The sequence below is a fragment of the Muscardinus avellanarius genome (assembly GCF_963383645.1).
Source record: "Muscardinus avellanarius genome assembly, chromosome: 19".
Lineage (NCBI taxonomy): Eukaryota > Metazoa > Chordata > Mammalia > Rodentia > Gliridae > Muscardinus > Muscardinus avellanarius.
The window spans coordinates 33,810,499-33,949,747 of record NC_137805.1 but is presented as its reverse complement, the minus strand read 5'-3'; the positions used below and the strand labels follow the sequence as shown (position 1 = coordinate 33,949,747).

The window sequence follows — 139,249 nt, the reverse complement described above, 5'->3', positions numbered from 1 at the left end:
GTCTACACAGGGTAAAGAAAGCCAGAAAGATTGCCCCTGGCTGTCCCAAGAATCCACTCATCCTGTCCTGTCCTAGAGAGATATCATTTCTACAAATGAGGAGCCTCGCTCTGGGAAAAGGGGGCGAGCAGGGATCCCAAATGACAACTCACCGTGCTCTTCTGCAATAGCCCAGGAGGCCAGGGACCCGAGAGCCAGCAGCGCCTTTAGAAGAAAGAGGCCACTTAACATCCTGATGGTGCTGAGAGCTGAGATGAGGCCACAGGTGAACGATTCACCCCAGTACCGACCAAGGAGAGGCAGGACCGGGGAACTGCCCTAAACCCAGGCCCAACATTTTCCCTTATGCAATAGTCCCCAAGAATGACTTCTCTTGACAACAAGAAGAGTGGCTGGTGGCTAGCGTGTAGGAAAATTCCTGGCAGTACAGAAAGGCACACGTGATGGGGTGATCATCTTCTGCAATGCAAAGAGACTCAGTACCCCATTGGACAACAGTGGGAAATCGAGAGGAAAGCTGGGGAAACTGAGTGCTAGCCATGGGAGACAGAGCCCTTTGGAAGGGCTCACTGCGGCTGAAATGACAAAGAAAAGGACCAGGCGTGACTTTTTTTTTGTGTGTGTGTGTGGTCTGGGGATGGAACCCAGGTGCATCTGACCTCCAAGCTACACCCCCTGCCCTATTTTTTATTCTTTATTTTGAAACCAGGTCTCACTGAGTTGCAGAGGGCCTAAGTAGCTGAGGTTGTCGGCGAACCGCGATCCTCCAGGTCTCAGCCTCCCGAACGCAGGGATTACAAGCGTGCGCCACCTCGCCTGGCTCAGAGACGTGACTTAGGAGAATGACCAAGCTGGCAAAATCATCAAAGCGTAATAACACTGTGGCTCCTGCTCATCCTCACAACTTAGAAAACACAAAATGGATCACACCATGTAGAAAGTATCCAAAAAAAAAAAAACCTGACAGAAAAGCAATATCTGAGCTTGTCTGTAATACTCCAAATGCACCAAGAAGCTACATCTTGGTCCTATTAGACCAGACAGGCCATTCTTGGATCAAACAAAGGATAGTTGGTAAAACTCAAGAGAACAGTTACTATGACTCAAATTGTCTTGTCCAGCCAGGCACGGGGGCACGCGCCTGTAACCCAAGTACTTGGGAGGCTGACAGGAAGACCGCAGGTGCTAAGCCAGCAGCCTCAGCAACTTAGCCATGCTCTCAGCAACTTGGCAAGACTCCATTTCCAAATAAACAACAAAACAGGCCGGGCGTGGTGGTGCACGCTTGTAATCCCAGCCGTTGGGAGGTTGAGACCGGAGGATCGCGCAGGTTCGAAGCCAGCCTCGGCTACTTAGTGATGCGCTCAGCAACTCAGTGAGACCCTGTTTCCAAATAAAGTATAAAATGGGTCTGGGAGTATAGCCTGGAGGTAGAAAAGCCCCTGGGTTCCACCCCCAGTATCACAAAATAAATAAATAATAAAATAGGGCTAGAGATGTAGCTCCAGGATAGAATGCCCCTAGATTTAATCCCCAGTACCATAATAATAAACTACTGCCATATGTGTCCCCTTTCTTTACCTCTTTCTTCCTTTCTTCCTTCTTTCCTTCCTTCCTTCCTTTCTTTCTTTCTTTTTTGTGGCACTAGGGGTGGGACCCAGGAGCATTCTACCTCCAAGCTACACCCCCAGCCCTATTGTTTATTCTTTATTTGGAAAAAGGGTCTGAGTTGCACAGGGCCTAAGTAGCTGAGGCTGGTCGTGAACGGCGATCCTCCTGTCTCAGCCTCCCAAATGCTGGGATTACAAGCGTGCGCCACCACGCCCGGCTTCTTACTGTATTTTTTTTTTAATTTGTCTTGCTCATTCTCTGGTCAACTGTGATACTTAACGATGTCCATTGGCACTGCTTAGTCATGTAGGGTTAAAAGGGCAAGAGATGTTCAGGGCACGAGGTAAAAATCTCCTTAATTAAGCCAAAGAGTTTGATACAAAGAAGTTGCCCTTAATATGATAAGATTGATGACAATTAACACTGAATGATCACGTAACTGTGTTTCATATACATTATTTATTTTAATCCATACAATAATCCTGTAGAGGGAAGATAACTGATTCAGAGAAACTGAAAAAAAAGAATTTTCCCTAGGTGTTAGCCCCTAGAATTCCCTAAAAGGAACAATAATAGTTAGCACCATTTGAAGGCTTACTTGTGCCACTGTTTTAGGTGCTTTGTATTAATTAACTCAGTCCTCACGGTAACCCTATAAGGCAGGTCCTATTAATCCCCTTTTAAGTTTGGGGCCTGACATGGTAGCGCACGCTTGTAATCTCAGTACTTGGGAGGCTGAGACAGGCAGATCGCAGGTCCGAATTCAGCGTCAGCGACTTAGGCTGTTAGCAACTTAGTGAGACCCTGTTTATAAATAAAAAATAAAATGGGGTTAGGGGTATAATTCAAAGGCAGAATGCCCCTGAGTTCAATCCTCAGTGCCACAAATATATATATAATTTTTTTAGGAAACTGAGGCTTAAAAAGTTTAAGTATTATGGATCATACAGTTAGTAAGTGATAGAAAAAAGGCCAGCAAACCAGACAGCCTAATTCCATAGCCAAGATTCTTAACTACCATACCACATCAGATTGTGTGTGTGTGTGTGTGTGTGTGTGTGTGTGTGTGTGTGTGTGTGTGTTACTAAAGATCAGGGCATTCTACCTCCAAGCTACACCTCCAGCCTGATTTTATTTTTTATTATTTATTTATTTATTTATTTTTGTGGTGCTGGGGATTGAACCCAGAGACCTTCTATCTCTGAACTAGAACCCAGAGGCATTTGACCTCCAAGCTACACCCCCTGCCCAATTTTTTATTCTTTACTTTGAAACAGGGTCTCACTGAGTTGCAAAGGGCCTCACTAAGTAGCTGAGGCTGACAGCAAACCTGCATCTTCCTGTCTCAGCCTCCCAAGTACTGGGATTACAAGCATGTGCCACCACGCCCAGCTCCCAGTTCTATTTTTTTTAATTTTGAAACATGGTCTCACTAAATTGCTGAGAGCCTCACTAAGTAGCTGAGGCTGGCTTCGAACCTGTGAGATCCTCCTGTCTCAGCCTCCAAGTACTGGGATTACAAGTGTGCGCCACCATGCCCAGCCCAGAAAGTTCCACTGCAAAACTCGTGCCAATTACTTTCTGCTTCCCAATACTGTGCCCTGGGAAGAGTAACTTTCTCTACCACTCACTCATAAGTGAATCCTGTTCTACTAAAAGACATCTTACCACTGAGACAGAGCTAAGGGTAGTTCTAGGGCACAGTTGTTAAGCCTCTCGTCCCTATCCCATCTTAGAAGCGCCCAAACGGGAAAAGAAGTCCAGCTCCCGGGGATAAAGGAAGTCCACAGACCAAGACTCAACCTTCATTCTAAGACCTTTAGACACAAGCGGCAGCCCTGAGGCCAAAGACTGGAAAGAAGCCGGGCATGGTGGCGCATGCTTGTAATCCCAGCACTTGGAGGCTGAGACAGGAGGATCGCACAGGTTCGAAGCCAGCCTCAGCTACTTAGTGAGGCTCTCAGCAATTTAGTGAGACCCTGTTTCCAAATAAAATATTAAAAAAAAAAAGGAGGTCTGGGAGTATAGTCCGAAGGTAGAAAAGCCCCTGGGTTCCACCTACATTGCCAAAAAAAAAAAAAAAAAAAAAAAGGACTGGAAAGACCCGGTGGGTGCTTGGAACGGCACGGACTAGACCTCCCTTTGTTGCCCCCCCCCCAATTAGGCCTGCTCCAATTCTGGGCGCTCCTACCAGACATATAAGAAGCGGCAGTTTCCAAAGACTGAAATGCAGGCGCCGCTGTCTGAAACGTTCCCCTCTGCTCCCCCCAAACCCAGCCGAGGAAAGCCTACTCCTCTCCCCCCACCGCGCACTCCTCCCGGGCCCTGGCCCTTCACCGAACCTCCCCAGGGCACCCACCCTCCAGCCGAAGGCGCCTCTCTCCCCAGAGGGGGCACCCACCAACCCCGACCCAGCGATGTTAAGCCGCCCGTACCAGCCAGAGGCGGCGGCTCGGTCTCCAAGGCAACGCCGCAGCGCTCGGCGGCGCGCTTCCGGGCCGGCGGCGGCGCGCTCCAGTGACGTCACGGCGTCACTTTCCGGCCGGTGGCTGAGTCGAGCTGAAGTTGTGGGGGCCGGGGGCGCCATGGGGGCGACTGGCGACGCCGAGCAGCCGCGGGGGCCCAGCGGGCCAGAGCGGGGCGGCCCGGAGCTGGGGGACGCGGGCGCAGCGGGGCAGCTGGTTCTCACGGTGAGGGCGCCCCCGGTGAGGCCTGGGCTCGGGCCGGGCAGGGCCTCGGGCTCCCGGGACCCTGGCCCGCGGGCGAGAGAACGCGGGGCTGGTGCTGCCGAGGGGTTGCCGTTTTCGCAATCCGAAGACCTGGATTCAAATTCTGGTGCCGCCCTCCTAGCTAGGTGATGTGGGTCTGTTGTGACAACCTCCTGAACTGCAGGTTTCTTCCTCTGGAAAATGGAGATGATTAGGGTCAACCTTAAAAAGTCGTTGTAGGGTCGCAGGGCGTGGTCGCGCACGCTTGTGACCCCAGCCCTTGGGAGGCTGAGACAGGAGGATCGCGGTTCGCGGACAGCCTCAGCTGCTCAGGCCCTTTGCAACTCAGTGAGACTCTGTTTCCAAATAAAGAATTTTTTATAAGCCTCCCAAGCGCTTATAATCCCCGCGCTTGGGAGGCTGAGACAGGAGGATCGTGCAGGTTCGAAGCCAGCCTCAGCTGGTTTAAGAGACCCTGTCTCCAAATAAAATATAAAATAGGTCTGGGATTATAGCCTGGAGGTAGAAGGCCCCTGGGTTCCATTCCCAGTACCACCAAATAAAAAAATTAAAAAAAAAATCGGGCTAGGGGGTGTAGCTTGAAGGTTTGCCCCTGGGTTCCATCCCAGTACCCAAAAAAAAAAAAAATCATTGTAGGGATGGGATGCTAAAGGTAAAGCGCTGTGCACATCACCTGCCACAGAGCTGACCCTCGGTAAACACTGGCCTTCCTTCTGCTGTCCCCAAAAAAGCGGAGTTAGAACTTTTGAGTCAGGAAACTTTTCCTCAGTTCCCCGTCAGGATCTTCCAGCCACTGTCCTCCTCTTAACCCCAAGGTGGGGAACGTGGTCAAAGGATCTGAGAAGCAGGAATGTCCCGATTTACCTCCGTCCCCGTTACCCACCGTAGCTCAGTGTCGGGCCTTAGTGACACTTGCTCTCTCAATCCCCCACAGAACCCTTGGAACATAATGATAAAGCACCGGCAGGTGCAGCGAAGGGGCCGCCGCTCACAGATGACGACGAGGTAAGGCTTGGACCTTAACATCCCAGGCACCGATGTGGATGAGAGGTTTGGTATCACCGCTGCACACAGTAGAAAGAGCAGTGAACTGGGAAAGAGGGGGCTCAGCTTCTGGAACCATCTGTGACTCCGAGTGAGCCATTATCTCCTCTGAACTCATCAACAGATGCGGGGTGGGAGTGTGGATCTAACAGTATCCAAGATCTCGAACATTCACAGAGCTCAGAAGAGGTCAAAGCATAGAGTTTAAGAGTCAAAAAACTGGAGTCAGACAATTCTGTTCTTATGCACACTCTGACATCTATTAACTGGCAACCTCAGACAAGCCTCTTAACCTCTCTGAGTTTCTGTTTTCTCAACTGTAAGGTGAGGCTAGTCATAGTATCCTGCTCAGGGAAGGAAGAGATCACAGCATGGGTCCTTGGGATACAAGTTATATTTTTTTACCTGGATAGTGATGATAAGTGGTTGTTCACTACAATTTTTAAAGCATGTAGGCTTTTCTGTGTGAATAATTATTTCATAAAGCCCTTTGAAAATAATACCCATTTTCACCGGGCGTGGTGGTGCACACTTGTAATCCCCGCGCTTGGGAGGCTGAGACAGGAGGATCGCACAGGATTGAAAGCAGCCTTAGCTACTTAGTGAGGCTCTCAGCAACTTAGCGAGACCCTGTTTCCAAATAAAATTGAAAATAAGTCTGGGAGTATAGCCCGGAGGTAGAAAGTCTCTGGGTTCCACCCCAGTACCACCAAAAAAAAAAAAAAAGAAAGAAAAGAAAAGAATACCCATTTCGTAGAATTAGAAGAATGAAATAAAGTCATGCGCCTGTGTGATTCACCTAGAATGTAGGCAAATACCTAGTTTGCAGTGAAAGCAGCCTAGGATTGCTAGGCAGAATGGGAAAATATATGTTTAGAACAAATGCACTGATCCTGTCTCCCTCCTGAATGTAGCTTTACAGATCCAGCCATCTCCATGGATCTCCTGCGAGCTGTCCTGCAGCCAAGCATCAATGAGGAGATCCAGACTGTCTTCAACAAGTATATGAAGGTGAGAGAGATGCAAGATAAAAAAAAAAAAAATTGAAAACTGGACATGGCCTGGCGTGGTGGCACACGCTTGTAATCCCCGCGCTTGGGAGGCAGAGACAGGAGGATCGTGCAGGTTCCAGCCGTGCTGGCTTTAGAGACCCTGTTTCCAAAAATAAAAAAAAAAAAATAGGTCTGGGAGTGTAGCCCGAGGTAGAAGGGCTTCCAGGAACCCCAGTACCACAAAAAAAAAAAAAAAAAAAAAAAAAAAAAGGTGGTGCACGCTTGTAATCCCAGCACTTGGGAGGCTGAGGCAGGAGGATCGCACAGGTTCGAAGCCAGCCTCAGCTACTGAGTTAGGCTCTCAGCAACTTAGTGAGACCCTGTTTCCAAATAAAATATAAAAAAAATAGGTCTGGGAGTGTAGCCCGGAGTTAGAAGGCCCCTGGGCTCCATACCCAGTAACACACACACACACACTGCCAGCCAAGTGTAGTGGTACGCACCTATACTCCGAGTACTTTGGGAGAACCTCTGTACTGATCTCTGTGGTGGTTGTACTAATTTACAGTTCCACCAACAATGTATAAGGGTTCCTATTTCCCCGTGTCCTCACCAACATTTATTATTGTTTGTATTTTTAATGATTGCCCTTCTAATTTGAGTTAGATGGAATCTCAGGGTAATTTTTATTTGCATTTCCCTGACTGCTAATGATGTTGAACATTTTTCCATATATTTACTGGCCGTTTATATTTCATTTTTGAGAAGTATCTGTTCATTTCAGTAGCCCCTTTTTTGCAATATTGGGAGTTAAACCCAAGGGCATTCTACCTCCAAGATACACCCCCAACCCTATTTTTTATTCTTTATTTTGAAAGAGTCTAAGTTGCGAAGGGCCTCACTAAGTAGCTAAGGCTGGCCGTGAACCTGTGATCCTCCTGTCTCAGCCTCCCAAGTATTGGGATTACAGTTGTGCACCACCATGCCCAGCTTCAGTAGCCTGTTTTTTAATTGGGTTCTTTGTGGGGTTTTTTTGGTGTTACGTTTTTTAGTTCTTTATTCTGGATATTAGTTCTCTCTCAGGAATAGCTGGCAAGATTTTATCCCAATCTGTAGGTTCTCTCTTCAAACTCTTGATTGTATCCTTTGCTGGGCAAAAGCTTTAGAATTTGATGGCATCTCATTTATTGATTCTTGGTTTATTTCCTGAGCTTTAGGAGTCTTGTTGAGGAAGTCTCTACAAGTGCCTAGATGTTAGAAAATTGGACCTAAGGCCTCTTCCAGTCATTGCAGAGTTTCCGGTTTAATTTCTAGGTCTTCAGTCCATCTAGAGTTGACTTTTGTGCAGGGTGAGAGATGGGAATCTAATTTCCATTCTTCAAAAGCCTGGCGTGGTGGCACACACTTGTAATCCCCACACTTGGGAGGCTGAGACAGGAGGATCGTGCAGGTTCAAAGCCAGCCTCAGCTACTTAGTGAGGCTCTCAGCAATTTAGTGAGACCCTGTTTCCAAATAAAGTATAAAATAGGTCTGGGAGTGTAGCCCAGAGGTAGAAGGCCCCTGGGTTTCATTCCCAGTACCACCACCAAAAAAAAGTATCATTTCATTCTTGTACATATGGCTTTCCTGTTTTCCTAGCACCATTTGTGGAAAAGGCTGTCTTTTCTCTAGCTTATTATGTAAATATTTTAAAAATAGCAACAGGATTTGCCTTCCAGATGAGATAGTGTAAGATAAAAAGAGGAAGTAACAACTCCCAAGTAATTTGGCCTGGGAAGTGTGAAAACAGTTGCCTCTGACTTCCTATAAGGGAGAAGAGCAATAACGGAAGATCAGGACTCCGTTTTGGACCATACTGTGTGTGTGTGTGTGTGTGTGTGTGTGTGTGTGTGTGTGTGTGTGTACACTGTGTGTGTGTGTGGGGGGGTTCTGGGAATAGAACCCAGGGGCATTCTACCTCCGAGTTACATCCCCGGCCCTATTTTTTATTATTTATTTTGAAACAGGGTCTCACTAAGCTGTAGAGGGCCTCACTAAGTAGCTGAGGCTGTCTGCGAACCAGGATCCTCCCATCTCAACCTCCCGAATGCTGGGATTACAAGTGTGCTCCACCACACCCAGCTTGGACCATCCTTTACTTAGAAACCAGGGATCCTGCTTTTTCTTTTTTTTTTTTTTTTTCTTTTTTTTTTTTTGATGCTGGGGGTGAGACGGAGCCTTCTACCTCTGGGCTATACTCCCAGACCTCTTTTATATTTTATTTGGAAACAGGGTCTCACTAAGTAGCTGAGGCTGGCTTAAAACCTGCGCCATCCACCTGTCTCAGCCTCCCAAGTACTGGAATGACAAGTGTGCGCCACTGTGCCCGGCGGGACTCTGCCTTTTCTACCCTCCATACACAGTGGTCTCATCGGTTCTCACCCAGGATCCTTCCTTCTATATAGTCCCTAACTGTCTGTATTCCTCTTTCAACCCAACCTCCACCCAACTACAGAGTAATCTCTAAACTTACTGAATTCAGCTGCATCGCTCCCCTATTTAAGTCCCTCAGCCAGGCGTGGTGGCAGACACAGTACTTAGGAGGCTGAGACAGGAGGATCACAGGTTCTAAACCAGCTGCAGCACTTTAGTGAGACTCTCAGAAACCCAGTAAGACCCTATTCATTTCAAAATAAAAAATAAAAAGGGCTAAAAGTGTAGCTTGGAGGTAGAACAGCCCCGAGTTTGATCTCTACTACCACAAAAAAGATTTACAATCCATTACCATGCTGATCATGCCGGTGATAACATTTCTTGGGAGGCTGAGACAGGAGGATCATAGGTTCAAGGATCAGCCTCTAAACTTAGTGAGACCCTCAGCAATTTAGCAAGACTCCATTTCAAAATAAAAAGGTCTGGGTTGGCCCAGGCGCGGTGGCCACGCTTGTCATCCCAGCATTCTGCAGGCCGAGACCGGAGGACCGCGGTTCATGGACAGCCGCAGCTGCTTAGGCCCTCTGCAACTCAGTGAGACCCTGTTTCCAAATAAAGAATAAAAAATAGGGCCGAGGTTGTAGCTCAGAGGTGGAATGCCCCTGGGTTCCATCCCCAGTACCACAAAAAATAATAATAATTTTTTTAATCTCTTAATCACTGCCACGTTTTTATTCGGTATGAGGGTAGGATGAAGCTCCTGTTGTACTCTTCGGGCCTTGGGTGATGCACAGTGGCAGGACCTCTGACCTTGCCCTCTCTCGTGCTCCCTTAGTTCTTCCAGAAGGCCGCACTGAACGTGCGCGACAACGTCGGGGAAGAGGTGGACGCTGAGCAGCTGATCCAGGAGGCCTGCCGGAGCTGCCTCGAGCAGGTGAGGCCCGAGCGGCCAGGGTGCAGGTGCAGCGTCGGCCTCAGGGCTGTGCTAAGAAATACGGGCCTGTCGCCAGGCGTGGGGGCGCACGTAATCCCCGCGCTTGGGAGGCGGAGACAGCCAGCCGTGCTGGCTTAAGAGACCCTGTTTAAGTATAAAATATGTGTCTGGGAGTGTAGCCCGGAGGTAGAAGGGCTTCCAGGAACCCCAGTACCACCAAAAAAAAAAAGAAATGCGGGCCTGTCACCAGCAGTGTGCTGGGCGCCCAGAGAGCCGCCTTTGTCCAAGTGGGGCTTGGGGCTGTCGCTGAGAGAAGGAGGAGAAGTGGCAGCTGTGTGCCAGGGCGGGATGGATGCAGTGTTTTGTTTATGTCACAAAAGAAAACCTTGTAGAGAAGGCATTTCTTAATCCCTGTTTTACAGACAGAAAGACTGCTCAGGGAACTCAGAAGCAGAGGGTAGAATGGTGGTTGCCTGGGAGGTGGGGAATTTTGGTCCCAGAGTTCCGACTTCCAGCATTAGATGAGCAAGTTCTGGTACCTAATGTATAGCATGGTAAACTGTACTTAACGATCTATTGTTTTTTGAGGGTATTGTTTTCTTTTTTTTTTTTTTTAATCCTGGGGATTAAACTAAGAGCCTCACACATGCTAGGCAAGTATTCTGAAACTAAGCTCCCAGCCACTTTTGTGTGTGTGTGTGTGGTACTGAGGATTGAACCCAGGGACACTCTACCCCCGAACTATACCTTCTGCCCCTTTTTTTGTTAAATTCTTTATTTTGAAATGGCCTCACTAAGCTGGCCTTCTATCTCAGCCTCCTAAGTATGGGGATTTACTGGGGTTTTTTTGTTTTTGTTTTTTGGTGCTACTAGGGATGGAACCCAGGGGCCTTCTACCTCTGGGCTAAGCTCTGTGCCAGCTCAGCAGATGTGTGGTGGATCACCCTCACGTAGTCATGGTCCCCTTTGACATCACGGGGACTAGCCCTCCCTGCGCCCAGGTGTGTCAGGAGGCATGGAGGCATGACATCACGTCTATAAATGACTGTTCCCCAGAAAGTAAAGAAGCTGTTTGCATGTGTTAGCTGCTGTTATTAATAAGAGCTGTTGGCACCATCCAGGTTCCCTGATTCACTGTGAAACCACGAGTTGTCAGGGATAGAAATTCTTCATAATTAGAGCCACAAAGACTAATTTGAGCTCGGTCCTGTGAGGGGAATTATGAGATGAGAGAGAAACGTCCACTGAGAGCTGGCTGGCTGGCTGCTCGGAGTCTCAGAGAGGAGCCTGACCTCAGCACTGGAAGGCAGAGCTCCTTCCTGTCAGTGCGGTCCAGACCAATGTGAGTCTCATCAAGTTGAAGCTACCAATTCCTAAGAGGCCAGATCCTTCAACCTACGCTAGGACTTCAGTATGTTATGATCAGTTACAATAGTTGCTAATCAGAAAACAAAAGTGTGCTAATAGTACTCTTCTGAGGGGGGACTGAGGATTGAGCCTGGGGATGCTCCACCTCTGAACCACACCCCAGCCCTATTTCAGTTTTTTATTGTGAAACGGAACTCAGTGGCTAAGGGCCTTGCTAAATTGCTGAAGTTGTCCTCAAACTCGCAACTCTCCCATCTCCGCCTCCCAAGTACTGGACTCAGGCCTGCGCCATCACACCTGGCTTCTGCTCAGCTTTTTTGCCTCCTTCCTGTTTCAGCTTAGAGCCTTCCCTGACCACCCTTGTAAAGTAATTCTCCACTTCTGATGATTCTCTGTCACATCTGCCTGGGTTTTTTTCTTCTACACATTTCTCGTGATCCCAAATCACTTTGTTACATGGTTTGTGTGTTTAGTTTGGTACTAGAGACTGAACCCAGGGGCATTCTACCTCCAAGCAACACCACCAGGTTTAGGGTTTTTTTGTGGTTTTTTTTTTTTGTTGTTGTTGTTGTTGTTGTTTTTAAACAAAGTATTGCTGAGCCTATCCTCAAACCTGTAATCCTCTAGTCTCAGCCTCCCAAGTACTGAGCTCACACATGTGGGCCACCATACCCAGCTCTGTGTTTTCTTATTTGCTCAATATCCAGCCGCCCACAGAAAGTTAAGCTCTATAGAAGTGAGCAGTGCCATGATGTCTCATTCGATGTCTCATTCACTGCCGTGCCCTCCGATTTGTAATCCTCCCGCTTGAACTTTCCAAGCAGCTGGGATTCAGGTGTGACCACTACACTTGGCCCTGGGGCGGGTGCTGGGGGTGGAGCCCAGGGGCTTTCTACCTCCAGGCTATACTTCCAGACCTATTTGATATTTTATTTGGAAACAGGGTCCCACTAAGTTGCTGAGAGCCTCAGTAAGTAGCTGAGGCTGCTTCGAGCCTGTGTGATCCTCTTGTCTCAGCCTCCTAAGCACTGGGATTACAAGCGTGCGCCACCACGCCTAGCTGGCCCTATTTTATTTTTTAAAAAATTTCATTAAGCAGTGTATGGTAGCCGGGCGTGGTGGTGCACGCTTGTAATCCCCGCGCTTGGGAGGCGGAGACAGGAGGATCACGCAGGTTCAAAGCCAACCGCGCTGGCTTAAGAGACCCTGTTTCCAAATAAAAAAGTATAGGAAAAAAAAATAGGTCTGGGAGTGTAGCCCGGAGGTAGAAGGGCTTCCAGGAACCCCAGTACCACAAAAAAAAAAAAAAAAAAAAAAGCAGGGTATGGTTGCCCACACTTGTCATTCCAGTACTTGGGAAGCTGAGACAGGAGGATGGATTGCAAGTTCTAGCCAGCCTCTGCAACTTAGTGAACCCTATTTCCAAATAAAGAATAAAATAGGCTAGGGGTGTAGCTCAGAGGTAGAATGCCCCTAAGTTCAATCCCCAGTAACACACACACACACACACACACACACACACACTTGATTAATGGCCAGGCATGGTGGTATATGCCTATAATCTCAATACTTGCGAGGCTAAGACAGGTGGATCACAGGTTCAAGGACAGCCTCAGCAAGTAGTGATACTCATCAACCTAGTGAGACCTTGTTTCCAAATAGGTCTAGGGCCAGGCATGGTGGTGCACACTTGTAATCCCAGTACTTGGGAGGCTGAGACAGGAGAATCACAGGTTCATGGTCAGCCTCAGCTACTTAATGAGACCCTCTGCAACTTAGACCCTGATTTCAAATAAAGAATAAAAAATAGGGTTGGGTGTGTAGCTCAGAGGTAAAATGCCCCTGAGTTCAATCCCCAGTACTGAAAAAAAAAAAAAAAGGTCTAGGTGTAGGGCTATAGCTCAGAGGCAGAATACTCCTGGATTAAATCTCTAGTACTACCAAAAGGCCAAACCTGAAATCTCTATCTACTGACAACAAATTGTTCACAATTCGTTATAAATGTTCCCTCACTTTTTCCATGTTAAATATATACTGTTTTTCTTTCTTTTTGGGGGGGGTGCTACTAGGGGTGGAACCCAGGGGTTTTTTCTACCTCCGGGCTATACTCCCAGACCTATTTTATATTTTATTTGGAAACAGAGTCTCACTCAGTTGCTGAGAGCCTCACTAAGTAGCTGAGGCTGACTTCAAACCTGTGCGATCCTCCTGTCTCAGCCTCTCAAGTGCTGGGGTTACAGGCGTGCACCACCACACTCAGCTGAACATGTACTATTTTTCTAATTGAATGCGTTAATATCATACGCCTTCCTTGGTAAACCACTGTTTTTCATTTAATAAGTATTGAGCACCTGGACCATAAGTACAGAATGGGCTTACCCACCCACACAGTAGCAGCTAACAATGGCTCTTTTCCTTTCAGGCAAAGCTACTATTTTCAGATGGAGAAAAAGTAATACCCAGATTGACGCATGAGCTTCCAGGCATAAAGGTCAGAGCCTGTGCCCTCGGGTCTCGGAGGGGAGGGCAGGAGAGGGGGAGACCCGTCGGTTGTGGGCCGTGTGGAATATATGGGCTGGGGAGGGTTGGGCACCACCCAGTGCTAGCCTGTTCCACAGCACCACACTGGCTGGGGGCCTGCCGTGCCAGGCACCCGCCTGCCACCGGCCCCCTTCCCTTCCCTCCAGCGCGGCCGGCAGGCAGAAGAGGAATGTGCTCACCGAGGAAGCCCCATTCCCAAAAAGGTAAACCATGTCCTCCTTCCATTTTCTGGCTGAGAAAAGGCCCTTCAGCTCCAGAAGAGGGTGATGGGCTTCCTTGTGTACCTTTGGGCCTTTCTAGACACAGGATGTAGGACCCCAAAACACTCGCTCCCTGGGCCCTCTCAGCATCTCCAGCAGAGACCCTTGGCATGCCAGTGGGGAAGGGAGGGGAGTGTTCCGCAGGTCAGGGCTCTGATGGCTGTTCTTTGTGGCAGAGGAAAGGACGGCCTCCTGGACACATCCTGTCAAATGACCGGGCAGCCGCCGGCATGGTGTGAGTAGAGGCCCCCGGTGTGGTGAGGCAGAGGGAGCAGAGGAGGCCAGGGTTTTGTGTGGTGAAGTCAGGTCCACCTGCTCAGGCCACCATGGAGGGGTCCCCGGTGCGGGGTGGTGAAGTGGGTGGGATGAGGAGGAAGTGGTTTGACCCTGTTTGAGCCCCACTTGATGAAATACCAGAGCTGTTTCATTGTTAGTACATACCAAATGCTTATAGCTGGTCTAAATACCTTGTAGCTACCTTCTAAAGAAGGTATAATTCACTTAGCAAATAAACAAACTTAGATAATTATTTTCCCAAGATGAATACAATACTTCATTGCCTAGAGGATGGTCCTTTTCCAAAATATCTTAAGTCTTTGTTTTTCAGAGCATTTAGGTCCACAGAAAACTGAGTGGAAGTTACAGAGATGCCCCATACACACCCTGTTCCCCGCTATCAACATCTGGCACCAGAGGGCACATCTGTTACACGTGACGAATCTCCTTTGACATTTCATTATCACCCACAGTCCGCAGTATGCGTTAGGGGTCACTCTTGGTGTTGTTGTACATTCTATGAGTTTGGACAAATGCGTAATAGCATGCGTCCACTGTTACAGTATCATAGAGTATTCTCATCACGCTAAAAACCCTCTGTGTAGCTAGGCATGGTGGAACATGCCTGTAATCCCAGTACTTGGAGGCTGAGATAAGAGGATCACAGGTTCAAGGACAGTCTCAGCAAGTACAGGTCAAGGACAGTCTCAGCAAGTACGAGACTCATCAACTTAGTGAGACCCTGTTTAAAAAAAAATAATGCTAGGGGCATAGCTCAGAGGTAGAGTGCCCCTGGGTTCAATCCTCAGTAACACACACACACACACACACACACACACATACACGCACACACAACAACCCTCTGTGCTATACCTGTTCATCCCTTACCCAGCCTCCATATTTAAAGAGTTTTGAACCTGTAATCCCATTACTTGGGAGACTGAGACAGAGGATTACAGGTTCGAGGACAGCCTCAAAAACCTAGTGAGACCTTGTTTCAAAACTAAAAACATAAGGAGCTGGGAGTATAGTTCGGAGGTAGAATGCCCACAGGTTTGATCCCTAGTACAACCAAAAAAAAAAAAAACTAGCTTTGAAGCAGCAGAATCTTCGTTTCAAACAAAACTTTCTATGGAAGGCCAGTATCTGAAGTAGGTAAAGCCACACTGGTCTGATTAAGGGAGGCTGGGTCATTTGAATCCACTGGGGTAGAAGATGGAGTAGCTTTGTCGCCCCACTTACAGACAAGCAAGCCGCGACTCAGCCCCATGAACCCACCGGCGGGCCCATCAGAGCCAGCGGGAGAGCTGCCTCAAGCCCAGTACTTTTCCACTCTGTACCTCCTCTAATGAGTTGCCACCCTGGGCATGGGGGCAACTTGCAGTCCCAGTATTTGGGAGGCTGAGATGGGAAGATCACATGTTAATAGCCAGCCTCAGCTAGTAGTGAGGCCATGCACAACTTAGACTCTGCTTCAAAAAGAAAGAATAAACACCAGGTATGGTGGTACAAGCTTGTGATCCCAGCATTCGGGAGGCAGAGACCGGAGGATCGCGGTTCAGGAACAGCCTCAGCTACTTCACGAGGCCCTTTGCAACTCACTGAGACCCTATTTCAAAAAAATAAAAAGAAAGCCGGGCATGGTGGCACACGCTTGAAATCCCAGAGCTTGGGAGGCTGAGACAGGAGGATAGCGCAGGTTAGAAGCCAGCCTCAGCTACTTAGTGAGGCTATCAGCGACTTAGTGAGACCGTTTCCAAATTAAGTATAAAATAGGGCTGGGAGTAAAGCCTGGAGGTAGAAAAGCCCCTGGGTTCCACCTCCAGTACCACACACACACACACACACACACACACACACACACACACACAAATAGGACTGGGGGTGTAGCTCTGAGGTAGAATGCCCCTGGGTACTGCAAAAAAATAAGATAACAATAAACAATAGGGCTGGTGGTGTACCCCTGGGTCCAATCTCCAGTACCACAAAAAAAAAAAAAAAAAAAAGTAATAATGAGTTGCTGGAAAGAACTGCACCAGGGACAGAAACAAAAGTATCTCTCACCACGACTAGCGAGCTTTCTTCCAGTGTTAGGTTCCACCTCAAAGAATTCACTTTGCTTCTTTCCATCCAAGCAGATGGAAGCCGAAGTCCTGTGAACCAATTCGCCGGGAAGGCCCCAAGGTACGATTACGTGAGCATCTCAGTCACCGGTATCCCAGACAGACTCGACCGAGGCCCTGGAGCCTGATGAGGGGCAGGGGTTTAGGGGTTGCAGGATGTGCTCACAGCATCACAGAGCCATCTTCTCCCTCCCCATCTCCAGCCACCTTGGCCTCCAGAGAGGATCCCACCTAAGAACTGGAATTAGAAGCCAGACGTGGTGGCACATGCCTGTAATCCCAGTACTTGGGAAGCTGAGATAGGAGGACCACAGGTTCAAGGTTATCCTCAGCAACTTAGACCCTCAGCAACTCTTGTTTCGAAATAAAATTGGGCTTTGAGTATAGCACAGAGGTAGAATGCCCCTGGGCTCAATCCCCATTACCAAAGGAAAAAGAGTTGGAATTAGAGCCAGGTGCAATGATACACTCCTGTAATCCCAGTTCTTGAGAGGCTGAAACAGGAGAATCACAGGTTTGAGGCTAGTGGGCCCTAACTTACATGAGACCCCGTTTCAGAAGGTCAGGGTATAGCTCAGAAGTAAAAATGCCCCTGGATTCAATCCCTAATAAAACACACATACATGCCGGACATGGTGGCGCACACTTGTAATGTCCACACTTGGGAGGCTGAGACAGGATTGCACAGATTCGAAGCCAGTCTCAGCTGGCTTTAGAGACCCTGTTTCCAAATAAAATATAAAATAGGTCTGGGAGTGTAGCCCAGAGCTAGAAGGCCCCTGGGTTCCATCCCTATACCACCAAAACACACACACACACACACACACACACACACACACACACACACACAGGAATTAGAACTGGGCACATTGCATGCCTATAATCCCAGCAACTGGAGAAGCTGAGGCAGGAAGCTCACAAATTTAAGGGCCAGCAACTTAGCAAAACTCTGTCTTAAAATAAAGAGCCAGGAATGGTGGCACATGTCTGTAAATCCCCTCTTGGGTAGTTGAGACAAAATCACAGGTTCAAACTTAGACTTACTTTTTTTTTTTTTTTTTTTTTTGGTACTGGGGTTCCTGGAAGCCCTTCTACCTTCGGGCTACACTCCCAGACCTATTTTTTACATTTTTATTTGGAAACTGGGTCTCCTAAGCCAGCGCACGTGGCTGGCTTCGAACCTGCACGATCCTCCTGTCTCTGCCTCCCAATGCAGGGATTACAAGCGTGCGCCACCACGCCCGGCGCAACTTAGACTTTCAACAATCTAGTGAGAACCTGTTTGAAAATAATTCTGGGAGTGTAGCTAAGAGGTAGAATGCCCGTGGGTTCAGTTCCCAGCCGGGCATGGTAGTGTGTGCTTGTAGTCCCAATACCTGGGAGGCTGAGACAGGAGGATCACTGGGTCAAGGCCAGCCTCAGCAACTTAGTGAGACCCTGTTAAAAAATAAAAGCACTGGGGGTGTGTGGCTTGTAAGTAGAATGCCCCCCCTTTAATCCCCAGTACCAAAAAAGTAGCAAGGGTGGGGGGCACAGGCTGGGAAGTAGCTCAGGCTCAGTGGTTGAGAGAAGGTTGCTTCCCTTGTTTTGCTAGTGGTGACTAATACTTTTACTCATTATTTAGTAATTGACAAGCACTGCCTAAATCTTTTGTGTGGATTCTTTCATATCTTTTCTTTTTTTTCAGTACTGGGGATTGAACCCAGGGGCATTCCACCTCCAAGCTACACCCTCAGCCCTATTTTATTTTTTATCTTGAAATGGGGTATCTAAGTTGCTGACAGCCTCACTAAGTTGCCGAAGCTGCCTTCAAATCAGCGATCCTCCTGTCTCCACGCCTGGCTCTCATTTTATCTTTGTAACTAGTTGCCTTATACTTTTTTTTTTTTTTCTTGCAGTACTGGGGATGAAACCTATGGGCATTTTACCTCTGAGTTATACTCCCAGCCCTACTTTTTTATTCTTTATTTTGAAACAGGGTCTCACTGAGTTGCAAAGGGCCTCACTAAGTAGCTGAAGCTGTCCTTGAACCGCGATCCTCCTGTCTCAGCCTCCCGAATGCTGGGATTACAAGCGTGCGCCACCACGCCTGGCTAACCTTATACTCTTTAATACATTTGAGATTTGCCCAGAGTCATAGCCAGTAAGTGAGAAAGCCAGGTCTCAGGCTCATAGTCTGTTGACACCATTAACCTTTGTTGTCTCCAAAACAATTGTTTCCAAGCTCCAATAAGGATCCAGCCCTTTCTTTAAGTCATCTGTGAGCTGGGTGTGGCAGCGCACATTTGTAATCCAGTATGTGGGAGGCTGAGACAGGAGGATGCAGGTTGGAAGCCAGCCTCAGCTACTTAGTGAGACTCCACAACTTAGTGAGACCGTTTCAAAATAAAGAATAAGAAGCCGGGCGTGGTGGCACGTGCTTATAATCCCAATACTTGGGAGGCTGAGACAGGAGGGTCACAAGTTTGCTGGCAGTCTCAGCTACTTAGTGAGGCCCTCCACAACTTAGACCCTGTTTCAAAATAAAGAATAAAAAATAAGACTGGGGACATAGCTAGGAAGTAGAATTCCCCAGGGTTCAATCCCCAGTACTGCAAAAATAAATAAAGCTGGGCATGTTGGCACACATTTGTAATCCCAGCATTTGAGAGACTGAGACAGAAAAAATCCAGTTCAAGGACAGCCTCAGCTACTTAGGTCCTTTGCAATTCAGTGAGATCCTGTCTCAAAAAAATAAAGAATAAAAAATAGGGCTGGGGGTATAGCCTGGAGGTAGAATGCCCCTGGGTTCCATACCTGGTACCACAATAAATAAGTAAATAAAGTAACAAATAAATAAATGTCATCTCTGCAGGCCCAGTAAGGTAGATAAAAGTCCCCTGTTCTTGTGGGAGCTGTGGCCAGAAGACGTTGGCCAGCTCTCGTCTTCTGGCCCTTTCCGTGTCCCCTCTGGCCATCATGCCTTTTGAAGTCTTCTCTGGAGCTCATGCCCTGCGCTTGCACTCTCTTGGATCTTTCTGTTTTCTCCATCTTATAAATAAGTGTTCCCCAGAATTATCTCCCTGGCCCACTTTACCTCCAGCCTCTCTGAGTGGCTCAGTCTCCCTCTTGTGGCTTCAGGGACTACCATGTGCTGAGCCCCCGCCCGTGTCTGTCAGCACCCATCTCTCTCCTTGAAAACTTGTATCCTCTTGCCTGCGGGCTCTCTCTGCCTGGAAGCCCATAGGCCCTTAAGACACAGCACATCCAGATTGAGATCTGAGTCTTTGTTCACAGCCCTCCTTTCACATGCCAGTCAAGACCCAGTGAGTCCACCTCCTGATGCTCGGGTCCCGCTTCCCTCCTCCTCACTGCTCTGCAGCCCAGGTTTTGTCTTCCTTCAATTCTCTGCATCATAGCAGCCTGTAAACCATTCTCCTTGCCAGCCGCCTCGCCCCTTCAAATTCATCATCCACACCGCAGAAAGCGCAGGTCATCCAGGAAGTCTGCCCGGCCCTCACTTCCTACTCAGCCGCTGATAGTCAAGGCCAGCCCTAAGCCAGCCTGGCGGGGTCCCAGCCCCTCTGCCTCTCATCAGCTGCCCCTCCCTTGTTTGCTCTCCCCTTCAGCAACAAAGAATGGCTGGCAGCTTCTCCCGCATGCCAGCCAACTCACCTGCCTGTAGACAGCTGTGTGGAAGGCCTTCCCACCCCTCCCTGTCCAGCTTGTGCTTGTCCTTAGAGTTGAGTCTTCTTGCAGGGAGACTTCTTGACCGCACGTCCACTTGGTCACTGCCCTGTCGCTAGTGAGCTCATTGTCAGGATACAAGTCTGGGCTCCTGGAGAACAGACACCGTGTCTTGCTCATCTCTTTACCCCACTGTCTAGCTCAGGGCCTAGCATATTGTAAGTACTGCTTCCTGAATAAACTGTTGAATAGCAGGGAGCTGAGGAAGGAACGGGGAGGGCTTTCTGTGCTGCCCCCATGTTAAACCTCACCCTCACCAGCCTGTTTTTGCACAGTGGGACCCAGCTCGGCTGAATGAATCAACCACCTTTGTGTTGGGATCTCGAGCCAACAAGTAAGTCTCGGAGCTTTGGTGCTGATGGAGGGGTAACTCGGGGTCCACCCCGAGGGGCTGCACCTGCCGCGGTCCTCACCACTCATCTTTTGCTTTTCAGAGCCCTGGGCATGGGGGGCACCAGAGGGAGAATCTACATCAAGCACCCGCACCTCTTTAAGGTAGGCGAGTGTGGGAGGGAGGCAGGCCTGCACGGGACGAGGTGGCATCGGGGACATAGCACAGAGATGCTTGGGCCCACGCTGGGGGTCGGGACATCTGCGTCCTAGTTGGTCCCGTGCCGCTCACCTGACCTTTTGAGATGTACTTTTGTACCTCATAATAATTGGTACCTTCCTTGCATGGTTATTGTGTGCCCAGCTCAGTTTTAAGGGCTGTACTTACATTACATCATGGAACTGTCCTTTAATACTGTCAGGGTGGGCATTGTGGTGCATGCCTATGATCCTAGGACTTGGGAAGCTGAAGCAGGAGGATCACAAGTTTGAGGCCAGCCTTAGCAACTTAGACCCTGTTTCAAAATAATAGGGATGTGAGTATAGTTCAAGGTAGAATGCCCCTGAGTTCAATCCCTGTATCACAAAATAAAGTGGACGTGGGATGTAGCTCAGTGGTTGAGTGCTCTTGAGTTCAATTCCCAGTACCCTCTCCCCCCAAATTAAGATTTAAAAAGGGCAGCAGAGTGTGGTGGTGCTCACCTGTAATCCCTGTACTTGGGAGAAGGCAAGTTCAAAGACAACACATGGTAACTTAATGAAACCCTGTTTCAAAGTAAAAAGGGTGCTGGGGGTGTGACTCAGAGCTAAAGCAACCCTGGGTTCAAATTTCGGTATCACCAAAAAAAAAGTGGGGGGAGTGTACTAAGCTCCTCTCACTGGGCCATGCCCCTGACTCTGCTTGCTCTGGAGAGATTAGTGACCCTCTATCCACATGCTAGACAAGATTGTCAGGAGCCAAGAGAAAGCCCCTCGCTCCCACTAGGCCAACGCCTCCCTGTACCTTCTCCCCTCACAGTACGCAGCCGACCCCCAGGACAAGCACTGGCTGGCTGAGCAGCATCACATGCGGGCGACAGGGGGAAAGATGGTAAGTGAGCGCCGTCACCGCACCGCCAGCAGCACCAGGACTCTGGCTCTTGGTGGCAGCTGCCCCAGCTCGGGGAGGCTCCCTAGCCAACGGGTGTGGCCGTGATGATGCCCATTTCTTCATGCTTAAGAGCAGACTGTAATCCCTGGGCTCCCTTCTCTCCCTAGGGTTCCCCTACTCCTGCACCCTCCTACCCAGTTTCTCCAAAACCACACTATTTGGATCATAATAGGTAGGCACAGGAGCAGACAGTTACAAGACTCACTTAACACTTCTTTCCCTGTGAGCCCTTGAGTAGATGTTACTCACTGATCACAGTCTCCCTCCAGACACATCGTAGAATCTTTTCTCTATACCAGTCGGAGTCAGTAGGTGAGCATTGAGGTGCAACATTGTGTCACTCCTGGAGTCTCTTCAGACTCACCTCAAGAAATCTCAGCTAGGGGCTTGGCGCTGTGGGGCTCACGGAATCCCAGCATTTGGGAGGCTGAGACAGGAGGATCCTGGTTCTTGGACAGCCTCAGCTACTTAGTGAGGCCCTTTGCAACTCAGTGAGACCCTGTTTCAAAATAAAGAATAAAAAATAGGGCAGGGGATGTAGCTCCGTCAAATGCCCCTGGGTTCCATCCCCCAGACCTACAAAAAAAAAAAAGCTCAGCTAACCGGGGGTGGTGGCACAAACCCCAGTACTTGGGAGGCTGAGACAGGGTTCAGCCTCAGCTGAATCATAGGTTTGTAGCCAACCTCAACTACTTAGTGAGGCCCTCTGCAACTTAGTGAGACCCTGTTTCAAAATAAAGAATAAAAAATAGGGCTAGGGTGTAGCTCAGAGGTAGAATCCTCCTGGGTTCAATCCCCAGCACCACCAAAAAAAAAATGCTCATCTCAGGCATTGACCTCAGGAAAGCGTTGTATGTGTCTTCGCGAGGGGCTTTGCCTGTCACACCGTTACCCTCCGCGCAGGGACCCAGGCCCATTCCAGGACTGCTCCTGCAGACCTGATGGCTTTGCACACTGCTATGTCATCTCCTTTCTGCAGTGGAAGCTACTTTTATTTTACTACTTTATGTTCACCCTTTATCTCACAAGGTATTTCAGGGAGCTTACCACTGAAAATAGAAAATGCACAGAACAAACAAATAGATGAGTGGGAGCAACGGGACCTAAAATTAAGCCACCGGCAAAGGTGGTTTTTTTTTTTTTTTTTTTTTTTTTTTTTTGTGTGTGTGTGTGTGTGTGTGTGGTACTGGGGGTGGAACTCAGAGGCTTTCTACCTCCGGGCTACACCCCCAGACCTTTTTTATATTTTATTTGGAAGCAGGGTCTCACTAAGTTGCTGAAAGCCTCACTAAGTAGCTGAGGCTTGCTTTGAACCCGTGCGATCCTCCTTTCTCAGCCTCCCAAGCACTGGGATTACAAGTGTGTGCCACCACACCCAGCTCGGCAAAGGTAGTTTAGAAAAAAGTTAGGTTTTTCATTGCTGACCTGGGAGACCTTCACTAAGTGTCCACTGTTCACCCTGGTCCCCTCCCAGGACACCTGATCTGTTAACCCAAGAGCCCCCATCAGATGAAGACAAGCTCAGGAGCCTGACCCCAAGACTAGCGACTCCCACAGGCTTCTCCTGGAGTGGAGGACATCCCTAGGTACCGGCTTCTCCTGGAGTGGAGGACATCCCTAGGTACAGACTTCTGGAGTGGAGGACATCCCTAGGTACAGACTTCTGGAGTGGAGGACATCCCTAGGTACAGGCTTCTCCTGGAGTGGAGGACATCCCTAGGTACAGGCTTCTCCTGGAGTGGAGGACATCCCTAGGTACAGGCTTCTCCTGGAGTGGAGGACATCCCTAGGTAGGCCCCCAGGAGGGCTCTCGCTGCAGGCCAGTGCATCATGTCATGGCTGTTCTTCTGGCCCAGGATGTGCCGTGGCCGGCTACTAAACGGCAGTGCCTTTTATCTTGCTCTCCCTGTTGCCCCAAAGTTCAAAACCAAGTCATCTTAATCCCCAAAATAGCAAATAGCTTCCTCCTGATTTCCTGTTGCTATATATAATTTCACTATCTCTCTTACCATTTTGTTATTAGCCGCCTCGTCTTTTTTTTTTTTTTTTGGTGGTACTAGGGGTGGAACCCAGGGGCTTTCTACCTCTGGGCTATACTCCCAGACCTATTTAGTTGGAAACAGAGCCTCACTAAGTTGCTGAGAGCCTCACTAAGTAGCTGAGGCTGGCTTCGAACCTGTGCGCTCCTCTTGTCTCAACCTCCCAAGTGCTGGGATTACAAGCGTGCACCACCACGCGTGGTGGCTCATACCTATGATCCCATCTGAGACAGGAGGATCACAAGTTCGAGACCAGCCTTAGCAACTTACCAAGACTCAGCAATCTAGTGAGACCCTGTTTCAAAACCAAAAATAAAAGGGCTGCGGTATAGTTCAAAGGTAGAGTGTCTATGGGTTCAGTCCACAGTACACAATAAGTTAATTAAAATAAAAGGAAAGGCCATAATTAGTCATCAGAAGCCTGATGAGGTGGCACATGCCTGTACTGCCTGGGAGGCTGAGGCAGGAAGATCACTTGAGCCCAGGAGTTTGGGGCCAGCCTGGGTAACACAGCAAGACACTTCAAAAAATAATGTAAGGAAGCCAGGCATGGTGGTACACACTTGTAATATTAGCATTTGGGAGGCTGAGACGAGGATCCCATGGGTTCGAAGCAGCCTTGGCTACTTAATGAGGCTCTCAGCAACTTAGCAAGGTCCTCTTTCTAAATAAAATATGAAATAGGTTGGGGGTGTAGTCCGGTGGTAGAAAGCCCCTGGGTTCCATCCCCAGTACCACAGAAAAAAAGTACTTGGGAGGCAGAGACAGGAGGATCCAGGTTCATGGCCAGCCTCAGCTACTTAGTGACACCCTCTGCTACTTAGTGAGACACTGTTTCAAAGTAAAGAATAAAAAATTGGGCTGGAGCTGGGCGTGGTGGCGCACGCCTGTAATCCCTGCCCTTGGGAGGCTGAAACAGGAGGATCACACAGGTTCATAGCCAGCCTCAGGTACTTAGTAAGGCTCTCAGCAACTTAGTGAGACCCTGTTTCCAAATAAAGTATAAAATAGGTCTGGGAGTATAGCCTGGAGGTAGAAAGCCTCTGGGTTCCACCCCCAGGACCACCAAAAAAATAAAAAATAAAAATAAATAAAATAAAAAATTGGGCTGGGGGTATAGCTCAGAGGTAGAATGCCCGTGGGTTCAATCCCCAGCCCCTCAAAAAAATAATAAAAATAGGGCTGAGAGAGTAGCTCAAAGGTAGAATGCCTTGGGTTCAATCCTCAGTATCACAAAATAATAATAGTAATAATAATAATATAAAAGCCAGGTGTGGCTGGGCACGGTGGTGCATGCTTGTAATCCCAGCATGTGGGAGGCTGAGACAGGAGGATCATGGTTCATGGACAGCCTCAGCTACTCAGGCCCTTTGTAACTCAGACCCTGTTTCAAAATAAAGAATAAAAAGCCAGGTGTGGTGGCACCCGCTGCTGTAATCTCAGCATTTGGGAGGCGGAGACAAGAGGGTCACGGTTCGTAGACGGCCTCAGCTACTTGTGAAGCCCTTTCCAACTCAGTGAGACCTTGTTTCCTTTTTTTTTTTTTTTTTTTTTCTTTCAGTACTGGGGAATGAATGGAACCCAGGGGCATTCTACCTCCAAGCTACACCCCCATCCCAAAGTGCCTCACTAAGTAGCTGAAGTTGGTTCCAAACCACAGTCCTCCTGTCTCTGCCTCCCAAATGCTGGGATTGCAAGTGTGGGCCACCACACCCATCTACCCTGTTTCAAAATAAAGAATAAAAAATACAGCTGGGGGTGTAGCTTGAAGGGTTCTATCCCCAGTACTGCAAAAAATAAATAAATAAAATATATGAAATATAGCTGGAGGTGTAGCTTGGAGGTAATGAATGCTTCTGGGTTCCATTCCCAGTACTGCCAAAAAAAAAAAAAAAAGCCAAGTGTGGTGCACATCTGTAATCCCAGTGCTTGGGAAGCCTAGGAAGGAGGACCATAGGTTCAAGGCCAGCCTCAACAACTCAGTGAGACCATTTCAAAAATAGGACTGGGGGCGTAGCTCAGAGGTAGAACACCCCTAGGTTCAATCCCCAGTACCACCAAAAAAAAGTAAAAAAAAGAAGCTGGGCGTGGTGGCGTGTGCTTGTAATCCAGTGCTTGAGGGGCTGAGACGGAAGGATTGAGGTTCGTAGACAGCCTCGGCTTCTTAGTGAGGCTCTTCACAACTTAGTGAGACCCTGTTTCAAAATAATAAAAAAAAGCTGGGGGTGCAGTTTGGAGGTCGAATGCCCCTGGGTTCAATTCCCCAGTACCACAAAAAGAAAGAAAGAAAAGAGAAAGAAAGGAAGGAAGAAAGAAAGAGAGAAAGAAAGAAAGAGCTACCCATCCCTACGACCACCCATAAAGTTTGAGTTTTTTTTTTTTGAAAGGTTTTCTCTTGACAGCCTCCCCTCCTAAGCCATGAGCTGAACTCCCTCCTCCACGCAGAGGCAGGTGTAACATTAAGCAAATGAGGTGTCACTGCGCTGGAGTGAAGTGAATCAGAGGCAATGGCCACTCTCCTTTGTCCCTCCCTGCCCCAGGCCTACCTGCTCATTGAAGAGGACATCCGGGACCTTGCTGCCAGCGATGACTACAGGTAAAGCCACGGGGTGCCTGCCCCTCCCCCCTCGCAGTAAGGCTGGGCCTACATCCTTCCCTCCTCAATGCCTATTCTAGAGGATGCCTGGACCTAAAGCTAGAGGAGCTGAAATCCTTTGTCCTGCCCTCCTGGATGGTTGAGAAGATGCGGAAGTACATGGAGACACTACGGACAGAGAATGAGCACCGGGCTGTTGAGGCCCCCCCCCAGACCTGAGGCCCAGCGCCCTGGCTACACTCGGCAGCCCCTCCACATCCTTTCCCTACATGGCGCAGGCCAGCGCCAGGACTGCTCCTAGGTGGATCTCAGCAGCATTAAGCTGGGCATGGGCTAGTTTGTAGTGACTCGCTGCAGAGCACCCCAACTGGCATGTGGTTCTGTATTTGTAGTTATCGGGATAAGAATTAAACAGTTTTTAATAAACCCAGATGGTGAGCCTGCTGTGTGTCTGCCTTGTGGGGGAACGACAGGTCAGCAGAGGCTCTAGAAGTGGGTCTCATAGACCAAGCTGGGAAGCTGGTGCACCTGGCCATCCTTCCCTTACTTGTTTATTTTTTGGGTTTTGCACCATCCTGGGGAGGGAACCCAGGGGCATTCTACCTCTGAGCTACATTCCAGCCCTATTTTTTTATTCTTTATTTTGAAACGTTCTCACTGAGTTACAAAGGGACTCACTAAGTAGCTGAGACTGTCTGCGAACCATGATCCTCCTGTCTCAGCCTCCGAATGCCCGGCTCCTTTATTCATTGTTTTTGCAAATACAGGAGTTGCAGCATGTGATGGCTAGCTTCAAGAGGGGTTGATGACAGAACATGTAAAAGACGTAGCTGGCTGTGGTGGCGCATGCCTGCAACCTCAGGACTGGGGAGACTGAGATGGGAGGATCGGAGGTTCAAGACCAGCTCAGGCCAGGCATGATGGCACGCGCCTATAATCCCAATACTTTGGAAGCGGAAGCAAGAGGATCACAACAAATTCAAGGCCAGCTTCAGAAAGTACTGAAACTCGTCTACCTAGTGAGACCCTGTTTCAAATAAAAATTTAAAAAAAAAAAAATAGGGCTGGGGGTATAGCTAGGAGATAGAATGCCACTGAGTTCAATTCCCAGTACCAAAAAAAATAAGAGGAAAATTCGGCCTGGCATGGTGGCACACACCTGTAATCCCAGCCCTTGGGAGGCTGAGACAGGAGGATGGCACAGGTTTGAAGCCAGCCTCAGCTACTTAGGCTCTCAGCAACTTAGCCTGTTCCCAAATAAAATTTAAAAAATAGGTCTGGGAGTGTAGCCCACAGGGGGTAGGAAGCCCCTTGGGTTCCATCTCCAGTACCACCAAAATTTTTAAAAAATAAGAGGAAAATCAGAGTTGGCATATATTACCCCCCATCTTACTGGTTAAAACAGTGACCTGCTTAGGGTCACATAACAAACCAGTTGAAGAGAGATGATCTAGCTTTGTGGGGTTTTTGTTTTTGTTTTTGGTTCAACCCCCACCACCCACTGCAGTGGTACTGGGGGTTGAACCCAAGACATTCTTCCTCTGAGATACACCCTAAATCCTTGTTTATAAACAGGGTCTCCTCTGGTGAGGTTGCTGATAGTCTAGCTAAATTGTTGAGGCTGGTCTCGAACCCGCCATCCTGTCTCAGCCTCCCAAGTCCTGGGATTACGGAGCACCACGGCCTGGGCGGGTCTGGGTGTGTGTATTTGTCTGTGTCACTGGGATTAGGGCGTTCTGCCACTCATCTACATTCCCAGCCCTTTTTATCTTGAGACAGGGTCTTAAATTTTCCAAGTTAAATCAGCCTCTAGTCGCCCATTCCCTGTTCCCGTGGGGTTTTCCTTATACTTCCTCAAAAGCGGTGCCCGGGCCTTGGTCAGAAGGGGGGGCGAAGTTTCCGGGTTGGGGAGGGGCACTGCCCGCAAATTGGAGACTCCCTTCCTCCGGAGGCGGAGATCAAGGATGGGCGTGCCCGCGTTCCAGTGAATTGCGGGCTTTGGACCTTAAGAAACATCCCACGTGGACGTTTTCTTGGCCCTTTAATGGTCGGCGTTTTCCAAAGGCCACCAATTCGCTACAGGTTCGTTAGTTAAGAGCAGCCTCTATTACCAATCGGCGGTCAGAAGCCAAACCCCGCCGCCCAATAGCGGCGCGCCGGTGGGTGGGACTAGGCGTTGCGCCGTGATAGAGCTCCCCGACGCACCGCATTGGTTAGATCAAACCCAAGCGAGCCTTTGATTGGTCGGCGCTGCCGGAGGGTTACAATTCAAACGCGGGCGGGCGGGCCCGCAGCCCTGCAGTTGCCATCGTTTTCTCGGAGTTTCTGTCTCCCTGCCAGCGCCTCCCGATGGCCTCGCAAAACCGCGACCCCGCTGCCGCCACCGTCGCCGCGGCGCGTAAAGGAGCCGAGCCCAGCGGAGGCGCAGCCCGGGGCCCTGTGGGCAAGAGGTGAGTGTGCAGAGGAAACTCGCCGGGTGTGGGCACCCGGAGCCAAGACTTCCGGGACCCCACCTCGCAGGGGCAGCCGTGCGGAGGCGGGAGGGCACGCCTGGAGTTCGAGGCCTGGCATGCCCAGGGGCCGAGGCTTCTGGGCCCCCACGTCCTGATAATTAGGAGAGACACAGGGGAGAACACCCGGGGAGCTCGGATGCTCCTTGGCTCTCCTGTGGGGAGACAGGAGGTTAAGGACGCTGCTGGAATCCTCCCAGAAGCCGCCAGAGCAGCAGTGGGGGTTAGGAACGCCAGAAACCTACGGCAGAAGCTAGGAATGGGGGTGAGGTTTCCGTAGGGCCCCCCGATGGAGATGAAGAGTGTACCCCAAGCCGAGTCTGACCGAGGGAAGGGGGAAGCCCCCGTGGCAGCTCCGCAGCAGCAGCGATGGGGGTGGGAGGAGATCCACTTCCTGGAGGCCTGGCCCATCCAGACTTCCAGGTGACCCTGAATTCTTTTTGCAGGCTACAGCAGGAGCTGATGACCCTCATGGTGAGTAACTAAGGGCTCTCAGATTCCCAGTCAATTGGCCCACCCCACCCACCCAATTACCAGTAACCTCTCTTTATCAGGCTCCGCGCTAGACACGGGCAGGGAAAGGTCTGTGTAGTTTACCCGGGAGGAAGGAGGTCCACACACCTTTTCTTAGAGCACTCATTACCCCAAGCCTATCCCCCCTCGATGAAGTCATCTCTAGAACAGTTTCCCCCCAGGTTATACAAGGCCTCCCCTGTCCTGTTAGTCCCCATTTCCTGGCCCCAAGTTTTACCCTTTTCCCACGCCCAACTCCCCACCTTTCTTGGTATTTCTAATCCTATTGTACATTGGCATTTTCCTTCCCTTATTGCCCTTTGCTGCATTAATTCTATAAATACATATTTCAACTTGTTTTGAATATGGTATGTTTGAATTCCTGGGGACCCACAAGACTGTGGGTGCAGAGCTGCCCCCTGCTTCCCTGCACCCAGCCTTCCTCCGGAGCCTGGTCATCCTGTCCGTTGGTTGCTTTATTTGAGGGTGTAATGTGATCTGGGGCTGGGGCTTGCCAGCTGATGTCCTTTGCCATGCCCTCGGAACTTGGGAGTCTGAGACAGGAGAATCACAGATTCTAGACTGGCCTCGGCAACTTAGTGAAACTCTCAGCAACCTAGCAAGACCCTGTCTCAAAACAAATAAGAGCTGGGCGTGGTGGCACACGCTTATAATCCCAGCATTTGGGAGGGTGAGATAGGAGGATTGCGATTTGTGGACAACCCTCAGCTACTTAGTGAGGCCCTGTTTCAAAAATAAAGAATAAGCCGGGCGTGGTGGCTCACGCTTATAATCCCCGCGTTAGGAGGCTGAGACAGGAGGATCGCACAGGTTCGAAGCCAGCCTCGGATACTTAGTGAGGCTCTCAGCAACTTAGTGAGACCCTGTTTCCAAATAAAATATAAAAAAGGTCTGGGAGTATAGCCTGGAGGTAGAAAGCCTCTGGGTTCCACCCCCAGTACCACCAAAAGAAGGGGAAAAAAAGAATAAAAAATGGGCCGGGCGTGGTGGCGCATGCTTGTAATCCCAGCACTTGGGAGGCTGAGACAGGAGGATCGCACAAGTTCAAAGCTAGCCTCAGCTACTTAAATTTGGGGTATGGTGGCCCACGCTTGTAATCTCAATACTAGGGAGGCTGAGACAGGATCACAGGTTTACTGCCAGCTTCAGCAACTTAGAGAGGCCTGCCACAACTTAATGAGACCTTGTTTCAATATAAAAGAGGCCTAAGCCGGGTGTGGTGGCGCATGCTTGTAATCCCAGCATTTGGGAGGCAGAGACAGTTTCAAGAGACCCTCTTTCAAATTAAAGAATAAAAATAGGGCTGAGGGCATAGCTCAGTGGTAGAATGCCCTTAGGTTCCATTCCCAGTACTGAAATACATATATATATAGATATAGATATAGATATATATATCTATATATATATATAGATATAGATATAGATATATACACATACATACCTGGGGGTATGACTCAGAGGTACAGTGTCCCTGGGTTCAATCCCCAGTACTGCAAAAAATAAAAAATGCTGAGGAGTATAGTTTGGAGGTAGAACACCCCTGGGTTCTATTCCCAGTACCACCAAAAAAAAAAAAAGTGTACTCTGCAGTTCAACAAGTATTATGTGCCTCCACAGATGTCTGGTGACAAAGGAATTTCTGCCTTCCCAGAATCAGACAACCTTTTCAAATGGGTAGGGACCATCCATGGCGCAGCTGGCACGGTGAGTACAGGGCTGGGGTGGGCGAGTGTCACTTTGCTGAGTTTGGGGCAGGAGATCCACGTGCCAGGCCTGCTTCTATCAGTTAGCTGGGCAAGATAATACCTCAGCTCCTTGTGCCTGTCACACTCTGGGTCTTGTGGCTGTGATCTTTCCTTTTGTGCAATAAATGGGTGAGTTTTAAAGCAGGGCTGTCCAAGGGGCCAGACCGCGGTGAGAGTAGATGGAATCAGGACTAGCACAAGCCTCGGGCAGCTTCCACTGCTGCAGACCTGGCTTGAGTCGGAAATCACCAGGCACAGTGGTGAATACCTGTAATCCCAGTACTTGGGAGGCTGAGACAGGATGATTGCAGGTACCAAATCAGCCTCAGCAACTTAGGGAGACCTTGTCTCAAAATAAGGGGGGGGGGCGTTGGTTTAGCTTGGAGGTAAAATGCCCCTGGGTTCAATCCCCAGTGCGGGGGTGAGAGGGCAGAAACTTCTTAGGTCGAATCTAGTTTTCTCCTGTTAGGACTAAGACAAATGGGATTAAAGCACAGCTGTGGTGGCCCTCGGGATGCCAGTTGTCGGCCCTGAGACAAAAGGGTCACTGTCCAGACCTAACTACTCAGAAGGTCCTGCCTAGCACACCCATTGTGGGCTTGGTTGGGACCTGAGGCTCAGGTGGGGACGCTTACCCTCGCCTCTTCTCCAAATGCCAGGTATATGAAGATCTCAGGTATAAGCTCTCCTTAGAGTTCCCCAGCGGCTACCCTTACAACGCACCCACGGTCAAGTTTCTCACACCCTGCTACCACCCAAACGTGGACACCCAGGGTAACATCTGCCTGGACATCCTCAAGGACAAGTGGTCTGCCCTGTATGACGTCAGGACCATCCTGCTCTCCATCCAGAGCCTGCTGGGAGGTGACTTCCGAGACCAGCCCCTCCTGGGTAGCTTGGGAGCCTGACGGCCTCTTCCCCCTTCCTTGACCATTGTTTCTCCACCCACAGAACCCAACATCGATAGCCCTTTGAACACACATGCTGCTGAGCTCTGGAAAAACCCCACAGGTAGGTCCTCCAGCCCGGGATGAGCCCCTCCCAGCCTTCAAAGACTTATCTACAAAAGGCGGCTTGGGGACTGGGCTGGGCAGAGGGGAGAGGGTGGCCAAGCCACCTCCACCGCTTCCTTGGCGCTTCCTGTATGCTATAAGGGGGAAGCTCAACCTTCCATGTTCATAGCGATCCTTTCCTGTGCTTCCCCATGACAAGCCAATCAGGAGACCCACCTGGGCGGGCAGCCGCGGGAGAACCCAGCCCCCGCTACTCGGTGCTCAGGCTGGCCCGTCTCCATCACTCACCCAAGACCTGCCTTTCTCTTCCAGCTTTTAAAAAGTACCTGCAAGAAACCTACTCAAAGCAAGTCTCCAGCCAAGAGCCCTGACCCGGGCTGCCAGCCTCTCCCCGTGTCGTTTTTTTTTTCCTTAACCTGTCCTTTTCTTGATTTCTGTATAGGACTCTGTATCCTGAGCTGTGGTATTATTGTTTTGTTTCTGTCTTTTAAATTAAGTCTGGTTGAGCCCTTGCAATGTATATTAAATAAATGTTTGGGTTGTTTTTGTACAAGTGGCTGCCCCGTGGTTATTCAGGCGGAAGGTACGGTGTTCACGGAGGTCCGGCTTAACATGCAGGTTCTTGTCTGGTGTGGCGGTCCACGCCTTTGATCCCAGTTCTTGGGAGGCTGAGAAAGGACCATCACAGGTTCAAGGGCAGCCTCAGCAAGTAGTGGCGTCCATCAACGTAGGTAGGCCCTCTTTCAAAACATTTAAGTAGTGTCGTGGGTGTAGCTCAGGTAGAATGCTCCTGAGTTCAATCCTCAGTACCAAAAAATATATAAAATGCAAGTTCATGCCCTATTTTTTGGGTACTAGGGATGGAACCCAGGGACACTCTACCTCCAAGCAACACCCCCAACCCTATCTTTATTCTTTATTTTGAAATGGTCTCACTGAGTTACCGAGGGCCTCACTAAGTAGCTAAAGCTGGCCACAAACCTATGATCCTCCCAAGTACTGGCATTACAAGTGTGTACCGCGCCCACCCCCCGCTGCCCTGTTCTAAGAGTAAAAACACCTGGGAGGCTGTGGAGGCCGAGCAAAAATGAGGTAACTTGTGACCTTATCACCGCATCTCCCCCAGCCCAATTTTATTTCTTATTTGGAAACAGTCTCGCTATATTGCCGAGGCTGGCTTCAAACCTGTGGTCCTCCTCTCTCGGCCTCCAAGTACTGGGGTTACAGTGTGTGCCACCATGCCCGGTTTGCATGTGTCTTCATCTGTAAAGTAATGCCTATTTGGCTGGGGATCCAGCTCAACGGTAGAGCACATGCCTAGCATGTATGCCCCAGGTTCAATCCCCAGCACCAAACAGAATCATTCCTCATTTTCTAAGAGTGGTGATAGTGTACCTGGGATGCTAGTGACTGTCAAGCGGTGTTAGAAATGAGGTGACTGATGTTAATGGTCCTGAGTCAGCCCAGAGGAAGGGGAGGAAGCCCTTCCCCTGTCAGAACCCTCAGGACTAGGCTCTGGGTCTTCCTCTGGTTCCAGGTCCCCAGTGACACCGATAAACCCCAGTGGGCAAAATCACCTGCTCCATCTCCAGCAGCTCCTCCAGCTGCTGCACCCAGAGGCCCAGCCCCTCGGCCACCATGCCACTGGCCTGCTGCTGGCTCCAACCTTTGGCCTCGGGGAGGAAGTGCCCATTTGGGACAGCTAGGTGCCCACAGCAGACGCGTAAGAGCAGGCTGAGGTGATGGGCCTGGCCAGGTCCTGCAGGAAGGTCTCCGAGGTAGACAAACAGCCCCTAACCGTGGCAGCTCTGCCAGCTGTGGATTGTGCTGGCCAAGGTGGAGAGGAAGGAGAGACAAAAGGCCGCCCCTCTGGCCCAGACCCTCCTCTGCCCTGGGCCCCTCCATCAAGCAGCCAAAAAATTGGTAGCTGTCCTAAGATTGAAACCTGAGTGTCCTTTGAGTTTGAAATTTTGCTTAGTTGCCTTGGGGGGTGTGTGTGTGTTAGAGATTGAACCCAGAGCCCAGGGGCTTTCTACCTCTAAGCTGCACCCCAGCTCTTATTTTTTTTGTTGTTTTTTGCTGTACTGGGGATGGAACCCAGGGGCATTGTACCTCCAAGATATACCCCTAACCCTACTTTTTTAGTCTTTTTAGTTTTGAAACGGTCTCACTTAGTTGCAAAGTAGCTGAGGCTGGCCTTGAACCCACATCCTACTGTCTCAACCTCCCAAATGCTGGGATTACAAGCATGTGTCGCTGTGCCCAGCTCTCTACTTCATTTTGAAATGATCTGAATTCCTGACTCTGGCCACAAACTTGCAATTCTCCGGTCTCAGCCTCCCTCCCAAGTACTGGGATGACAAGCAAGCACCACCCTACCCAGTTTATTTTTAGTTTGTTTTCTTGGTGGTACTGGGGGTGGAACCCAGAGGCTTTCTACCTCCAGGCTATACTCCCAGACCTATTTTATGTTTTATTTGGAAACAGAGTCTCACTAAGTTGCTGAGAGCCTCACTAAGTAGCTGAGGCTGGCTTCGAACCTGTGCGATCCTCCTGTCTCAGCCTCCCAAGCACGGGGATTACAAGCGTGCACCACCAAGCCCAGCTTATTTTTTAGTTTTGATAACAGGGTCTCACTAAATTGCAGAGGATCTCCCTAAACTGCTGAGGCTAATCACAAACCTGTGTTCCTTCTGTCTCAGCCTCCACGTACTGGGATTACAGGTATGCGCCACCACGCCTGGCTACTGTGCCCTCAGTAAATTGCTGGAGCTGACCTCCAATCTGTGATCCTCCTGTCTCAGCCTCCCAGCAGGGATTACAGGCCTGTGCCACCACCTGGCTAGTAGCCTGGCTTCTCAATCTAATATGCGTATAAATACACCTGGTACTCTAATTAAAATGCAAATTTTGAAAGGGTGAGGTTGCCTTTCAAATCTGCCTCCAGGTGATTTTACTGCAAGTGGAATAGCCTCCTGTAATCCCAGCATTTAAGATTTAAGAGGCTGAGATGGGAGAATCCGTGTGTGTGTGTGTGTGTGTGTGTGTGTGTGTGTGTGTGTGTGTGTGTTTTGCTGGGGATTGAATTAGGAGCATTCTATCTTCAAGCTAAACCCGAACCTGATTTTATTTTTAGTTTGAAACAGGTTCTCACTAGGTTGGTAAGCGTCTCACTACTTGCTCACAGCTGCCCTCGGGCCAGTGAGCCTCCTGTCTCAGCCTCCCAAGTACTGGGATTAGAAGCATGCACCACCATTCCTGGCTAGGATCCCAGATTTTGAAGCCAGCCTCTGCAATTTATGGGGCCCTCAAAAACCTACTGAGACCCTGTTTCAAAATAAAGAATAAAAAATAGGGTTGGGGTCTGGCTTGAAGGTAGAATGCCCCTGAGTTCAATCCCCAGTACAGCAAACAAAAAGTCTGAAAGTATAGCCTGGAGGTAGAATGCCCCTGGGTTCCACTCTAAGTACCAAAAAATAAAAATAAAAACTAAACCAGGTGTGGTGGCACACACTTGTAATACCATTACTTGGGAGGCTGAGACAGGAAGAACGCAGGGTTTCGGCCATCCTCAACAACTTAGTGAGGCACTCCGCAACTTAATGAGACCCTGTTTCAAAATAAAATACAGGGCTGGAGGTATAGCTTGAAGGTAGAATTCCCCTGGGTTTAATCACAAGAAAAGAAAGAAAGAAAGAAGGAAAGAAAAGAAAGAAAGAAAGAAAGAAAGGGAAGAAAGAAAGAAGAATGCTAGCTAAAGCTGGGCATGCCTGTAAAGTGCTGTATGACAGTAATCCCAGTATTGGGGGTAATGAGACAGGAAGACCATAGGTTCGAGGCCAGCCTCAGCAATTTAGCAAGACCCTCAGCAACTTAGTGAGACTTGTTTCAAAATAAATGCCCCTTGGTTTCATCCCCAGTACAAAAAAAAGTGATATTTGTTAAGTTTTTAAAAATTTTTAAAAACATTTAAGAAAATAGCTTTGTTAAGCCGGACATGGCTCACTCTTGTAATCCCAGTACTTGGGAGGCTGAGACAGAAGAATCATACAGGTTCGAAGCCAGCCTCAGCTACTTAGTGAGGCTCTTAGCAACTTAGTGAGACCCTGTTTCCAGATAAAATAGGTTTGGGAGTATAGCCCAGAGGTAGAAAGCCCCTGGGTTCCACCCCCAATACCACAAAAAAAAAAAAAAAGAAGAAAGAAAGAAAAAAAGAAAGGAAGGAAGGAAGAAAGAAAACAAAAAAGAAGATAGCTGTGTTAAAGGATGCCGGAAGAAAGCAGAGCTTAGAACCTGGTACTAAGTCGTGTGCGGTAGCCCACACTTGTAATCCCAGTATGTAGGAGGCTGAGACAAGGAGGATCACGGGTTGGAAGCCAGCTTCAGCAACTTAGGCTCTCAGCAATTTATTTATTTATTTTTGCAGTACTCGGGATGGAACCCAGGGGCGTTCTACTCCTAAGCTACACCCCTAGCCCTATTTTGTATTCTTTATTTTGAAACAGAGTCTCACTAAGTTGCAGAAGACCTCACTAAGTAGCTGAGTCTGTCTATGAACCACGATCCTCCTGTCTCAGCCTCCCAAATGCTGGGATTACAAGCGTGAGCCACCACGCCCAGCGAGGCTCTCAGCAATTTAGCAAGACCCTGTCCCCCCCCCCAAAAAAAAAAAATAAGACTGGAGATAATAGCCAGAGGCAGATTGAACCCCTGGGTTCAATCCCCAGAAACACACACACACACACACGCTAGCACTAGCACTAAATTGGCTCCAAATAAATGCTGGGCTAAACATATTTTGTCTGCCATACTTTTGGAAGCCTCAACTAGTGGCCCTTGACAGTGGTGTTTAGCCAGCCAGATTGTCACCCTGGCCTACCTTGCGTCAGTCACAGGGACCCCGTGCTAAAGTACAGCTGGGAGCCAGTGTTCTCTGAAAGTAATGACTGGGAGAGAGTAGAGTTGTCGCCGGGTGTGTGGCGCACGCTTGTAATCCCTGCTCTTAGGAGGCTGAGACAGGAGGATCGTGCAGGTTCAAAGCCAGCCTCAGCTGGCATGAGACCCTGTCTCCAAATAAAATATAAAATAGGTCTGGGAGTGTAGCCCAGAGGTAGAGGGCCCCTGGTTTCCATCCCCAGTACCACCAAAAAAATAAATAAATAAATAAATAAATAAATAAAATAAAATAGGTCTGGGAGTGTAGCCCGGAGGTAGAAAGCTGCTGGGTTCCACCTCCACTACCACCAAAGAAAAGAGAGAGAGAGAGAGAGAGAGAGAGAGAGAGAGAGAGAGAGAGAGAGAGAAAGAGTTGTCTCCCCAATAGAATTGCTATGAGATTAGGGAGTAAGTCAAAGCTGCCAATGCAGACTGAGGCAGGAGCAGCACAAGTTCAAGGACAGGCTCAGCAACTTGGTGAGACCACAACTTAGCAAGACCCTGTTTTAAAACAAAAAAGATAAAAAAGGGCTGGACTGTAGCTCAGAGGTAGAACACCGCTGGGTTCCATTCCTAGTACCAGCAGCTACATCCCCAGATAAAGTGGGAATGAAGCCAAACAAGCAAAACAGCTTTGAGCTGGAGATGCTGCCAGTCACGCCGCGGGCCGCTCTATAAGACACGTCCCTTTTGGTGTCTGTTTGGTTTAGGTTTCTGACACTTGACAACAAAAAGAGCCCCAGCACAGGAGATACTGGAGAGGATGATTATCCTACGCTGTGCAGTACTCTGGGAACACATTCCTCGAATAGCAAGCACTTCAGGGTATGAAGAGAAGGGGAAGAATACAGGCTGGACATGCAGCTGGATGGCAGGGCTCCAAGGGTTTGCTTGAGGGGCTGGGGCTGGGGCTGCAGCTCAGTGATGGAGCATGTGCCTACCATGCACAAGGCCCCAGGCTGGGTCCCCAGTGGAAAGGAAGAAGAGAAGAGAAGAGAAGAGAAGAGAAGAGAAGAGAAGAGAGAAAGGAAGGAAGGAAAGAAGGAAAGAAAGAGGAAGGAAGGAAGGAAGGAAGGAAGGAAGGGAGGGATAAGTTGGGTCCCTCCCCCATGTGATCTCACAGCGGAACCCTGGAAGCCAGAAGTGGTTGCAAGACTCCAGGTGCCTCGAGACCCCAAACATCGCGAGACTCAGGATGTCAGGAGAGAATCGGCATGCCAATAAAACATCGGTGCCTCCGATCCACCACGTGACTCAGCAGGCCGATCAGGACTGTGCACAACTCTCCAGACACGGTGGCCCATTGGTCCCTTCCCCTCCCCGGCTGGCTGACTCTCCGGAGGGTGCCGGGTCCGAATAAAACAGCCGTCTCTGATAACCCAGTTGGTGTTTTTACCTCCCTCCTAAACTCCCAACTCTATTTTCAACCTAACAGGAAGGAAGGAAGGAAAGAGAATATAGCACTTGTAAGCTTGCTCTATACCGGGCCCTGTCCTAACCACTTGGCACACATGAACTTGTTGGGTTGTTGTTGTTTGTTTATGGTACTGAGAGTGAACTCAGGACATTCTACCTGGAAGCTACACCCCCGCCTCCCTTTTTTTGTGATACTAGAGGTTGAACGGAGGGGCATTCTACCTGTGAGCTGCATCCCCAGGCCTTGTTTTGTTTTGTTTTGAAACAGGGTCTCACTAAATTGCTCAGGCTGTCCTCGGACCTGTGATCTTGATCTTGGGTCTATGATCTTGGGTCTCAGCCTCTAAGTACTGGGATTACAGGCACGGGCCTCCAAGCCCTGCTCCTTGAAGGGCTTTGGACAGGGGCATGGCCGGGTCAGATCTCATTTTGGCTACCTCAGCCCTTGGCCCTCTGTGGAGCACAGTGGAGGGGGCCGAAGGCCGAAGACCCAGAGAGCAGAAGGTAGGGATCCAGGGTTGGGGTGACTAGGGGGAGGGGGGGTGTGATGCTCTTTTGTGGCCTGTGCCTCCATCCTCCCCTGCCCGGGTCAGACTGGAGTGCCTAGGGAGCTCTTGGAAGAAAAGGAGTTCGAATCAGGCGTGGTGGCGCACGCTTGTAATCCCAGCATTTGGGAGGCTGAGACTGGAGTATCAGATTTGCAGACAGCCTCAGCTACTTAGTGAGGCCCTTTGCAACTCGGTGAGACTCTGTTTCAAAATAGAAAATAGAGCTGGGGGTGTAGCTCGGAGGCAGAATGCCCCTGGGTTCCATCCCCAGTACGGGGAGTGCCCGGCTCGGCGGGATTCCAGCCTGGGAGCGCACTTCTCCCCACCGGCCCTGCCGGACACCTCCTGCGGCCACCAGCTTGGCTGGCCCTGAGTCAGCTCCAAGGCCCTGGGGCCCCCTCTCCAGCGGCCAGGCTCCACCCCGGCGCCGCGCCCAGCCTCGGCTGCCCGGCACGGGCCGCGAACCTGCAGAGTGCGCCTGCACCCGGCGGCTCCGGGGGGCGCCCTGGACGGCGATCCCGCCACCCCGCCCTGTGACCCGATGCCCCGGGCAGCCCTGCCCTCACTCAGTCCACGAACGTTGCCAAGTTCGCTTTTATTGCTTTGAGACACGGAGCCCAGGGCGCGGCGCCCCGGGACGCGCGACGGCGGGGCGGCGATGGTCGCCTTACTGCACGCCCTCCATCATCTTCAGGAACTCTGCGGGGAAGGAGAGGGGGCGGGTCAGCGCCCGGCACGCAGAGGGAGGGGTGCTGGCCCTTGACGCGGGACCGCACGGGCGCCCAGAGACCCCACCCCGCCCTGGGTCGCAGCGACGCCCCCTGGCGGCGGCCCCCGCTCGCGCCCCGCCCTCACCGTCGAAGTCGATGCGGCCGTCGTTGTTCTTGTCTCCATCCTTCATTAGGGACTCGATCTCCTCGTCCGTCACGTGCTCCCCAGAAGCCCGGAAGATCTCGGCCAGCTCCTCGGCGTCGATGTAGCCGTCCGCGTTCCTGGGGGGGGGGGGCGGCCGCGTGAGCCGCGCCCCTCCCGCCCCCTCGCCCCCCACCCCGGGCCCCCGCGCACCTGTCGAAGATGCGGAAACACTCGGCCAGCTCCTCCTCGCTCTTCCCCTTCGCGTCCTCTTTCATCTGCCGCACCATCATGACCAAGAACTCCTCGAAGTCGATGGTGCCGCTGCCTGCGGGAGGGGGGGGCCGGGGCGGGCTGAGCTCCGGGGCTGCATGGCTGCCTCTCCCCACCACCACCACCACCACCCCCGGCCCGCCACGGCCGCCCCCCCACCCCCCGCCGGCTCACCATCCTCGTCCACCTCCTCGATGATGGCGTCCAGCTCCTCTTTGGTGGGGGTCTGGCCCAGCATCCTCATGACCGTGCCCAACTCTTTGACGCTGATGTCGCCGCCGCCATCGGCATCGAACATGTCAAAGGCGGCCTTGAACTCTGCCCGGAGAAGAAGTGGGAGATGAGGCTGGCTGGGCTGCCGCCCCGCCCAGGCACCAAAATGCCCCCCAGCACGCCTCTCCCCAGGGCCGCTGCGGCCTCACTCACCCGCGATCATCTCCTCACTGAGGTAGGACCGGGCCTCCGCCTGCTGGTCCGTCTGCAAGAGACACAGAGAGTCACAGAGCAGAAGAGACGCCCCACCTCCATCCTCACCTGGCCCCACCCCTCCACCTCTGTGAGGAAGGGCCCCTGGGCGCTCCACAAGAACAGCTCCAAATTCGCACACCTCTGGGTGCCCCCCTCAGCGCCCGAGCCCAGGGCTGAGAACAAAAAGAGAGAGAGAGGACACAGCCGGGTGTGGTGGCGGCTCCTGGGAAGCTGAGATAGGAGGATCCCAGGTTTGAGGCCAGCCTCGGCAACTCAGCAAGACCTTGTTTCAAAATTTCAAAATAAAACTAAAAATAAAATAGGGCTGGGGGTGTAGCTTGGAGGTAAAATGCCCCTGGGTTCCATCTCCAGCACCAGAGAGAGAGAGAGACAGACAGACAGACAGACAGACAGACAGACAGACAGAGACACACACCATGCCCAAGGCCTTACTTGTCCATCAGAAGCTGAGCCAGGAACCCGCTACTGACCTGGAACAAGTCATTTAATGTGCTCTCATCTCTCCTCCGCCGTTTTTTAGAGATACAATGACGGGGGCAGAAAGGGCTTCGTAACATGTGATCACCTGTCCAGCGTCATCTCCCAGGTTTCCCTGGCTCCCAGTGCTGCCTGAGACTTAAATCATCGCTCAATAAACTTTTTTTTTTTTTTTTTTGGTACTGGAAGTTGAGCCCAGAGACATTCTACCTCCTAGCTGCACCACCAGCCCTATTTTATTTTTTGTTTTGAAACAAGGTCTCACTAAGTTGCTGAGGGACCTTGCTAAGTTGCTGAGGCTGGCTTCAAAACTGTGATCCTCCGGTCTCAGCCTCCCATGTATTAGGATTACAGGCCTGCACTACCACGCCTGGCTGAAACTGACTTTTTTTTTTTCTTGGTGGTACTGGGGATTGAACCCAGGGCTTCATGCATGTTGAGAAGCACTTTGCCACTGAGATAGATTATTTATTATTTTATTTATTTATTTATCTATCTATCTATTTATTTATTTATTTTGCGGGTCTGGGGATGGAACCCAGGGGCATTCAACCCTTGAGCTACACCCCTTTCCTTACTTTTTTTTTGTGTGTGTGTGTGTGTGGGTCTGGGGATGGAACCCAGGGGTATTCGACCTCCAAGCTACACCCCCTGCCCTGTTTTTTAATTTTTTATTTTGAAACCGGGTCTCACTGAGTTGCAGAGGGCCTCGCTAAGTAGCTGAGGCTTTCCATGAACCACAATCCTCCAGTCTCAGCCTCCCAAATGCTGGGATTACAAGCGTGCGCCACCACGCCCGGCTTATTTATCTTTATTCATAGTACTGGAGACTGAACCCAGAGGCATTCTGCCTCAAAGCTATACCCCCAGCCCTGTTTAATTTATTCTGAAATAATGTCTCACTGAGTTTCAGAGAGCCTCACTAATTTGCTGAGACTGACCACAAACCTGCCGCACTCCTGCCTCAGCCTCTCAGGTACTAGGATTACAGGCATGTGTCACCACGCCAGCTTCAATAAATATTTCTTCTCAAATAGATAATAATGCAACATAGTTATTGAACATCTGCTAAGTGTCAGGACATTGACTAGACTCTGAGACCACCAAGAAGAGAGGAATGCATCATCTCTTTCCTCTGAGAATTTGCAAACGTGAAGTTTTTTGTTGTTATTTGTTTTTTTGTAGAACTGGGGATTGAACTCAGGGACATTCCATTTCTGAGCTACATCCCCAGTCTAATTTTTTTTTTTTTTCTGGTACTGGATACGAAACCCAGGGGCATTCTACCTCCGAGCTACATCCCTGCCCTATTTTTTATTCTTTATTTTGAAACCGGGTCTCACTGAGTTGCGGAGGGCCTCACTGAGTAGCTGAGGCTGTCCGTGAACTGTGATCCTCTGGGTCTCAGCCTCCCGAATGCTGGGATGACAAGCGTGCGCCACCACGCCCGTCTAATTTTTTTTTTTATTCTTTATTTTGATACAGGGTCTCACTGAGTTGCAGAGGGACTCTCTAAATTGCTGAGGCTGGCCTTGAACCTACGATCCTCCTGTCTCAGCCTCCCAAGTCCTGGGGTTACAATCCTGAGCACCACGCCTGGCATTTAAGCTTCCTTCTTACAATTCAGTCATTAAAGTCAATAGCTCTCATTCTGGGCAGAATGTGTCAGGGGACCTGGTATGAAAAGAAGATTGCTATGAGGTCACAGGCAAAGCAGGCCCTCTGGGCCGGGGCTGAGGCCGGCGGTAAGGAAGGGGTGAGGTGTTCAAGTTCTTTGGCCAACTGGCCCTGGCCCTTCTCTTCCTCCCTCCCCCTTCTCTCCTCTCCCCCTGCCCTGTGCCAGGAGGGCAGGCTATTTTTAGTTGGGCATGGGCAACAGCAGCTGGCCACTGGGGTCCAGTTACTCCTTGAAGGGGGGGAGACCAACCTCAGAGGAAAATGACAACCCCAAATCAAGCCCTGCTTGAGAGGGCTGGGGTCTGGTCTGTCACCTCCCGCCCCTTCCCATCATCCTCTAAGAGCCCAGAGACACCAATACCACTTGGAGGAGCTGGGCACAATGTCCCTCCCCTCAGAGAACGGGCAGGCATGGAGGTCTTGAGCTTTTTCCTTATGAGTCGGTTATTGGAGTGAATGCCCGTCAGACTCCACAGCGGCCCCAGCCCTGCAGGCCTCCCGCTCTAGGTGACAGTCAGAAAGGTTAGCTGCGTCCACAAAGCCCATCCCTGCCGCTGGATTGCCCCGGGGGGCTCCATCTCTATGGGGACTGTGAAAAAGACCAATTGAGACCCCCCTCGACCGACCGCACAGCTCTATGAATGACATTTCTGGAAGACTCAGCGGTGGGCAGGAAATGGCAAGCCTGGAGGAGTCCCCGTAGGAACATCTCAACTCTCCGGCCCATGAGCGGTCGAAGGTCTTTCCCCCAGGATTTCTCCAAGACACCTGAGTTCTAAGAACGTTCATGTTACAGCTTTAAATATCCAAGTTACGCCCCCACCCCCCAGCACCCGGATCAGGCTGAAAGAGACCCAGAAGTGCTGGACGAAGGAGCGAAGTCCCATTTTGTCCTTACCATGGTTGCTGGTCACCGGGACTCCCCTGCTGTGGGTCGCCTCTGCGCTGCACCACCCAAAAATGCCCTGGCCCCCTTCAGCCCCCAGGATTTGTAGGGACACCCTCTCCTCCCACCTCCCTGCCCCCTAGGACTGGATACCCCGCCCAATCAGATCCTGGGGTCAGCAAGCCCCACCCCTGCCAGGGTCCTAGCCCATTACCTAATTTAGCCAAGGGCCCTTGCAGAGAAACTTAAGCCTCTGAGCAGGTGTTGGCCTTGACGTCCTAGATTCTTGGGAGGAGGGCCCGCCCCGCTCCACTGGCTTCCAGAGCCCCGCTCGCTCGGGAAGCACACTTGTTCCAGGATGGGTAAGGACAGTCGTGACAAGTGAGGCAGCACTGTGGGCAGGGACGAGCAAAAGGCTGGAAGTCCCAACTTCAAGACCCAGGCCTGCCTCAGAGGGTCACAGGTTCAAGCCCGGCCTCAGCAACCTAGCAAGACCCTGTTTCAAAACAGAAAATGAAGCCGGGAGTGGTGGCACACGCTTGTAATCCCAGCATTCGGGAGGCTGATACTGGAGGATCGTGGTTCCAGGACAGCCTCAGCTACTTAGTGAGGCCCTCTGCAACTCAGTGAGACCCTGTTTCAAAATAAAGAGTATAAAATTAGGGAAGGGGTTGTAGCTCGGAGGTCGAATGCCCCTGGGTTCCATCTCCAAACCGAAAGAAAGAAAGAAAGAAAGAAAGAAAGAAAGAAAGAAAGAAAGAAAGAAAGAAAGAAAGAAAGAAAGAAAATGACTGGGGATGGCTGGGTGTGGTGGTGATCACCTGGAATCCTAAGTACTTGGGAAGCTGAGACAGGAAGATCTCAGGTTAGAGGCGAGTCTCAGCAATTTAGCAAGGCCCTCTACAATTTAGTCAGACCCTTTTTCCATATAAAAAGTAAAATAGGGCTGGGGGTATAGCTCACAGGTAGGACCCTGGGTTCAATCCAAGTACTATAAGAAGAAAAGGAGCCGGGCCGTGGTGGGGCACACTTGTAATCCCAGTACTTGGGAGGCTGAGACAGGAGGATTGTGCAGGTTCAAAGCCAGCCTCAGCTACTTAGTGAGGCTCTCAGCAAGTTAGTGAGACCCTGATTCCAAATAAAATATAAAATTGGTCTGGGAGTATAGCCCGGAGATAGAAAGCCCCTGGGCTCCACCCCCAGTACCACTAAAAAAAAGAGAGAGAGAAAGGAAAGAAGGAAGAAGCTGGGCTTGGTGACTCATGCCTGTAATCCCAGTACTTGGGAGGCTGAAACAGGAGGGTCTCAGATTCAAAACCAGTCTCAGCAATTTAGCAAAACTCTAAACAACTGTTTCAAAAATAAAAAATAAAATGGGCTGGGGGTGCAGCTTGGAGATAGAATGCCCCTGAGTTCTATCCCCAGTACAACACACACAGAAAATATATAGGCCTGCCAGGCGTGGTGGCGCACGCTTGTAATCCCAGCGCTTGGGAGGCTGAGACAGGAGGATCACACAGGTCCGAAGCCAGCCTCAGCTACTTAGTGAGGCTCTCAGCAAGTTAGTGAGACTCTGTTTCCAAATAAAATATAAAATAGGTTTGGGAGTATAGCCTGGAGGTAGAAAAGCCCCTGGCTTCCACTCCCAATACCACAAAAAGAAAAAAAATCTAGGCCTGCTTCATCAGACAGTGTCACCACTTATATATGATATGGCTGTGAGCATTTTTTCCTAATCTGTGAGACGGAGACACAGCCAGACCAGTACACACACACACACACACACACACACACACACACACAATGGTAAATCAGAGCCTAGGTATAAGTCACCGACCTTGGCTAGTGGAATGTCCGGCCTCTGAGCCATAGTAAGGACAGGGGACAGTAGGGGGGAAATTATGACTAGACAGCCACTTACAGGGCTTCTATGCCATGCCACATAGCTGCATACTATGCTAACCATTTATTTTAGTTTAGGCAGTGGGGATTTAACGGAGGGGAACTTTACCACTGAGCTATTATATCCCAGCCCTTTTATATATAAAAAAAAATTTTTTTTTTTTTTTTTTGCTTTGCAGTACTGGGGATGGAATCCAGGGGCTTGCAGCCCTATTTTTTATTCTTTTTTTGTTGTTGTTGTTTAGTTTTGTTTTTTGGTGATATTTATTGGGGTTCCTGGAAGCCCTTCTACCTCTGAGCTACGCTCCCAGACCTATTTAATCTATATTTTTTTTATTTGGAAACAGGGTCTCTTAAGCCAGCGCGGCTGGCTTCGAACCTGCCCGATCCTCCTGTCTCCACCTCCCAAGCGCAGGGATTACAAGCGTGCGCCACCACTCCCGGCTTTATTCTTTATTTTGAAACTGGGTCTTACTGAGTTGCAAAGGGCCTCACTAAGTAGCTGAAGCTGGCCTCGAACCACGATCCTCCTGTCTCAGCCTCCCGAATGTTGCGATTACAAGTGTGTACCACCATGCTGGGCTTTAAATATTTAATTAATTAATATGTTTATTTTTGTAGTGCTGGGGATTAAACCCAGGGGTATTCTACCTCTGGGCTATACCCCCTGCCCTATTTTATTCTTTATTTTGAGACAGGGTCTCACTAAATTGCCGAGGCTGGCGGTGAACCTGAGATCCTCCTGTCTCGGCCTCACCACTTGTGAATATTCTAGGCATGTACCACCACGCCCGGCTATGCTGAGCATTTTAACCACATGACCCTGTCTAGGATTCTTCCTATGAGGTAACTGCTATTCTTATTCCCATTTCACTGGAGGCTTTGAAAATCATAAAGAACTATAGTAATGATGGTGATTCTTGTTCGTGTGTGTGTGAGAGGGGGTCTTGCTATGTCACCCAGGCTGATCTAAAACTTCCGGTTGGGGTTCTTTTTTTTTTTTTGGTGGTCCTGGGGTTCCTGGAAGCCCTTCTACCTCCGGGCTACACTCCCAGACCTATTTTTACATTTTTATTTGGAAACAGGGTCTCCCAAGCCAGCGCCCGCGGCTGGCTTCGAACCTGCGCGATCCCCCTGTCTCCGCCTCCCAAGCGCGGGGATGACGAGCGTGCCCCACCACGCCCGGCTCAAACTCCCGGTTGGGGTTCTCCCACCTCAGCCTCCTGGGGACTACGGGCATGTCCCTGTGCCTGGCTCTTGGCCATCCTGAGAGCCCTCAGGTTCGGGCAGGGCAGTGGGGGATAGGCAAGACTTCTGGACACTGCACTGAGACAAGACAGCAGGGTCGTGCCAAGAAGAGGAAGCTGGGACCCAGGAAGGCAGATGGACAGTGGCAGCTGGACAGTCCCCTTCCCCCTATATATAGACATTCCCAAGGAAGCTCAGCAGAGCCAGGCCTGGCTAAATAAGGCCTCCTGCAGGCCGGTGGAGGGCCAAGGTGATACTTAGGAAATTCAGTTTGGACAAGACACACTGGAACCACTTGGTCCCTTTGGAACAGAATGTATGGAACCCTCAGCCATCACTATGCCTTTTGTGTGTATGTGTGTGGGGCTGGGGCTGGGACCCAGGGGTATTCCACCTCTGAGCGACACTGCCAGCCCATTTTTTTAATTCTTTATTTTTTGGTGGTGGTACTAGGGATGGAACCCAGAGGCTTTCTACTTCCGGGCTATACTCCCAGACCTATTTTCTATTTTATTTGGAAACAGGGTCTCACTAAGTTGCTGAGAGCCTCACTAAGTAGCTGAGGCTGGCTTCGAACCTGTGCGATCCTCCTGTCTCAGCCTCCCAAGCACGGGGATTACAAGCGTGGGCCACCACGCCGGCTCTTTAATTCTTTATTTAAAACAGGGTCTCTGGCCGGGCGTGGTGGCCCACGCTTGTAATCCTGGCGCTTGGGAGACGGAGACAGGAGCATCGCGCTGGTTCGGAGCTAGCCTCGCTGGCTTAAGAGACCCTGTTTCCACATAAAAAAAAAGTTAAAAAAAATAGGTCTGGGAGTGTATCCCGTGGGAGTGTATCCCGGAGGTAGAAGGGCTTTCAGGAACCCCAGTACCCCCAAAAAATAAAAAATAAAATAAAAATAAAACAGGGTCTCAGGTGTATTCATTTCGAGTCACCCCCTCATGCCATTTTGGCATGGGGCTGTATTTCAGTCTCTGTATTTCTATCTTTTAATAAACTTCTTTAAATCTTCAGCAACAGTAAAAAAAAAAAAAAAAAAAAACAGGGTCTCACTGAGTTGCAAAGAGCCTCACTAAGTGGCTGAGGCTGGCGGCGAACCAGGATCCTCCTGTCTCAGCCTCCCGAATGCTGGGGTTACAAGCTTCACCACCACACCCAGCTCAGCCATCAATATTCTTTCATTTGTTCTTAGACTTACTCAGGGAATTAAATAAGGACCACCTTCCCTCTCTTTGGCAGCCTGCTCCTCTGTCCTCAGCTGTGTGTGTGTGTGTGTGTGTGTGTGTGTGTGTGTGTGTGTGAGTGTGTGTAGGGGTGATACTGGAGACTGACCTCAGGACATTCTACCTCAGAATTCTACCTCCAGCCTCATTAAATTAATTAACTAATTAATTAATTTTGGTATTGGGGCTGAAATGCAGGGGCCTACTACCTCTGGACTACACCCTCATCCCCTTTATTATTATTATTTATTTGGCAACAAGGTCTCGCTAAGTTGCTGAGAGCCTCACTCAGTAGCTGAGGCTGGCTTCGAACCTGTACGATTCTCCTGTCTCAGCCTCCCAAGCGCAGGGATTACAAGCGTGCGCCACCACACTGGGTCTTACTTTTTATTTATTATTTATTTTATTTATTTATGTATTTATTTATTGCGGGTCTGGGGATGGACCCAGGGGTATTTGACCTCCCAGCTATACCCCCTGCCCTATTTTTTATTCTTTATTTTTGAAACAGGGTCTCACTGAGTTGCAGAGGGCCTCACTAAGTAGCTGAGGCTGTCCGCGAACCGCGATCCTCCAGTCTCAGCCTCCCGAATGCTGGGATTACAAGCGTGCGCCACCACGCCCAGCTTTATTTTTTATTTTGAAACAGGATCTCACTGAGTTGCAGAGGACCTCCCTAAATTTCTGAGGCTGGCTTGAACCTATGATCCTCTCGTCTCAGTCTCTCAAGTAACTAGGTTTACAGCTGTGTACCACCATGCCTGGCCCACTTCTCTTAGTTTTATCATCACTTCCTCCAGGATCCCTCCTCCCTTACATCCAAAAGGGGCCGCGGGGGTATTTCAGGTGGTCTCCTGAACGGGGGCATGGTGGCCGATGCTTGTAACCCGAGTACTGGGGAACTGAGATAGGAGCATCACAGGTTCAAGACCAGCCTTGGCTACTTAGCAAGGCCCACTGCAATTTAATGAGTCTGTTTCAAAATAAAAGAACACACACACACACACACACACACACACACACACACACACAAAAGCGGGGTGTGGTGTGTGCCACCACGCCCACTTGCTATCTATATCTTTACCCAGAAGTCTATGTTTATCTTTTTTTTTTTTGGTGGTGGTACTGGGGTTCCTGGAAGCCCTTCAACCTGGGGGCTACACTCCCAGACCTATTTTTATTTGGAAACAGGGTCTCCTAAGCCAGCGCACGTGGCTGGCTTCGAACCTGTGCAATCCTCCTGTCTCTGCCTCCCAAGCACGGGGATTACAAGCGTGCGCCACCACACCTGACTTATGTTTATCTTTTTAAAAATAAAAACTTCTTTGGGCGTGGTGGGCACTCTTGTAATCCCAGCATTTGGGAGGCTGAGACAGGAGGATCAGGGTTCAGACAGCCTCAGGTACTTAGGCTCTCTGCAATTTAATGATACCTTGTTTCAAAATAAAGAATAAAAATAAAATATAGGGCAGGGGGTGTAGGTCAATGGTACAATGCCCCTGGGTTCCATCCCCAGACCCGCAGAAATAAATAAATAAATAATGAAAATAAATAAAATAAAAATAAAAACTTCTAGCTGGGCATGGTGGTGCATGCTTGTAATCCCAGCATTTGGGAGGCTGAGACAGGAGGATCGCAGTTCAAGGACAGCCTCAGCTACAACTTAACTTAGTGAGGCCCTTTGCAACTTAGTGAGACCCTGTTTCAAAATAAAGAATAAAAAATAGGGCTGGGGGTGTAGTTCGGAGGTAGAATGCCCCTGGGTTCCATCCCCATTACCACAAAATAAAATAAAAATAAAAATAAAACTGAGCTAAACCTCCAGACCGATTTTATTTCTTATTTGGAAATAGGGCCTAAGTTATGGAGGGCCTCATTAAGTTGTCTAGGCTGGCTTCAAAGCTGCAATCCTCCTGTCTCAGCCTCTCAAGTACTGGGATTACAAGCATGCACCACCATGCCTGGCTTTATTTATTTATTTATTTATTTATTTATTTATTTATTTATTTTTGCGGTATTGGGGATTGAACCCAAGGGCAGTCTGCCTCCAAGTGACACCCCTAGTCCCATTTTTTATTCTTTTTATTTTTATTTTATTTTTTTTTGCGGGTCTAGGGATGGAACCCAGGGGCATTCTACCTCCGAGTGACACCCCCAGCCCTATATTTTATTCTTAATTTTGAAACAGGGTCTCACTGAGTTGCAAAGGGCGTCACTAAGTAACTGAGGCTGTCTATGAACCACGATCCTCCTGTCTCAGCCTCCCGAATGCTGGGATTACAAGCGTGCGCCACCACGCCTGGCTCTATTCTTTATTTTGAAATAGGGTCTCACTAAATTGAGGAAGTTGGCCAAAAACCTGGATCCTCCTGTCTCAGCTTCCCAAGTACTGGGATTACAAGTGTGTATCACCACACCTGGCTTTTTTTTTAACAGGGTCTCACTAAAATTTCGGATGGCTTCACTAAACTGCTAAGGCTAAACTGGGCGTGGTGACACCTTCCTGGGAGGCTGAGACAGGAGGATCACAGGTTTGCAGCCAGCCTCAGCTACTTAGGCCCTCCACAACTTAGTGAAACCCTGTTTCCAAATAAAGAATGAAAAATTGGGCTGGGGGGTGTAGCTCGGAAGTAGAATGCCCCTGGGCTCAATCACCAGTACTTAAAAAAAAAAAATTGCTGAGGCTAACCACAAAATATTTTGGATTATGCCACCCTGCCCTGCTGATTTTGTTGTATTACTAGCAAAATCTGTCCTGCCAAGAACTAATACCTAGGCCTTTTATTTTTTTTTATTTTTTTTTTTTCTTTTCAGTACTGGGGATGGAACCCAGGGGCATTTTACCTCCGAGCTACACCCTCAGCCCTATTTCTTATTCTTTGAAACAAGGTCTAACTAAGTTGGGGATGGCCTCACTAAGTAGCTGAGGCTGTCGCAAACCGCGATCCTCCTGTCTCAGCCTACAAGTAGACGTGCTCTGTCACAACCCGGCTTATCTAGGCCTTGGGATATGAAGCACCAATAAGTTTTTCTGGACCTACTACTGCCCTGCGGTTACAGCAAGCCACAGACAGAGCTCCAGAAGACTTGCTGAGGTTATTTTGATGCAAGGGGAAAGAATAGCTTGCAGAACTCAAAGGACCGCCAAGATCCCATACGCAGATACCTCTGGGGAGCTGTGCGACCCACCCGGGACAGGCAGCGCGGCCTCTCTGGCTCTGTTTGCCTGCCTGGTCGGGGTGAGGCTCAAATGAGGTTGTGGAAGCTTATCAACACTGTAGGAGTGATGGTTATTATGTAAAAATGACCATTTCCCCAGCCCCTGCTCTTATGTCAGCCACTGGACCAGGATTCTTATAAAAGTTGCAAAATTAGGGGCTGGAGGCTGGGCGTGGTAGCGGGACGCCTGTAATCCTAGTCCCAGTAATTGGGAGTCTCAGCAATCTAGCGAGACCCTGTTTCAAAACAAAAGATAAGAAAGGGCTGGAAGTGTAGCTGAGAGGTAGAATGCCCCTGGGGTCAATGTCTAGTTCCACAAAACAAAAACCCAAGTTAAGCGGAGGTGCAGTTCAATTGCGGAGCGCTTGCCGAGCACGCACAGGGCCTTGGGTCCAGAAACCCAAAGGCCCAAACTGCAAAATTCACCTTATTGTTCTTACTTTACAGGAGAAAAGCTAGGCTGCGGGAGGTACGCACGGCTTTGGCTTTGACATTCTCTCGAAGGAGAAAGGGGCTCCCCGAGGCCGCGTGCTTGCGCGGTCGAGTTACAGAGCGCGGGGTGGGGGTGCGGGGACCGCCGGGGCCTGTCCTGGGACTCGCAGGGAGGGGGGAGGATTCCGAGGATGCGCAGCCGCCGGGGTCCGGCCGACTCCGCGGGGGGCCTGGGGCTCTCCGGGCCGGCGGGCTCGTGACTCCCCGTCCCCCGAGCCCCGAGCCCGGGACGGCAGCGGGCGGGGCGGCGGCAGGAAGCGGCGGGGCGGCGCGGAGCGGCCCGGCCGGCCTCCCCCAAGGACGGGAGGCCGCACCGGGGCCCGGGGAGCAGGCTGCAGCCGGGACGGGCGGTAGAGGCGCGCGAGGGGGCCGGGGAGGGGGCCGGGGAGGGGCCCCCGCGGGGAGGCTCGCAGCTGCGGCGGCGCGGGTCCCGGCTCCCGCACCCCAGCGGGCCGGGGCGGGGCCTCGGGTCGCCCCGCCCATCCGGCCTCTCCCGGCCACGCCCCCTCAGGCTCCGCCCCTGCTGCCGCGCCGGGCGGGGGTCCTCCTGCCGCCCCGCGGGCACCCGGAGGCGCGCTCCCCCGGGGCGCCATGGCCTCCCGGCTCCTGCTCCGGCTGCGGCACGCCCTGGCCAGCGAGGGCCCCGGGGAGGCGGCGGCGGGCCCCGAGGCCGAGCAGTTCCCCGAGAGCTCGGAGCTGGAGGACGACGACGCCGAGGGCCTGTCCTCCCGCCTCAGTGGCACCCTCAGCTTCACCAGCGCCGAGGACGAGGACGAGGACGAGGACGAGGACGACGAGGAGGCTGGCCCCGACTCGCCGTCCGCCGGGGACCGGACAGCGGGGGAAGACGCAGGCGAGTGCGGGCGATGCGAGTCGGGACCCTGGGCTCGCTTAGGCCGCCATCGCGGGCGCTCCGGGTTGATCCCGCGGGCACGCCGACCCTGGAAGCGCCCCCAGCCGCCTCCTGGCACTGACCTTGGGGCGGCCACAACTTCCCTCGGAGCCAAGTTTTCCCGTGTGTCGAATGGGAGAAATCACTCCCAACTCGGGTTTTTTGCGAATATTGGATGCTCTGGTCCTGTCGTGCTCCTGATGTTTGGGGGTGGAGACACTTGGTGCCAACTATCTGCCAGGCAGCTGTTGGCAGCGGGCGCGCCTCTCGCCTCGGTTACGTTTCTGTATGAGGGGTAAGGCTTACCTAACGTTGGATGGGTGAGGTGATGGCAGCTGCTTAGGCTGACCCTAGCTCCCTTGTGCAGAGCGGAGCCCTCCACCTGAGGGACGGCGGGGCAGCCAACTCCTGGCCCGGCAGCTGCAGGATTTCTGGAAGAAGTCCCGGGACACCCTGGTACCCCAACGGCTGCTCTTTGAGGTGACCAGCGCCACTGTTGTCAAGGACCCGCCCTCCAAGTACGTGGTGAGTGAGGTTCCAGGAACCCCTGGGCTGTGACTTCAGAAGTCTGGCTAAAAGAAAGTAGGGAAGACCCCAACATCCTGGGGGTTCTGGCTGTGTGGATAAATGACTGCCCTATTTTACAGGTGGGCGTACTGAGGTCAGAAAGGGGATATGACTTATGCAGATCCCCAAGCAACTGACTTAGTTTCTCTTGAGACCTGTAGAGTCTAGAGTAAAGACCTGCCTCCTATCCTGATTTTGAAACGGAATGTGTATGTCGGCTTTCCCTTCTCCTTGCAAACCTGAGCAAGGTAAAGACTTGACAGCCTTTGAATGAGTTAGGTTAAGGAAATGAGCTCTGGACCCAGATTAGCCTTGATCTACATCCCACTTGTTACTAGTTGTTTGACCTTGGGTAGGTTGTGTAACTCTGATGACCCTGGTTCCTCATCTGAGTAAGAGTAATACATCCAGTACAGGGAAGGGGGGTGTTACTGGGGACTGAACCCAGGGGGCACTCTACCACTGAGCTACATACTCAGCCCTTTTTCTTTTGTGGGTATGGGGATGGAACCCAGGGGCATTTGACCTCCGAGCTACACCCCCTGCCCTATTTTTTATTCTTTATTTTGAAACAGTGGTCCTCACTAAGTAGCTGAGGCTGGCCACGAACCATGATCCTCCAGTCTCAGCCTCCCGAATGCTGGGATTACAAGCGTTCACCATCACGCCCGGCTAGCACTTTTTATTTTTATCTTGAGACAAGGTTTCAGTAAATTGATTAGGCTGATCTTGAACCTGCAAGCCTCCTGCATCAGCCTCCCAGGTAGCTGGGATTACAGCTACTGTAATAGCTGGGTCCAACTAACGCAGAGGATTATAGTAGGAATTGAGACCAGGCACAAGGAGTCCTTAGCAGTGTGCCTGGCTTAAGAAAGTGTTCAATAAATGGTAGCTGTACAGGCTCGGCATCTGTAATCTGAAAAGAGAAAATCTGAAATGCTCTAAAACTTGAACATTTTTTCCTTTTTTTTTTTTTTTTTTTTTCTTTTGTGGTACTAGAGATTGAACCACCCAGGGCATTCTACTTCCAAGGTACACCCCCAGCCCTTTTAATTTATAAATTTTTTTCTTTCTTTCTTTTTTTTTTTTTTTTTTTTTTTTTGGTGGTACTGGGGGTGGAACCCAGGGGCTTTCTACCTCTGGACTATACTCCCAGACCTTTTTATATTTTATTTGGAAGCAGGGTCTCACTAAGTTGCTGAGAGCCTCACTAAGTAGCTGAGACTGGCTTCGAACCCGTGCGATCCTCCTGTCTCAGCCTCCCAAGCGCGGGGATTATAAGCGTGCACCACCACGCCCGGCTTTTTTTTTTTCTTTTTTTAATTTAATTTTTATTTTTTATAAGTGGAACATATTGAGAGTGGTGTACATTTACATTGTGCTTCATGCCCTTCCCCCTCCTTTCCCTCCCCCCAGTAGAGAGTGTCCAGGTTAACCATGTTGTATTTATGCTATTACACATATCCGTATGTAGCTCCTCCATTGAACAACCTCAGCTTTCTTCCTCTCCTATCCTTCCGTTCGAGCTTTGCTGAGATTTCCCCTCCGTCATCTGGAGTCCCTCTGGTATTACCACTGCTCCCTAGCTTGAACATATTAGAGAAAACATATGTCCTTTTAATTTTTAAATTTTGAAACAGAGTCTCACTACATTGCTGAGGCTGGCCTCGAACATGCCATCCCGTGTCTTAACCTCCCAAGTATTGGGATGACAAGTATGTGCCACCATGCCCAGGTCAAAATCTGAAACTTTTTTTTTTTCCAGTACTGGGGATGGAACGCAAGGGCATTCTACCTCCAAGCTACACCCCCAGCCCTATTTTTTATTCTTTTTTTTGAAACAGGGTCTCACTGAGTTGCAAAGGGCCTCACTAAGTAGCTGAGGCTGGGCGTGAACCCGGATCCTTCTGTCTTAGCCTCCCAAATGCTGGGGTTACAAGAGTGCACCACTGCCCGGCTAAAATCTGAAACTTTATGAGTGCCAACTTGAATCTACAAGTGGAAAATTCCACATCTGACCTCATGTGATGGGTGGCAGTCAAAATGTAAGCACATTAAAAATGCTGTATGAAACTGGGCTGGGGTGTGGCTCAGTGAGAGAATGCTTATCTGTTACACTCAAGTTCAATCCTTAGCACTGTCAAAAAAAAAAAAAAAAAGAAGAAGCCGGGCGTGGTGGTGTACGCTTGTAATTCCAGCATTTGGGAGGCTGAGACAGGAGGATTGCAGTTCACAACAGCCTCAGCTACTTAGTGAGGCCCTCAATAACTTAGTGAGACCCTGTTTCAAAAAATAAAGAATAAAGCCGGGCGTGGTGTCACACACCTGTAATCCCAGCACTTGGGAGGCTGAGACAGGAGGATCACACAGGTTCGAAGCCAGCCTCAGCTACTTAATGTGGCTCTCAGCAACTTAGTGAGACCCTATTTCCAAATAAATCATAAAATGGGCCTGGGAGTATAGCCCAGAGGTAGAAAAGCCCCTGGGTTCCACCCCTAGTCATACACACACACACACACACACACACACACACACACACACGAATAAAATAGGGCAGGGGCTGTAGCTCAGAGGTTGAATGCTCCTGGGTTCCATCCCCAGATCCTAAAAAAAAAAAAATGTGTGTTTAGACTTGGGTCCTCTCTCCAAATCTCCAAGATATCTCATTATATGCAAAGATTCTAGAATCCAAATTTTTTTTGGTGGGTGATATTAGGGGTTGAACCAGGGACATTCTACTTTGAGCTATACTCCCATCCCTTTTTATTTTTAATTTTTTTTGAGGTGCTAAGGATGGAACCCAGGGGCATTCTACCTCCGAGCTGCATCCCTATTTTTTTATTCTTTATTATTATTATTTATTTATTTATTTATTTTTTTTTTTTTTTTTTGCGGGTCTGGGGGTAGAACCCAAGGGCATTCTACCTCTGAGCCACATTCCCTGCCCTATTTCTTATTCTTTTTTTTTATTTTTTTTGTGGGGCTGAGGGTGGAACCCAGGGGCATTCTACCTCCGAGCTACACACCCAGCCCTAGATTTTATTCTTTATTTTGAAATAGGGTCTCACTGAGTTGCAAAGAGCTTCACTAAGTGGGTGAGGCTGGCCACTAACTATGATCCTCCTGTCTCAGCCTTCCAAATTCTGAGATTACAAGTGTGTGCTACCACACCCAGGGTCTCACTGAGTTGGAAAGGGCCTGCCTCACTAAGTAGCTGAGCCTGGCTTCGAGCCTGTGAGATCCTCCTGTGTCAGCTTCCCAAATGCTGGGAATTATAAGAGTGCGCCACCACGCCCAGCTTCCTTTATTTTGAAACAAGGTCTCACTACATTGCTGAGGCTAGCCTTGAACCTGTGATACTCCTGCTTTAGCCTCCCAAGTAATGAGATTACAGGCGTGCGCCGTCATGCCCAGTTTAGAAATCAAATTCTGAAACACTTTTGGTCCCAAGCCTTTTAGACAAGGGATGGTCAGTGTATATAGTTACTGTCTGACTCTGGATTGAAACGCCAGGTATCTAGGGCCTGCTGTGGTCTCCTTGTAACTTAGGTAAATCAGTTATTTAGCATCCACCCTGTATGGAAGAATCCTGTCCCAAAGGTCTAGACTTCTGGGGTTTGGAAGGGAGGGGGTGAGAAGCAGCTAGGAGAGGGCCTGGGAGTCTGTTTCCCTTGCTGTGGAGGGGAGAGAATAACATGGAGAAAGAGGTCGGCCAGGCCCGGCTCCCTGCGGGGCCTGAAACCCAGATGAGCTGGCCGCCCTGGCAGAGGCAGCTCCCTGCTTCCCAAGCTTCCTCACCAGCCTCCCCCAGCTCTGACTCAGCAGGAAAGGGGCCAAGAGCTCTGTCCCATATTTGGGCCTCCCCACCCCTCCCTCTTTCTGTTAGTAACAAAGGCCACACCCATGGGCTGACTGCTCCAATTTGAGCCAGCCTTTGTGTGTGCGTGTGTGTTTGTGTGGTGGGGACTGAATCCCGGGCCTGGTGCAAGCTGAGTTAGTGCTCTACCACTGAGCTGCACCCCCAGCCCCATGAGTCAGTCTTAAGTGGCTAAGGGCTTAGAGCCCTGGGGTGGGCAAGGGGTCATACACAGGAAAGGGACCCAGGACCAGCTTTGAAGTAGGAAGCGCCCGCTGTGATACTGGACTATAATCCCAGTACTTGGGAGATTGAGACAGGAGGATTGCAAGTTCGAGGACAGTCTCAGCAAGAAGTGAGACATTCATCAACCTACTGAGATCCTGTTTCAAAATAAAAATAAAATAGGGAGCCGTGCGTGGTCACACACTCTTGTAATCCCAGCATTCGGAAGGCTGAGACAGGAGGATTGCAGTTGAAAGACAACCTCGGCTACTACTTAGTGAGGCCCTTTGCAACTCAGTAAAACCCTGTTCCAAAATAAAGAATAAAAAATAGGGCTGGGGGTATAGCTGGGAGGTAGAATGCCTCTGGGTTCCATCCCCAGTACTGCAAAAATAATAAATAGGGCTGGAGAAGTAACTCAGAGGTAGAGTGCCCCTGGATTCCATTCCCCGTACCACACACACAGAACAGAGGTGAGTCTGGTACCCAGATGGAAGGGAATCACATGGAAAAGCTGTACAGCCAAGAATTATGCTGCATCCTGTATCTGGAGAAGCAAGTCACCCCCTCTGCACAGCGGGCACCTGAGTCTCCATCTAGCTTCTCCCGGGGCGAGGGGCGAGGGGGAACAAACACTGGTCTGTCCCAGCGAGGCTGTTCCCCAGCCGTAGGACTTGGCCAAGCCTCTGGGTTCTTTACCCCACCTTGGAGCCTGCTTCTTCAGCTGACAGAGGGCAGGCCGCCTGCCTTGCAGTGCTGTTGGAGAATTAAATGAAGCAGGAGGCACAGAGTTAGGGCACAGCCCAGGGAGCTCCTATCCCAGTATCTAGCTCAGTGGGGCGTTACAAGGCCCGCCAGAAGTAATGGGTATAAAGCAGCCTTTTCCAGAAAATTAAAACTAAAAATAAAGCTATGCATGGTGGCGCGTACTAGTAATTCCAGTACTTGGGAGCCTGAGACAGCCAGCCTCAGCAACTTTGGCCCTCCACAGCTAGTGAGACTCTGTTTCAAATTAAAAGAATAAGGGCCAGGTGTGGTGGCACACACCTATAATCCCTGTACTTGGGAGGCTGAGACAGGAGGATCACAAGTTCAAGGACAGCCTCAAAAAGTGTTGAGACTCAACCTAGCAAGACCTTGTTTCCAAATAAGAAATAAAATTGGGCTGGGGGTGTAACCTGACAGTAGAATGACTCTGGGTTCAGCCGGGCCGTGGTGGCGCACGCTTGTAATTCCTGCGCTTGGGAGGCTGAGACAGGAGGATCACGCAGGTTCGAAGCCAGCCTCAGCTACTTAGTGAGGCTCTCAGCAACTTAGTGAGACCCTGTTTCCAAATAAAGTCTAAAATAGGTCTGGGAGTATAGCCCAGAGGTAGAAAAGCCCCTGGGTTCCACCCTCAGTGCCACACACACACAAAAAAAAATCAAACTGAGAGCTTCTCAATTTGCAGTTAGGAAGATTAAAGAGAAGCTTGGTAAGTCCTTCCTGCTACCTGGAGGACTGAGGTGTGAGGATTGCTTGAGCCCAGGAGGTCAAGGCCAGTCTGGGCGACAAGGAATCTCCCATCTCAGAAAGAAAGTTGCAAAAAGAATTGAGGATGGGGATGTTGCTCAACGATGGAATACTTGCTTAGTATGTATGAGGCCTTGGGTTCAATCCCCAGGCCAGGAAAAAATATTGAAGGGGGAATCACCTCTTAACTCTGATGCAGTGCAGTCAAGCACATACCACCTTAAAAACTCATGGATTGCCGGCCGTGGTGGCACAGATTTATAATCCCAGCGCTTGGGAGGCTGAGACAGGAGGATCACGCAGGTTCCAAGCCAGCCTCAGCTACTTAGTGAGGCTCTCAGCAACTTAGTGAGACCCTGTTTCCAAATATAAAATAGGTCTGGGGTGTAACCCGGAGGTAGAAGGCCCCTGGGTTTCATCCCTAGTACTACAGAACAACAACAAAAAACGCATAGACTGCTGGGCGTGGTGGTGCATAGCTGTAATTCCCAGTACTTGGGAGGCTGAGGCAGGAGGAACGCAGGTTCTAGACCAGCCTCAGCAATTTAGTAAGGTTATTTGAACTTAATGAGAGCCGGGCGTGGTGGCACATACTTGTAATCCCCGCGGTTGAGACAGGTTGAGAGGTTGAGACAGGAGGATCGCGCAGGTTCGGAGCCAGCCATGCTGGCTTAAGAGACCCTGTTTCCAAATAAAAAGTTAAAAAATAGGTGTGGGAGTGTATCCCAGAGGTAGAAGGGCTTCCAGGAACCCCAGTACCACCAAAAAATAAAATAAAATAAAATAAAAAAACAAAGCCAGTTACAGTGGCATATACTTGTAATCCCAGTACTTGAAAGGCTGAGACAGGAGGATCACAGGTTCACAGCCAGCCTCAGCAACTTACTGAGGTCCTCTGCACTTAGTGAGACCCTGTTTCAAAATAAAAACTGAAATTTGGGTTGGAATGTAGCTCAGATATAGAACGAACTGGATTTAATCCCCGGTATCCCCCCCCTCCCTCCACACAAGTTAAAATAAAATAGGGCTGGGGATCTAACTCAAAAGTAAAATACCGAGCTGGGCGTAGCAGCGCACGCTTGTAATCCTAGTATTTGGGAGGCTGAGACCGGAGGATCATGGTTTGTGGACAGCCTCAGCTACTTAGTGAGGCCCTCTGCAACTCAGTGAGACCCTGTTTCAAAATAAAGAATAAAAAATAGGGCAGGGTCTATAGCTCAGAGGTCAAATGCCCCTGGGTTTCATCCCCAGACCCACAGAGAAAAAAAAAAAAAAAAAGTAAAATACCCCTGGATTCAATCCCCAGCTCCACCAAACAAAAGACCCTCATCCCTCATGTACCATTCTTGAGCAAAAACCACCTGACCCAGCACGTCACTCAGGACGGAAGCAGATCCATCCAGCCTTGCCTGCAGTCCCAGGAGAGACTGGCTGGGTTCCGCTTGCGTCTTGGCCAAGTGAACTCACAGGGATGCTCCTGTGGCTACCTCTGGTGTGGTCTGGATTAGCCTTGCCAGCCATGCGAGGGCTTCTGTGTCCAGAGTAGCACACAGCTGCAAGCTGGTCCTCGAGCTAGCTCAGAGGCCCGCGAGACTGGTCTGGGTTTCAGCTCACCCTTGGTTTTCCCAAGTGGCTCAGAAGCGCTGTGGGAAGGGAGAACTTCCCAGTCTCCATGGGAACGGGCAATAGGGGCAGCGGCCCCAGGTGCTGAAGCTCATCTCTGTCTCTCTCCCTGTGCTGCCTTGGGCCTGGGCCATTTCAGACGAACCTCAGGTAAGATGGGAGTGGGCTCCCTGGCCACTGCCCCAGCAGCTCCCACCCTGCTGGGACCAGCCCCAGGGGAGGGGAGAGGCGGGGATGGAGGGAAGGGGCCATGGGCCTTTGGCACCCACCCTGACACCTGCCCTCCCTGCAGCTCTACACCCTCGCCGTGATGGGCCCCGGGCCACCAGATCGCCAGCCAGCCCAGATTTCTCGCCGCTACTCAGACTTTGAGCGGCTGCACCGAAGCCTGCAGCGGCAGTTCCGGGGTCCCATGTCTGCCATCTCCTTCCCCCGTAAGCGCCTGCGCCGGAACTTCACCGCGGAGACCATTGCCCGCCGTAGCCGGGCCTTTGAGCAGTTTTTGAGCCACCTGCAGGCGGTGCCCGAGCTGCGGCAGGCCCCGGACCTGCAGGACTTCTTTGTGCTGCCAGAGCTGCGGCGGGCACAGAGCCTCACCTGTACTGGCCTCTACCGGGAGGCCCTGGCGCTCTGGGCCAACGCCTGGCAGCTCCAGACCCGGCTGGGCAACCCCTCTGGCCCAGACCGCCCCCTGCTAACCCTGGCCGGGCTGGCCGTGTGCCACCAGGAGCTGGAGGGTCCTGGGGAGGCGCGGACGTGCTGTGAGAAGGCCCTGCAGCTGCTGGAGGACAGGGGCCCCCACCCTCTCCTGGCGCCCTTTCTAGAGGCCCATGTCCGGCTCTCCTGGCGTCTGGGCCTGGACAAACGCCAGTCGGAGGCCCGGCTCCAGGCCCTGCAGGAGGCAGGCCTTACCCCCACGCCACCACCCAGCCTCAAAGAATTGCTCATCAAGGAGGTGCTGGGCTAGTCCTTACTTAGTGTTAGGCCACTGTGGGGAGACCCCAGGATGGGGAGTGGGGACTGATGAGGGGACAGGGAGAGCAGCTGGAAGGCTGCGGGGTGCTGGGAGCCCCTAGAAGTTCCACAGAGAGACAGCGTCCAGCCATCTGGGGAAACTGTTCAGACTGGGCTCAAGACCAGCTTGGCTGGGGCTGTGGGTGGTACAGGGAGGAGGCAGGCATGGCGCCTTCAGGTGTGCACAGCCAGAGCTGGGGCGCAGATCAGGACCGTGGCCTCCATGCTGGCGGGAGGCCTGGCTGTTGAGGGATGGAGGAGGGCGGTGGTTCTGGCCCAGGGAATTAAAGGCCAGCTGGTACAGTGGTAATAGTGTCTTTATTAGATTTGAGGAGCAAAGGCCCAGCCTCCACCCCTGCCTCAAGAATGGTGGGAAAAGGGAGGTGCTTGTGGCTCTCCGGGTCAAGCTGGTACCTCTGGTTATAGCTTGCTTTCTGAGACCCGGGGCTTCACTCGGATCACGCCCTCCTGGGCGCAGGACACAGCCAGGACCCCATCCCGACGCCACAGCCGCCCGTGGACCAGCCCCCGGGAGCCACCTGTGGGAGAGAAGGATGAGAAGGGCATGCTTCCTGTGAGGCCTGTGGCCCAGAGCCGCTGCCCCACCCAGGGGCACAGCCAGGGTGGCTGCTCCAGGGCCCTGTGTGAAACTGTGACCAACGGCCACGGGTGGACCCCTCCACGGGAACCCACTGCACAGTTTCGAAGCACTTTCACCTATCTGCTTGCTTCCTTAAAAGGATCGCAGAGGGAAGAGCTCTACGAGCAGTCTCCGGTCGCTTGGCCAAGCTTGTATTAGGAAACCCGTCAGTTCCGTTTCTAATAAATCAAGGCAAGTCCTCCAGGCTGGTAATTCATGAAAACCATCAAGGGAAGGAAGGAGCTCAGGGAGGAGGACCTGCGGCCCCGAGGCCCGCTCCCCTCCCTCCCCACCGCCTTTGGGTCTGAGACGTGTTCATGAAGAGAATGGCTGGCTTCCTTACACACAACGGAGTTCACATCAGACATAAACATGACTTGACTTCTCCTGTTTTCCAGAAAATGACACCATAGTCCAAAGAGGCCCGGGAACTTGGCCCCAAAGATCAGGCCAAACCTGAACCCAGTTCAGGTGGCCTTCACCTCAAGAGTTTTTTGGTTTGTTTTTATTTTATGGCCCTGGAGATTGATCCCAGGGCTGTCTGCCTGTCAGTCAAGCACTCCACCACTGAGCGGCGTCTGCAGCCCTCAAGATTGTCAACCGTGCACTGTGACGATGTTGGTACTTTGGAGTATGAAGAGCTGGTATGTTTTGTCCCTGTTTTATAAAGCAAAGCTTTTCTTCATTTGAAGTGTACTTCCTTAGAAAGGAGGCCAGGGTTCTGAAGCTAGACACTAAGTAAAGTTTCTCTTGCCCCCTAGACGTGTCCAAGTAGTGAGGCCTTTAAAGCCATTGAATGCCCTGATCCCCAATCACTGTTAATCAGAATCACACAGGGAGCTTCTTAGAAACAGTTTTCTAAAGCTGGGCGTGGCGGCCCACGCTTGTCATCCCAGCATTCGGAAGGATGAGACAGGAGGATCGCAGTTTGCGGACAGCCTCAGTTACTTAGTGAGGCCCTCTGCAACTCAGTGAGACCCTGTTTCAAAATAGAGAATAAAAACTTGGGCTGGAGATGTAGCTTGGAGGTACAATTCCCCTAAGTTCCATCCCCAGCACTGCAAAAACAAAAACAAAAAACAGTTTTCTAAGCCGCGCGTGATGGGAGGCTGAGACGGGAGAGTCACAGGTTTGCAGCCAGCCTCAGTGAGGCCCTCTGCAACTTAGTGAGACTCTGTTTCAAAATAAAAAATAAGCCGGACGTGGTAGCACATGCTTATAATCCCAGCGCTTGGGAGGCTGAGACAGGATTGCACAGGTTCGAAGCCAGCCTCAGCTACTTAGTGAGGCTCTCAGCAACTTAGTGAGACACTGTTTCCAAATAAAATATAAAATAGGTCTGGGCCAGGCATGGTGATGTATGTTTGTAATCCCCGCACTTTGGAGGCGGAGACAGGAGGATCGCGCAGGTTCGAAGCCAGCCTCGCTGGCTCAAGAGACCCTGTTTCCAAATAAAAATATAAAAATAGGTCTGGGAGTGTAGCCCAGAAGTAGAAAGGTTTTCAGCAACCCCAGTACCACCACCACCAACAACAAAAAAGGTCTGGGAGTATAGAAAAGCCCCTGGTTCCACCCCCAGTATCACAAAAAATAAAAATAAAAAAATAAAAATAAATAAAAATAGGACTGGGTATGTATCTCAGAGGTAGAATGCCCCTGGGTTCAATCCCTGGCACTACCCCTGCTAAAAATAAAAAATAAAAAAGTTTGCCAGACCTCATCCAAGACCTGCTGAGTTAAAACCTTGGGGGTAGAATCAGAAGTTTTTGTTGTACTGGGGATGGAACTCAGGGACTAGACCTCCAGCTCTACTTTATTTTTTATTTTGAAGCAGGGTCTAAGTTCCTCGAGGCTGGCTGTGAACCTGCAATCCTATCTCAGCCTCCCGAGTGCTGGTCTTACAAGTGTATACTACCACACCTGGCTCGGCATCTATTTTGGAAAAGCTGTGCACATAGTAGTTTGATAGGTTTCTGGGGTCAGCTTCTGCGACTAATATCATCCTGTGTGTCCATCTGGGGAAACCCAGGCCCAGAGGGGAGACAGGATTTGTCCAAATTCATCTGGAGAATCTGAAGTGGTTTTCTTCCTTTTTTCTTTTTTTTTTCTGTACTGGGGATTGAATTTAGGCATTCTACCTCTGAGCTATATATACCCCTAGCCCTTTGTCTGTTTGTTTTGAAATGGTCTCCCTAGGTTCCTGAGAGCCTCGCTATATTGCTGAAGCTGTCCTCAAACCTGTAACCCTCCTGTCTCAGCCTCCCAATTACTGGGATTACAGGCATGTGCCACCACACCCGGCTTTGAAGTGGTTTTGGAAACAGACTTGGTCGCTGAGATAAAAACAATCAAATTCCCAGGATGTACAAAAAGCATGAGCTGTGCAGGCATCCTGTTCTTTGTTTTGTTTTGTTTCGTTGGTGTTACTGGGGGTGGAACCCAGAGGCTTTCTACCTCCGGGCTATACTCCCAGACCTATTTTAGACTTTATTTGGAAACAGGGTCTCACTAAGTTGCTGAGAGCCTCACTCAGTAGCTGAGGCTGGCTTCGAACCTGCGCGATCCTCCTGTCTCAGCCTCCCAAGTGCTGGGACTGCAAGCGTGTGCCACCACGCCCAGCTAGCATCCAGGTTTTGAACCTTACTCTATTGTTTAGGAGATGAGGATGTCAACGCCTGGGAAGGTCAAGAGAGGAACTGGGGAGGCAGTACCCCCAAGAAAGCAGGCTCCCTGCCTCCCCAAAGCCCGTTCTTGTCCCACACAGCCCCGTGCTCACCAGCCCAGGGGCTCTCGCATTCATAAAGCATCCAGTGGTCAGCTCGGAAGGGGGCGTGGAACCACATGGAGTGGTCCAGCGAGGCCATGAAGTGTGCCTTGTGCTTCCACTGGTGGGGCAGCAGCGCCGTGCCCAGGAAGGCATAGTCCGAGATATAAGCGGCCACACAGCAGTGCATCTTGATGTCGCCCTCGCCTGCAACAGTTCAGCCCCGTCAGCCCTGGGCTCCTGGGCTTTACAGCTCAGGACCTGCAGGGAGGTGGGGGAGAAAGAGACTGCCATGCGCAGATGTGCATGCAGGCCCGGGCCCAAGGGGTATGTATGTGGGGGGGGAGAGGGAGGGAGGGGGAGGGAGAGAAAGAGAGAGGGAGAAAAAATAAAGGAGGTGGTGGGACTGGGGAAGAGTAGAGGTGGGTGAGGACTAAAACCCAGAGTCCCCCTCCAGAGTCCTGGAAGGGGCATCTTCCAGTTTTCTTTTTTTTTGAGGGTCTGGGGATGGAACCCAGGGGCATTTGACCTCCAAGCTACGCCCCCTGCCCTAGTTTTTATTCTTTAATTTGAAACAGGGTCCCACTAAGTTGGGGAGGAGCCTCACTAAGGAGCTGAGGCTGTCCACAAACTGCGATCTCCGGTCTCAGCCCCCCCAAATGCTGGGATTATGAGCATGCGCCCCCATGCCCAGCTATCTTCCACTTTTCAAAAGGCACCTCGTGGTTAGTGGCAGACCATGGTAAGAACCCTGGCAAGTTGCCCTGACTTCCCCAGGAAAGTCCTGTGCTGGAATTATCGTCGTCTTCCCATGCGAAGGGCTGAGCAGGCCCTGGTGAGAAGCAACTCACCCCAGCATGCAGATGGGGGCAGTAACAAGCCCACAGCCACGCGGGGCAGATGAGCAGCAGGCCTACACCTCTTACCAATATAGCCCCGGGCTCGCACCCAGAACATCTGTTTGGGCTCCATTTTCTGCAGCTGGCTAATGGTGGGTGGGTTGACCAGCTTGATTTCGATGGGCACCTCCTGGGCAGCGATTCGGTTCAGTCCCACTCGGTACTTCTCCTTGAGGTCGGGGTTCCTGAAAGAAGGGGAGGGGGACAGGGAGACCCGAGGGGAGGGGAAGCTTCTTATTTCTGGTGCCACCTCTGACACCCCTCATCCTCCTACCGGGGACTCCTGGCTGATCCCCAGAGCTCCCTTTCCTGGGTGGCAGGCAAGATAGCATCATATTTTAATCCATTCCTTGTCGCTTAGGAGCACGGTGGCCTTGTGCAAGTCAGCAGTCTCTGAGTCTTCGCCCAGTTGCAACATGTACATCGTAGAAAAGATAGTGATGAGATAGTGCTTATCAACCAACGCTTGCTGCAGTAAGGCATGCTATATAATATGCCCGATTCAAGCACGACACATACCACTCATTCCCCACAACCTGGTGAGACAGGCACTGTCATCAGCCCTGTCTGACATATGAAGTCAGTGTGGCAATCCAAGAAGGGGTTACTCAGAGAGTGGAGAAGACAGGACCTGGCCTTGGGCAGGCTGGTTCCCCAGCTCATATACTTACCCACTCCGTTATTCTAAACATTTAAGAAACGGTAGCTGGAGTGGTGGCACACATTTGTAATCCCAGTACTTAGGCTGAGACAGGAGGATTGCAGTTTTTTGTTTGCTTGTTTTTTGAGGGATTGAACCCAGGGACATTCTACCTCCAAGCTACAATCCCAGCCCTATTTTTTGTTCTATATTTTGAAACAGGGTCTCACTGAGTTGCAAAGGGCCTCACTAAGTAGCTGAGGCTGTCCATGAAATGTGATCTTCCTGTCTCAGCCTTCCAAATGCTGGGATGACAAGCGTGCGCCACCACGCCTGGCTTATTTTTTTTATTTTGAAACATGGTCTCACTAAGTTGCTGAGGGCCTCACTAAAGTAGCTGAGGCTGGCTGTGATCGGTGATCCTCCTGTCTCAGCCTCCCAAGTACTGGGACTAAAATCGTGTACCTCCAAGCCTGGCTAGGATCACAGGTTTGAGACCAGTCTCGGCAACTTAGCAAGAAACTGTTGCAAAACAAAACAAAACAAAACAAAAACACAGGGCTAGGGGTGTAGACTGGATGTAGAATGCTCCTGTGTTAACCGCCGGCACCACAAATAATGATAATAATAATAATTAAATAATTATTATAATTTAGAGCTAGGTGTGTAGCTCACAAATAGAGTGCCCCAAATAGAGTTCAGTCCCCAGAACCACCACACACACACACACACACACACACACACACACAATCCCAGGCCACCTGGCTTGGACTAAGTTACATGAAGGTGAAGGTGCACAGCAGGGCATACTATGCATCCGTCTTAGTCTCCCAAGTACTGGAATTACAGGTATATACCACCACTCCCAGCTTCTGCGTTTTATTTCATGACCCAACACACACATGTACACCTGCTTACACAAACCGGAAACACACAACTTAAAGTTTCACAAAAGGATTCTTACCTTCATTACATAAAATACACTCCAATATTTTCCAGCGTGTGGGGAGGAAGGCGGTTGCACTACTAGGGATTGACTCTAGGGCTTTGAACATGCCAAGAATGTGCTCTACTGAGTTACACCCCAAGGTCCCCCTAGTGTGTGCATGTATATATGTGAGTATGTGAGTGTACATATATTTTTTATCTTGTTTTGGGGGTGCTGGGGATGGAACCCAGGGGCTTTCTACCTCCAAGCTACAACCTCAGTCCTTTTTTTATTTTTTTGTTTTGAAACAGTCTCACTAAATTGCTGAGGGTGACCTCGAACGTGTGATCCTCCCGTCTCAGCCTCCCAAGTACTGGGATTACAGGCATGTACCACTACACCCAGCTATTGTATGTATGCATATATATGCATATACATATGCACACACACAGTTAGTTTATAATTATATTTTTAATTTTTTTGTTGTACTGGGAATAGAACCCAGGGGCATTCTACCTCTGAGTTACATCCCCAGCCCTATTTTCTAATACTTTATTTGGAAACAGGGTCTCACTAAGTTGTGGAGGGCCTCACTAAGTAGTTAGGCTGGCCACAAACCTGTGATCTTCCTGTCTCAGCCTCCCAAATACGGAGATTACAAGCATGTGCCACTATGCCTGGCTTAGTTCATATATATATATTTTTTTTTTTTTTTTTTTGGTGGTACTGGGGTTCCTGGAAGCCCTTCTACCTACGGGCTACACTCCCAGACCTATTTTTACATTTTTTTATTTGGAAACAGGGTCTCCTAAGCCAGCGCACGCGGCTGGCTTCGAACCTGCACGATCCTCCTGTCTCTGCCTCCCAAGCGCGGGGATTACAAGCATGTGCCACTATGCCTGGCTTAGTTCATATTCTTAAATGCATGGTCAAGATCCACTAAATGAACTGGGCATGGTGGCTCACACTTGTAATCTCAATACTTCAGAGACTGGGACGGGAGAATTACAGGTTTAAGGTGAGGCTCTCAGCAACTTACTGAGATCCTTTTTCAAAATTAAAAAATCAAATAGGGCTGGGCATGGTGGTACATGCTTGTAATCCCAGCATTTGGGAGGCTGAGATAGGAAGATCACGGTTTGCGGACAGCCTCAGCTACTTAGTGAGGCCCTTTGCAACTCAGTGAGATCCTGTTCCAAAATAAAGAATAAGCCAGGTGTGGTGGTGCATGTTTGTAATCCCAGCATTTGGGAGGCTGAGACGGGAGGATCATGGTTTGAAGACAGCCTCAGCTATTTAGTGAGGTTCTTTGCGACTCAATGAGACCCTTTTTCAAAATAAAGAATAAAAAAAATTTATAAATTCTTAAAAAAATAAAAGTTTCTTTATCAAAGAAATGTAGCTTCTGGGAGTGTAGCTCGGAGGTAGAATGCCCTTGGGTTCCATCCCCAGTACAAAAAAAAAAAAGAATAAAAATAGGACTGAGGGTATAGCTCAGAGGTAGCATGCCCCTGGGTTCCATCCCCAGTACTGCAAAAAATAAAAAATAAAAAATAAAGCCGGGTGTGGTGGTGCATGATTGTAATCCCAGCACTTGGGAGGCTGAGACAGGAGGATCGCACAGGTTCAAAGCCAGCCTCAGCTACTTAGTGAGGTTCTCAGCAACTTAGTGAGACCCTATTTCCAAAAAAAAAATTATAAAATAGGTCTGAGAGTATAGCTGGGAGGTAGAAAGCCCCTGGGTTCTACCCCCAGTACCACAAAAAAAAGAGTAAACATTAAAATAAATAAATAATAAAATTGGGCTGAGGATACAGTAATGGGGATGTAATGCGCTGGGTTCCATCCCTAGTACCAAACAAACAAAAAGACCCACTAAAAGACTCCATGACCCACTAAGAGGTGGCACGGTCCCGGGTGAAAGTCTGCCCTGGTGTCTCCAGGTCTCTCACCTCAAATAGTGCCCGACGAGGGCCTGGCAGTCAAGCAGCTCCTCTGGGGCAGGCACAGCGGGCATGGAGAACTGGTGCTGCACGGGACTGGGCTGGGCCTGCTGGAAGGAGGCCTGGAAGATGAAGATGGGCTTGCCATGCTGCACAGCCTTCACGGAGCGCACTGAGAAACTGGCCCCTGTTCGGGTCCGCTCCACCTGGTACAGCACTGGCACCTTTGGGTCCCCTGCAGTGGGTGCAAGGGACACAGTGAGCCCCTGAGCGAGCGCCATGGGCCCTGTTATCAGCATGATGGCCAAGTAGGCAGCTCTGCTCTCCCCATCCTCTGCCGTTTGTTCTGGAAGCTACCCATCCAGGCGCCAGGGTTCCAGCGAACACCGGGCCCTGTCATCTGGCTGTTCCCAGGGAAGGGGATCTCCTCCCTGTCCATAGCCCAGAAGATTCCTGCATTCAAATCCTGGCTCTAGCCCGGCATGGTGGCACACAATTGTAATCCAAGTGCCTGGGAGGCTGAGACAGGAGGATTGCAGGTTTCAGGCCAGCCTCAGCAAGTACTGAGACTCATCAACCTAGCAAGACCCTGTTTCTAAACAAAAATAAAACAGAAGCTGGGCGTGGTGGCGCACATTTGTAATCCCAGCACTTGGGAGGCTGAGACAGGAGGATCACCTCAGCTACTTAGTGAGGACCGGTTTCAAAATAAAAAATAAAAAACAAAAAATAAAGCCGGACATGGTGGCGCACGCTTGTAATCCCAGCATTTGGGAGGCTGAGACCGGAGGATCGAGGTTTGCGGACAGCCTCAGCTACTTAGTGAGGCCCTTCGCAACTCAGTGAGACCCTGTTTCAAAATAAAGAATAAAAAATTGGGCAGGGGGTGTAGCTTGGAGGTGAAATGCCTCTGGGTTCCAGCCCCAGACCCTAAAAAAAAAAAAAAAAAAAAGAATAAGAAATAAGGCTGAGGAGTAGCTCAGAGGTAGAATGCCCCTGGGTTTCATCCCCAGTACCACAATAAATAGGGCTGGGGTGTAGCCTGGAGGTAGGATGCCTTTGGATTCCTTCCCAATACCCCCCCCCCACACACACACAGGAATAAAATAAGCTGGGCGTGGTGGTGAACACCTGTAATCCTAGTACTTGGGAAACTGAAACAGGAGGATTACAGGAGGTTCAAGGACAGCCTCAGCAAGTAGTGAGACTTTCATCAGCCTAGTGAGATCCTGTTTCAAAATAAATATAAAATAGGGCTGGGGAGGGGGGTATGGCTGGAAAGCAGAATGTCCTGAGACCACAAAAAAAAAAAAAAAAAAAGAGCCAGGCGTAGTGGCGCACGCTTTTAACCCCAAAGCTTGGGAGGCTGAGACAGGAGGATCGCACAGGTTTGATGTCAGCTTCCGCTCTCAGCAACTTAGTGAGACCTTGTTTCCAAATAAAGTATAAAAATAGGTCCTGGATTATAGCCTGGAGGTAGAAAAGCCCCTGGGTTCTTCCTTCAGTACCACACACACACACAAAAAAAAAATCCTGCTTCTACACCAGCTGTGTGATTCTGGGAAAGTCACGTAACTTCTCTGAGCAGTATAATCATTTGTAGGGATCATCATAGTGCTCATACCTCATGAAATTTTAGTGAGAATTAAGTGAGCCCGTAGTTGTGAAGTGTTCAGAATAGTATCTGGCACATAGTAAATGCTCTGTGTTTGTCAAATAACAGTGCTCTGTGCCTGTTCCCAGCTTCTGTCTGCTTCCATCCCTGCCTCGTATCTTTCGTGAATCTCAAACTATTCTATATCACAGGTCAGGAAATCTGGCCTGCTACTTATTTTTGTTGCTTTCTTTTTCTTTCCTTTCCTTTTCTTTTTTTTTGGGGGGTGCTGAGAATTGAGCCCAGAAACAGTCTACCTGTAAACTACACCCTTAGCGCTTCTTTTTGGAAACAGGTCTTGCTAAGTTACTGAGGCTAGCCTCAAACCTGTGATCATCCTGTCTCCGCCTCCCAAGCACTAGAATCACAGGCGTGCGCCACCACACCGGGCTCATTATTCGCTCTTGGCAGACTCATAGGCAGGCAGAGGGTCCTGAGACAGCTGTAGAGCGGGTAAAAGAGAAGGCTTCAGATATTCCCTGATGGAGACTATTGCCACAGGGGAGCTGAGGGTGGGTGAACAGAACCGAGTCACCCTATGGAATTGGTTATTGGTACATACTTGGCTATTTCCAATGGATTCCAAATTAGAAACAGGGCCGTAAATTAGGGAAGCCGCCGGTTACTAATCAGTCCTGGCTGTCTGGGGCTGAGTGTTGCAGGGATTACTGTTTGGCTTTACTGGTCGCTAGAGGTGGTGGCCTGGCCTCCTTCAAGTCTGACTGGCAGGCAGCAGCTTGGCTGTGCCAGTTGCGGGTTGCAGCTCACTGCGGACCAGGGTTCTGTTCTCGTCTATGACCTGGCACACTGCGTGTTCAGTCTCTCCAGGAAAGGCTTGCTGTCCGTCAGTCTTCTGTTCCTGATATAAGTGAAAGTCACTCAGTCCTTCCGCTGTGTCCATGCTCCGATGCAGAGTGGATGGCGCTGGCCCAGGTTGAAGACCATCAGCCTTATAGAGGATTTTTAGGGAGAGCCACCCTGGTGCCCCTAAAGTCCTTTCCTTCCTCTGAGTCCGGTTCCCCCTGGGGAACACTGACACGTGGGCCATGAGACATCTTGGGGAGATTTTCAAAGTTTCCTAAGATAGAGGCCACGCTACAGAAGTTGCCCCCTGCACCACAGTAAGCCAACCATGGAGCTCAACTCAAGAGCAGCAAATATCACTGTCTGAAGCCCGGCTGGTCTGCTGGGCTGACTGCTGTCAGGCATTGCTACAGGGGCACTTTTTATCAGCGCGTGTTCCTCAAGGTCAAAGGCCTTTGAGGAAGTTCTTGCCAAGAGCACACAGATGCTGGAGATAGCGCCATATGCCACACACTTTCAGGGGCTGGGAAGGAAGTCCCCTCACTCTACCACTGAAGTTAAAAAAAACTGAAGCCACGCCGTGCGTGGAGGCTCATGCTTGTAATCCCAGTACTTGGGAGGCTGAGATAGGAGGATTGCAGATTCGTGGCCAGCCTCAGCAACTTAGTGAGGTCCTCTGCAACTTAGTGAGACCCTGTTTCAAATTAAAGGATAAAATCAAGCTGGGGGTATAGCACAGAGGTAGAATGCCCCTGAGTTTAATCCCCAGTACCAAACAAACAAAAAAAACCTAGGCTACCTTGCAAAGTGAAAGAGCCCTAGATCTCTTGATTTTTTGTTTTCTTTTTAGGCTGGTGCACTTTTCTCTCCAACCTAAGCTGTCTCCCTCCAGGCCCCCAGCATATGTGATAGCACCCCTCTGAGATCTAGCACTCTTGGCACCAGAAAGTGGGTAAAGAATGAAGAATAAGCCAGGCACGGTGGCATATGCCTATAATCTAAGTACTTGGGAAGCTGGGACAGGAGGATCACAAGTTTGAGGCCAGCCTTGGCAATTTAGCAAGACCCTGTTTAAAAATAAAGGCTAAAGGTTGGTGTAGTGACACACACCGATAATCCCAGTACCTGGGAGACTGAGACAACTTGCACCCTTTTTATTTTTATTTTATTTTTTTAAAATAGAGTCTCACTAAATTGCTGGGGCTGGCCTCAAACCTGCAATCCTCCTGCTCAGCCTCACAAGTACTAGGATTACTGGCATGTACCACCACGCCCAGCTCTGAGACCCTGTTTCAAAAATAAAATAGGAGCAGAGTAGGATGCTTGTAATCCCAGTAATTGGGAAACTGAGACAGGAGGATTACAGGCTCGAGGCCAACCTCAGCAACTTGTGAGGCCCTCCGCAACTTAGTGAGACACCGGTTCAAAATAAAGAATAAAACAGGGCTGGGGGTGCTGGACGTGGTGGTGCACGCTTGAAATCCCTGCGCTTAGGAGGCTGAGACAGGAGGATTGCACAGGTTCAAAGCCAGCCTCAGCTACTTAGTGAGGCTCTCAGCAACTTAGTGAGACCCTGTTTCTAATAAAATATAAAATAGGTCTGGGAGTATAGCCTAGAGGTAGAAAGCCTCTGGGTTCCACCTCCAGTACCACAAAAAAAAAAAAAAAAAAAATAGGGCTGGGGGTATATCTTGGAGGTAGAACATCCCTGAGTTCAATTCCTAGTGCGCGCGCACACACACACACACACACACACACACACACTAAATAATGATGGGGGTATAGCTCAAGAGGTAGAACTTTCCTGGGTTCAATCCCCAGTACCATACAAAAAATAAAATAAAATAGGGCTGGGGGTGTGGCTCAAAGGTACATAACCCCTGGTTCAATTCCCAACATCTCATTTATTTATTTATCATTTTATTTTATTTTTGTGGTACTGGGGATGGAACCCAGGGGTCTTCTACCTCTGGGCTACCGTCCCAGACCTATTTTATATTTTATTTGGAAACAGGGTCTCACTAAGTTGCTGGGAGCCTCATTGAGTAGCTGAGGCTGGCTTCGAACCTGTGCGATCCTCCTGTCTTGCTTCCCAAGCGCGGGGATTACAAGTATGCACCACCATGCCCGGTTATTTCCCAATATCTCAAAAAAAAAAAAAAAAATTGAGCAACAAAGTCTTGTGTTGTTAGAAGCCAGGGAACAAGTGCCCAGTGAGTCACAGGGGTTATGAGGCCTAAGGCTTGGTTCCTCCCTTAGACACGGAACTCTTAGGGTTTCTCTTCTCCCCTTCTCCTCTAACCCTTTCTCTTCAGTCAGCCCCCAAAGCCAGGAAAGAGTAGCTGCTGGACCACCGGGGCTGGGCCAGAGGCAAGGAGCCAGGGTGCTGGGGTTTACCTGCCCGGACAAAGTAGCAGTGCAGCGAGTGCACGTGGACATCTTCACTCACAGACTTCGCTGCAGCCACCAGGGCCTGGCCCACGATCTGACCCCCAAAGAGCCGTTGAGTGGTGGGTACCCAGTAATGCCTTCCTCTGTGGGGAGAAGAGGAAAGTAGGAAAGGTTTAAGAGCTGCTCTGAATCCCGTGCTCCCCAATGAGCCTTCAGTGCAGGATCTCTATTTACTTGTTTGATTGTTTATTTGTTTGTGATACTGGAGATTGAAGGCAGGGGCCTCCAGCCCTCCCCCCCCCTTTTTTTAATTTTTGAAACGGCCTCCCTAATTTGCTAAGGCTGGCCTTGAAACTGTGATCAGAGCCTCCTGTCTTAGCCTCTCATGTACGAGGATTACAGGTGTGTGCCATTCGGCTGGTGCAGGATCTCTTAATCTTACTGGGGTTTGGGATCCTTTGGAGAATCCGATAAAAGGCATGGACTTTTTCCCCAGTCAAATATCTTTACAGCATGGCACAGAATTTCACAGCCTTTATGAACACCTAAATCCTTCCGTGGACTTCAGTTAAGGCGAATGAGCTCACCCCCTTATTTTACACTAAGAAGCAAGGGCTAAAGGTGCAAAGTGACAAGTTCACAATTTAAATACTGCCCATCTTGGGCAGTTTCTGAGCCTTTGACCTTATGTTCAATTTTTCTTCTGCTAGCAAATCAACATAAGACAGAAGCCTCTCAAGGCCTTGAATGGGCCAAGATGAACCCCCAAAGCTGAGCTGGGTGGACTGTATTACAGCCTGGCACTTACACCAACGGTGACAGCCCTTTTTGTTTGTTTGTTTGTTTGGTGGTACTGGGGTTCCTGGGAACCCTTCTACCTCCGGGCTACACTCCCAGACCTATTTTTATATTTTTATTTGGAAGCAGGGTCTCTTAAGTTTAAGGCTGGCTTCAAACCTGCGTGATCCTCCTGTCTCGACCTCCCAAGCGCGGGGATTACAAGCGTGCGCCACCACGCCCAGCAGCCTATTTTTTCTAATAGATTTTTTTTTCTAGATTCAGAACTAGAAAGGCCCTTGGACATCAAGCCCAACTCTCTCAGGCTGTGAAATGTTAAAAGGACAGGAAACTGCAGCTTGTCCTCAGAAGTAAAAGTGTCTACCCAGCGCAGAAGCCCGAGCTCTGCAGAGGTTAAAGCTTCCCAATGCACAGTCTGAGCTGTCATTTCCCCTCTCCACTGTTATTTATAATTCCTTAAGTGGAAGGGAGATCAATGTAAGTTTGCTTCCAATATAGCCGAGCCTTGAAGGTCCAAACTGTTACAAATCCCTGCTGCAATCAGGACCTTAAGTGTCGCTGGGAAGAAAACAGACTCAGGCCTCAAGAGTGAATAATGAGCCACCCGACCCCCAAATCGGTGCTGGGAAGGGGAGGTGTGAGGAAAAGAATAAAAGGACAGAGAAGACGCAAGGAGCTACTTATAAGTTTTAAACCTGATCGGCTGTGTGCCGTTGGGAAAACCACTGCCCTCTCTGAGCTGGCTCTTCCAGGGGAGGCTCAGGGCAGGCTGCTCAAACAGGGTATGTCAGGTCACTTTATTTGCCCGGATCGCCAGGGCCTCCTAGATGTCAGCGAGGGAAGCTGTCAGGGTCAAATACTCTCTCCTAACCGTAGCAGAGCTTGCAAGCCACGCAAAGCCCAATCTCTTCCCAAAGCTGGGGGGCCACCGGGCGGCGACCTTCGAGGTCAGCAGTCTCGGTCCTAAAGCAGAGACGCTGACCAGGTGCGGCCGGCTACCTGAAGAGATCCTCGTCCAGCGGCTCGAGGTTGAGCACGCTGGTGACCAGGACGCTACGGAGATCCCCGGAGGGATCGCCGCGGTCGCCGCCGCCCTCCCCGTCCTCCGGAGCCTGCGAGACCGACATCCCGTGCTTTTGCCGCCGGCCCGGGAAACTGCGCCGGGCGGGGCGTGCGGACACCTACCTAAGACCCCGGCACTTCCGGAAGCTGGCTTTAGCAACCGGAAATCCCTTGCGGCTCTCTTCAGATTATGATTGGTCAACGCTCCTGTCAGTTCCCGAGTGGGTCTGGCCCTCTTTCTCTAGTGATTGGATAAGACGAATGCCACACTGGGAATCCTTGGTGTGATTGGCTATCACATCGAGGGGCGGAGCTTTGTGTCTGAATATTAAGAGCTGAGTGTCATTTCCCCTATGTCAGAAAGCGAAGACGCCCCCCAGCCTCGTGTGAGTCCGTCAGCCCCGGGGCTCCTCCTGAGCTCCGTAGTAGAACACGCCATTGGGGCTGCCCTTCACGGCGTCCTGGCCCCATGCCAGCCCGTAGGTACTCAGTGTGACCTCTGACCCCTGGCGTGAATTCGTGCCCAGGCTGGGGCCAGCATCTGGCTCGGGCTGAGGGGGCGGCCATGGAGCTGGGTAGCTGCTTCAAGACGTACGAGGACTTCAAGGAATGCTTCAGCGCCTACAAAAAGGAGAACAGGTGCTCCTTCATTCTCAGGGACTGCGTCTCCGTCCGCTTCCACAACCTCAACCACGGCACCTCCATCCGCGAGGACATCCTGTAAGGGCGGGGCGGGCGGGGCAGAAGGGTGGGGACGTGGGGGGAGGAGGAGGAGGAGGAGGAGGAGGAGGAGGAGGAGGAGGAGGAGGAGGAGGAGGAGGAGGAAGTAGAGGAAATGTCTTTGGGCCTTGGTGTTCATTGAGAAGGAGGAGGAGGAGGAGGAAGAGGAGGAGGAGGAGGAGGAAGAGGAGGAGCAGGAGGAGGAGGAGGAGGAGGAAGAAGAGGAAATGTCTTTGGGCCTTGGTGTTCATTGAGAAGGAGGAGGAGGAGGAGGAAGAGGAGGAGGAGGAGGAGGAAGAGGAGGAGCAGGAGGAGGAGGAGGAGGAGGAAGAAGAGGAAATGTCTTTGGGCCTTGGTGTTCATTGAGAAGGAGGAGGAGGAGGAGGAAGAGGAGGAGGAGGAGGAGGAAGAGGAGGAGGAGGAGGAGGAAGAGGAAATGTCTTTGGGCCTTGGTGTTCATTGAGGAGGAGGAGGAGGAGGAGGAGGAGGAGGAGGAGGAAGAAGAGGAAATGTCTTTGGGCCTTGGTGTTCATTGAGAAGGAGGAGGAGGAGGAGGAAGAGGAGGAGGAGGAGGAAGAGGAGGAGGAGGAGGAGGAGGAGGAGGAAGAGGAAATGTCTTTGGGCCTTGGTGTTCATTGAGGAGGAGGAGGAGGAGGAGGAGGAGGAAGAAGAGGAAATGTCTTTGGGCCTTGGTGTTCATTGAGAAGGAGGAGGAGGAGCAGGAGGAGCAGGAGGAGGAAGAAGAGGAAATGTCTTTGGCCCTTGGTGTTCATTGAGAAGGAGGAGGAGGAGGAGCAGGAGGAGGAGGAGGAGGAGGAAGAAGAGGAAATGTCTTTGGGCCTTGGTGCTCATTGAGAAGGAGGAGGAGGAGGAGGAGGAGGAAATGTCTTTGGGCCTTGGTGTTCATTGAGAAGGAGGAGGAGGAGGAGGAGGAGGAGGAGGAAGAAGAAGAAGAGGAAATGTCTTTGGGCCTTGGTGTTCATTGAGAAGGAGGAGGAAGAGGAGGAAGAAGAAGAGGAAATGTCTTTGGGCCTTGGTGTTCATTCAGCAGGTCCGCTGTGTGCCTGATGAAATTAGAGGGAACCCTCCAGAGACATGGCCTTCTGGTCACCCACCTCCTTTCACTCCTCTATCCACAAGCCTTTTTGATATTTGTGGTAACTGCAGTTTACCTCTCTCTCTCCCTTTCCCCCTCCCTTTCCCCCTCCCTCCCTCCCTCTATAATTTTTATCAGGCATCTGCAGTACTCCAGGCACAAAGTATGGCCTGCACAAATGTATAAAAACGCCTTGGCGCTGGGCGTGTGGAGCACACTTGTAATCCCAGTAGTTGTGAGGCTGACACAGGAGAATTCCAAGTTCAAAGCCAGCCTCAGCAACTTAGCGAAGCTATCAGCAACTTAGACCCTGTTTCCAAAGAATAAAATAAAAAGGGCTGGGGATATATCTCTGAGGTAGAATGCCCCTGGATTCGGCCGGGCATGGAGATGCACACCTGTAATCCTAGTACTTGGGAGGCTGAGACAGGAGGATCCCAGATTAGCTGCCAGCCTCAGAAACTTGAGGACCCTCTACAACTTAGTGAGACCGTGTTTCAAAATAAAAATAAAATTGGCTTGAGGTTGAAGCTTAGAAGTAGAATGCCCCTGGCTTCAATCCCCAGTACCAAAAAGAAAATAAAAGATAAGAAAAGAAAGGAAAGAGCGAGCCAGCTTGGCGATCATTTCCTTCCTCCCTCTTGGCGATCATTTCCTTCCTCCCTCTCGTCTTTTCAAAGCAGTAACATAATCATTTGTTAGTTGGTTGGTTCCTTCATTGCTTAAGTTTGTAATTAGTTCTTGAGCCTCCTGAAAACCAGTTTTTCAAACACTTGCCATGTCCCAAGCAGTGTTTTACTTTATTCATGCAGTGCTGTTTTCAGAATTATAGATAAATGTTATCTTTCTCTTTTGACAGATGAGGGAACAGGCTTAGAGGTGTGTGGGAAACCACCCAACTGCCATCGGGGCTCAGGTGGAACAGTCTAGCGTAAGAAAATTTCACCTTTAATTATACTTTAAGAGAAATGACTGCCGGGCGTGGTGGCGCACGCTTGTAATCCCCGCCCTTGGGAGGCAGAGACAGGAGGATCGCGCAGGTTGGAAGCCAGCCGTGCTGACTTGAGAGACCTTGTTTCCAAATAAAAAAGTATAAAAATAGGTCTGGGAGTGTAACCCAGAGGTAGAAGGGTTTCCAGCAACCCCAGTACCACCAAAAGAAAAAAGAAAAAAATGATGATGGATAATGAAGTTGGGTGTGGTGGCGCACACCTGAAATCCTAGTACTTGGGAAGCTGAGACAGGATCGCAGGTTCAAGGCCAGGCTCAGCAACTTAGCAAGACCCTGTTTCCAAATAAAAAATAAAATAGAGCTGGGGGTGTAGCTCAAAAGGTTCAATCACCAGTACCAATAAGAGAGAGACAGAAATAGGGAGGGAGGGAGAGAGAGAGAGACAGACAGACAGACAGACAGACAGGAGGATCTCCATTCACAGCCTTGGCCACTTAGTGAAGCCGTTTTTAACTCAGTGAGACTCTGTTTCAAAATAAAGAATAAAAAATAGGACTGGGGTGTAGCTCAGAGGTAGAATGCCTCTGGGTTCCATCCCCAGTACCGCAAAAATAAATAAATAAATAAATCGGGAAAAAAAAAGAAAAAGGATGATAGAATAGCGAATACCAGAACTGTGTGCTAGGTACAACAGAAGTGTATAAAATGAAAAGCAGGACCCGTCTAATCAGTCAGCCGATGGCTTCCATATGGAATACAGGTCTAGTGTTGCTAGAACTTTGTGGTCAGAAATCCAGACCTTAAGTAGATTAAGTTTATCCTTTTTTGAGAAATTGAGAATCAATTTAAAACATTTTTGTGGTACTGGGAATGGAACACTAGGGGTGTTCTGAGTGTTTAGAAGTCAAAGTATTTCTAAGATTGAGACCTGGATTGAGTTGTCTTCTTCCCAACTAGGGAAGCAGGTTATCTTTGTGTGGAAGGGGTGCTGGGGGCCGAAGCTGGGGGTGTTCTACCACTGACACACACCCTCGGCCCTATTTTATATGTTATTTTGAAACAGCCTTGCTAAATTACAGCCCACTGGCCTCCATATCTGCAATCCTCCTGTCTCAGCCTTCCGACTACTGGGATTATAGGCGCATGGCTCAGGTTACCTTTTGAATATATATCCAAACTACCCTCAAAGAGTATGTAGCAGGATATTTTTGGGTTTAGGTAAGCTAACTAGTATAGGATTAAAATACAAATTTAAAAAATGTCTACTGAATATACACAGATTTTCTTATTTTCTTCTCATTAGTCCTTACATATTGCAGTGTGTGTGTGTGTGTGTGTGTGTGTGTGTGTGTGTGTGTGTAATTTTTTGGTACTTAGGGGCATTCAACCTTTTAGCTACACCCCAAGCCCTATTTTATTTTTATTTTAAAACAGGGTCTTACTAGGTCACTAGGTTGATGAGAGTCTCATTATTTGCTGAGGCTATCTATTCTCAAATCTGCAATCTTCCTTTCTCAGCTCCCCAAGTACTGGGATTATAGGCATGCGCCAGAATGCTCTGCATAACTATTTTTTTTTTAATAAAAATTTTGTTGACTGGGCATGGTGGCACACACTTGTAATTTTAGTATTTGAGAGGCAGAGACTGGAGGATCACAGGTTCAAGACCAGCCTCACACTGTTCCAAAGTTTAAAAAAGGCTGAGGTATAGTTCAATCTCATATACAACTAAATAAATAAAACTTTATTGATATTAACTTAAAATATTCAGCTGGGTGTGGTGGTGCACACTCGTAATCCCAGTACTTAGGAGGCTGAGAGAGGAGGCTGGCACGTTCTTGGCCAGCCTCAGCAACCTCATGAGGCCCTCTGCAACTTAGACCCTGTTTCAAAAATAAAACATAAAAATAGGACTGGAGGTGTAGCTCAGAGGTAGAATGCCCCTGAGTTCAATCCTCAGTACCACATTTTTAAAAAAAATTTTAAATACCCTAGAGTTCACTTTCCTTTCCTTTCTTTCTTTCATCCATTCATTTTTTAGCCCTGGGGATTGAACTCAGGGGCATGCTACCTCTGTACACCCCCAGACCCCCTTTCTTTTCTGTGGTACTAGGGATTGAACCCAGGGCATTCTACCTTTGAGCTACATATATATAAATTTTTTTTCTGAAACAGGGTCTCAGGGCCTCCTTAAGTAGCAGAGGCTGGTGTGAACCTTCGATCCTCCCGTCTCAGTACATCCCAAGAACTAGGATTATAAACATCCACCACCATACCCAGCCTTTTTTATTTGTTTTGAAACAGGGTCTCACTAGTTTGCCAAAAATCTCAATACATTATTGAGTCTAGCCTCAAACCTGCAATCCTCCTGTCTCAGCTTCCAAAGTTCTAGGATTACAGGTACTACCATACCCGTTTCACCCATTTAAAGTGTACATTTCAGAACTGGGCGTGGTGGCGCACGCTTGTAATCCCAGCATCCGGGAGGCTGAGACCGGAGGATCGCGGTTCGCGGACAGCCTCAGCTACTTAGTGAGGCCCTCCGCCACGCAGTGAGACCAGGTTTCAAAAGAAAAAATAAAAAATAGGGCAGAGGGTGTAGCTCAGAGGTCGAATGCCCCTGGGTTCCATCCCCAGACCCGCAAATAATAAATAAATAAATAAATAAATTGATTAATTATACAATTCAGTGGCTTTTAGAATATTTGCAAAGTTGTGCAACCATCGCCAAAATTTTAGAACATTTTCACCCTCCCAGAGGAAACCCAGCACCCACTAGGAGTCACTTTCTCTTTCCTCCCCAGTTCTTCCCTCCTGTCCCAGGTCTCTACACAAGGATTTACATACCATTTACATCGTATTAGATGTACATGAATCTAGAGGCGATTTCAAGGATTGGGAGGTTGTATGCAAACACCCACTGCTTATATAAGAGACCTGATGGTTTGCCTACTGTAAGTGTCTGGGAACCACGTCTGTGATAAATGCTACAAAAGAGATGTGCAAAGAAGGAAGCCACAAGTGCCGAGGAGGTGGGGAAGGGTTCATGCTGGGGCTGGCGGTTGCTGCGGGCTCTGGGTAAATGTAAATGGCCAGAGGAGGAGGTCAGTGATTGGTGTGCAGCCTGGAAGAACTTGTCCAGAAAGAGTTGTGCAGAAAACCGGCTGAACAAAGACACAGGTGTGTAAAAGAAGGTGCTGGAGTCCGGGCTGCCAGACTGGGCAGGCGATGAAGTCAGCTACGGTCTGTTTGGAGGGTTATTAGGCACCGTTGTGAGCGTTTGGGTTTTATCCCATGCGGCAGCACCTTTCGAAGTAGTGAGAGGAATACAAAAACTTTAGTTACCCCTAAAGACCCTCAGTAGCCATCCCGTGGTCTAGCACATAGCCGGCACTTAATAACTGTCCAGTAAGTGAGTCATCAAGTGCTAAACATGCAATTCAGGAAAATAGGTGCTGCAGGGACTCGGAAAAGAGAAAAGTTACTGTGCACTAGGGAAGGAAGAGAAAAGGAGGCTTGAATTGGGCCCACAAAGGCAGGAAGAATCGGGAGGTGTATTTATTTTGTTTTTCTTTTTTTTTTGGGGGGGGTACTGGGGATTGAACTCAGGGCTTTATTTTTGAAACAGTTTCACTAGGTTGATAAACCTCACTACTTGCTGAGGCTGCCCTCAAACCTGCCATTCTCCTGCCTTCATCTCCTACCAACCCAACCCTCTCTAGGGATTAAACCCAGGGGTGCCCTGCACTGAGCTACATTCTTAGTCCGTGTGTGTGTGTGTGTGTGTGTGTGTGTGTGTGTGTGTGTGTGTGTGTGTGTGTGTTACTAGGGATTGAACCTAAGGGCATTCGACCTCAACCCTATTTTATTTTTATTTTGAAACAGGTTCTTACTAGACTGATGAGAGTCTCAGTACTTGCTGAGGCTGTCCTCAAATCTGTGATCCTCCTGTCTCAGACTCCCAAGTACTGGGATTACAGGCCTGTGCCACCATGTGATTATACTGGGCTCACTTATATAATTAGGATATCTTATTCCGTCCCTCCCTGTCTTTCTTCTGTGCTTGGGATTAGAATCCAGACCTGTGTCTGCAAGCAGCACATGCTTTTTACCGCTGAGCTACGCCCCCAGCGTGCAGCCTTACTTCCCCTTTGCTGTGTGACCCAACATATTCACGGGTTCTAGCACTGGGATAAGGACATCTTTAAGGGATTGTCCCACCTATCGCAGGATTAACATTCTCGAGGGGAAAATGCTATGAGTCGTGCAGATGTTCACGCAGTGTGCTTCAGTTAGAAGGCAGTGACGTGTGTGTACACGAGGCGGGGAGGAGACCCGCGTGTCAGAAGGGAGGGTTTTTGCTGGAGCAGCAGGAGAGAAGATTGGAGGCACCGAAAGAAACAGAATGGAGGGTGGGATTCGTTTTGTTTTTGATTTTGAAAGCGAACAATAAAAACAGCGAATCTGTTTTCGGTTGGGGTTCCCTGTCTTTGGTTTTGGCTCTTTTTGTGGTGTTTGTGTGTGTGTAGTACTAGGGAAGGAACCCAAGGCCCTATGCATATTGGTTGGGTTCGAGCTCTACTACTAAGCTCCAGCCCTTTTTATTATTTATTTTAAATTACTGTGCCAGGAGTGGTGGCCCATGCTTGTAATCCTAGTCCTTGGGAGACTGACACAGGAGGATCGCAGGTTTGAGACCAGCCTCAGCAACTTAGTGAGGCCCTACGTGATGCTGGAGATTGAACCTAGGGGTGTTCTTCCTCCACCCCACACCCTAGACCTTTTTTATTTTTATTTTATTTGTTTTTTTGTTAATTATTATTATTATTTTTTTTGTACTGGGGGTGGAACCCAGGGGCTTTTCTACCTCCGGGCTGTACTCCCAGACCTGTTTTATACTTTATTTGGAAATAGGGTCTCACTAAGTTGCTGAGAGCCTCACTCAGTAGCTGAGGCTGGCCTTGAACCTGTGCGATCCTCCTGTCTCAGCCTCCCAAGCTCTGGGATTACAAGTGTGCTCCACCATGCCCGGCTGACCTTTTTTTTTTTTTTGTATATTTATTTTGAAACAGGACCTTGCTTAGTTGCTGAGACTAGCATCAGTCCAGAGATCCTCCTATCACAGCCTCCCTGGTTCTGAGAAGACAGGCTTGTGCCACCAAGCCCAGCTTTTGGCCAGTTTGTTTTTAAATACTATTACAAAGGATACAGACAAAGATGCATAGGGCAAAGGACGGGCGAAGGGTTGCAGAGCTTCCATGCCCTCTCTGTACATGCCACCCTCCAGATACCTCCACTTGTTCAGTATCCAGAAACTTGCTGAAGCTTGTCCTTTTGGTGTTATAGAGGTCTCATTACACAGGCCCATCTGATGAAGTCATTAGCCATTGATGATCATTCTAAACCTCAGCCTCTCTTGGCTGATGGAGGTTGCAGGATGAGGCTAAAAGATCCAACCCTGCCGGGCACTTATAATCCCAGCATTTGGGAGGCTGAGACAGGAGGATCATGGTCCATGGACAGCCTCAGCTACTTAGGGAGGCCCCTTTGCAACTCAGTGAGACCCTGTTTCCAAAAAAGAATAAAAAACAGGGCTGGGGGTGTAACTCAGAGAATTAGAATGTCCTTGGGTTCCATCCCCAGTACTGCAATAATTAATAATAATAATAATAATAATAATAATAATAATAGAATAAAATAGATCTGGGTATGTAGTTCAGAGGTAGAATGTCCCTGGGTTCAGTCCCCAATACTGTAAGAAATAAGAGCTGGGCGTGTGGCTCAGAGATAGAATATCCTGGGTCCAATCCCCAGTACCAAAGCAAAAAAGAGAGAAGCTAGGTGTGGTATTGCACACCTGTAAACCCGGCACTTGGGATACGAAGACAGGAGGATGGTAGATTCAAGAACAGCTTCAGTAACCAGTAAGACTCTCATCAACCTAGCCAGATCCTGTTTCAGACAAAAAAAAAAAAATAGAGCCGGGGGTGTAGCTCAGACATAGACTGTCCCTGGGTTCAATTTCCAGTACCAATAAATAAATAAAGCAAGCAAGCAAGCAAGCAAGCAAGCTGGGTATATACCTACATGGTAGACATTCCTTGGGCTCAATCCTCAGTACCCCCGCCTCTTAGCCGGGTATGGTGGCACATGCCTGTGAGCCCAGTTCTTGGGAGGGCCTCTGAGTACCGGGATGAAGGTGCGTGCACCACCGGGTAGTAAAGGGAATTCAGAGAAAGGAGGAATATTTAAAGGAAAAAAGGCAGAATAATAGTGAACTAGTCAGACTATGCACAAAGCCAATTTAGTTCAAATCTCAGATGCTCAGGTCTTAGCTGGAGGATTCCCCCCCCCATGGTCCTGGGGGTGGAACCCAGGGGCTTTTCTACCTCCGGGCTATACTCCCAGACCTATTTTTTATTTTACTTTGAAACAGGGTCTCACTAAGTTGCTGAGAGCCTCACTAAGTAGCCGAGGCTGGCTTTGAACCTGTGCGATCCTCATGTCTCAGCCTCCCAAGCACAGGGATTACAAGCGTGTGCCACCACACCTGGCTTAGATGGAGGATTAAATCCTACATTCTCATCCCGGGAACCTCCTTAAGCCCATTTTCCTTCTGTAAAATGTAATAGTAATAGAAATAGAACCCTGTTTTTTATTCTTTATTTTGAAACAGGATCTCACTAAGTTGTAGAGGACCTCACTAAGTACCTGAGGCTGGCCGCGAACCTGTGATCCTCCTGTCTCAGCCTCCCAAGTACTGGGATTACAAGCGTGCGCCACCACGCCCAGCCAACCTCAGCACTTTAGCAAGACTCTGTTTAAAAAAAAATAAAAATGATGGCTCAGGATGTCACTCAGTGGTAGAGCACTTGCCTAGCATACAGAAGGCCCTGGGTTTGATCCATAGCACTACCCCCCCACCCCCCATAGAAAATAAGGGAGAAAGAAGAAAACTTACTGCACATAGGTAAGAAGGAAGAATTAAAAAGAATGCCCGGCCAGGCGTAGTGGCGCACATTTGTCATTTCCAGTACTTAAATGGGTAAGACAGGGCGATCACAGGTTTGAAGCCAGTTTCAGCAACTTAGTGAGACCCTGTTTCAAAATAAAGAATAAAAATAGGGCTGGGGGTATGTATACCTTGGAGGTAGAATGCCCCTAGGTTCGATCCTTGCTACTGCAAAAATTAATAATAATAATGATAGTAGTAGTGGTAGTAGTTGTTGTTGTTGTTGTTGTTCTTCCCGGGAGAGCGTCCGGTGGCACTTAAAATGGTCCAGCATTGGCAGATCGCCGTAGGCTTTCCTACAATACAGCGTCTAACAAAACTAGGCTGTCCCGAACCCCTTAGTAACAGAATCGTTTACCTTTATATCAAGAAGGTGGGGGACATACCCAGATCTGCATGTGCTGTGTGCCCAGGCCTGCTGTGTGGGGCTCGAGCTGTGAGGCTGAGGCTCTTAGGAGATCGTCTAAAACAAAATGCGTGTCAGCAGGGCTCGGCGTCCCCTGTCACCAAGTGTGCCCGCGACAGGAGCAGGCGAGCTTTCCTTACTGAGGAGCAGAGAATCGTCATGAAAGTGTTGAGGGAACAAGCACAGAGTCCGAAAGCTAAATAAACGAGGCTTTTTTGAGTAATAAAGAATCAAAAAGCTAACAGAAAAATAGTAACAGTAATGGTAATAATAAAAATAAAAAGAGCTGGGGATGTAACTCAATGACAGAGTGTCCTCGATCCATCCTCAACACCACAAAATAAATATCACTAAATGCACATAAGGCCTGTGTGTGTGTGTGTGTGTGTGTGTGTGTGTGTGTGTGTGTGTGTGATTTTTTAAGAATTTGGGTGTAACCAAGCATTCTCCTGCTGAGCTACACCCTCAGCCCAGTCAGTATAATCTGATGAGCCTGCGTTAGGCTAAGCTGTTCAGCTAGGGGCCAATCTATGTTCCTGACTAAGGTTTCCTAGGAGAGATGATAGTTGCGTGTAGTCCTGAAGATGAAGAAAGACAGAAAGGTTATTTCAAACAAAGGCACAAATGTGGCAGAGGCCCAGAAGCAGGACACCTCTTGGCAAACAGTAAGTCTCGGACACCTTGTCTTTCTAAGATGTAAAAACCGAGACAGAGACAGTGGGTATAAGACCGGGGAGCTGGGCAGAGCACACACCGCGGTCCCCTCTGCTGGCCATGCGAACACCGTCGCGCGGGGTTGCCTCTGCCCTTCCCGGCCAGAGCTGGAGATGGCACCGCCGGGACACCGGGCACACGGCCTGCAGACATCCTCAGCCCCAGGCCCTCCACTGTGGCATCATTGGACTGACATATCCTGTTTTCCTAAACTTGCCCTACAGGGTAGGCAAACAGGACAGGCTGGATTTGTGTTTGGAGAAGTGTAGGCGGGCTCCCAAGCTGTGCCAAGGGCTGATTTTTTTCCCCATACCCTGGTTTTCAGGCCGGACCACTCCCCTGAGGAGGCAGGGGCGTGACCCATCCCACCTGCTGGTGGTCCATGACTCATCCATTCAGTATATCATAGTATTGTGTTAGGTATTAGGAATGTGCTAGGGAATAATTGAGTCCCGATACTTGAAGACATCCCATCCAATTGGAAGGGCACTGCATAAACATCCAGCAGATTGCAGGGTGCAGGAGCCCCAGGAACAGCAGCTAGCTTTTCAGCCTAGATAAGAGGCCAACGCGGCTCTAGGCTAAATATTTTACCTGTGGCTCACTTAATCCTCATGAACCCATCTCACTTGATTCATTCATTCATTCATTCATGTGTTTGTTTGCAGTACTGGGGGTGGAGCCCAGTGCATTCTACCACTGAGCTACCTGCCGGTCCTATTTATTTATTTATTTATTGGTATTGGGGATGTAACCCGGGGGTCTTCTACCTCTGGGCTACATTCCCAGACCTATTTTTTATATTTTATTTGGAAACAGGGTCTCTTAAGCCAGCAGAGGCTGGCTTCAAACCTGCATGATCCCCGTCTTAGTCTCCCAAGCGCAGGGATTACAAGCGTGTGCCACCACACCCGGCCTTATTTTTTATCTTGAGACAAGATCTTGCTAAATTGTCCAGACTGCACTCAAACTTGTGACCCTCATGCCTTAGCCCCCAAGTAGCTGGGCTTACAGGCCTGTACCACTGTACCTAGCTTCATTTCTTTTCTTTCTTCTTTTTTCCCTTTCTTTCTTCCTTTCTTTCTTTCTTTCTTTCTTTCTTTCTTTCTTTCTTTCTTTTTCTTTTTTGTGGTGCTATGGATAGAACCCAGGAGCATTCTCCCTCCAAGGTACAACCCCGGCCCTATTTTTTATTTTTTATTTTGAAACAAGGTCTCACTGAGTTGTGCGGGGCCTCACTAAGTAGCTGGGGTTGGCCATGAACCTGAATCCTCCTGTCTCCGCTTCCCAAGTACTGGGATCACAAGCGTGCACCACCACAAGGTCCTTGAACCTATGATCCTCCTGTCTCAGCCTCCCAAGAACTTGAATTACAAGTATACGCCACCACACCCTGCTTTACCTCACCCGTGATTACCGAGGATTAAAGGTGTGCACCGAAGCTCCCAGATGAGATTGTCTCATTTTACCCTGAGCACACTGCACCCAGAAAGGTGGAGTGACTTACCAAGTTGAAACAGCTTCTGAGTGGCAGAGCCTCGAATCCAGGCAGTCAGTCATCAGTGTCCCCCATTTCACCCCTAGGTATACTGCCACCCAGAGAATCTGCTAAGCCTTCTGGACAAATGCTATAAATTCAGAAACGGGTAGTTCCTTTGGCTTGGGGCATCCACAATTGCTTTTCCATCCAGTAAGAACTGGATGGGCTTGAAAGCGTGGGTTGAACAGGTCTAGGAAAGAGACAGAGCTGGCCTAGTGGCTCAGCCTATGATCCCAGCTACTTGGCAGGCTGAGACAGGACGATCACAAGTGTCTTAGCATGTGTAAGGCCCTGGGTCAACCATTCAGTCTCAGCCACCGAAAAAGAACAAAACAAAACAAAGAGCCGGGCGTGGTGGCGCATGCTTGTAATCCCAGTGCTTGGGAGGCGAAGCCAGCCAGAGACCCTGTTTCCAAATAAAAAAGTTTAAAATAGGTCTGGGAGTGTAGCCTGGAGGTAGAAGGGCTTCCAGGAACCCCAGTACCACCAAAAACAAAACAAAGCAAAGCACACTTGGGGTGTGGACATTTTTCTTTAAAGGGAAGATGTGCAGAGATCTGATCTTTGCTTTGCGGGAGGAAACCCAGGTATACCCCATCCTCAGAAGGCCCTGGATAGCTCAGTGGATAACCCTGATCTAGCCCAGTATCCTTAGAACTTTAATTTTATTCTCGCTGTCTCGAGAAGGCAGTAGCTCAAAAAACAGGGATGAAGGGGACATGATTGAACCCAGGAACATTCTCCTCTGAGCTACACTCCCAGCCCTATTTTATTTTTTTAATTTGAAATGGGGTCTCGCCAAGTTGTGGAGGGCCTCACTAAACTGCTGAGGCTGGCCTTGAACCTGTGACCTTCCTGGGCATGCTGCTGCTGCTGCTGGTGCAGATCCGTTTCCCCTGTCTCCTGCCTCAGATTGAAACGTTGGCATTCAGTAATGGCACCAGAGCCTGCAAGGAGCTGGGGCTTGGGGCTGCTGTGGAGGAAACGGAGGGCAGTAGACACATACCAGACACCACGAATCCCTACTGGGTCTTAGAGAAGAGAGGGGTAGTCAGCACCTTTCTCACTCTTCCTCTACCTTCCCTAGATACATGCAGGTGAAATTTGTCTGTATTCGGACCCAGTCAAACAGGAAGCGAACACGAGAGGCGGACGTGTGCCCAGCGTACTTGCTCCTGCGCTACAACGAGAAACTAGATAGACTGTTTGTCAGTGAACTGAACACCCAGCATGTGCATGTCGATTCCAGAACTGCTGCTCCTGGAGGTGACGCCGTTGGCAAAGCCGGAAAGACGGCGTGTCTGCAGCAGCTCCAGCCTGTGCGGCCCGCGATCCAGAACGGCTTTGACACAGCCGAGAAATCCCCGGTGGAGCCATCATTTTGCCCGGATAAGGGTCAAGTGCCCTCAAAGCCAGAGCAGGAGGGCATTACTTCTTCTGACCTGGCCAACATAGCAAAGGCCATGAAGAACTTCCTTAAGGTAGACGAGGGGTCCATGGCTTCCTTCAGCGTGGGCACCAGCCAGGACCTGGACCGGCTGAGCTTCCAGAGCAGCAAGATGGGCGACCTGTTCGTTCGCTTCCCAGAGAACCTCTTGCTGCACCGGGTGGAGAACGCCCAGGGCCACGTCCTCTATGCTTTCTTGGCGGAGAACAAGGAGCGAGAGAGCCGAGTGGTGCACTTCGCCGTCCTCAAGGCCGAGACGGCCTCGGCTGTGGCCAGGATGCTGAGCATCTTCACAGAATTCAACTCGGACTGGCCCAAGGTCAAGGTGGTCTTCGTGGACCCCGCCTTCCCTCACCGGGCCGTCCTGCAGGAGATCTTCCCCGCCGCCCGCATCCTCCTCTCCATCTACCACACGACGCGGCTCTTGGAGAAGAAGCTGCATCGCAGCTCAGCGGATCCATCCTTTAAAAGGCTCATGAAGGAAGCCCTGCGGGAGGCTGTGTTCGTCACTTCCGAAGCCAGCCTAAAAAATCTCTGCCAGATGTCCCAAGCCCTCCTCGACGAGGAGCTCTTCAGCTTCCTGCAGTCCCACTGGTTCTCCTGTGAGCTGCTGTGGTACATGCACGTCAGGAAGGGCCTGCACGCGTGTAACACCTACATGGACAGCCTGGACATTGTCACCAGCAAGGTGTCAAGCCTCTTTCGGGAACAGCAGTCCCTGCTGGACTGCGTCCTCCGCTTTATCGATTACATAGACTTCTTTAATACCAAGGGTTTGAAGAACTTACCCACAGCTCCTCCCAAGTTAAAGAGAACCCGGCCCCCAAGCATGCCACCGAAGGCCAAGAAGCCCTTTAGGCTCTGTCGAGGGAGCCCCACCAGGCTCCCCGTGGAGGGGACAAAGCCAGACGCACCGCCGGAGTTGCAGCGGCAGCCCCAGGTGCAACTCCCCCCGGGTGGCATGCTAGACACCTTGACCCACAGCGGCTCTGAACTCGCCTACAAGCTGTGCCACAGAGAGTGGGAGGTGGTGCAGAACTCCACCCACCTGCTGGACACGGCCGGCTCCTCAGTGGACGTTCAGCTGCTAGAGGACTCTCACCAGGTGAGCAAGGACGGCTGTAGCTGCAGCTGCTCCTTTCAACAGTGGTACCACCTGCCATGCCGGCACATTTTAGCCCTGCTGCACACCAGCCAGCAGCCTGTGGGCGAAGCGATGGTGTGCCGCCGGTGGCAGAAGAAGTACCAGCACCTCCTTGGGCCCAATGGGGAGCTCCAGGACCGTGGTCTGGTCCCAAACACAGACCAGCCTGAAAAGCAAGGTCGGTGCGACCTGATTCAGGACCTAAGCAGGGAGCTAGCAAACCTGCTAATGCAGACCGAGGGGCCAGAGCTGGAGGAGCGCTATTCCACCCTGCGCAAGATTGTGGATATCTGGGCCGACCCCTGCCAGCCACCGGAGCTCCTTCGGCAGCCGGAAGACTTCAAGGATGTGGGCCGCCTCCCGTTCCTCTGGGGGAAACAGGAGGAAGGGGAGGGACTCCCTCCTACTGAAGCCACAGTTCACAATTGAATCTCAGTGCACTCAGACACTGGACCAAACCCCTCTGCTTGGAAATCTGAGTGTTCAAAGAGGGCGGGTCATGTCAGGGATCAGTGCTGTAACCAATGTCTTCCTCCTCGGTAGGGCTAGGAAGATTGTTAAAATAGGGAGGAGAGGGGCTGCACTGTGTGATAGTCCTTGGAATCCGTCCCTTTTCAGCCCTACCTACTTACCTTAGGCATTCCGTGGGCACCTCATTTATTGTTCAAGGCCAAAGCTGTCTCCATGCTTGAAAGGTGACCTCTCTTTCTCTCCTAACCCCTGAATTGACATCCGATTCACCCTCCAGAGATGAACGTCTGCCCAGGATAGGATGGGATAAGATGGGCTTAACAAAGAGAGAGAGGTGGCCCTTGACTTGCTGCTCTTTATGAAGAATCTGTTATTTGTACTTATTTTTATTCTTATTAAATAAAGTTTTTAAAATAAAACCAAATAAGCAGAGGTAATGTGCTCTACTTGATCAAGGAAGGAAGGGGAGTCGCATAGCAGGACTCCTGACTCTGTTGTCAGGAAGTAGATGCTCTTGGGTGGATTTACTTTTACTTATATTTTTGTACTGCTGGGATTGACCCCAGGGCCTTGTGCGTGCAAGGTCAGTGCCCTACAATTACATCCCCAGCCATGGGTGGATTTGTTCATTTTAAAAGACTGTGTTAGCCGGGCAGTGGTGGCGCACGCTTGTAATCCCCGCGCTTGGGAGGCCGAGACGGGAGGATCGCGCAGGTTCAAAGCCAGCCTCAGCTACTTAGTGAGGCTCTCAGCAACTTAGTGAGACCCTGTTTCTAAATAAAATATAAAATAGGTCTGGGAGTATAGCCCGGAGGTAGAAAGCCTCTGGGTTCCATCTCTAGTACCACAAAACAAATAAATAATAAAAAATAAAAGATTGTGTTAATTTTAACATAATTTTAAAGGATTATGGAGCAAAGTGGAATCCAGTGTCTCAAATTCAGAGTTAGCATTCCTCCATTTACTTCACCCTCTTCCTACCAGCTGAGGCTTCAGCATTGATTCAGGCAAACTTCAAGGATGTGGGCTGCCTCCCTTTCCTCTGGGGAAAACAGGTATCCTAGTAGAAGGAGACCAAAGAGACAGAGGAGGGAAGAAACCTGAATCCTAAGCATGGCTGCTACTAACTCATTAGGGGACGGTGGGCAAGTTCCTAATTTCTCAGACCCCCAGTTTCCCAGCAGGCACGTTGGCCTGTTCTAACCCCAGATTTCCCCTCTAGCTCTCTGTAAACACTTGCCATGCAGTAATAAGCACCGGCTTTGACTTTGGGTGTTGCTAGTAGGTATTTGCATAGTATAAAGGCTGGTAGCCACCATCTTTCTAAGACCACCTTTGTGTGTGTGTGTGTGGGGGGCACTGAGGATTGAACCAGGGTCATTCTACCTCCAGGCTACACCCCCAGTCCTATTTTATTTCTATTTAAAAACGGGGTCTCACAAGGTTGATGAGTCTCACTACTTGCTGAGGCTGGCTGCGAACCTGCGATCCCCCGTCTCAGCCCCAAGTACTGGGATCACAAGGGTGCACCACCACGCCTGGTTTAGACTGCCATCTTCAGGGTACCAGCCAACAAAAGATGGCAGTCACTCAGCTCTGGCACTAGTTCACTGGAAGGTGGTCAGCGCCATTTTGGATCTGCCTGTCAAATTCAAGAGGGAGCTGGGCTGGACGAGGCCGAGATTCAGCTCACCCTCTGATATATCTGTTGGATATGGATTCCTCAGTTCCAAGGGCTGAATGCCTGGCCGAAGGAGGCATAATTTGACACCTGAGCTTGGGTTTCCCTGTATGGTAGAATACGTAGTACATTTGCACCCTTTCCCAAAGCCCTGGGACTCGAATTCGGCCACCCACCAAACCCCAATTTAAAAAAAAGAGAGAGAGAGAGAAATTTCCGTAAAACGCTATTTATTTTCATTTGCATTTTCAGCTTTTGAGGGGGTTTCCACAGTATCTCGCCCTTCCCCATAGTCTAGCCGGAAGGGCGGCTCTAGAGCGCCAGCCTCAGGGCTCAAGGCTAGTGTCCTCCGCAAGCTGTCATTGGCTACCGCCAGCCGAGCCCCTCGTGACCTTGGTAACAGAGCCCGCCCTCGAGTTGCCGGGCAACGATTGGTCCATGGTACCAAAGACCAAACGCGAACTCGGCAGGCCATTGGCCTGAGTCACTGCGGAGCGAGCGCCGTGGTTGGTGAGCCTAGAGGCCAGTCAGAGCCAGGCAGGTCAAATAGGGAGAGATGGCGACGGAACCAGCCTGTGCATGAGTTGGTTTCTGGGCGAGTGGAAATGTGAAGCGCCTGGTCACCTCGGTCAGCCATCACACAGCTCCCGAAAGGTGGGAGGTCGACTTCTCCGGCTCTGCCGGACTCCAAACGCGAACGTCATCTCCCACCCGGGTTAGAGGTGAGAGGTCAAAGGCCGCATTCCATCTGTGTTCCGGGGTTTGGGACCCTAGGGGAAGCCTTCGGGAACTGGAGCCAAATATTTGGCATCCAAAATCTACTGACAGAGTAATGGCGGGCAAATCACGTAACGCCTTTAAGCCTCAGTTTCTCATCTGTAAATGGGGACAGTAACCCTTTTGGGGGCCAAATCGAGAAAACTTGTAGCAGCACTGGGGATTGAACCCAGGGCCTCCCGCATGCTAGGCAAGTTCTCTACCTCCGAGCTACATCCCCTATCCTTTTTGTTTTAATTTAGAGACAGGGTCTTGCTAAGTTGCCTAGGCTGGCCTCGAACTTGGAGCCCTCCTCCCTCAACCTCCCTAGTAGTCAAGATTACAGACGTGCACCACGACTCCTGGTAGAAGGAAACATTACAGTGGGGCTTTGCATATGCTGAGGAGAAGCTATGCCCATTTGTTAGCCCCATTTTATGGTGCAAGGAATTGGGGTTCAGAGAAGATCGCTGACTTGCCCACAATCTCACAGCAACTTCAGGCCGATTACAGTTCTGTCTTGTATATACCAGCACCAAAACAAAGAGTGGATGCCAAGAAGTAACTTGTAAATATAAAATCTGCAAATAATTAAAATGCTATTTTAAAACAAAGCAGCTGGTCATAATAGAGCTGTAACCTCAGCTTCTAGGAGGCTGAGGCAGGAAGAATGCGAGTTTGAGGCCAGCCTGGACAATTTAGCAAGACCCCGTCTGGAAAAGAAAAAATGCCCGGCCTGGTGGCCCCTCGCTGGCAATCCCAGCATTTGGGAGGCTGAGACAGGAGGAGCGCAGTTCCGGACAGCCTCAGCTACTTATGCCCTTTGCACCTTAATGAGACCCTTTCTTTTATTCAAAACAAAGAGTAAAAAATAGGGCTAAGGGTGTAGCTTGGAGGTAGAATGCCCCTAGGTTTTATCCTCAGTACCACAAAAAAGGAAAAGATAGAAAAGGACGGGGTGTAGCTTTATGGTATAGCGCCCCTAGGTTTAGTCCTCAGTACTGCAGAAAAATAAGAAAGGTCACACAGCTTTGGCCTTCACACCTGTGTGTGTGTTGTGTCTGGGGATGGTACCCAGGGGCATTTTGACCTCCGAGCTACGCTCCCTTCACTATTTTGTATTTTTATTTTGAAACAGGGTCTCACTAAGTTGCGGAGGGCCTCACTAAGTAGCTGAGGCTATCCACGAACTGATCCTCTGGTCTCAGCCTCCCAAATGCTGGGTTTACAAGCGTGTGCCAGCACACCCGGCCTTCACACCTATTTACATCCCCTGGTATCATCTTTCTAGAGCGACTTTCTTGTTATTTAAGTCTCATCTCCAATGTTGTCTTTCTTCCCCCAGAGACACCTTCCCTGACCTCCTATAACTAAAATATTTCCCTCTCCCCAACTTACTCTCAGACCTGTTAGTTTTGTGGATTTTGTAACCCACATTATCTGATACATAGTCTTATTCGCAGCTTTTTTCTTTTCTTTTTTGGTGGTACTGGGGGTGGAACCCAGAGGCTTTCTACCTCCGGGCTATACTCCCAGAACCATTTTATATTTTATTTGGAAACAGGGTCTCAATACGTTGCTGAGAGCCTCACTAAGTAGCTGAGGCTGGCTTCGAACCTGCGCGATCCTCCTGTCTCAGCCTCCCAAGTGCTGGGATTACAAGCGTGCGCCACCACGCCCGGCTTATTTGCAATTTTGTTATGTCTTCTCCTAGAACAGTGTTGGTGCATAGTAAGTGATATTTTTTTTTTCCAGTACCAAGAATTGAACCCAAGGGCATTTTACTCCCAAGGTACACCTGCAGCCCTACCTGTTGTTTATTCTTTATTTTGAAACAGGGTCTCACTTGACTGCTGAGAGACTCACTAAGTAGCTGAGGCTGGTCGCGAACCTGCAATAATCCTTCTCTGCCTCCCAAGTACTGGGATTACAAGCGTGCCCGGCAGTGTTTAATACTGTCTAGATGAATAATTGAAGAGCCAGGTCCCTACTATCTCCATAAACCTCTGTTCTCCTCCGTAGGCCCTTTGGAACAAGACCTGGAAACCACAAGCCAGCCTTGAGTCTCGACTTACTTGGCGTTTGAAAGGCTCAAAGCCTCCTGCAGAGAAGGTGTTTGACCTGGGCACTGAGACCTACCTCATCTGTCCACGGCCATGGCCCTAACAACGCTCAATGGACTTCTGATTAAGGACTCAAGCCCACCTGTGCTGCTACACCAGCTTAACAAGGCTCCCCAGCTGGATACGTTTAACTACCAGAGCTGCTTTATGCAAGATGTTTTTGCCCGTTTCCCTGAGATCTTGTTCATCCATCGTACCTATAACCCAAGGGGCAAGGTGTTATACACCTTCCTGGTGGACGGACCGCAGGTGCAGCTGGAGGCGCCGCTTGCTCGGGCAGTCTACTTCGGCATCCCTGCCAAGGAGGATGCCGAAGGCCTCGCCCACATGTTCGAGGTGTTCAAGAAGTTTAACCCAGCCTGGGAGAGGGTCTGTACCATCCTGGTGGACCCCCATTTCCTCCCCCTGCCCACCCTAGCCATGGAGTTCCCCACAGCCGAGGTCTTGCTGTCTGCCTTCCACATCTGTAAGTTCCTCCAGGGCAAGTTCTATCAGCTGTCCCTGGAACGGCCCATGGAAAGGGCCCTCCTGACCTCCCTGCGGAGCACGATGTGCTCTGCCACGGCGGGCAACCTGAGGAAGCTGCACGCGCTCCTGAGTAGCTGTGTGCCCCCCGCCCGGCTGCCGGAGCTCCACCCCCACTGGCTGCTCAACGACCGCATCTGGCTGGCCCACCGCTGGAGGAGCCGGGCTGAGAGCAGCCGCTACTTCCAGAGCCTCGAGGTCACCACCCGCCTCCTCAGCCAGTTCTTCGGCACCGCTGCATCTGAGAAGCAAGGCCTGGCCTCACTGTTCCGATACTTGCAGCAGAACCCCGGAGACAAGGCAGGCTTCAGCCTGGGCCTGTGTCCCCCAAACAATCATTTCCTCTCAGATGCCGGCCCCGAGAGCCCCAAAATGGAGCAGCTGGTAGAAGCCCGCATCCAGCACTCCCTCAATGCCATCTGCACGGGACCAGCAGCCCAGCTGTGCCTGGGTGAACTGGCCGTGGTCCAGAAATCCATGCACCTCATCGGCTCTGGCTCGGAAAAGATGAACGTACAGATCCTGGAGGATACCCACAAGGTGCAGCCTCAGCCCCCCGCCAGCTGCAGCTGCTACTTTAACCAGGTCTTCCACCTGCCCTGCCGCCACATCCTCGCCATACTCAGCGCCCGCCGCCAGGTGCTCCAGCCCGACATGCTGCCAGCCGAGTGGACAGAGGGCTGTGCCACCAGCCTAGACGGCATCCTGGGCAGCAAGTGGAGCGAGGCCCTCGACAAGCACCTGGCGGCCACCCTCCTCACCGAGGAAGTGGGTCGGCTTCTGCAGCACTGCAGCGAGGAGGAGTTTGAGCAGCGGTACAGCACCCTGAGAGAGCTGGCCGACAGCTGGATCGGTCCCTACGAGCAGGTGCAGCTCTGATCATTCTTGATGCCCTGAGACGCCACGGACCCTGTGTACACTCACAGCCTAGCCTAGCCATGCACTCCTGCTGTTCTACTCTCATGGGCCCTCCTTCCAGGACGAGGATGAGTCTTCTGCCCTGGCATAACCTGCTATCTAGAACGTGTCTAGCTCCGTAAGGTAATGGAACCCAGGACCGTTCTACCTCTGAGCTACACCTCCAGCCCTATTTTTTATACTTTATTTTGAAAACAAGGCCTCACTAAGTAACTGAGGCTGACCACGAACCACAATCCTCCTGACTCAGCCTCCTAAGTCCTGGGATTCCAAGCATGCACCACCACGCCTGGCAACAAGTTTTTCTCATAAAAGGGCCCACTAGTAAATATTTTAGACTTTGATGATCACATACAATCTCTGTTATATATTCCTGCTTTTGTTTTGACAACCTTTTCATAAAGTAAAAACAATTCCTAGCTCAAGGATGTAACAAAACAGGTGACCCCTGGTCTAAGATATGAGATACGACAGTGGGTCGTGAAGCTGAGGGCTGGGGCCTGGCCACAGCCATCCCAGTCATGAGGTGACTCACCTGACCCATATCCCGTGAGTGAGCTGCCCTAGGAGCCTCCTACAGGGGACCAGCAGCTCAGAGAGGCTCAGCCAGGCTCCCAACATTTGTCTCCAGTTCTATCCTGAGATCAATAAAGTTGAATGTTGTATATTCTCACACTTGTCTAGTCTTTTGTTTGGTAAATGGCAGTTTAGTTTTTTTTTTGGGGGGGGGGTCTGGGGATGGAACCCAGAGGCATTTGACCTCCGAGCTACACCCCCTGCCCAATTTTTTATTCTTTATTTTGAAACTGGGTCTCACTGAGTTGCAGAGGGCCTCACTAAGTAGCTAGGCTGTCTGTGAACCGCGATCCTCTGGTCTCAGCCTCCCAAATACTGGGATTACAAGCATGCGCCACCACGCCCGGCTTAAATGGCAGTTTAGATTATACTGTGGAAGAAAGAGAATTTAGGATGTGATACTACAATGTGAATCTTGGTTCTTTCCTTATTTTGGGGGGGAGGAGGGTGGTAGTGGGGATCGGACCCAGGGCCTTGCACATGGTAGGCAAGCACTCTACTACTGAGCTATGCCCCCAGCCCTTTTATTTATATTTTAAAGAAGTTATTGAGTTTATTTATATACTTTTAAAAAGTGTTATTGAGTTTTGGTGGGGGTTTTTGTTTCATGGTATTGGAAATTAAGCCCAAGGGCATTCTGCCTCTGAGCTATACCCGCAGCACTTTTTTTGTTTTGAACCAGAATCTCGCCAGGTTGCTCAGAGTCTCACTAAGATACTGAGGCTATTCTTGTATGGCCACATTCCTGCTCTTTTTTTTTTGGGGGGGGGCAGTACTGGGAGTGAAACCCAGAGGCATTCTACCTCTGAGCTACACCCCCAGCCCTATTTTTATTTTTTTATTTTTTTTTTGTGGTGCTGGGATGAAACCCAAGGGCTTTCTACCCCCAGGCTACACTCCCAGACCTATTTTATATTTTATTTGGAAACAGAGTCTCACTAAGTTGCTGAGAGCCTCACTAAGTAGCTGAGGCTGGCTTCGAACCTGTGTGATCCTCCTGTCTCAGCTTCCCGAGCACTGAGATTACAAGCGTGCACCACCACGCCCGGCTCCCCTGCCCCATTTTTCTTCTTTATTTTGAAACAGGCTCTCACTGAGTTGCAAAGGGCCTCACTAAGTAGCTCAAGATGTTTGTGAATCCCGATCCTCCTGTCTCAGCCTCCCAAGTACAGAGATTAACCAGCATACCTTTTGTTTTAGTGGTAACAAGAGAAACATCCCGGGGTCTTGCCCTGGTGCAAATTCCTAAAGGAATTTGTGAGGCTTAACCCCCCACCCTATCCCCACCCCTGCCGTAGCCCCTTCTCCAACCCTGTCTGCCCAAAAACCATACAGAGAAGCCACCCTGTGTGTCTGGTGCTATTTCATCCAGCTACAAGCAGGAGCCGGGAGGCTGGCCCCTCCTGGATCTCGCTAGGGGCACCTGCCCAGAGGCCGTGTGGCCATGTGCCTGCTCCCACCTCCCTCTCTCCACAGCTCCCTCTGGTTCCGGATGGGCCATCATGAAAGCTTGAGCTGCCCGAATCAGGTCCTCTTCCCGCAGGCCTGGGACGGGCACCGTGGGGATGCCAGCGATCATCATAGCCAGGGTGAGGATGCAGATGTCAGGCTGGGATCTGGTCTCCTTGCCCCCGGCCGCAGAGGCCATCGGCAGGACCCCTGGGGACAGCCCACACAGCAGCAGGGGCCCGGGCCTGCTGGGGCCGCCCAGGTGGGGCATTCTCTTTCTGGAAGAGCCATCCTCCCAGCCCAAGCTCTCTGGCTGCCTCGTGGGGGGGAGTTTGTGGCAGTGTCGGCCGTACTCCTTCCTCGGCAGTATCTCCCAGCTAGCACCTCCAGGGCAGCCCCTGGCTTCGGGCACTGCCAGGGTGGGGCCCCAGGCCTGGGCAGCAGGTGCCACCTGCTCAGGTTTCTGGATCAGTGGGCTTAATCCACCAGAGGCCGCCACCACCACTGGCTCTGCAGGGCTATAGAGGCCCAGGGACGAACCCGGAGAAGCGGCCCCACCTGTAGAGACAGGAATGATTGGGAATGTTATTCTTGGTCTCTTTGAGGAAGAGGCCCTGAGGGGCAGGGCTTGGGAGCAATTAAAACCAGCCCAAGAGCACGTCTAGAGGTTGGGAACTAAGCCTTACTCACCTCCTACCCCTACTCCCCCACTCTGAACAGGTGGTTGAGAAGTGTTTGTTCATTGACTCAGTGAGCAAGTGGGTCATGAGTAATTGGCAAGGGTTTTTGGAATGGCTCTTCTCCTAAGAGAACTGAGTCCCGGGCCAGCCCCTCAAATGCCCAGCAGAACCTCTACCTCCCCGGAGCCAGGAAGTGATTTCCCTGGGGAAGTGGCCGCGCCCTTCTCTCACCTTGGCTGGAAGGCAGAAGACCCGGATGAGTTTGTGGCGACATGAAGTAGGACATGGCTGCCCCCAGCCAGGGTTTGTGAGGGAACAGTCATACGCCTCCTGTCCTCCCCGCTCCACCCTTCTGGAATGCCACCTCACAGTCTCTCCCCTTTACGCCTGGAACCCATCTCACAGCATTGACCTGTTCATTCTAGAAGCTGTAGGGGACAATGGGGGGGGATCCAAGAACACTGCACTAGGGTCAGGGGTTCTAGGTTCCTGCTCTTTCCTTGAGCGAATCCCCTGGACAGTTTTCTCCCTCAATATCCTCACCTGAGCCGGGCGTGGCGGCGCACGCTTGTCATCCCCGCGCTTGGGGGGCGGAGACAGGAGGATCGCGCGGGTTCAAAGCCAGCCGCGCTGGAGTAAGAGACCCTGTTTCCAAATAAAAATATAAAATAGATCTGGGAGTGTAGCCCGGAGGTAGAAGGGCTTCCAGGAACCCCAGTACCACCAACTATATATATATATATATATATATATATATATATATATATATATCCTCACCTGTAAAATAGGGGTGACGGCTGCCCCTAATTCCCCAGGAGTCGTAAGGATGACATGAGATCCTCGGTATGGAAGCAGAAGTCGGAGCGATACAGAGATTAGGCTTAAACACAGTTTTTTGTAAAAGCCCTCTTGGAGATTCTAATGTGCAGCCAGAACCAGGCATGATGTGCACACTTGTAATCCCAATACTTGAGAGGCTGAGACAGGAGGATTGCAGATTCGAGACCAACCTCAGCAACTTAGACTCTTAGCAGAGATCAGAAAGGAGCTTGGTCCAGTCATTTGTGCTGTGTGCGTGTGTGTGTGTGTGTGTGTGCATTTTACTAGGAATTGAACCCAGAGGCATTCTACCTCCAAGCTACACCCCCAGCTCTATTTTTATTTTGAAACAGGGCCTCACTAGATTGCTGAGAGACTCATGACTAGCTGAGGCTGTCCTCAAACCTGCTATCCTTCTGTCTCAGCCTCCCAAGTACTGGGATTACAGGTGTGCACCACCATACCTGGTTCTGGCTGCACATTAGAATCTCTAACAGGGCTTTTACCAAATAAAATATGCTTACGCCTAATCTCTGGACTAATGGAAGAATTTCTAGAGATAAGAATCTGGGGCTTCAGCACTCTTTAATTATCTCAGAAAACTTTAACAAGTGGCTAGACTAAGGGCCCCCGGTATCTGAAACGCTCTCTCTTGCTCTGACCTGCTGCCCCACAGTTACTAGAAGAGGCACCTCTCACAGGCTGCCGGGGCAAGGAGACCCTCCAGTGATCAGGACATCAGCATCCACTGTGTTTATTTCTGGTCCCGGCTGGCAGCAGCCACAGCGCGGGGCCGGGATGTGGTCCTGTGGAGCTGCTCTAAGTGGCTCAGACTGTCCACTATCACTCATGCTTGCAGAACTCCTTGAGTCCTCTGGGCAGGTGCAGCCCGTCGATGGCCAAGCGGTGCACCACGCTCCTCTGGATCACCAGGCGGCACAAAGTCTGCAGGGACGGCACTGTGGAAAGAAGGCTGTCAACAGCAAGCTGAGCTGCAGGGTGGGTGTGAGGCTGAGGCCCGCAAGACCCACACTTGGGTCTTGGCCCCCACGCTCCCATCAACTTGAACAAGTCCCTTGTACTCTCGATCGCTGCCTGCCTCCCAGGGCTGCTCAAATGGCTGAAACGAATACCACTTCCTGAGAGCTCCGGCAAGGCTGCGGCCCTGTTTTTATTATAACCCAACATAATTTCCTCCTCCTTTACTTAGCAGCTGCTAGTTAGTGTCTGATTTGCCTATGCAACCACAGGGCTGGCGCAGCGCGGGTTCTATTCCCTGGAGTCATGAAATATGATCAGAGGTAAAAATAAAAGACATGCCAGGTGTGGCGGCGCACGGTTGTAATCCAGTATTTGGGAGGCTGAGACAGGAGGATCGTGGTTTGCGGACAGCCTCAGCTACTTAGTGAGGCCCTTTGCAACTCAGTGAGACCCTGTTCCAAAATAAAGAATACAGGGGGTGTAGCTTGGAGGTCAAATGCCCCTGGGTTTCATCCCCAGACCAACAAAAATAAATAAATAAATAAATAAATAAATAAATAAATAAAGACTTGATGGGATTGTCATGAACTGAATTTCACAATTAAAACGCTCTCAATTTGGGACCTTTGATGTCTCTAAACTGACAAACTCAAGTCCATGAGCATTCTTTTTTAAATAGAGGTTGAGCCCGGGGTATCAATCTAGCTCTTTTTTTTTTTTTTTTTTTGGTGGTACTAGGGGTAGAACCCAGGGGTTTTCTACCTCCAGGCTACATTCCCAGACCTATTTTTTAATTTTATTTTATGTGGAAACAGGGTCTCACTAAGTTACTGAGAGCCTCACTAAGTAGCTGAGGCTGGCTTCAAACTTGTGCGATCCTCCCGTTTTAGCCAAGTGCGGGGATTACAAGCATGCGCCACCACGCCCGGCTCTAGCTCTTTTTATTTTTTGTTTTGGTTAGTGGCTACAATATTTGACAGCCTGGCCCTGGCAAGTAAATGTTTATTTATTTTTGGTACTGGAGATTGAACCCAGGGGCATTCTATCTCTGAGCTATACCCCCAGCCTTGTTATACTTTTTGTCTTGAAACAAGGTCTCACTACGTTTCTGCAGGGATTCTTAATCAGCCAAGGTGAGTATACAAAAAACCCGTGGCCAGGGAGTAACTCGCACAAATTACAAGCACAGGTGCAATTAGAGGGCGGATTCTAGCCGGGCGTGGTGGCGCACACTTGTCATCCCAGTACTTGGGAGGCTGAGACAGGAAAATTACAATTTGGTGAGACCTTATTAACAAATAATAAAGTAGAGCTGGGTGCATAACTCAGAGGAAGAATGCCCCTGAGTTCAATCCCCAGTACCCCACACACACCCATTCTCCCACTTCCAAACTAATGCTCTAAGGCTGGGCCCGCTCCGGCAAGGCAGTCCTAGCCGATCCCGGTCTCCGCCCTGGGCCAGGAGGGGTCGCTGCCCCCGGGGTGGGATACCTACGGCCGTACTCGAGCTGGACTAGGCGCACACTCTTGGTGGTGGCAAACACGTCCACCACTGCGTAGAGGGGCTGTGCCGCCGGCAGCCCCCGGGCGCTGGGGCCCATGTCCTCGCCGTTGACGACGATGTGCATGTCGGCGGTGCCATCCGGGCGCGGGCAGAAGAGCACGCCCAGGCGGCTCCGGCGCGCTGTCGGAGGCAGCACGTTTTGCTCATAGAGCTGGTCCAAGAGGTGGCTGTAGAGCCCTGGCCGGCTGCGGCCCACCAGCCGGTCCCGGGGGATTCGGAACTGCCCAATGCACAGATGCGGCTCCGCCAGCAGGGCCGGGGGCCGGCTGGGGGCCGCCGCCTCGGCCTGCGCCCGGCCGTCCCGGGGCACGCGGTTGTGATGGCGCGTGATGGCGAAGACCCAGGTGTGGCCAAGGCTGACCAGGTCGGGCAGCGAAAACTCGGGCACCGAGGGCAGATTGGCGGGGTCCAGCGCCGTCAGGCCGAGGCGCAGGTGGCCGCACCAGCCCCGCTCCTTCTCCTCGATCTCCACCAGGAACACCTGGCCCGGGGCCAGCGGCTCGCGACTGAAGCACACCCCGTGGGCGAAGCTCTCCACGCGCGTGGCCCGGGTCCCCGAGGGGTCCACGCGGATGTTGGCCCCGTGCACCGGGTGGAAGCGGGTGGGAGGGGGCTCCGGGCGCTGGGCAGCCCCCTGCACGGGGTGGGAGTCGGCCGCCATCTCCCGGCCTGGGGGCCGGCCAGCAGGCGCGCCGGGCTATTTTGAGCGGCGGGCGCAGGTGGTGCCCGCGGGGGCACCATGTAAGGCATTTCCCCCCCAGACTCCCTGCCCCGACGCTGAGCTCGGGGGTCCTAGCGCCGCTGGCCCCGGGCGCAGGCCGCCCCGCCCGGGGTCCTGGGGGGCTTCGGAGCCGGGCAGGCCACACCCAGGCCACGTGAGGGCCGGCGCTGCGGGGACCTGCAAACCAGGTTCCCGGACTTCGACCCGACCCTTGACCGCTCCCTCCCCCGGGGCCCCCAGCGGCCGACCTGGGCACCCGAGGGAGACGGTCACGTGACGCCCGAGCTCACGTGACTCGCGATACACATGACTTTCGGTCTCCGGCGCCTCCGGGACAGCAAGGGCGCGGGAGAGCGGAGCAGAGGTGAGGAACCCGGGGCTGGAAGGGATCCCGGGGCCGGTGGGCCGGGACCCGGGCGGGGGCTGCCCGGCCGAGGCGCGGCCGCCCTCCCCGGCTGCACCCAGCCCCGGAGCCAGCCCAGCGCAAGCGCTTCCCCCGCAGATGGTCGGAGCCGCGCGGTCGCCGCTCTTCTTGCTGTTGCTGGTGTCCTGGGCGTCCCGAGCCGAGGCGGCCCCCGACCAGGACCAGATAGAGCGCCTCCCCGGGCTGGCCAAGCAGCCATCATTCCGCCAGTACTCCGGCTACCTCGAAGCCTCCGGCTCCAAGCACTTCCATTACTGGTCTGCGGCCCAGGGCGGGGTGGGAGGGAGGCTGTGTCCCACCCCGCGGGACGAAGGCTGGGCCCGGGTGGCCCGGAGGGGCCCCCCTCCACCTGCACCAACCCTGCCTGACCTCCGCCCAGGTTTGTGGAGTCCCAGAAGGATCCGAAGAGCAGCCCCGTGGTGCTTTGGCTTAACGGGGGTCCCGGCTGCAGCTCCCTGGATGGGTTCCTCACGGAGCACGGCCCCTTCCTGGTGAGCGGACAGCTGCTTTCTTCCCCCATGACCCGGAAAAAAGAGTGCAGGGACAGCTCCCCGAGGACCAGGCTGGGGAAGGGGTTTCCCAACATTTTTCCACCTTCCCTTACCGGGTTTACTTAAAGATCTGTACCTCTCCCGGGGGATTCTTAGGGTAAACAGCCAAGAACTGAGCACCGCGGCCCTTTCCCTCCACCCTGCCCGCGGGCCCCCGGGACTCACTCAGCCTTCTCTTTCGTCCTCAGGTGCAGCCAGATGGCGTCACCCTGGAGTACAACCCCTATTCCTGGAACCTGGTATAGCCTGCTGGGTCCCCTGGGTGGCTAGGCACTTGATCGGGGTGGAGAACTCTCCTTGACCCTTTTCTCCTCTTTTCTAGATTGCGAACGTGCTGTACATCGAGTCCCCCGCTGGGGTGGGCTTCTCCTACTCTGACGACAAGGTTTATGCCACTAACGACACGGAGGTGAGTCTGGTGCGGCCCACCTTTCCTGGCCTCCCCCGTTCTCCAAGTGACATAAGGGGAGAGAGACAGCTGGGCGTGGTGGCCCACGCTTGTAATCCCAGCATTCGGGAGGCTGAGACTGCAGGACCGTGGTTCACGAACTGCCTCAGCTACTTAGTGGGGCCCTTTGCAACTCAGTGAGACCCTGTTTCAAAATAAAGAATAAAACCCAGGCATGGTGGCACACAGTTTTAGGGAGGCTGAGACAGGAGGATCGCGGTTCGCGGACAGCCTCAGCTACTTAGTGAGGCCCTCCGCAACTCAGTGAGACCCGGTTTCAAAATAAAGAATAAGCCGGGCGTGGTGGCGCACGCTTGTCATCCCCGCGCTTGGGAGGCTGAGACAGGAGGATCGCGCAGGTTCGAAGCCAGCCTCAGCTACTGAGTGAGGCTCTCAGCAACTTAGTGAGACCCTGTTTCCAAATAAAAGATATAAAATGGGTCTGGGAGTATAGCCCAGAGGTAGAAAGCCTCTGGATTCCACCCCCAGTACCACCAAAAAAAAAAAAAAATTCATGAATTCAAAATAAAGAATAAAAAATAGGGCAGGGGGTATAGCCCGGAGGTCGAATGCCCCTGTGTTCCATCCCCAGACCTGCTAATAATAATAATGATAATTAATAATAATAAATAGCCAGGAATGGTGGCGCACACTTGTAATCCCAGCATTCGGGAGGCTGAGACCGGAGAATTACGGTTCGTGGACAGCCTCAGCTACTTAGTGAGGCCCTCTGCAACTCAGTGAGACCCGGTTTCAAAATAAAGAATAAAAAATAGGGCAGGGGGTGTAGCTCGGAGGTCGAATGCCCCTGGGTTCCATCCCCAGACCTGCAAAAAAAATTAATAATAATATAAAAATAAAAAATAGCCGGGCGTGGTGGCGCACGCTTGTAATCCCAGCATTCGGGAGGCTGAAACCGGAGGATCACGGTTCGCGGACAGCCTCAGCTACTTAGGCCCTTCGCAACTCAGTGAGACCCTGTTTCAAAATAAAAAAATAAAAAATTGGGCAGGAGTTGTAGCTCGGAGGTCAAATGCCTCTGGGTTCCAGCCCCAGCTCCGCAAAAATTTTAAAATTTAAATTTAAAAATTTAAAAAATAAAGAATAAAAATAGGGCTGGGGGTGTAGTAGCTTGGAGGTAGAATACCCCAGGGCTCCATCCCCAATACCACCAAAAAAAAAAAAAAAAAAGAAGAAGAAGAGACGAGAACATGGCCTCAGAGTCCATTTCTGGCTGTCATGATCTGTGACGTGCGCATGACCAAAGTTACTTCCTCTTGCACAAACTGGGTGGGTTGGTTTCCTTATCTCCGGGGATCTTTCTAGCACAAATACCAGAGCTGCCTGAGTCCCTCCATCCTACCATCCCCAGGTTGCACAGAGCAATTTCGAGGCTCTTCAGGATTTCTTCCGCCTCTTCCCGGAATACAAGGACAACAAACTTTTCCTGACGGGCGAGAGCTACGGTGGCATCTACATCCCCACCCTGGCCGTGCTGGTCATGCAGGACCCCAGCATGAACCTTCAGGTGAAGAGCGGCTGTGGGTGGGAAGGGAGGCGGCTCCGGGCACCGGCGACCCATCGCTGTGCCTTAGGAAGCTTACCTGTCAGCCCGCCAGCTCTGCTCATCACCCACCCACACAAGCCACCCTGCGTTTCAGCCTCTAGATTGTGGGTCTGGGTGTAGGTCAGGCGGGGCCCCTGCTGGGCCTCACCCTCCAGACGTGCTGAATGCCCTGGCTGTTTCACAGGGACTGGCTGTGGGCAATGGACTCTCCTCCTATGAGCAGAATGACAACTCGCTGGTCTATTTTGCCTACTACCATGGCCTTCTGGGGAACAGGTATGGCAGAGGGGCAGTGGGGCAGTCTCTGGGGTGGGGCCGGTCATGGGATCTCGGGTCCATCCTCCAGGCATATGATAACCCAGACCCTGCTCAGGTTGATGGGCAGATGAGAATTGGGGTTGCCAGAAGGATTTGGTGTTAAAAGGTCAAGAATAGAGATGTGAGTTGGGCGTAGTGGTCCATGCTTATAATCCCAGCATTTGGGAGGCTGAGACCGGAGGATCGCGGTTCACAGACAGCCTCAACTACTTAGTGAGGCCCTCTGCAACTCAATGTGACCGCGTTTCAAAATGAAGAATAAAAAATAGGGCCGGGCATGGTGGCGCACACTTGTAATCCCAGAGCTTGGGAGGCTGAGACAGGAAGATAGCACAGGTTCGAAGCCAGCCTCAGCTACTTAGTGAGGCTCTCAGCAACTTAATGACATCTTGTTTCAAAATAAAATATAAAATAGGTTGAGGGCGTAGCCCGGAGGTAGAAGCCTCTGGGTTCCATCCCCAGGACCACACACACACAAAAATAAATAAATAAATAACAAGGCTGGGGGGCGTAGCTCGAAGGTAGAGTGCTCCTGGGTTCCATCCCCAGTACTGCAAGAAAAGAAAGAAAGAAAGGAAGGAAGGGAGGGAGGAAGGGAGGGCAGGAAATATAGCTCAGAGGGGAAATGCCCCTGGATTCGATCCCTAGACCCACAATAAATAAATAAATATTAAATAAATAATAAAAGCCAGGCACACACTTGTAATCCCAGCACTTGGGAGGCTGAGACCAGAGGATTGCACAGGTCATCTCAGTAACTTAGTAAGACCCTGTTTCCCAATAAATTTGTAAAAATAGGGCTGGGAGGGAGGGTAGCCCATAGGTAGAAATATCCCTGGGTTCCATCCCCTAGTACCACACACACACAAAAAAAGTGTGTGTGTTGGGGGATATATATATATATATATATATATATATATATATATATTTTTTTTTTTTTTTTTTTGGTGGTACTAGGGTTCCTGGAAACCCTTCTCCAGGCTACGCTCCCAGACCTATTTTTATATTTTTATTTGGAAACAGGGTCTCTTAATCAGCGCGGCTGGCTTCGAACCTGCGTGATCTTCCTGTCTCCGCCTCCCAAGCGCAGGGATTACAAGCGTGCACCACCACGCCCAGCTCAAAAAATTTTTAAAAAATTAAAAATAAAGGAAGGCTGTTCTTACCCCTCCCTTGATTGCAGATGCTGTGAGGTCTTTCCTAACCCCCTGGGGTCAGGTCCTGGTGGGAAGGAGGCTCTAGGGAGAGGGGGGTGCTGGCCGCCTCTTACCACACTGGGCCTAAGCTCGTCCCCCCTGATCTCCCGCAGGCTCTGGTCTTTGCTGCAGACCCACTGCTGCTCTGAGAACAAGTGTAATTTCCACGATAACAAAGACCAGGACTGCGTGACCAACGTGAGGTTCTGCCTTGACTTTGCACCCCTATCATGAGAATGAGACCCCGTCCCCTCCTCGGGGAACCCCGGCTCCCCGGCCCCATGGCGTTCCTCTTTCCTGTCTTGCACCTTCCAGCCATGTGGTATTCTCTGGGCACCCAATGAGGAAACCCAGGCCAAGAATGTTAAAGTTACAAGGCCGGGAAGTATGGGGCTTGGGTTTGGGCCCAGGTCTGGAAGATTCCACCCACTGAGGCCTAATTCCCCTATCTGTGGAAAAAAATGGGGCAGAGGTGATGGCGGTGGTGATGCGAGGAGCGAGGGCGAGGGCGTGGAGGGCCAGGGATGGTCAAGGGTGGCGCCGTATTGTTGCAGCTTCAGGAAGTATCACGCATTGTGAGCAACTCCGGCCTCAACATCTACAACCTCTATGCCCCATGCGCCGGCGGGGTGCCCGGCGACTATAGGTAGGTGCTCCCGTGTGCCCCTGGGGCCGGCCCCTGCCCAGCTGGAGGTCCAGCACTCATTGCTCCACCTCCCCGGCAGGTATGACAAGGACACGCTTGTGATCCAGGACTTCGGCAACATCTTCACTCGCCTGCCACTGAAGCGGACGAGGCACCAGGTGAGCTCCCCCCCACCCCCGTGGGGCAGGCAGGGTGGGCCAGGGCAGCCCCTGACCCCATGTCGGCGCCCCCCAGGCCCTGCTGCGTTCAAGACAGAAGGTGCGCATGGACCCCCCGTGCACCAACACCACGGCCACCTCCACCTACCTCAACAACCCGTACGTGCGGAAGGCGCTGCACATCCCCGAGCAGGTGCCCCGCTGGGACATGTGCAGGTGGGTCCTGGGGCCACCTGTGTCTCGGGGGGTGGCAGGCTGTGGCTCCCAGGCATCATCGAGGCTCCCAGGAGAGCTCCGGCTAGAGCTTCTCAAGGGCGCGGCGGCATGAGTATTCAGGCGTGGAAATTAGGTGTTAGGAATTTTTTTGGTTTTGGTTTTGGGTTTTGTTTTTGTTTTTTTTTTGTTTTTTTTTTTTGGTTTTTTTTTTTTTGGTGGTACTGGGGTTCCTGGAAGCCCTTCTATCCTTCTATCTCCGGGCTACACTCCCAGACCTATTCTTACATTTTTACTTGGAAACAGGGTCTCCTAAGCCAGCGCACGCGGCTAGCTTCGAACCTGCGCGATCCTCCTGTCTCTGCCTCCCAAGCGCGGGGATTACAAGCATGCGCCACCAGGCCCAGCTGTTTGTTTTTGATACTGAGGATGGAACCCAGGGGTATTCTACTCTGAGCCCTACTTTTTTCTTTTATTTTGAAACGGGGCCTTGCTAAGTTGCTGAGGCTGGCCACAAACCTGTGGTCCTCCTGTCTCAGCCTCCCAAGTACAACGATTATAAGTGTGGGCTCAGCCCTGGGTTGACCAGTTGCTTTGATTTTTATTTTTTTGTTATTTATTTTGTGGTACTGAGGATGGAATCCAGGGGCATTCTATCTCCCCCCAGTCCTGGTTTTTTTTTATTTTATTTTATTCTTTATCTTGAAATAGGGTCTCACTGAGTTGCAAAGGGCCTCACAAAGATTCTGAAGCTCTCTGTGAACCTGTTATTCTCCTGTCTGAGCCTCCTAAATACTGGGATTACAGGCGTGTGCCACCACACCTGGCTCAACTGATTTTCTGACATTTAGTAAATAGACACTCTCCCAACCCCAACTCCAGTGGCTTCTCCACTGCTCGGATCTCCTGTGGCCCCTACAAGGAAAAGGGCAGCTCCTGGACCAGCAGGGGCTGGTCAGGGCCGTTCATTCTCGGCCATGCTGACCCCGGGATTATACCCATACATTTCTAAGTGGGGGTGGATTTAAGATGTCTAAAAGACCAGTTCTCACTGGGCATGGTGGCACATGCTTGTAATCCCAGAATTTGGGGGGCTGAGACCGGAGGATCGAGGTTCACGGACAGCCTCAGCCACTTAGTGAGGCCCTCTGCAACTCAGTGAGACCCAGTTTCAAAATAAAGAATAAAAAATAGGTAAGGGTGTGTAGCTCAGAGGTTGAATGGCCCTGGGTTCCATCCCTAGACCTGAAAAAAATAAAAGACCAGTTCTCCCCATCCAGGTATGTCCTAGAAATGTAATGTACTAGAAGAAAGGGCTAAATCCAAGTCACACGTGGTGGTGCACACTTGTAATCCTAGTACTTGGGAGGCTGAGACTGGAGGATCGCGGTTTGAGGACAGCCTCAGCTACTTAGTGAGGCCCTTTGCAACTCAGTGAGATCCTGTTTCAAATTAAAGAATAAAAAGTAGGACTGGGGGTGTAGCTCAGAGGGAGAATGCCCTAGAATTCCATCCCCAGTACTGCAAGCAAGCAAGCAAGCAAGCAAGCAAGAAAGAAAGAAAGAAGAAAGAAAGAGAGAGGGGGGTGGGGAGGGAGGGAGGGAAAGAAAAGAGGGCTAAATCCCAGCTGTCTGCTTCTAAGGTCTGATTTGTTAACTCTTTCTCCCCTGTGACCTGATCTTCCTGGGCCTGCGCACACCCTCCCGGCAGCTTGCTGGTAAATTTACAGTACCGCCGTCTCTACCAAAGCATGAACTCCCAGTACCTGAAGCTGCTCAGCTCACAGGTGTGTGGGGACGGCCCAGCTGGAGCTCTAAGGGCTCCGGAGTCACGCGGCAAGCTGGGGGTCCTGTCGCGCTCCTCTCAGGGCTGGGGATGAAGCCTCTGCCCAGGGTCCCGGGGTTGGCAGGGAAAGGTTTTGAAGCCCTGTTTGTCTCCACCCTGTGCGGAAGCGTGAGCCTTTCGAGTGGGAGGAGCTCATTGGATTCTCCCACTGATAACCAAGGTCAGGGTGAGAGAAGGCTATCCCCAAGGTCGAGTAGGGCCAGGCAAATCTCTTTGCTACTAACTTGACCCTGGGCAAGTTCCTTAAATGTTTTCAGCTACAGTTCCCCATCTTTAAGTGAGTTTTAGTTACCTTCCTCACTAAGTGCTTACTGGACACGTCTAAGCAAACAGAAAGCATAAGAACTGCTGGTCGTGGTGGCTCACGCTTGGAATCCCAGCATGATTCGGGAGGCTGAGACTGCAGTCGAATGAGGCCCTTCACAATTAGTGAGACCCTGTTTCAAAATAAAGAGTAAGAAACAGGGCAGGGTGTGTAGCTCCGAGGTGGAATGCCCCTGGGTTCCATCCCTAGACCCGCAAAAAAAAAGAAAAAAAAGATAAGAATATCCCGGTTTCTGCTCTATAGCTGGGCCCCTTGAATTCCCTGAGGGATAGGACTTGAACCAGGGAAGTCCTTGGGGCCTGGGCTTATCTTCGACCCTCTATTCTCCCCCTTATCCTACCCCAGAGGTACCAGATCCTTTTATACAACGGGGATGTAGACATGGCCTGCAATTTCTTGGGGGATGAGTGGTTTGTGGATTCCCTCAACCAAAAGGTAAGGCAGGGATTCCTCACCTGGGCTAGGGCCGAAGGAGGGAGAGGGTGTGGTCCAGGGAGGGCAAACCTGGAGAATAGCTCCAGTAAGAACTGAGGTCTTGCGGGCTGCTGGGAGCCGGGGCGTTAGGGCTGCAGATGGGTGTCTTTCCTGGTGGACAGATGGAGGTACAGCGCCGGCCCTGGCTAGTAAACTACGGGGAGAGCGGGGAGCAGATCGCTGGCTTCGTGAAGGAGTTCTCCCACATCGCCTTCCTGACTATCAAGGTAGGGAGGAGCCAGCCCCACCCATCCTTGCCACCCCTCCAGGGTTCAGGGCAAGTTCGCAGGGAGAGAGAGGCTGGGAAGAAGCAAGTGGCCAACCACGGTGGTGGCGCACACCTGTGATCCCAGTACTTAGGAGGCTGAGATGGGAGGATCGCAGGGTCATGGCCAGCCTCAGCAACTTAGCAAGGCTCTCTACAACTTAGTGAGTCTCTGTTTCAAAATTAGAAAAATAAAATGGGGCTGGGGGTATAGCTCAGAGGTAGAATATTCCTGGGTTTGGGGTTACAGGACGGGAATCGTGGGGGCCTGACTCACAGAGCTTTGCTCCCCAGGGCGCCGGACACATGGTCCCCACTGACAAGCCCCAAGCTGCCTTCACCATGTTCTCCCGCTTCCTGAACAAAGAACCGTACTGATGATGAAGGGGACCCGGGGGAGCACCCCACTGTCTGACTCAGCCCCTCCCAGTAGGAGGAAGGGCCTCCCTTATGCAAAATGCCCCCATGGGGCAGATTCTGCCTCCAGAGCTGCCCCCACAGCACTGTGCACCCCAGGCTGGGCCCCATGGACAGCCTAGGGGGAAGCTAGCACTTTATTCCTGCGATACTTCCTGGCTGGCGGGCCCTGGCCCTGGCCCTGCTTAGAGAAAGTCCCTGCAACGCGTCTTCGTCGATCCCATCCCAGGACCCCAACAGAGCTCTCAGGGCAGCCGAAGGGAAAGGGGTGGACGGATATAATTGATGGATTGATTCTGGAATTAAATCGGGCACAGTTGTGAACCCCTCTTCTCTGCGGTACTGGGGGCCGGGGGGACACTACAGGCTGGGCAGGGGAGGGGAGGGCTGAGTCCTGAGTGGCTGCGGCCAGGGCCGGGTCCAGCGCTCACGCAGCAGCCGCTGAGGTGGGCGGAGGGGCACTGGGTGCCTGGGGGGCCCGGGTACTGGCCCGTCGGTTCTTGTCAATCACCTCTCGCAGCCCCTTGGCGAAGTGGAGGTCAGCCCCGATGGTGAGGTAGCCCTGTGCAGTGGGTAGAGAGGGGTATCATTCATTCATCCATCCATTAGTTCACTCAATACTAAAGCCAGCGTTTAGAGATAGAGCCTTGGTTGAAGGTTCTCACTCTATTGAGAGGGGCGGAGAAGCAAAGGGGATCTCAGGATTCAAGGGTGCTAAATACAGACTGCAGAAGCACACCCTGTGGACACCAGGAGGGCTTCCTGGAGGGGACCTTTCCACAGATCAGAGATTAGAGGTGAGAGATGTGTTTCAAAAGAAAGGTGGCTGGGAGCTGTCCCTTAGTAAGCTGTAAGGTGAAGACTGAGGAGGGGGCGAGGTCCTGCAGGGCCCTGGGAAGCTGGGGAGGCAAGGGCCCCACCCTCCTTCCCGGGCAAGCCCCACTTACGGCTTGGTTGGTCACCACCTCGCGCACAAAGTTGATACCCTCGGGTAGGGGGATCTGCACCCCGCGCCAGGTCCGCTCTGTATGGGGGGTGGGCTGGCTCAATCTGGGCACACCCAGCCCTTTCCTCCCCGCTCCCCTAAATCCCTACCCGTACCATTCAGTATGGGCATCACCCCGATCTGCAGCATGGCCCTCAGCGGGGCCTGCAGAGGGATCAGCTGGCGGGAGGAGAGAAGACAGGGCGGCAGGTGGGCGCTGGGCAGGCGGCAGGCACCACTGCCACCCTGGACCCCTGCCACCACCCCGGACCCCCGTGACTCACTGCCAGCGACTCCAGCGCAGACTGGTTTGAGTAGATTCGGAACCTGCCAAGAAAGCCAGCCCAGCAGTCATGAAGCCCCAAGTCCCCCGCACCCCACTTTGTAGTTTTGGGGGTGGCCCAACACTTCCCAGGTGGGCGCTCCTCCAGCCAGCTCTCTGGGACTCCTCCAGGCCTACTAATTTTAATTTGTCCAGTGCTTCTACGCCACGCTGCTGCAAAGACTGTGCAGGACTTGTGTGTGTGTGTGTGTGTGTGTGTGTGTGTGTGTGTGTGTGTGTGTTGCACACACACACATGTTTTACTGGGTGTTTTTGTTTTGTTTTGTTTTTGGTGGTACTGAAGGTGGAACCCAGAGGAGGTTTTCTACCTCCGGGCTATACTCCCAGACCTTTTTTATATTTTATTTGGAAACAGGGTCTCACGAAGTTGCTGAGAGCCTCGCTAAGTAGCTGAGGCTGACTTCGAACCTGCGTGATCCTCCTGTCTCAGCCTCCCAAGCGCGGGGATTACAAGCGTGCGCCACCACGCCCGGCAAAATACCAATTCATTTTTTTTTTTTTTTTACATTTTTATTTGGAAACAGGGTCTCCTAAGCCAGCGCGCGCGGCTGGCTTCGAACCTGCGCGATCCTCCTGTCTCTGCCTCCCAAGCGGGGATTACAAGCGTGCGCCACCACACCTGGCTTTACTGGGTGTTGAGCCCAGGGACATTCTACTTCCCAGCAGGCCTCCAAACTGCAAGCCTCCTATCTCAGCCTCTCAAGTACTGGGATTACGGGTAAGTGCCACCACAGCCCGCAAAATATTTTTAAAATGCCATTTTTTTTTCTTTTGGTACTAGAGATTGAACCCAGGGGTATTCTACCTCTGAGCTACGTCCCCAGCTCTTTTATTTTTTATTTATTTTTATTTTTTGTTTTTGTGGTACTGAAGGTGGAACTCGGGCTTTTCTACCTCCAGGCTATAATCCCAGACTTATTTTATACTTTATTTGGAAACAGGGTCTCACTAAGTTGTTGAGAGCTACACTAAGTAGAGGAGGCTGGCTTCGAACCTGTCTGGTCCTCCTGTCTCAGCTTCCCAAGCTGCTGGGATTACAAGTCTGCACCACCATGCCTGACTTTTTATTTTTTATTTAAAAACAGGGTCTGAACGGGCATGGTGGCGCAGGCTTGTAATCCCAGCATTCAGGAAGGTGAGACTGGAGGGTCGTGGTTCGCGGACAGCCTCAGATACTTAGTGAGGACCTCCGCAACTTAGTGAGACCCTGTTTCAAAATAAAGAATAAAAAATAAGGCAGGGGGTATAGATCAGAGGTCGAATGCCTCTGGGTTCCATCCACAGACCCACAAAAATAAATAAATAATAAAAACCGTCTGGCTAGGTTGCTGTGGCTGGCCATATGTGGTGGCAGACGCTTGTAATCCCAGCATTTGGGAGGCTGACAGACACAGGAGGATCGCAGTTCGCAGACAGCCTCAGCTACTACTTTGCAAAAAAAAAAGAAAAAGAAAGCTGAGAGGTAGAAAGCCCCAGAGTTCAATCCCCAGTACGAGAGGAAAAAAAAATCATACATGATTAGTGGCTACAATATTTGACAGCCTGGTCCTGGCAAGTACATGTTTTTCCTTGTATTTAGCCCAAGGAGGAAAAATGAGCCTTAGAAAGATAAAATAACTTGCCTCCAGGTCACAGACTTGTGCTGAGTTTTCTGCCAAAACCCACATTCTTATCTAACCGTCTTTTTTTTTTTTTTTTTTTTTTTTTTTTTGTGGGTCTGGGAATGGAACCCAGGGGCAATCGACCTCTGAGCTACACCCCCTGCCCTATTTTTTATTCTTTATTTTGAAACAGGGTCTCACTGAGTTGCAGAGGGCCTCACTAGTAGCTAAGGCTGTCTGCAAACCGCGATCCTCCGGTCTCAGCCTCCCGAATACTGGGATTACAAGCGTGCGCCACCACGCCCAGCTTTATTTTACTCTCTTTGCTGTGTGACTGCAGGCATGTCAGTGCCCCTTGCTGGGCCACTCTGTTGCCTCTAATACTGCTCTGCGTGCCCCTGGGGTCAAGAGAATGAAGAGTCATGTTCTGGGCTGGTGGTGTAGCTCAGTGGTGAAGGAGTAGTTGCCTCGCATGAGTGAGGCCCTGGATTCCATTCCCAACATAGAAAAAAAAAAAAAAAGCCAGGAATGGTGGCGAACGCTTGTAATCCCAGCATTCAGGAGGCTGAGACAGGACAATCGCAGTTCACAGACAGCTTCAGCTACTTAGTGAGGTCCTTTGCAACTCGGTGAGACCCTGTTTCAAAATAAAGAATAAAAGCCAGGCGTGGTGACGCACGCTTGTAATCCCAGTGCTTGTGAGGCGGAGACAGGAGGATCGCACGGGTTCGAAGCCAGCCTCAGCTACTTAGGAGGCTCTCGGCAACTTAGTGAGACCCTGTTTCCAAAGAAAATATGACTTAGGCTGGGGGTGGTGGAGCACGCTTGTAATCCCTGCGCTTGGGAGGCGGAGACAGGAGGATCGCGCAGGCTTGAAGCCAGCCACGCTGGCTTAAGAGACCCTGTTTCCAAATAAAAATATAAAAAATAGGTCTGGGAGTGTAGCCCGGAGGTAGAAGGGCTTCCAGGAACCCCAGTACCACAATAAATTAAATAAATAAATAAATAAATAAATAAATATATAAATTAAATATAAATTAGGTCTGGGAACATAGCCCAGAGGTAGAAAAGCCCCTGGGTTCCACCCTCAGTACCACCAGAAAATAAATAAAATAAAGGATAAGAAATAGGGCTGGGGGTGTAGCTGAGAGATAGAATGGCCCTGGGTTCCATCCCCAGTACCAAAAAAAAAAAAGGCACTTGTATGCACTAACAAAGACAGACCCCCGCTCTCCAGTGGCTTAGGTAGGGCTCAATTTCAGCTCTGCAGTTCTTTGGAGGAGATGTGGTTATCCTGAAGACATTATGGATGGCACAGAGAGCCTAAGGGCCTGTCCAGGATCCTCACCCATCTGCTTACCTGCGCAGGTCCAGCTGCGTGCGAAGAGCCTTGCCCCGGAGTGCCATCTTGGCATTGAAACGGGCATCCTGTGGGAAAGTTCGACAGGTGCACATTAGTGACTCGAAAGGTCCACAGCCCATTTCTTGCAGACAGTGCCCCTCCCGCAGCCCCGCCACCATACACAGAGCTTCCCCTTGGGCGGTACCATGATCATGCTGGTCAGCTCAACCTCGGGCTGGTTGGTTGGGACCAGGGCTATGGTGACGCTGGCGGTGACAGAGATGGTGGTGCCCGAGGGCTTGATGGTGCAGCGAGGGGGAGCCATGGCCCGCAGCTCCAGCTTCAGTGGGGCATCGATCACTGCGGGGGTCTGGGGACAGAGCAAGGAAGGTGGGTCAGGTCTCAGATCTGTTCCCTGACCCCCCCAGGAAGAAGGGGATGACAAGTTCCAGGACTAGTAGCCAGGTGTGTGGGGTACCTGTAACCCCAGTACCTGGCAGGCTGAGACAGGAGGATTGCGGGTTAAGACCAATCTCAGCAATTCATTTTTTTACTTTTTTTCTTTTTTTGTGGGTCTGGGGATGGAACCCAGGGGCATTCGACCTCCAAGCTACACCCCTGCCCTATTTTTTTTATTTTTAATTTTGAAACAGGGTCTCACTAAGTTGCAGAAGGCCTCACTAAGTAGCTGAGGCTGTCAGCAAACTGTGATCCCCCTGTCTCAGCCTCCCGAATGCTGGGATTACAAGTGTGCGCCACCACGCCCGGCTCAGTCTTAGCAATTTAAGGAAACCCGCAGCAATTTAGACCCTGTTTCAAAATAAATAAGGAGAGCTGGGGTTTTAGCTCAATAACACATGACTGGTATGGCTTCCCAAACCCTCCTGATCTGTGTCCAGCCTCCTTGCTGTACCTGAAAAAAAGGAATGTCTCCTTTCTTCCTTCTCCCTTCCTTAATTTTTTAAAATTAATTAATTATTATTATTATTATTATTATTATTATTATTATTTGCAGTATTGATGGTGAAACCCGGGGCATTCTACCTCTAAGCGACACTCCCAGTCCTATTTTTTATCCTTTGGTCTCACTGAGTTGCAAAGGGCCTCACTAAGTAGTAGCTGAGGCTGACCGTGAACCCAGATCCTCCTGTCTCAGCCTCCAAGGTACTGAGATCACAAGCGCGTGCCACCACGCTCGGCTTAATATTTTCTTCTCAATATTCATCTCGAAAGCAAACCTACCTCCTGTGCTATTTCGTTTATGGGCCATGTATGAATAGTATTAAATTCAAGCGCTTACTTGATTCTGAACACTGCCAATGTGTTAGGTTTTTTTTTTTTTTTTTTTGGGTAATGGGGATAGAACACCGAGGCATTCTACCTCTGAACTGCACGCCCAGCTCTTTTTACTTATTTATTTTTTGTGTGTGTGGTTCCGGGGATTGAACCCAGGGGCATTCTACCTCCAAGCTACACTACCAGACCAGTTTTATTTCTTATTTGGAAACCCTCTCACTAGTTTGCAAAGAGCCTCATTAAATTGCTGAGGCTGGAGAATTCAAGCCACAACGCAGCTAAATGACTTGACCAGGTTCTGTAGTTATTCATTGCAGACTGGGAGTCAGATTCAGGGTGTCTGGCAGCCGAGCCCAAGCTGGTAACTGCTTGGCGGTAAACACGACGGTAACGCTGCTGCTGCCGACAGCAATAATGACACAGGCTGGTGTTTATCGAGCGCTTGCTCTGTCCCACACGCTCATTTTGGTTTGGTTTGGCCTCGTTTGGGGGCCCTGGGATGGAATCCAAGGGCATTCTACCTCTGAGCTACACCCGCCCGCCAGCTCTATTTTATTGTTTTACTTTGAGACAAGTTCTGGCTAAATTGCCTTGAACTTGTGGTCCTCCTGCCTCAGTCTCCTGAGCAGCAGTATTACAGATACGCACCACCACACCCAGCTTCATTACTGAGTCCTGAGACTGACAGTGTGGAGGAGGCTCCAGTGGCCTGGCATCTTGCAGAAGCAGAGGCTCAAATCCCAGGTCTTCTCATTCACCCAGCTGAACTGACGACATGTCCTTTAATGACAACTGATGCAGCCGGGCGTGGTGGCGCACGCTTGTAATCCCCGCGCTTGGGAGGCGGAGACAGGAGGATCGCGCGGGTTTGAAGCCAGCCTCGGCTATTTAGTGAGGCTCTCAGCAACTTAGTGAGACCCTATTTCCAAATAAAGTCTAACATGGATCTGGGAGTATAGCTCAGAGGTAGAAAGCCCCTGGGTTCCACCCCCAGTACCACAAAAAATTAAATAACAACAACTGAAGGGTTTATTTAAAGTTGCTTACTCCTCCCCTCTCCACTAAACAAAGGGAAATTAAGGAATGTCTGAGCCAGGCCTGGTGTCTCAGGCTTGTGTAACCCCAGGAATTGGGAGGATGAGACAGAAGGATCTCAGGTTCATGGCCAGCCTTGGCTACTTAGTGAGACCCTTTTCCAAAATAAAGAATAAAACAGGGCTGGGGGAGTAACTCAGAGCTAGAATGCCCCTGGTTTCTATCCCCTATACCACAAAAATAAATAAATGAATGAAAATAAAATAGGACTTTGGAGGATTGAATGCCCCTGGATTCAATCCCCAGTTCAATAAATAAATAAAATTTTTAAAAATATAAGGCAGGTGTGATGGTGCACACTTGTAATCCCAGTACTTGGGAGGCTGAGACAGGAGGATCCGGGTTTGCAGCCAGCCTCAGCTACTTAGTGAAACCCTGTTTCAAAATAAAAAATAAGAGCTGGGCATGGTGGCGCACGCTTGTAATTCCCACGCTTGGGAGGCTGAGACAGGAGGATCGCACAGGTTCGAAGCCAGCCTCAGCTACTTAGTGAGGCTCTCAGCAATTTAGTGAGACCCTGTTTCCAAATAAAATATAAAATAGGTCTGGGAGTATAGCCTGGAGGTAGAAAGCCTCTGGGTTCCACCCCCAGTACCACCAAAATAAAAATAAAAACAAAAATAAAAAATATTAGTCGCCGGGTGTGGTGGTGTATGCTTGTAATCCCAGCGCTTGGGAGGCTGAGACAGGAGGATCGCACAGGTTCAAAGCCAGCCTCAGCTACTTAGTGAGGCTCTTAGTAACTTAGTGAGACCCTGTTTCCAAATAAAATATAAAATAGGTCTGGGAGAGCCGGGCGTGGTGGCGCACGCTTGTAATCCCAGCATTTGGGAGGCTGAGACCGGAGGATCGCGGTTCATGGACAGCCTCAGCTACTTAGTGAGGCCCTCCGCAACTCAGTGAGACCCGGTTTCAAAATAAAGAATAAAAAATAGGGCAGGGGGTGTAGCTCAGAGGTCGAATGCCCCTGGGTTCCATCCCCAGACCCGCAAAAACAAAACAAAACAAAACAAAAAAAAATAGATCTGGGAGTATAGCCCAGAGGTAGAAAAGCCCCTGGGTTTCACACTCAGTACCACAAAAAATAAATAAATAAATAAATAAATAAATAAATAAATAAATAAATAAATGGAGGTGTAGCTTGGAAGTAGAATGCTCCTGGATTCAACTCCTAGTCCCGCAAAAAAAAAAAAAAAAAAGAAAAGAAAAGGAAAGAAAAGAATATATGAATTGTCCTTAAGGCTCTGATGCCAAGGATTAGGTCCTCTCCCAAACTCTGACAGCTCTGAGAAGGCAGCCAAGCAGCAGGAAACTGCAAGCCCCCTGGTGGACGTGGAAGGCAAGGGGACTTGGCCACTCGCAGGAAGCCAGGCCTTCTGTCTCCTTCGTGGCTGCCACTGAGGGCCTCCGCCTCCACCCTCCACCGGTCAGCTCACTGAGGGTGGCTGGTCCCCCAACCCTGGCCACATCCCTGGCTTCAACCAATGCTCACCAGGAGGACGATGCTCCCAAAGTAGGTGGCCCTCAGCAGCATGTCCAGATCGTGCGGCACCTGAACGAGGGAATTAGAAAGGAGACGGGTCATCAGGTGTTCCATCACGGCTCGCCTCGTGCCCGTCCTGCACACAGGCCCTGGCGTACCTTGTCCCCCACCAGGGACAGATGCAGGGCCCCTGTCCGGAAGTAGCTCTCCATGGCAGAGTCAAAGAAGAACTCAGAGAAGGCCACGTACACCATCCGCTCCTCCTCCTGCAGCTGGGGCTCCACCGCTTGGTTGAGGAGGCTCCAGTTCCCCTCGGCCAGGGGGAAGAATGACCCCTGGGAGTGAAGGGTCAAGGTTAGAGTCAAGGCACACTGGCTGGCACCCAGACCGACAGCAGGTGTTCACAGCCCTGTGTTGGCCTGTGGGGGGTGGTGGGGAATTGCACTCAACTACTGTTTTGGGGAGGGGGGGTCTTAACATCTAAAAGGTATTGCAAGAGCCAAGACACAGTGGCTCATGCCTGTAATCCTAGAACTTGGGAGTCTGAGATAGGATTGCAGGTTTGCAGCCAGCCTCAGCAACTTAGGGAGGCCCTGTGCAATTTAGTGAGACCTTGTTTCCAAGTAAAATTAAATAGCGCTGGGAGTGTAGCCCAGAGGTAAAATGCCTCTGGGTTCAATACCTAGAATCCACCAAAAAAAAAAAAAAAAAAAAGACTGCACCTGTACCAAGCATGTACAGACTTTTTCTGGCCATTTTCCCCTAAACAATACTGTATGACAACTGTTCGTACAGCGCTTACATTGCATGAGCTGTTTTGAGTAATCTGGATGATTTAAGCATATGGGAGGGTTGCATAGGTTATATGCAAAATACTACGCAGTTTTGTTTCTTTGGGGAAGTACTGTGGTTCACACCCAAGGATACTTTACCACTGAGCTACAACCCCAGCACTTTTTTTTTTACTTTTTATTTGTTTGCAGGTCTGAGGATGGAACCCAGGGGGCATTCGACCTCCAAGCTACACCACCTGCCCTAATTTTTTTCTTTATTTTCTTTCTTTCTTTCTTTCTTTCTTTCTTTCTTTCTTTCTTTCTTTCTTTTTGTTATTTATTTATTTATTGCGGTACTGGGATGGAACTGAGGGGATTTCTACCCCCGGGCTACACTCTCAGACCCATTTTATTTTATTTTATTTTATTTTTGTGGTACTAGGGGTGGATCCCAGAGGCTTTCTACCTCTGGGCTATACTCCCAGATCTATTTTTATATTCTATTTGGAAAGAGGGTCTCACTAAGTTACTGAGAGCCTCACTAAGTAGCTGAAGATGGCTTCGAACATGCACGATCCTCCTGTCTCAGCCTCTCAAGTGCAGCAATTACAAGCGTGCGCCACCACACCCAGCTTATTCTTTATTTTAAAACAGGGTCTCACCCTGTTTCCAAATAAAAAATATAAAATAGGTCTGGGAGTGTATCCCATGGGAGTGTATCCCGGAGGTAGAAGGGCTTCCAGGAACCCCAGTACCACCAAAAAAAAAAAAAAACAGGGTCTCACTAAGTTGCAGAGGGCCTCACTAAGTAGCTGATTATAAGCGTGCACCACCACACCCGGCTCCTTTTTATTTTTTTACCAGGCTGGAGTCTTGCTAGGCTGCCAAAGCTGGCCTCAAGCCTGTAATCCTCCTGCCTCAGTCTCCTAGTCTCCTGAGTGGCATGCACCACCACACCTGGTTTACTCTATTTTTTTTTTCTTTTTGCTATACGGGGGATGGAACCCCGGGGCATTCTACCTCCAAACTACACCCCCAGCCCTATATTTTATCCTTTATTTTGAAACAGGGTCTCACTGAGTTGCAAAGAGCCTCACTAAGTAGCTGAGGCTATCAACGAACCACGATCTTCCTGTCTCAGCCTCCCGAATGCTGGGATTACAAGCGTGCGCCACCACACCCCACATGGTTTACTCTTTTTTTTTTTTTTTTTTTTTGCGGGTCTGGAAATGGAAATTTGACCAAGGGGCATTCGACCTCCGAGCTACACCCCTGCCCTATTTTTTATTCTTTATTTTGAAACAGGGTCTCACTAAGTTACAGAGGGCCTCACTAAGTAGCTGAGGCTGTCTGCGAACCGCGATCCTCCTGTCTCAGTCTCCCGAATGCTGGGATTACAAGTACGTGCCACCACGCCCGGCATGGTTGATTCTATTTTATATAAGAGACTTGAGCATTCTCAGACTTTGGAATCAGAAGGGGGTCCTGGGATTAAAAAAAAAAATGTGCTGAGGGTGTTGCACAGAGGTAGAATGCCCCTGGGTTCCATCCCCAGCACTGCAAAAAAAAAAAAAAAAAAAAAAAAAAAGAAGAGGGGATCCTGGAATCCCCCATCCACTTCAGATACTGAGGGATGCCTGTGTCCTGTTAGCATCTGACTCACAGAGTCCACAGGGTTCTGAGAGAATGAAATAAGATTATGGAGCATACAACTTTTTTGTTATTGTTGTTCTGGGGGTTGAACCCAGGGGTATTCTACCTCTGAGCTACACCCCCGGCCCAACTTTATTTTTTATTTTGAAACAGGTCTTGCTGATAGCCTCCTGTGAGGTCTGGCTGCAGGAAGAGAAGGTCTTCCGAGGACTAGGCGAAGGGCCCAGTCCACAAGCTGTTCTGAAAGCCATGACCACACGCAGACCCCTTTGTTCTCTTAGGCACACGGATTCTTGATTTAGGTTCCCATGACCGAATGCAGACCCTATGTTTGTTCTCTTAGGCACAACACGTAGTCTTAAGTTTATGATTAGCTGAAAAATATTTACTCAAGTGCTGTTAGTTTTTCTTTCACTCGCCCATCATCCAATCCTTTGCCAGAGAAACCCTGGCTTGCTCTTTCGTGTTTTATGACATATAAGGGCCTGTTACCCTAAATAAACTTGCCAATTGCCTCCCACAACTGTCCGTGTCCTTTCAGAAGAAGACTCTCCAAGTCCCGGAGGAAAAATATCTCCAACAGCCTCCCTAAGTTGCTGAGGCTGGCTTCAAACCTGCGGTCCTCTTCTCTCAGCCTCCTAAGTACTGGAATTACAGACATGCACCACCATGCATTTTTTATTATTATTTCTTTATTTTTGTGGTACTGGGGATGGAACCCAGGGGCATTCTACCTCTGAGCTATACCCCAGCCCTAGTTTTATTCTTTATTTAGAAACAGGGACTCATGCCGGGCGTGGTGGCGCACGCTTGTAATCCCCACACTTGGGAGGCTGAGACAGGAGGATCACACAGGTTCGAAGCCAGCCTCAGCTACCTAGTGAGGCTCTCAGCAACTTAGTGAGACCCTGTTTCCAAATAAAATATAAAATGGGTCTGGGAGTATAGCCCGGAGGTAGAAAGCCTCTGGGTTCCATCTCCAGTACCACCAAAAAAAAAAAAAGAAAGAAAGAAAGAAAGGAAGAAAGAAAGAAAGAAAGAAAGAAAGAAAGAAAGAAACAGGGTCTCACTGAGTTGCAAAGGGCCTCACTAAGTAGCTGGGGCTGGCCACGTATGAACCATGATCCTCCTGTCTCAGCCTCCAGAATGCTGGGATTACAGGCGTGCGCCACCACACCCAGCTTTTTATTATTTTTTTTTTAACTGTCTCACTAAATTGCAAAGGGCCTTGCTAAGTTGCTGAGACTGCCTCTGAACCTATGATCCTTCTGTCTCAGCCTCCCAAGTGCTGGGATTATAGATGTGCGTCACCACGCCCGGCTACATCTATAGTGTAAGAAGACAAAACCAGTCGCTCGGAGGAAGAGGGAATCTGGTTAGGCGGTCGGAGGTCACACATATACCAACTCAGCCAGCTCACCCGGAATTCCAGATCCAGATTATTGGTGGAGACCACAGGATCCTTCAGCAGGGAGTAGTCGATGCCCACGAGCTCATCCACAGGACTGCGCACTGCAGAGAGGGGGTCGAGTCACTCAAAGCTGCCGTGTGATATTCGGCAAGGTGTTTAACTTCTCTGGGCCTCTCTCCCATAAAATGGCAATTCTCCCCTCACAGGTTGTAATGAAGAACAGTTTTGTTTTTTTGTGGAAAGCACTTAGTGCCTGGTGCGTAGTAAAGCACTCAACCATGTTAGCCGGTACTTTTATTACTCCTATTTGGGATTTCATCAAGTTGCTAAACAAAATGGCAAAAGAATCCTCTCCTTTCTTGGTTTTTCCCTGGCTCTTCCTTTCCCATGAGCTGTGCGTTGGGCCTGATGGGACAAGATCTCTGCGTCCCAGAAGACAGATCAGCTCTTAGAAAAAAGGAATCTGTGTCAACTGAGCACCTGTTAAGTGCCAGGGGATGAAGCCATACGGTGCCCCGACAATCGGCAAGCATGTTCTGAGAACCTGGCTGAGCCCGGGGGAGGCACTGCTTGCCAAGCCAGGAAACCAAGGTCCAGAGAGAAGCGGGCACTTACCCGAGGTCACCCAGCAAGTTGGCGACACATGTGAACCCAGTTTTGTTCCACAGCTGGGCTTGGAAGGGGCCTACTCTGAGATGCTGCTGACAGCTGTACGCCCCGCCTCCTCCTCCTCGCCCCCCACCAACCCCAGGCCTGGCCCAGCGGCAGCTCACCGGGCACGGTGTCCAGGAGGGAGTTGAGCAGGACCATCCCCGCGTGGTAGAGCACGGGGCAGATCTGGAAGGTGGGGGGCGAGAGTCAAGGCCCACTCAAAGCCAGGGGAGGCCCGCCCGGCACCCCACCACCACCGCTCACACCTGCTGGTTGAGAAGGAAGCGTATCCCCGAGGTGATGAACGTGGAGAGAAAATCATACACCTTCCTGCAAGGAGAGCAGAGGCTGGTGAGGCCAGTCCCTGCGTCCACCCCCGGCCAGGTCCAGGAGGAATGAAGAGACCAGAGAAGTGGCGGAGACAGGGCCTGCTCAGCCTCTGCCTGAATCCCCCAGCTCCTCCATGAGAGATCCAGGCCCCAGTCTGCGCTCCAGCCTGCTCCCCAAGACCGCTTCGGCTACTCTGTCTCCACCGCCAAGCGAATCCACCCACAGCGCCTCGCAGCGGCTCAGGGGACACCCTCTTCCACCCCCAGGGCTCTGGGGTTTTCCCTGGCTGCGTTCAGATGCTTTTCCCGCCCGGCAGTCTCTCCAGACAGATCGCCCTCCTCAATAAACCTCCAGAGAACTTTCTTGGTTCTTCTCTCAGAGTCCCAAGGACAAATAGTTTGTTCCTTTCAGCTAGACTCTGAGCTGCTTTCTGACTCCTTAGGGCCTGGAACATTCTATGCTGAATAAGTAAAACGCGGAGAGCACATCACCACCAAATGATAAATCTACTCTCTCTTCTGTCCCACCCAGCACCAAGTCCCCTTCTCAGCCCAGACTCTGGAACTTTGTTATTATTTTGTTATTAAGAGCTACCAATTATTGAGAACCCAGTACATGGCCCAGCAGTGCATGCGCACGTTAATTTTCACTCAGTTGCTGAGAGTCCTGCTAAATTGCTGAGGCTGGTCTAGAACCTGTGATCCTTGGGCTGGGCATGGTGGTGCACGCTTGTAATACCTGCGCTTGGGAGGCGGAGACAGGAGGATCGCGCTGATTCAAAGCCAGCCCCACTGGCTTGAGACCCTGTTTCAAAAAATTAAAAAGTATAAAATAGGTCTGGGAGTGTAACCCAGAGGTAGAAGGGCTTCCAGGAACCCCAGTACCACCAAAAAAAAAAAAAAAAAAAATAGAACCTGTGATCCTACCCTCCTGTCTCAGCTTCCCAAAGACTGGGATGATCACATTTACTTTTTTTTTGTGTGTGTGTGGTACTGAGGGTGGAACCCAGGGGCTTTTCTACCTCCGGGCTATACTCTCAGACCTATTTTATACTTTTTTGAAAACAGGGTCTCACTAAGTTACTGAGAGCCTCACTAAGTAGCTGAGGCTGGCTTTGAACCTGTGGGATCCTCCTGTCTCAGCCTCCCAAGCACTGGGATTACAAGGGTGCGCCACCGCGCCCGGCCCACTTTTATCTAAGTGACTAACACTTACAGAGGCATTTATTATATGTCAGATACTATTCTAAATATTTTACACATATTGACATTAAATAAACCTCACGATGATCTCTGGGGTGTATATGTGTAGTGGGTTTACTGGGGATGGAACCCAGGGGATTTCTACCTCCCAGCTACATCCCCAGCCCTATTTTATTTTGCAACAAGATCTCACTAAGTAGCTGAGGCTGGCTACGAACCTGTGATCCTCCTGTGTCAGCCTTCCAAGTACCGGGATTACAAGTGCGTGCTGACACACTTGTGACTCACACAATTGTACACAGCCAGGAAGCGCTAATGTGGAGCTGAGACTTGAGCCCAGCTCGTCCGACTTCCAGGCCTTGCACTTTGCACAGCAGTGGGCGAATGGGCCGTGGGGCTCAACGCGGGTGCAGTGGGTGGGAGCTTACTTGAAGGTTCCCCCGAAGGCCATGTGCATTCTGGAGACAGAGGCCTGGCAGGAGACATTGGACACTTTGATTCGGCCAGTGGGGTCCTGGGAGAGCTCCAGACCTGTGCGGATGGACATGCCCTCTGCCGAGGCATTGATGTAGCCCCCGTCATACCTGCCAAAAAGAGAGTTATGTTTACCCAGTTGTAAGCTTAATTGAGCCTCCCTCTGCCCCATAGATCATGATGCCTCGAGTGTGTGTGTGTGTGTGTGTGTGTGTGTGTGTGTGTGTGTGTGTGTTACTGGAGACTGGACTGAGAGACATTCGGCCTCTGCGTTATACTCCCCAGCTCTTTTTTTTTTTTTTTTTTTTTGGTGATACTGGGGGTGGAACCCAGAGGCTTTCTACCTCCGGGCAATACTCTCAGACCTTTTTTATATTTTACTTGGAAACAGGGTCTCACTAAGTTGCTGAGAGCCTCACTAAGTAGCTGAGGCTGGGTTCAAACCCGTGCGACCTTCCTGTCTCAGCCTCCCAAGCACGGGGATTACAAGCCTGCGCCACCACGCCCGGCCACTCCCAGCTCTTTTGATGTTTTGAAACAGGGTCTTGCTAGGTTGCCGAGAGTCTCACTGCATTGCTGAGGCTGTCGCTGAACTTGCGATCTTCCTTCCTCAACTCCCCAAGTACTAGGATTACAGGTGTGTACCACCACGCCCAACTAGGGTACCTCATAATGAGGTGTCAACTATACAGTCTGCCAGGCAGCCTACCAAAGCCTTCTATCAACCCTTACAAAGTGGCTACCATCGTTCCTCATATATGGAGAGAGAAACTGAGACTCAGAAAAACTAAGAAATTTGTTCACATCCCGCAGCACCCCAGCCCCTCTGAGCCACCCCACTTCCCTGAGGGTGCGGGGTCCTCACAAGAACCAGTAGAACAGTTGTCTCCGGAAGCGCAGCCCCAAGGAGGCGTTGGCGATGTCCAGTATCAGCTCCTGCTCGGGCTGGAAATGGAGCTCAGAAGAGGTCAGCTGCAACTCGGTGACCTTCACCCTGTGGGAGCCCCCCTACGTCAGATTTAGGGCCCAGAGGAGGGGACTCCTACCCACGGAGGAAATTCTTCCCCTCCTCTTCCAGTCCAGCTAGGGAACCTGGGCAGGTGAAATGAACTTGAACGTGGGGGGCTGAAGATTAGCTCCTCCAGGCCCAGGTGTTAAAAGCCAGCTTCAGCACCCCTCTCTTTTGGTTTGAGACTAGGTCTCGCTATATTGCCCAGGCTGGTCAAGAACTTCTGGACTCAAGCGATCCTCTAGCCTCAGCCTCCTGGGTAGCTGGGACTGCAGGTGTGCACCACCATGCACAGCAAATCCGTCTCTAAGAAATTTTGTTGCTGGTACCGCCCCCCCCCCCCCCCCGCCACCCCCTGTGTTGCTCTATCGGGTCTTTGAAATCAATCCTTTGACTTTGCCTCCATCACCTTAACTCCACCCTGTATCCCAATTCTCCTGTCCATTAGCTCCACCCCCTGCCCTGGACTCTACTCTCCTCCACTGGTAAGTTGCTCAACTCCACCTTTCCGGTGCTCTTTGGCCATGCTTCAAAGCCAATGGATCCGCTCAGCTCTTGGCCCCGCCCACCTGCAGACCACGCCCACCTTCCTGGATCCTTTATATCGGCGGGGCCCTATCCTGCTCCTTAAGTCCCACCCCATCGCCTTGGCCACGCCCCCGTCCCCCGCTCAGCTCTGGGTCTCCCGGGATCACGTACGTTTTTCCGTCAGCCCCGCCTCCCTAGCGGGGAGGCCCCGCCCCCGGCCCCCACTCACTCGGAGATGTTGTAGGAGAAGCCGCCGTCTCTGCCCTGCAGGTCGGGGATGGTGATGGTCTCCAGCTCTTGCTCCAGAAAGCGCAGCCCCTCCTGCTTCACTGAGGCAGCAGCGAGACCCTTGGCTCCCGCGACCCCGTCGGGGCGCCCGCACCCCGCCAGCCCCCGCCCCCTCCCTCGCCTTACCCAGCTCCAGCGCCTTGGAGGTGACGCGGATCTTGCAGCCCGGGAGCTCCGCGCGAGCGCCTGCTAGCAGCGTTAGGAAGAGGGCCCCGAGGAGGGCCATGGCCAGCGGGCCTGGGGATGGATGGGGTCACAGGAGTCACCTGGGCCGCTAAAACCCACTCCTTGAACGTCCGACAAGAAGAAGGGGCTGGCCCGGACCGTTCTCCTGCGTATAACTCATCCGGAAACTTGTAGCCGGGAATCTCGCCTCCGTTTGGCAGATGCAGAAGCTGAGACTCCAGGGGACGCGACGTGCACTCTGCCTCCCAGAGGAGCTGGGCGCTGGGGGCTGGGGGCGGGGGCTCAGGGTTCCCTCGTGCCTCGCGTGGCGGGCGAGTTGGGACCTGAGGGGGCCAGACCCCATCCCCCCAACAACCTCCCTTTCCAGGGCTCCGGCTCCTGGTCGTCAGGACAACGACGGCACGCACATTCCTGGGAAGTGGCTTGCGGTCGCCCGGGACCCGCGCCTGGGTGGCCTGCCCCACCGCGCACTCCCGGCCTCCCGACTTCCCCCGCTCGGAAATCTTTCCCATTAGGGATTCTGCCCGGTGCCCGCCATCTCAGTGCCCTCTGTCGTGGAGGGCCACGCGGCTGGGCGAGGGTCTGGGTGGGATGGGAGCGCGCCCCGACTCACTGAGCGCCGGAGCGGGCAGGGCGCGGTCACGTGGGCTGCAGGCTGCGCGGGGGATCCGGGCGGAGGGGTCTGGCGAGCGGCGCGGTCCAGCGCCTTTATAAGCCGGGCCGCCCTGGCCCCCCTCCTCGCTCGGGTTTCCCCTCCTCCCGGGGGGCTGGGAGGGGACGGGGCGGGACGCTGGCAGCCAGGAGGGTGGGAGGGCTGTGCAGAGCCCCGTGACAAGCCAGGCTGCTGTTGAGGCGAGTGGGGGACTCGAGCCCCGAAAGAGGGAGGGGAGTGCAGGACCTGGCCTGCCCAGCTCAGTCATCAAAGCCCAATTACTCATCTCTTCCTCGCGATCTTGGGCAAAAGTCTTCACCCCGGACGCGGGGCCTGTTTCCTCACCCAGCAAGACGGTGTGATGATGGGACCCACCTCTCGGCTCTGCCTGTGCCAGGGCGCGGTGAGAAGCAGTGCCCGGGGCACACGTGCCCCGTTCATCTCATCCAGACAGCTCGAGGCTTCTCCTTGCCTGGCTTTGCTATAGAGTCCCCCCAACATAGCTGGGGACCTTGGAAAGCAAACCCTAACACGTGCTATCAGAAGCCGAGCTTGGTGGTGCACGCTTGTAATCCCAGCATTTGGGAGTCAGACCTGAGGATCGCGGTTCGCGGACAGCCTCGCTACTTAGGCCCCTTGCAACTCAGTGAGACCCGGTTTCAAAATAAAGAAGAAAAAATAGGGCAGGGGGTGTAGCTCGGAGTTCGAATGCCCCTGGGTTTTATCCCCAGACCCGCAAAAATAAATAAAGAAAATAAAAAATAGAGCTGGGGGTGTTGCTGGGAGGTAGAATGCCCCTGGGTTCCATCCCCAGTACTGAAGAGAGAGAGAGAGAAGAGAGAGAGAGAGAGAGAGAGAGAGAGAGAGAGAGAGAGAGAGAGAGAGAGAGAGAGAGAGAGAGAGGATAGGGCTGGGGGTGTCTCTCGGAGGTAGGATGCCCCTGCTTTTCATCCCCAGTACTAAAAAACAAAAATGCCGGGCGTGGTGGCGCACGCTTGTAATCCCCGCGCTTGGGAGGCAGAGACAGGAGGATCGGCGCGCCCTGGCTTAGGAGACCCTGTTTCCAAATAAAAATGTAAAAATAGGTCTGGGAGTGTAGTCCGGAGATAGAAGGGCTTCCAGGAACCCCAGTACCACCACCACCACCACCAAAAAAACACAAAAAAAAAACTGAGCCGGGTGTGGTGGTGCACGCTTGGGAGGCTGAGACAGGAGGATCGCACAGGTTCAAAGCCAGCCTCAGCTACTGAGTGAGGCTCTCAGCAACTTAGTGAGACCCTGTTTCCAAATAAAATATAAAAAAAGGTCTGGGAGTATAGCCTGGAGGTAGAAAGCCTCTGGGTTCCACCCTCAGTACCACCAAAAAAATAAATAATTAAAAAATAAAAAACAAAAACAAGTACTATCAGCCCAGGACCACAAAGCCCAGTGGAATCACCCCAGAGGGAGGTTTGCCCCTTCCAGGGGACTGTTTAGTGAGCCCTTGAAGCTAGGTATAGCACGCCTTTCCCCCATCTATTGCCCACAGGGCCCGGGCACCTAGGGCAAGGCACTGGGCAGGCGCTGGCCAGCTCTTGGTTGGCACGGGGATGGACAGAAAGGACAAAATAATGAGGTCCACTGAGTGTGTACTGAGCACCGGGCATTCATCTGGCTAGGATCACCAGCAATTCTGAGCTGCTCAGGACCGTCCCCAGTTGGAATCTGCTGCTGGGCACTCAGTGCCAGGCAAGTTAGGATAGCACCCTAGATCTAGGTCAATTTACTTAACTATTTATTTATTTATTTATTTATTTATTGAAGTACTGGGAATTGAACCTAGAGGCATTCAACCCCAATGTACACCCCCTTCCCTATTTTTTATTTTGAAACAGGGTCTTACTAAGTTGCTAAGAGCCTCACGAAGTGGCTGAGGCTGGCTGCGAACCTGCGATCCTCCTGTCTCAGCCTCCCAAGTACTGAGATTTTAAGTGTGTGCCACTGCCACCATGCCCAACTCCTTTTTATTTTGTTGATTGATTGATTATGTGTGTGTGTGTATGAGTGTGTATGCGTGCATGTGTGTATTACTGAGGATTGAACCCAAGGAAGTTCTACCTCTGAGCAACACCCCCAGTCCTATTTTATTGTTCATTTGAAACAGGGTCTCACTAAATTGTGGAGGGCCTCTTGCTGCTGAGACTGGCCAGGAATCTGCAATCTTCCTGTCTCAGCCTCCCAAGTACTGCACCAGGTTGAGCCTCAGTTTCCATGGCTGTACAACAAGGATGACCTATAGCTGGCTGCCTCTCCAGGAGACATGAGGAATCAATGAATGTGATGAAGTCTAATAAGTGCTGAAAGCCGGGCGTGGTGGCGCACGCTTGTAATCCCTGAGCTTGGGAGGCTGAGACAGGAGGATCGCGCAGGTTCGAAGCCAGCCTCAGCTACTTAGTGAGGCTTTCAGCAACTTAGTGAGACCCTGTTTCCAAGTAAAGTAGAAAATAGGTCTGGGAGTATAGCCCAGAGGTAGAAAAGCCCCTGGATTCCACCCCTAATACCACCAAAAAAAAAAGAAGTGTTGAAACTAGCCGGCCGTGGTGGCACATGCTTGTAATCCCAGCATTTGGGAGGATCATGGTTCACAGAGAGCCTCAGCTAGCACTTAGTGAGGCCCTCTGCAACTCAGTGAGACCCTGTTTTTTAAAAGAGAAGCCAGGCGTGGTGGTGCACGCTTGTAATCCCAGCACTTGGGAGGCTGAGTCAGGAGGATCGCGCAGGTTCGAAGCCAGCCTCAGCTATTTAGTGAGGCTCTCAGCAACTTAGTGAGACCCTGTTTTCCAAATAAAATATAAAATAGGTCTGGGAGTATAGCTTGGAGGTAGAAAGCCCCTGGGTTCCACTCCCAGTACCACCCAAAAATAAATAAGTAAATAAAAATTAAAAAAGAATAAAAAATAGGGCTGGGGGTGTAACTCAGAGGTAGAATGCCCCTGGGTTCCAAACCCAGTACCATGAAAAAAGAAAGTGCTGGAACTAGTCCCTTCCATATCAAAGGGCCCAGTAAAGAACTGATTTAGTATTAAGTAGTGGTTTCTCTCTCTCTCTGTCTCTCTCTCTCTCTGTGTGTGTCTGTGTGTGTGTGTGTGTGTGTGTGTGTGTGTTGGGGGGTTAACAGGGCTTGAACCCAGGAGTATTCTACCTCTGAGTTATACCCTCAGCCCTCTTTTTTTATTCTTTATTTTGAAATAGGGTCTTATTAGGTTGTGTAGGGCCTCACTGAGTAGCTGAGGCTGGCAGTGAACCTGGATCCTCCTGTGTCAGCCTCCCAAGTCCTAAGATTACAGCATGTGCCACCACGCCCAGCTTGACATTCTACCTTTGAGTTATACTCCCAGCCTGATTTTACTTATTTGGAAACAGGGTATCACTAGGTTGATGAGAGTCTCACTAGTTGCTGAGGCTGTCCTTGAACCTGCAATCCTCCTGTCTCAGCCTCCCATGTGCTGGGATTACAAGCGTGAGACAACTATGCCCAGCCTTTTTTTTTTTTCCCTTAAGTTTAGCAAACAGAAATTGCTTCACAAATGTTAATTCACTTAAACCTCATAGGATAGGTACCCCCTCCCCAGAGGCCACAGAGGCCAAGTCAACAGTTATGTCCATCTGGCTGCAGAGACCATGCATACTCTCAACTGCTCCGCTCTGTTGGTTCTCTTTCTTTTTCTTTCCTTTTTTTTTTTTTTTTGGTGGGGGGGCTCTCCAAAAAAGTGGGGTTGGGGAATTGAACCCATGGCCTTGGGCACACTAGGCAAGCTCTCTACCACTTAGATACATCCCCACACCCCTCTATTATTGAACTCAGGGGCATTCTACCTCTGAGATACATCCCCAACCCTATTGTATTTTTTTGTGGTGCTGGGGACTGAATCCAGGGGCAGTCTACGTCCAAGCTACACCCCCAGCCCTATTTCATTTTATATTTGGAAACAGGGTCTTGCTCAAGTGCTGACAGACTCCCTGAATTGCTCAGGCTGGCTTCCAACCTGAGAATCTCCAGTCTCAGCCTCCCGACTCCTAGGATTGCAGGCATGTGCCGCCACACCCCGCCTATTTTTTTTTTAAACAGGGTCTTGCTAAATTGCTGAGGCTAGCCTCAAACCTGCGACCTTCCTGCCTCCACCTCCCAAGTACTGGGATTACAGGCATGCACCATTCCACCTTTTGAGGTACTAGGGATGGAACCCAGGGGCATTCTACCTGCGAGCTACACCCTCAGCCCTAATTTTTTTTTATTCTTTACTTTGAAACAGGGTCTCACTGAGTTGCAAAGGGCCTCGCCAAGTAGCTGAGGCAGACCGCGAACCATGATCCTCCTGTCTCAGCCTCCCAAATGCTGGGATTACGGGCGTGCACCACCCCACCCGGCTTCTTTTTTTTTTTTTTTATCATTCCTGTTTATCCTTACAGCAATGCCTTGAGATAGTTATTATTGCCCCTGTTTTACAGAGTAAGACAGTGAGAAGTAAGAGAAAGTATCTTCTGGTCCAACTACATAAACACAGGCTCCGCTGGCCAAAGGATGCCAAACTGGATTTCTGCCCAAGATGTCGGCATATGTGGCCCGGCTCCCTCTCCTCTCCTCTCCTCTCCAGCTTGTTGTGCTTGGATTCTTGCCTGGCTTGGAGACGCTGCATCAGCCCATCTGCCCTGCTGACCATCCCCACCCCGAGTGTCCATCCAGCTGCTTCCCGGGAAATGACCCCCCACTGTGCCTGAGCCCGAGCTGCTCCTGTGCCTGGGCCATGTGACGGGTACGCAGATGGGCGGTGGGGAGGGGTGTTGGATGGGGACACATGTCGGACCAGGAAGACCTTGATTACGTCTGTTTCCAGATAACAGCTGGACAAAGCAGGCCCCTTGGGGCCTGGACAGTTACCAAATAGGGAAAAGGGAACTACAAGACTGGGGCTTTCTGAGTTCAAGCCCGGGCAGAACTGTTGACTGGTCTGTGGCTTCTAGCACTTGGAGGCCTGGTGTTTTGGTTTCTCCATTCTCATTTCCTCATTGAAGAGCAGTTCCTTTTTTTTTTTTTTTTTTTTTTTTGAGGAAAGAGCCAGTTACCTGTTTCCCGAAGACCTTTCCAGGGCTGGTACCTGGAGGATCTAAGGTTTCTTAGAAGGCACAGCTTCCCCGGGTTCTGGGGTCATTTGCAGCCAATCCCTGGCTGTCTCTGCACTGCTTGCACGTTGCCTCCCAAGTCCTCCTCGAGCAACTCATTCTTCTTCTCTGGTTTCTTCTCCTTCCTTCCTTTCTTTCTTTCCTTCCTTCCTTCCTTCCTTCCTTCCTTCTTTCTTTCTTTCTTTCTTTCTTTCTTTCTTTCTTTCTTTCTTTCTTTCATTTTGGCGGTACTGGGGATGGAACCCAGGAGGATTCTACCATTCTACCCCTGAGATATACCTCCATTTTTATTTTATTTTTGTATTCTTTATTTTAAAACAGGGTCTCACTGAGTTGCAGAGGCCTCACTAAGTAGTTGAGGCTGTCCGCGAACCACGATCCTCAGGTCTCAGCCTCCCGAATGCTGGAAATACAAGCGTGCGCCACCACGCCCGGCTTTATTTTTATTTTATTATGTTGAAGCAAAGCTTTGCTAGGTTGATGAGAATCTCATTACTTGCTGAGGCTGTCCTCAAACCTGTGATCCTCCAGTCCCAGCCTCCCAAGTATTGGAATTACAAGCCTATGCCACTACACCCAGCTTGCAGGTATTTTCTTTTTTTTTTTTTTTTTTTATGATACTGGGGATTGAACTCAGGGGCATTCTACCTCCAAGCTACACCCCAGTCCTTTTTATTACTTGGAAACAGGTTCTGCCTAAGTTATTGACACCCTCACTAAATTAACACTGGCTTTGAACCTGTGATCCTCCTGTCCCAGCCTCCCAGGTACTGGGATTAAACACATGTGCCACCACGCCTGGTACAAGGCCTTCCTAAAGAGTCCAGGAAGCAGCCAACGCATTCCAACTACTGAAATTTCCAAGATGCCCTAACACTACATCCTCTGGAGTCCCAGGGTAACACAAGCTTTGGTCAGGGAAGACTGTCCACCGACAGCCAGGAATCAGGACATCACAGCCCTCTGGTCCTCCTTTGTTCAGCCACATCCATGATTTCCTTCCTCCCTCCCTCCTTTTCTCTCTCTCTCTCTCTCTCTCTCTCTCTCTCTCTCTCTCTCTCTCTCTCTCTCTTTCTTCTTGTATGTGTTAGTGGGAATTGAACCCAGGGGCATTCTACCTCTGAGCTATACCCCAGACCAATTTTATTTTTTTATTTTGAAACAGGGAAGGTCTCACTAAGTTGCAAAGGCCTCACAAGTTGCTGAGGCTGACCATGAACCTGCGATCCTCCTGTCTCAGCCTCCCAAATGCTGAGATTACAAGTGTGTGCCACCACGCCCAGCTTTCCCAGCCCTTTTAAAATTGTTAATTAATTAATTAATTAATTAATTTTATTTTGTAGTACTGGGGGTGGAACTCAGGGGCATTCTACCTCCAAGCTACACCCCCAGCCCTATTTTTTTTCTTTTTTTTGCGGGTCTGGGGGTGGAACCCAAGGGGATTCGACCTCCGAGCTCCACCTCCTGCCCTATTTTTTATTCTTTATTTTGAAATCGGGTCTCCCTGAGTTGCAGAGGGCCTCACTAAGTAGCTGAGGCTGTCCTCGAACCACGATCCTCCTGTCTCAGCCTCCCAAATGCTGGGATTACAAGCGTGCGCCACCACGTCTGGCTCCCAGCCCTATTTTTTAAATCTTTATTTTGAAACAGGGACTCACTGAGTTGCAAAGGGCTTCACTAAGTGGGTGAGGCTGGCAAGGAACCACAATCCTCCTGTCTCAGCCTCCTAAATGCTGGGATTACAAGCATATACCCCCATGCTTGAATTCTTATTATTATTATTATTATTATTATTATTATTATTATTTTTGGTACTGGGGATTGAACTCAGAGGCATTCTTTATTTCTTATTTGGAATCAGGGTCTTACTAGGTTGTTAAGAGCCTCGCTAAATTGCCAAGGCTAGCTCTGTGTGTGTGTGTGTGTGTGTGTGTGTGTGTGTGTGTGTGTGTTACTGAGGATGGAACCCAGGGGCTTTTCTACCACCGGGCTATACTCCCACACCTATTTTATACTTTGCTTGGAAACAGGGTCTCACTAAGTTGCTGAGAGCCTCACTCAGTAGCTGAGGCTGGCTTTGAACCTGTGCAATCCTCTTGTCTCAGCCTCCCAAGCGCTGGGATTACAAGTGTGCACCACCAAACCTGCTCCAAGACTAGCTTTGAACCTGAGATCTTCTTGTCTCAGCTTCCCAAATACAGGGATTACAAGCATGAACCACCATGCCCAGCATATTTTTATTTGGAAATAGGGTCATGCTAGGCTGATGAGAGTCTCACTACTTGCTGAGGCTGTCCTCAAATCTATGATTCTCCTGTCTCAGCCTCCCAAGTACTGGGATTACAAGCATGCACCACAAAACCTGGTTCAAAGTGGTGTGTGTGTGTGTGTGTGTGTGTGTGTGTGTGTGGTACTGGGGTTCCTGAAAACCCTTCTACCTCCGGGCTACACTCCCAGACCTATTTTTATATTTTTATTTGGAAACAGGGTCTCTTAAGCCAACAAGGCTGGCTTCAAACCTGCCTGATCCTCCTGTCTCCGCCTCCGAAGCTCAGGGATTACAAGCGTGTGCCACCATGCCCGGCCAAAAGTGATCTTTTAAAAATGGAAGCCATGCCGGGCCTGGTGGCGCACGCTTGTAATCCCCGCGCTTGGGAGGCTGAGACAGGAGGATCGCACAGGTTCGAAGCCAACCTCAGCTACTGAGTGAGGCTCTCAGCAACTTAGTGAGACCCTGTTTCCAAATAAAATATAAAAATAGGTCTGGGAGTATAGCCCAGAGGTAGAAAAGCCCTGGGTTCCACACCCAGTACCACAAAAAAAAAAAAAAAAAAAAAAAAAAAAAAAGGAAGCCACAGCTCTGGGTATGGTGGCACAGGTTTGTAATCCCAGCATTTGGGAGGCTGAGACAGGAGGATCACAGTTCGTGGCCAGCCTCACCCACTTAGTGAAGCCCTTTGAAACTCAGTGAGACCCTGTTTCAAAATAAAGAATAAAAAATAGGGGTGGGGGTGTTGCTCGGAGGTAGAATGCCCCTGGGTTCCATCCCCAGTACCACAAAAAAAAGTAGGGCTGGAGGTGTAGCTTAGCTTAGAGATAGAATGTCCCTGGTTTCCATCCCCAGTAATACTACAAAAACAAAAACAAACAAACAAACAAAAAAAGCCACAGCATTTCCCTCCTCTTTCCAGCCCTCCTTTGGCTCCCCTCACACAGTCACTTACACCTGGACAGCACTCCAGGCCTCTAACTCCAGCCCACCATCCCCGCAGCTCCGTCCTCTACCACTGTTTGCAATATGCCCGGCTTGGTCTCCTCACTGACTCCTCCTCTACCACATGGGCCTTCACATGCACACCTGCACAGCTCCCTTCTTCAGCTCCACGCCAGTGTCCAGTGTCGCCCCACTGAGAGCCCTCCCCCCTTCTCTTTCTTTTGCAGGTACCGGGGATGGAACCCAGGGGTATTCTACCTCCAAGCTACACCCCCAGCCCTATTTTTTATTCTTTATTTTGAAACACAGTCTCACTGAATTGTAAGGGCTTCACTAAGTAGCTGAGGCCGAACCGCGATCCCCCGGTCTCAGCCTCCCGATTACAAGCGTGCATCACCACGCTCAGCTTTTACCTTTCTGTTTACTTAGTTCTTTATTGCCTGTGTCTTCCAGTAGACTGTAAGCTCCACGGGGCAAGGCGGAACCTGACACTTATTCCTGGCCCTGCGTCCAGTGCCCAGCATGGGGTCTGGCAAACTAACAGTGCTCCATAAATAGCTGTTGAGTTCCAGAATAGACAGTCATTATCATCCACAGACCCTTCAAAAGCGGTTTTGCAGCGAGCTGTGTGGCCCTGGCCTAATTCCC

At 50.7% G+C, this 139,249-nt stretch overlaps 12 protein-coding genes across 14 annotated transcripts in view; 6 read left to right on the top strand and 6 right to left on the bottom strand.

The window, feature by feature from the left end:
- WFDC3 (WAP four-disulfide core domain 3) overlaps positions 1-240 on the bottom strand; it is a gene marked incomplete at its 3' end in the record, with an annotated part of 42,119 nt that extends 41,879 nt beyond the window's left edge. Inside the window, exon 1 of the mRNA XM_080716497.1 lies at positions 153-240. Coding sequence (XP_080572623.1) covers positions 153-231 — 79 coding nt within the window. The 5' untranslated portion in view covers positions 232-240. The remainder of the gene's footprint in view (positions 1-152) is intronic.
- A 3,956-nt stretch (positions 241-4,196) lies between these two features.
- DNTTIP1 (deoxynucleotidyltransferase terminal interacting protein 1) lies at positions 4,197-26,472 on the top strand (the record flags this gene model as incomplete). The annotated part of the gene is made up of 13 exons (XM_080716042.1): positions 4,197-4,301; positions 5,275-5,345; positions 6,299-6,395; positions 9,625-9,723; positions 13,514-13,582; positions 13,779-13,835; positions 14,069-14,127; positions 16,307-16,352; positions 20,293-20,351; positions 20,452-20,512; positions 21,366-21,437; positions 26,077-26,132; positions 26,213-26,472. The coding sequence occupies 13 exons, from the start codon at positions 4,197-4,199 to the stop codon at positions 26,349-26,351; spliced, it is 990 nt and encodes a 329-aa protein (XP_080572168.1). The 3' UTR covers positions 26,352-26,472.
- Positions 26,473-28,413: 1,941 nt separating this feature from the next.
- On the top strand, positions 28,414-32,305 carry UBE2C (ubiquitin conjugating enzyme E2 C; the record flags this gene model as incomplete). Of its 3 annotated transcripts, none has more annotated exons than XM_080716600.1 (6): positions 28,414-28,582; positions 29,089-29,116; positions 30,794-30,880; positions 31,581-31,785; positions 31,873-31,932; positions 32,247-32,305. In XM_080716600.1, 6 exons carry the CDS (start codon positions 28,482-28,484, stop codon positions 32,303-32,305), a joined length of 540 nt encoding a protein of 179 aa, XP_080572726.1. The 3 variants fall into 3 exon arrangements, with proteins under 3 accessions (XP_080572726.1, XP_080572724.1, XP_080572725.1); XM_080716598.1 differs by having other exon boundaries at positions 28,482-28,582; positions 30,794-30,884; positions 31,543-31,785; XM_080716599.1 differs by lacking the exon at positions 30,794-30,880 and having other exon boundaries at positions 28,482-28,582.
- A 7,195-nt stretch (positions 32,306-39,500) lies between these two features.
- Positions 39,501-43,546, bottom strand: TNNC2 (troponin C2, fast skeletal type; the record flags this gene model as incomplete). The annotated part of the gene is made up of 6 exons (XM_080716395.1): positions 43,500-43,546; positions 40,385-40,436; positions 40,133-40,276; positions 39,899-40,013; positions 39,689-39,825; positions 39,501-39,532 (listed from the first exon to the last, which is right to left on the bottom strand). Exons 1-6 carry the CDS (start codon positions 43,500-43,502, stop codon positions 39,501-39,503), a joined length of 483 nt encoding a protein of 160 aa, XP_080572521.1. The 5' UTR covers positions 43,503-43,546.
- Positions 43,547-52,082: 8,536 nt separating this feature from the next.
- On the top strand, positions 52,083-61,213 carry SNX21 (sorting nexin family member 21; the record flags this gene model as incomplete). The annotated part of the gene is made up of 3 exons (XM_080716496.1): positions 52,083-52,424; positions 52,831-52,988; positions 60,539-61,213. The coding sequence occupies exons 1-3, from the start codon at positions 52,163-52,165 to the stop codon at positions 61,211-61,213; spliced, it is 1,095 nt and encodes a 364-aa protein (XP_080572622.1). The 5' UTR covers positions 52,083-52,162.
- A 467-nt stretch (positions 61,214-61,680) lies between these two features.
- On the bottom strand, positions 61,681-75,848 carry ACOT8 (acyl-CoA thioesterase 8; the record flags this gene model as incomplete). The annotated part of the gene is made up of 6 exons (XM_080716766.1): positions 61,681-61,799; positions 64,677-64,871; positions 65,591-65,748; positions 69,084-69,309; positions 73,930-74,066; positions 75,721-75,848. 6 exons carry the CDS (start codon positions 75,846-75,848, stop codon positions 61,681-61,683), a joined length of 963 nt encoding a protein of 320 aa, XP_080572892.1.
- Positions 75,849-76,348: 500 nt separating this feature from the next.
- On the top strand, positions 76,349-91,243 carry ZSWIM3 (zinc finger SWIM-type containing 3; the record flags this gene model as incomplete). The annotated part of the gene is made up of 2 exons (XM_080716675.1): positions 76,349-76,503; positions 89,311-91,243. 2 exons carry the CDS (start codon positions 76,349-76,351, stop codon positions 91,241-91,243), a joined length of 2,088 nt encoding a protein of 695 aa, XP_080572801.1.
- Positions 91,244-95,878: 4,635 nt separating this feature from the next.
- Positions 95,879-97,249, top strand: ZSWIM1 (zinc finger SWIM-type containing 1; the record flags this gene model as incomplete). Its single annotated transcript, XM_080716394.1, has 1 exon — positions 95,879-97,249. One exon carries the CDS (start codon positions 95,879-95,881, stop codon positions 97,247-97,249), a length of 1,371 nt encoding a protein of 456 aa, XP_080572520.1.
- Positions 97,250-99,236: 1,987 nt separating this feature from the next.
- SPATA25 (spermatogenesis associated 25) lies at positions 99,237-100,332 on the bottom strand (the record flags this gene model as incomplete). The annotated part of the gene is made up of 2 exons (XM_080716340.1): positions 100,225-100,332; positions 99,237-99,871 (listed from the first exon to the last, which is right to left on the bottom strand). The coding sequence occupies exons 1-2, from the start codon at positions 100,277-100,279 to the stop codon at positions 99,237-99,239; spliced, it is 690 nt and encodes a 229-aa protein (XP_080572466.1). The 5' UTR covers positions 100,280-100,332.
- A 1,323-nt stretch (positions 100,333-101,655) lies between these two features.
- NEURL2 (neuralized E3 ubiquitin protein ligase 2) lies at positions 101,656-104,018 on the bottom strand (the record flags this gene model as incomplete). The annotated part of the gene is made up of 2 exons (XM_080716495.1): positions 101,656-101,771; positions 103,289-104,018. 2 exons carry the CDS (start codon positions 104,016-104,018, stop codon positions 101,656-101,658), a joined length of 846 nt encoding a protein of 281 aa, XP_080572621.1.
- Positions 104,019-104,580: 562 nt separating this feature from the next.
- CTSA (cathepsin A) lies at positions 104,581-112,886 on the top strand (the record flags this gene model as incomplete). Its single annotated transcript, XM_080716301.1, has 14 exons — positions 104,581-104,759; positions 104,882-104,993; positions 105,242-105,292; positions 105,376-105,462; positions 106,874-107,029; positions 107,253-107,344; positions 108,696-108,780; positions 109,137-109,228; positions 109,308-109,386; positions 109,463-109,602; positions 111,310-111,385; positions 112,115-112,204; positions 112,366-112,470; positions 112,803-112,886. 14 exons carry the CDS (start codon positions 104,581-104,583, stop codon positions 112,884-112,886), a joined length of 1,428 nt encoding a protein of 475 aa, XP_080572427.1.
- Positions 112,887-113,352: 466 nt separating this feature from the next.
- Positions 113,353-129,630, bottom strand: PLTP (phospholipid transfer protein; the record flags this gene model as incomplete). Its single annotated transcript, XM_080716494.1, has 15 exons — positions 129,516-129,630; positions 129,331-129,430; positions 128,430-128,558; positions 127,519-127,674; positions 125,825-125,888; positions 125,681-125,744; positions 124,917-125,008; positions 121,229-121,405; positions 121,080-121,139; positions 117,402-117,566; positions 117,215-117,282; positions 114,195-114,237; positions 114,027-114,090; positions 113,873-113,949; positions 113,353-113,487 (listed from the first exon to the last, which is right to left on the bottom strand). The coding sequence occupies exons 1-15, from the start codon at positions 129,613-129,615 to the stop codon at positions 113,353-113,355; spliced, it is 1,494 nt and encodes a 497-aa protein (XP_080572620.1). The 5' UTR covers positions 129,616-129,630.
- Positions 129,631-139,249: the final 9,619 nt, after the last annotated feature.